The sequence below is a fragment of the Salvia splendens genome, chromosome 4, assembly GCF_004379255.2.
Source record: "Salvia splendens isolate huo1 chromosome 4, SspV2, whole genome shotgun sequence".
NCBI classification, from domain to species: Eukaryota; Viridiplantae; Streptophyta; class Magnoliopsida; order Lamiales; family Lamiaceae; genus Salvia; species Salvia splendens.
Genome location: NC_056035.1, coordinates 21,789,615 through 21,933,793, shown reverse-complemented (window position 1 = coordinate 21,933,793; position 144,179 = coordinate 21,789,615). Strand labels below are relative to the sequence as shown.

Genomic DNA, 144,179 nt, shown 5'->3' with positions numbered 1-144,179 from the left:
ACCTAGAACTACATTTCATCCATAGGATGAGGAAAAAGGATGGTCAAGATCAAATTTCATACATAAACACAATGCATCGGTCATAACCACCCCACTAACCACCCCACTAATCATGTTTTCAATCCAAATTTGGCCTTGGTTCTACATTTAAGATTGGTTCTACATTTAAGAATGGTTCTATCTTGATCACAACCCTGTATATATATATATATATATATATATATATATATATATATATATATATATATATATATATATATATATATATATAGGGTTTTGATCTATGCAAAACTGGATTTAAATACAGAAACGCAGAACAATATCATAATTAGGGCACTTTTAGGTCATAATTAGGTAATTTGTAGGTCATGCTAACAAAGCATGACCTAAAACGATCTTAGTATGACATTAAATCCAAATATTATAATATGACCTAAAATTGCTTAATTATGACCTTCCGTGTTTTTGGTTAATTATTGACCATTAGATCATCTAATCCTAGGGCTGAGATTTGGTCTGCATTTCTGGATTTAAACACATACTTATTTTGATCATCTCCCTATATATATATATATATATATATATATATATATATAGGAAAATGATCAATACAAAACTTGATCTCAATACAAAATCCAGACCAAATCCTGACCATGAGATTTGACAATCCAATGGTCAATAATTAAACAAAAACACGGAGGGTCATTGTAAAGCAGTTTTAGGTCATATTATAAACTTTGGGTTTGAGGTCATGTTAAGATCATTTCATGTCATCCTTACTATAATGACGTAAAAATAAGCTTACAATGACCTAAAAATGACTTTTGTATGCTTGGTTCTGCATTTTTGTATTAAGAATGATTTTGCATGGATCAAAACCCTATATATATATATATATATATATATATATATATATATATATATAAGTGACTTTTACACATGCATAAATATAATAAATTTAAATAAATTAATAAGATCCCAAAATTTAAATATTTAATGTCCGATATATCCAACAAAATTTAATACATCCTACGTTCTAAGCAAATCGGGTACTTCAGCGCGGCCAGCCACGAGCTTGAAAAATCGGGTACTTCAGCGCGGGCAGCTACGAGCTTGAACCGGGTTCTTTCCTACACCAAATTAAATAATAAAAAAATATATATAATAAAGTAAATTAAACATAAAGAAAATGAGTAGATAAGTTTCGATGATGAAAGGATTTTGCTGCATTAAATGAGATGTCAGAATAATCATTATTTTCTCTGCCAAAAGAATGCTGCATTAAATGAGACGCCAGAGTAATTATTATTTTCTTTGCCAGAAGAATGTTTGGATAATAATGGCAGACCACTTTGTAATCACGTAAATATACCACACCGCCATCACTTTCACTACCCCACCTCCTACCAAACAACATACTTCTCCAAAATACTTCCAACAAAAGCAGAAAAAGAAAGAGGACGTATACATCATAGTAGAAAGTTGCAGTAAAGTCTTTTCCTCACTATAAGAAAAAAAAAGAGGTATGTAACAATCTAAATATTTGTTTTTTTCCTTTTCTTTTCCACATATGAATATAGGCAAGATTTTAGCCCCGCCAAGAACTAGAAAATTTCAACTATAGCAAAGAACATAGGAATAGCAAATCCTAGCAACTAACAACCACCAAAATCGTGACTTTCACCCATTTACATGCTTCAAACACCAAGAATCTTACATATGTATGAATTAACAAAGTAAAAATCTAAAGAAAACTAGGATTTCTTTTCTTACCAACTGGAGGAGGTGGACGGCGGTTGTGGCGTTGTCGGAGAAGGGAGTCAGTGGTCGCAGAGTGTGGGGGAGGGCCTCAGCGACGGTGGCTGAGGCGGATCCGCAACGGGAGCGGATCAGCAGCGGTGGTGGCGACGGTAAGGCGACGAGGGAGAGGGGAGAGAGAGAGAGAGAGAGAGAGAGAGAGAGAGAGAGAGAGAGAGAGAGAGAGAGAGAAAAGAGAGGAGGCGGCGGCGGGTGGTGGTACTGAGGCCAACAGTGGTGAGGTTGGCGGCAGTGGCAGAAACGTGGGAGAAGGGGGGGCTGCTGTTGTCTATTTGGGAAATGAGGGAAGAAGACAATGGTAGGGTATTTTGTACGTGGGTTTCCTATTTTGGGCTCATGAATTAATTAAATGGGTGATAAAATTTATTCGAGCCCAACTACAATTAGAGCCCAACTACTTCAAATTAATTTGAGGCTTCAATGCATTTCAATGCATAGTGTATTTTGAAGCCCATTTCACAATTTAGTTATTTTTGGGCATAAGAATAACATGGTTAAGTAAATTAGTTGTGACTCAAGTTGCTATTCTTATTTTTATTTTTATTATTTTTAAGAATAATTAGTAAAGTATAGAACACCAATTTTAGTTGGAACCGAACTAGCAAACGAAGTAGTAATAAATAGTGTAAGATTTGGAAATTTCTTAATAATAATAATAATAACAATAATAATAGATTAGTTTAAATCTTGAGATTTTCTTTCTTATTTAATTAGATTAGTTTAAAACTAAATCAGCATTTTCCTATTGTGATATTATCAAAAGGGTACGTTCGCAAGTAAAGTCGGAACGAAAGATTCAAGTTAAGGAAACTAAGCGATCAAGGTGAGATTTCCTATACTAAAAATACAAATCATATGTTATGAAACACAAACACATGTTCGTGATTTTTTTTAAGATGTTGACTTGCCATAAATGTTTTTGTATGATGCCTATCTGTTGGCTAAGGCAAAGTGAATTATGAATGATGATATATAAGTCGAATTCGAGTCGCAGTGAGGGTGGTGTCCCCGCTCGGACTAGTATACACGGGATACCTCTGACCGTGAACGGCAAAGATGGTGACTGTGGAAGGTGGCCACCTTCCCGGTACAAGGATACCTCTGACATGATGGGCAGAGAAGGTGACCGTACGAGAACACCATCTCGAAGGCACAATGTGATCAGATATGGCTAAGTACAGGAAAAAGGGCCCAATATGAATATTTTTAGTAAGCTCGGTCTTTCAATTAAACCCCCGAGTGTTATTGTGATGATGGCTTGACAATATTTTTAAATGTATATTTGTATTTTTGGCAATGTGTTCACTGAGTACTTTTGTACTCAGCCCTGCATATATTTCTAAATGTGCAGGTTGAGTCGTGAAAAGGGGGGGGGGACAAGTGTTGTGGAGAGCAAGCTAGTAACTAACTATGAATAAAACTCTCGGAGGTTCATGTCTCCACACATGGACCGCGTTCTTTTGTTTCCGCTGTGCCGGTTAAGAGGCAGTGCTTATTTTACTTTTGACTCTGATAATCGGAACTTGTATGAACAGTCACTCGATTCTGCATGATCGAGTGTATTTTGTTATAAGCATTTCCCTATTTGAGTTTATTATGTGCGACTCGTCCTGCTTTGGCTTTAATTTCCCCTAAATTCTATCCCCGCTTCTTATAATCCCTCCTTAGTCACGAATTCCCCGGGTTATGCTATCCTTAGCTAACCGACGGTCGTGTCACTACGTTTCTTTTATATATCCAGAATGGTTAGTGGTAGTGGTAGTGGTGGTGGTGGTGGTGCGGGTGGTAGTCGTGGAATTTCTGATGACGTACGTTTGGCGAATTAGAGAACAGTTGTGGGCCGTTACTTCCAGAGAGATAAATCGCGCGATACAAGCGGCCTTGCAGCAACAGCAGCAGCCGGCGGTACCTCGACCCATCCATCGTCGAACTATAGTACCCTGGGACAACATCGCTGCACACCGTCGGTTGTATGAAGACTACTTCACTCCAGAGCCGCGGTTTGGGGAGAACATGTTCTGGCGACGTTTTAGGATGCATCGTCCGCTATTTATGCGTATCGTGGGCGCTTTAGAGCGTCTATATGAGTATTTCAGGATGAGGGAGGATGCGGTTGGTAAACCCGGCCACACGCCCATACAGAAGTGCACTGCCGCAATCAGGCAGCTGACATACGGATGTGCGGACGACATGTTCGATGAGTACCTCCACATCGGCGAGACGACTGCCCGCGATTGTCTGAAGTATTTTTATGAGGGCGTTAGGGAGATATTCAGAGATAGGTATCTTCAGAAGCCTACCCCCGAAGATTTCCAGGCTCTGATGGATATGCACGGGAGTCAGTACGGGTTTCCGAAAATGTTGGGCAGCATAGATTGTATGCATTGGGAGTGGAAGAACTGCCCCGCCGCCTGGAAAGGGGTGTACACTACCGGTTTCAAGGGTAAGAATCCCACGATGATCCTTAAAGCGGTAGCTGACTACCGACTGTGGATTTGGCATGCGTATTTTGGAGTAGCCGGGTCGAACAACGACATCAATGTCCTCCAGTCATCGCCCCTTTTCAACGACTAGTGTATGGGTGTTGGTTCGGCCGTCAGTTTCGTCGCCAACGACAACCAGCACAACATGAGCTATTATTTGGCGGATGAGAAATACCATATGTGACCCATCTTTGTGAAGACGATCAGATGCCCCACAGAAGAAAAGAAGGTCTATTTTGTTGGTCGTCAGGAGGCAGCGTGCAAGGATGTGGAACGGGCATTTGGTGTGCTCCAGGCTCGATGGGCGGCAGTGAAGGGTCCATCACGGCTGTGGTATATTGATAGCATTGCTGATATCATGTATGCATGTATTATCTTGCACAACATGATTGTCGAAGATGAAGGTCCAACACTGACTGATTGTGCCAATGATGATGTTGATGCTGCCGGTCCAAGCCACGGCGTGGCCACTGCCAATGTACGTATGGGGATACCCCATGAAGAGGCCGATCGAGTCTGTGCATTTGACGACATGCGCCAACGACAAGCCCATATTCGACTCCAGAATGATATAATTGAAGAGATATGAACGCGGAGGGGTCGTCGTTGATATTTAGAATGTAATTTGTTTAGACTTTTTTTTGTTGAAATGTACTTTTTTTATTTAATGAAATGTACTTTTTTTTTATTTTTTTATTTAATTCCGTAAATTGTTTAATTTGGTGAATTTGTGAATTTTTATTATTGTGGGATGTCCGTCGGGATGTTCTTGGGGATGTCTGTCATTATGCAGTGGGATGTCTGTCATTATGCAGTGGGATGTCCTTATGACGTGGCAGGAAGTGGTTTTGGGAAGTCCGTCGGGATATCCGCCGGGACATCCGTCCCACTGTGGATGCTGTTAGTCCCACTTCTCTATTATCTGGTTTTCCCGCCGAAAGTGGTCATAATGGCATTTATGTGATTTTCTCAACAACTCTCACTTTATATATTGATAGATTGTTTTCTCACATTATATAGGCAGCCAACTAATTTAAATGGCAGAAGGCAAACACTAGTATATGCACAAATTTGGAGTGTAATCTGGGCATAACTGATAAGGAGAACACGCCCTTAGTGTAAACCTAAATATAAGTATTTTTCCATAAAAACCCTATAATAGGATTGGTTTTGCAATACTGTTGGAGGTATTTTCCTACTGCATTTTAAGTTTTGCAGTATTGTTGGAGATGCTCTAAGTCGGATTAAGTCCGTACGACGTTAGAAATTCTAAATTGATTTGCCTTTACTGATATTTTTTATGTAAGTACTAGTAATTTGTTAAAGATAACTGAACTTTACTAAATTTTAATTTATTTTTAAATAGTTATTGAACTTGAATTTTTTATTATATACAGTTGAAAATTAGTTTTTTTTTAATAATTTCATCTCTATTGCTTCAGCACCAAGTGTGAATTAAATCCCAATTGCTTCGGACCTACTTAGAGCATCTCCAACAAGGAGAGGTAAATGAAAGATGTATATTATCTATTTACCTTCTCATAAAGTGGAATATACCCTTCTAAAAAATAACACACTTCAAAGGAAAAATGTATATGGGAAGGTAAATCATTTTTTAAAAATAAAATAATAGTACAAAATTCATTAAAAGACATAAAGTGCAATACCTTCTCAAATATCTTTTCCCTTGGAGAATGATTTTTCATGAAAAGAAGGCAAATATGGTAGTTATACGATTTTACCTCTCCGTTGATGGAGAGGTAAAGATACCTCTTCAAAATAGAAAAATGTATAATACCTTCTCAAATACCTCTCCCATTGGAGAATGATTTTTCATGAAAAAAAAGTAAATGTGGTAGTTATATGGCTTTACCTCTTCATTTACCTGTCCCTTTGGAGATGCTCTTATGACGTACTTGAATCAATGGGCACATTGTATTAAGTTCTAGTAACACCATACTTCGCCCGTCCTAGAAAATAAGAACATTTGGAATGAAATGAGAATTAATGCATAATTTTCAAAGTAAGAGAAATAAGGAAAAGGGTAGTTAAAGTAGTATAGTGGATAGTGCGATCTAAATTATTATTAGTGTTTTATGGTAGACCCTACTTGTATAAGTTGTAAATAAATTGATGTACCCTCTCCTCCGCCATTAGAGCATCTCCATGAAGAGAAGTTATATAGAAAAGGTATATAATGCATTTACCTTCTTAAAAAGTGAAATATACCTATCTAAAAAGTAACATATTCCAAAGGGAAAAGGTTTATAGAAAGGTAAATTATTTTTTAAAAATAAAATAATAGTACAAAATGATTAAAAAAACATAAAGTGTAATACCTTCTCAAATATCTTTCCCATTGGAGAATGTTTTTTCATGAAAAAAAGGCAAACATGGTAGTTATAAGATTTTACCTCTCCATTGATAGGGAGGTAAAGATACATCTTCAAAATGGGAAAATGTATAATACCTTCTCAAATACCTCTCCCCTTGGAGAATGACTTTTCATGAAAAAAAAGGTAAATGTGGTAGTTATATTAGTTTACCTCTCCATTTACCTCTCCCCTTTGAGATGCTCTTAGGAGTCTCATTCCTTGGTACCACGAGTTTTAAAAAATGTTAAGAAAAGTGGGTGAAAAATAATTAGTGGAATGAATATGGGTCCCACTTATATATATTAGTTTTAAATAAAATGTGAGTGAAATGAGTTAGTGGAATGTGAGACCATATTACCATTTATGGTAAAAGTGAACTGAGACTCCTATTCGCGGACGGACTAAAATGGAAAAAACATGACTCCTATTCGCGGATGGAGGGAGTATATAAGTAATGAGTTTGGGAAAACTTTCTATAAATGAAAATAAGATATTTTTCTGAGACGAACAAAAAAGGAAATTGAACTTATTTTTATGGAACATGAGGAGTATATTATTTTTGCTGATAAATTCTGTGCTCAGATAAATTCAATTGAGCATGAATTTTTTTTTTCTCGATTAATGTCCGTCTCCTTGAGCATGGATTTTTTCTAGTCTTTGTGTATATTGTCTGAAATTAATTTGTTTTCTTTTCAAGACACTTTTAAGTTATTACACTCCTTCCGTCATATCATAAAATAGAAAGGTTACTTTTAAGTTATTACACTCCTTCCGTCATATCATAAAATAGAAAGGTTACTTTTAAGTTATTACACTCCTTACGTCATATCATAAAATAGAAAGGTTAAAAATGATATGAGTCTTAATGCAAAATTAATAAAGTAGTACTCATATAAAAAAATAAAAAAAAGTAAATAGAGTATTGTTAATAAAGAATGAGATCTATCTTAAAATATATTACAGACCAGTTTTATTTTACGAATTAAAATAGAAAAAGAATAATTTTATATAAGGAAGGAAGTATTCAATAGTAGTATCACATTTTTCCACAATCAGAAATGGTCTTCTAACAATTTATTCATAATGAATTTTGGTGACTCATATTGCGAAATTGTGGGTTCTGGAAGTAATTTAGATAAGAAAATAAAACATAAAAGGAGCGTTAAATATACAAAAAAATAGTAAGACGTATTATGTGAAAACCTACTCATTGTCGGCTGAACCTCTTCCCGACTCACGGACCTAGAAATCTTTTTTGATTGAGACTGAAATTGCTAAATTTTGTTTTTAAGCATATTTTTGAGTAATTTAGATAATTTGTAGGGACTTTTACACAAAATTTAAAAATATTTAATATAACAAAAAGTTTAAAAAAGAAATCATTAAAGGCTTAAGCCCCTCTCCCGATATACTTGGGTCCGCCCATTCCCTCAATTCTGCAGTAATAGAGTCATTTTGCTATTTTGGTACGTTCCATAACTGTAAAGTCATTTTTTTTCTATCAAAAGTCAATACATTTCTTATTAGTTACTTTATTCTCTATTCATCTCTCTGTCTTTTTCATTTCCTACTTTTTTCTTCATTTACTTAACTCACTTAATACAATATTTCATAAACCACGTGCCGAAAATAAAAGCATCCACTACCACGAAATGGAAGGAGCATTTCCTGTATCCGTGATTTAAAGACACGTTTTGATTCCACATGTTCTCATTCCTATATATATATCAATTTATATTAGAATGTAATTATGATAAATTATTGTCGTATACTTAAAATGATAAAAAGATAAATGCGTCTTCAAGGCAGTGGGCATTTCAAAAGGTAAAAACATGTCAGATTTGAACATGGCGTACTGTATTGGAGGTGTGCAAAGAGAATTCCATTGGATTAATAATATAATATCCCACCTCCAATATTGTCCTAAAATTAGGGGCATCCATTTGAGCAGTGGTTGACTCTTCTCCTCCACGGATTACACGTCCAACGCCTTATTCCATTAATCCCCCAAATACCAACATACCAATCAAACCACAATCCCTACTCATTTCTACAAGGAATTCATTTCCTCATTTCCACCCACATCCCTCTCCCTGATCCCAATCACATCAAGGGGAGAGAGAACATCCCAAAATGGGAGCCTCCAAGAACAAGGATTCTCCGCCAGACCATCCCAAGAAAGACGACCCCTCACCTGCCACCAAAGGCGGCGAAACATCACAAACACCACCACAACCCCCGCCGCCGCTATATCCCCAATACCCAAATCCCTACCCATACCAACCCTACCAGCCCTACCCGCCGCCCCCGTACGGGCCCCCGTATACCCACAATGACTACTACTACCAGCAATACTGCCGCAAAGAATGCGAAAGCAGCGCCAACTTCGCCCGCGTCCTCCTCATCCTCATGCTCCTCCTCGTCTCCACCATCCTCACCATGTCCTTCATCATGTGGTTCCTCTTCGGCGCCTCCGTCCCCGAATTCCACGTCGCCTCGCTCAAGGTCTCCAACTTCTCCGCCACCGCAACCTCCTTCTCGGGCGTCTGGAGCCTCGAGATGGAGGTCGCGAACGTCAACACGGAGCTGGACGTGCGGTTCGAGCGTGGCGTCTCGACCGTGGTCTACAAGGACTCCATGCTGGGCATGGTGCCGGTGGAGGCGTTCCAGGTGCGGAAGACGCAGAGGTTCGGGGTGAACGTGACGGTACCGTCGCTGAAGGACCAGAGCTGGGTCCCGCCCACGCTGGTGGCGGACTGGAGCGGCGGGTTGGTGGTGGTGAGCGTGAGGGTGGCGGTGGACGCCAATTTCACGGGGACGGATGTGCTCTACAGGCCGCAGAGGCTGAGGGTTCTGTGCGAGGATTTGCCGGTGAGCTTCAAGTCGGCCAGCGGTGAGGGGACGATGGGGTCCACCTTCGGGAACAATTGTTTCATCCGCCTCCAAGATTAGAGTTTGTGTGATATGATTTTATTTTTTATTGTTAGATGATTTCTACATCAATCATAATCCAAAAATCGTGTGTGTTTTCTTTTCGTTCGTCTTATAGAAATAGTTCATATCAAATTATGGAAATCTTTTCTCCTTCTCTTTTACTTTATTATTTATGGGTCTCACTATCCACTTCATCATTTCAACTATTTCTTCTCATTCTATCTTACATTTCCAATTATGCATTAAAATCTGTGCTATCCCTAACCTAGTTAATATCTTTGATGACTAAATTGTTAGAGATTTAATGGGAAAGAAGGGATTGAAAATTAATATTAGAGCATCCACAATGGATGCCCGATCGCCTGAGATCGGGCTCGGGCATCGTCGGGCATCCATTGCAGACATCGGGCATCTTCGGGAGTGACCGATCGCCCAATCCATCGGGCGTGAGATCGGGCGATTTTCATTTTGTTTTTTATTTTTTTTAAAAATTCTTTAAACCCTAATTAAACCACTATAAAAATACCCAACTTTCTCTTCACTTCACACACTAATGTTCTCTACTCCTCTCACTTTCTCTTCTCTTTTCTCATTTTCACACTTTCAAGAATGGATCCGAGTCAATTCCCAAACCCCCATGGCGTCGACGACGATATGCCGATGTTTGGCGGCGGCGGCGGCAGCGGTGCCCGGTTGCCCGGCCACGAAGACTACTGGGTTGAGACTCGTGGATCTGTAGGGTTCACTTTTGTTTAAAACTCTGAGTTCGATCCGTTCTTCGACACCGACGCGTATCGGGTTGAGGACATGGAGCCTAGTTGTGGGCAACCTCCTGCCCCTGAGCCGCCGAGGAGGAAGAAGAAGATGGCGTGGAAGGAAAGTGCGCCATCTGTCCTAGTCCCACTCCCATCCAAAGAGCCCATCGAAGAGTATGCAAAAGAGCGTACTGAGTACGAGTTGGAGGAGTACATGAAGGTGGCTCAATGTTGGGTCGATATATCGGAGTCCAACAACCAGACTTCGGCCAGGATGTGGGATCGCATTGAGACCAGATACAACGAGGTGAAACCGAGTTGGGCGTACAAGCGGACCAAGGTTCAGCTTCGCAAGTGTTGGGATCGGATCAAGCTCCACGTCAACAACTTCTCCTATATCTATAACAGGAACAAGGATGCAAGGGGCAGCGGTGAGAGCATGGAGGATGTCCTCAAGAAGTCAATGTCCGAGTACCATTCGCAGTTCGACCAGTTCAAGTTGTACAACGTTTGGCTGATCTTGAAGGACAAGGCGAAGTTCAACGGAGGGATACCGGTTGGATCCTCCTCAGCTGCGAAACGAATGAAAAACACCGCCGCTGGCGGTTACACGAGCAGCGGCCCATCTCCTGCGGATCTGAACGCTGAGCCGGAAGGGAGTTTCGGCAAGCCTATATGTCTACTTTTAGACGTCCCATTGGCACCAAGGCTGCCAAAGCCCAAGCCAAAGGGAAGGCAAAGGCGGCCGCATCTGGATCGGCTCCCCCACAGGCTGCGCCTCTTCCGTTTACTCAGCTCGTGGCCTCAGCGATCGATGAGTTTGGTGGTTTTCGCTAGGTGGTTGAGTATAGATTTATACTTGACGCACAAAACAACATTCATACTGAATTCGATCCGGATGCCCGACGGAGAACTGAGAGGATGATCAAGAACTTGAGCCAGAAGTTGAACTTAGATGACTAGTTAGGTTTTTAATAATTTAGCAATGTAGATTTTTTAAAGTTTTTAAATGTTTTTTTAAGTAATTTAGTAATTTAATTTAGTAATGTTTTTTTTGCTAAATACGATGTAATTTTTTAATTAAGTAATGTAGGTGTTTTTTTCAAATTTTGTAATGTTTAATATAATATATTTTGGTATTTTACTAATTAAAAAAAATAAAAAAATTATAATATTAAAAATTAAAAGCAAATTGAGTTTAATTGATAGTGTACCCACTAGGGTCAAACCATTACAAAAAGAAGGGGGGGGCATGTTATGTAGCAACTACTAGGGCTTCCACTATGCATCCATTGTGGATGCTCTTACAAAAAAAACTTCTTAGAAGAATGACCGTTGCATTAAAGTTTGAAGATGAAGAAGATTAAATAAATAGGAGATGTTATTCTTAAGTGAATATAGTGATAATAGTAGAAAAAGTCATTCTCTACTCCCTACTTAAACAGTGACACTTTTAGCTTGAATATAATGATAATAGTAGAAAAAGTCATTCTCTACTACCTACTTAAACGGTGACACTTTTAGCTTTACAAAATTTTTAAAAGTGTCACCACATGTTAAGTAAGTTATTAACCCTCGGTGACACTTTTAGCTTTACAAAATTTTTTAAAGTGTCACCACATGTTAAAGTAAGTTATTAACCCTTTTTAAATCTATACTCCTGCAAATATATAAAGGGAGAGTTTTGGAAAAAAATTATTATGAAGATTTTGGGAAGAATTCTCAGTTTAAGTTGCAAAACTTAATTTCGACTTTTTATTATGCTAATAATGAAGATAATGGCAGCTAAACGTTATAAATTTATAACGGTGAGAGGTTAATACACAACTCATTACCTCTGCACCTTTTCCATTTGGCCTTTTCATATAGTTTCTTTCATGACCGCCCTTTAGAGTTAATAAATACGGGCGATCGTGATTAAAAGAACTTAATAAACAGACGAAGGAAACTAGGGTTTCAATAAAGAGTTTGACCAATAATTAATATTTAATAAAAAGGGCCAAGAGGTTGACATTATCCAAATAATTAGGTTCAAAGCTAAATGAATGATGAGTAAAAACAATGTCTCAGCGGAAGCGTTCAAAAGAAAGAGTGACGTCATGTATGGAGACACAACGACACTCGTAGTTTACGACTAACCAAAACATGCTTCAATTTTAAATTTGCTCAAAACCACCAATTGCTCGTCGCCGCTCAACCTGCACATAGGGAAAACACATGCAGGGCTGAGTACTTAACATACTCAGTGGCTTATGCCGAAAACATTTGATGAAAGTTATGTCATCCATACCATAGTGAACTCGAGTTTTACATTTAGAAAATAAATATCATCGAGTATCACAAAACAATTTCATAGACTGACCAGTCAAAACAATCTCCTCACTTTCTCAACAATCATTCAATCACATCCTATTTCCATAGTGCGACGAAAGTGTGGCCACACTATTCGCCCACGAGACCGGCCGACTAGCAAGGACGGCTCACGATCCCACCTGTGTACACTAGCCTGATAGGGTTTGCAGCCCTACTCAAACCCGAATTCGTTTAACATAGCCCTATAGCCCAATGGAGCGAACTCACAAACTAGGTATCAAGCAACAATCTCAACATAGCCCTATAGCCTAATGGAGCGAACTCACAAACTAGGCATCAGACGACAATCTCATCATCAAAACAAACATGGCATGACATAACAATTTAAACCACCCTTATTCCACCATAATCATACTTTTGAAAGCGTAAAAGAGTTTAGTAAAAGAAAGCCCACCTCGATTGCTTAATTCACAAGCACTTTATTCCCCTTGGTATCACGTTTCACTTGCGATGATTCACCTTTATCATTTAGATAATACATAAATCAACACACTTTTTAAATAAATAAATAAAATGCATGCATCCTATGTCTCCAATTATTTTCTCGATCAAGATTATAAACTTTCTTAATTAGAAACTTAGGTACTTCGAATAATTCCGATAGCTCACGCCCCAACAAATCGCATAAAAGGCAGGCCTAAACCAATTAAATTAAGTAGGCCAAAAGGGAGTAAGAAAAATGAACTAAAATACTCCATCGTACACGTACACATATACTCTTATCCCTTTCTACTTTAGTATAAAATACTAATTGTATTAAATGAATAAAACAATTTAGAAACACATATTCCCATTCAACACTATATGTGTACACGTATACTCTTCCACCACTATTTTAAAACCATCATCAATTATTAAAGGAATATATATATATATATATATATATATATATATATATATATATATATATATAAATTCCAATGCTTCTTCCCCTTTTTGACAAACACAAATACGGTCTCAAATTCAAACTTTGGAAAAACGTCTTCAACTAATAATAAAAAAAAATTGTTTTACGGTAATGAAATCAACACTTCCTCTTTCCAGATCCGTCGTTCTCCCTTTCTCTCTCAATCCCCCTTTTCTTCTTCCCCAAATTTAAACTCTAGCGGAAACGAATGAAACAAAGATAAAACCCCAATTGACGGACACTCTCTTCTCGCGCCATCGTCTCCACGAGCAGCCGCTCCATCATCGTTTCCAGCGCCGAGACCAGAGTTGTCCGCTGGTTTGGCAGATCCGTTCCCATTCCCGAAACAGCCCCGATTTACCCAGAAGCTAAGTTCTTACTTGATTCCGATTCGTTAAATGTTCAATCTTTTATTCGGTTTTGTTTTGATTACCAGATTATTAGATTGGTTACAGAGCTTATGAGATGCACAAAATTGAGGCTATTGTAGAGGGGAATTGATGTACCTTTGGGGAGAAGAAATTGCCTAGCAGCAAAAGAAATTTGATTCACGGCAAGTTTTGCTTTTCCTCTCAAACTGTGATGCCAAGCAATTATGTCATGAGTAAATAAATTGTGATTTTGTACTCGTCGGTTGCAAAAGCAAGAAGATTGAATGAGTTTGCAAGATTACCTTGAATAGAAGTTGAAAGAATAGGTCTTGGTTTCTTGCTGCAGGGAAGAGAGACTGATTGTGGAGTGCATAATATAGAGGGAGGAAAATCTCATCATAGAGGAGGAAAATCTCTGCAGAATCTTTAATTAAAAATTTGAATTAATGCAGCTTGGTGACCAAGTCAACAAGTCAAAATTAATTAGATTAGTTTAACTCACAGTCCTTTGTATTTTATTTAAATTGTGCAGCCCATAATTTATTTATCGCGGACTGAATTTTTATATTATTTATTCAATTTATTCGATCCAACTTACGAATTGAGTCCAATAAATATTTCTCACGGAAAGGAATTATTTAAGTTTGTATTGTGTTTTACTTCACAATTTCTAGCTCTAATAATAAATTATCAATTATTCACAAACATTTAACTTCACTCCACATCAATTAATCAAAGCAACCACGTCACATATTCAACAAAATTGACCCAGTCAAAATTTCAACTCAAAATTAGGTCACGAAAAATATCCAACAACAATTCCACTCGACAATTAATCCACGGGCTTCGCGACATTAAAAGCATTAAATGCAAGTGCTTTAGGGTTCGAAAAAATTAGGGTTCAAAAAGTGGGGCGTTACAGTTTCTGTATTAATTGAAAATAAATGTAAACACAAATGAAACATTGCCTTTATAAGTACAAGACCAAAAAAATGAATAAGAAAACCATAAACGTCAAGCTGTCATGTATAGAAAAACAAAACAAGGTTCACCTTCATCACCACCACCCGCTCAAGGGGAAGGACATGCATAAAAGAGGAAAAAACTTTTTTTTAAAAAATACAGTCTCACACATGCAGAAAAAAATGCAGTTTCGCATAAAATAAAACTATATAAAATCTCGTATCGCCCAAGAAAGGGTCATCTTTCTTGGGACGGAGGGAGTACTCCATACATGTTAACTAAGTAAATTATTTTTCAACTCCACGTTAATCAGCGACTTTAATTTTATTTATTTCCTATTTATATTATATATTGTGTTGGAAAGAAATCATAGAATTAATATGATTGATTTGTAATTGATCATGTTCCTTAAATAGAATAGGATTCCATTGTTGTATTTACTATATGTAAATCGCATCTTGTTATAAAGGCTGTAATCCTTGCAGATAATTCTCAAGCAATAATGATACAGAAATTAGATCCCCCAATTATTTCTTCTTGGCCTCGGAGCAACAAGAATTCTGGCTCAAAAATAAACCCATAGCTTTCGAGTAGAGTCGTCGATGAAAGTCATATAATATTCAGAGCCTCCTAGGGACTTCACAGGTGCTGGTCCCCATAGATCAGTGTAGACCATCTCCAACTTTTGTGTCTTCAATTTTCTGCCTCCTCTTGAGAAACTCACCATTTTCTGTTTCCCAAACACGCAATCCTCGCACAGGCCAACTTCAATAGTTTTCAGGCCAGGCAGTAAACCTCTTGAGCATATTATCTTCATCCATTTCTCGCTCATGTGGCCAAGACGACAGTGCCACAAATCTGCATTATTTGCCTGACTTGCAATATCAATGCAATCTTTGGAGTTAGTTGTGGTATACAACGTACCCTCCTTCTTACCTCGAGCTACTATCATTGCTCTCTTGGTAATCTTCCAATTGTTGCAGCCAAACGTCACAGTGTACCCTTCTGCATCAAGCTGCCCAATCGAAATCAAACTTCTCTGTAATCCAGGAATGTGTCTGACTCCATTCAGTTTTATCACGGATCCATTGGACGTCACTACCTTCACGTTTCCCTTTCCCACGATATCTAAGGGCTCGTCATCAGCCAGATGTACCTTCCCAAAATCGCCAGAAATGTAGTCTTCCATTATCTCCACATTGCTGCAGGAGTGGAACGACGCTCCAGAATCCAATACCCACGATTCCATCGGACTACTGACACTCAAGACCAACGCCTCGCCATCGTCATTAGACTTGACAGCGTTTGTTGTCTTCTTGTTCTTCTGATCCTTATTCTTATACTTCTTCGGTGCCTCACACTGATTTCTAAAATGCCCAAACTCATCACAATTCCAGCATTTAACTTTATCCAAATCCTTCTTGGATTGGCTCCTTCCTCTGGAATATGATCTTCCACGATTTTGCTTTCCCTTCGATCTGCCTCTCTGTTCTGTATTCAATGCTGATCCCGAAGTAGAAGATCATGATTCTCTCTAGCGAACTTCCTCACCAATCATCAGATCTCTTACTCTGTCAACTGTTAGGTTTGTCTCTACAGCAGTAACTGCTGTCACTGTACCAGCCCAACTCTCAGGCAGAGACGATTGCAAAATCAGGGCACGAATTTCATCATCGAATTTTATATCAACCGAGTTCAGTTGCGAAGTAATCATGTTGAACTCGTTGAGATGTTGTTGCACCAGCTTTCCCTCTTGCATTCTAAAATTAAACAATCGTCTATTCAGATGTACCTTATTTTTCGTTGATGGTTTCTGATACATGTCCTCCAAGATCTTCATCATCTCCTTTGTCCACTTTGCTGCAGTCGTGTGATAAGCCACATCCTTGGACAACGATAGCCTAATCGCGCTCATCGCTTTTCTGTCCAGCAGCTCCCACTACTCCTGTTCCATCTTTTCGGGTTTGGTTTTTAAAGGTTTCTAGTGATCTTTACCGTACAGGTAATCCTCAATCTGTATCTTCCAAAATCCGAAATCAGATCCGTCGAACTTCTCTACAACAATTTTCTCGCCGATCCCCATCGTGATTTCTGCCTCTTAAAACCTAAGCTCTGATACCACTTGTTAGGATCGTCGACTGCAACATTAGTTTGATATTGTCCGCTTTGGGTCAAGCCCGCACGGATTTGTTTTTGGGTCACTCCCGAAAGGCCTCAAACTAATTGGGGTTGGACAGGATTATATACACCTTCCAACTTCCCCCACTTATCCGATGTGGGATAGGTTTGTAACCCAACAGATTAAAGTTTTGAGTTTGTATTAGATATGTGGCTTTCATTATATCACTACCCTATATATATATACTATGAAAAATTTTAGTGCAGACCTGCCAAAATTTATTTTTGCGTCCGTCACTAGTTAAAATCACAACTCAATTAGCCTGCACTCAATCAATTAATCTGTAGCTCGAGTAAAGTTGGCCCGAAACCCTCAATAATGACCTTATTGACCCCCAAAGAATACGCAGTGCCATATTTTCTGTCTTCGCACAAACTACGTTCATACAATAAGAAAATTAATTTTCCAAAATGACATTCTCGAATGTAATTACAGAACGTTGTAAATTATGAACCCGAAATTTCATATTCGGCCCATTTTAGTACGTTTGGACTAGAGATTTTGAGTCATTATCAGTTAGTGAGCCGTAATTGATTGGAACACAAAGGGCTAGCACGATTTAAATTAAAAACTCGTTCTCAACACCGACTGTTATCATTTATTAAGAGGATCTAACTAAAATAATACTCTCTATGTTTCTGAAAAATACAAACTTTTTGCTTTTTAGTCCGTCCCTAAAAAGTATAAATTTTTTAGTGTTATTAAATCATTTATTTCTAATAAGGTGGGACTTATTCTCCGCTAACAATACTTCTTAAACTTTTTGTTTCTATCTCTCTCTTAATTACTTTTCCAATTATGCATTAAATCACGTGTCAATTCAAATGTTCATGCTTTTTAATGACCGGAAAAGTAATAATTATTACTCCCCATGTTTTATAGTAGTAGAGTCATTTTGTCATTTTAGTACATTCTATAGTAGTAGAGTCATATTTCTCTTTTTAGTAAAAGTCAACACGTTTCTTTTCACGTACTTTATTCCCTCCTCATCTCTCTACTTTTTCTATTTCCTACTTAATTCTTCATTTACTTAACCAACTTAACACAATTTTTCTTATAATCTTCGTGCCGAAAAGAAATGTCTCCACTACTATGCAACAGATGGAGTAATATTTTAATAATAATAATAATGATAAAATAATATTCTCTCCGTTCCACAATAAGAGTCACACTTTACAATTTTGGTTTGTCCCTAATAAGAGACACACTTCATTTTTACCATTTAACAATAAATGGTAAATAGGTCTCACATTTCACTAGTTCACTTCACTCACATTTTTATTATAAAATTAATACAAAAAAAATGGATCTTATATTCCACCAACTTTTTCAACTAACTAATTGTTACATTTCTTAAAATGCGTGTCCACAATAAGAGTTACTCTTATTGTGGTTGTGGGATGGAAGGAGTAAAAGTAGCAGTAGTAAGGGCATCTGCAACGCGTTTCGCCCCCATCTCGGTCTCGTCTCGGAGAGACAACACGGCAGCGAGACGGCGATGTAGACATCCATCTCGGTCTCGTCTCGGGGGGCGTCTCGGCCCGGAGGGTGGGTTGGCCCGCGAGTGGATGTCGTCATGCTGACGCAATAAATATTTTTTTTAAATTCGATTTTCATAAAAATAAATAAATAAATAAATAAAAATTAAAAAACGGTAATATTACCGTTCAACGGTAATATTTTAATCTTTTATTTTTTTCCTTTATTATTCTATAAATATTCCTCTTTCATTCTCATTATACACACAAACACACATCTATTCTTCTCAATTCATCTCTCTTTTCTCTCCAATTTTCATCTCACCTCTCCAATTTTCATCTCAAAATGTCCGGCGATGAAAACTCTGGCGGCTTCGGCGGCTATGACTTGAACACATTTGGCGACTGAGGGAATGTACAATGTCTTGGGTGCTTCCGGTTCCGGTTCGTCGACGCCGGGCACCCAAGGCTCGTCGACGCCGACGGCGTACCAACCACCCTATTTTGATGTGGATGCATACTCTCATCACTCCGCCCCGAGGTATAGGCAATCGCAGGAATTATCCCAAATTAGGGAGGATTTTCCGGATGAACCCAATCCGGAAGGAGGACGAGGCGGTGGAAGCTCCGGGGGTCGCGGAGGAAGAGGCGGCCGAGGAGGAGGAAGATGTAGGCCGTCATCCATATAGTCGCAAGGACACGATGACTCTGTTCAACACTTGGGTCATCCATACAGTCGCAAGGACACGATGACAATGTTCAACGCTTGGGTCAGCGTCTCGTACGATCCCATCGTCGGGAATCAACAAACCCGCAAGTGTTTTTGGGAAAAGGTCACCAACGCTTACAACGAGAACAAGCCAAAGGGGTCCCGCTGCCGCACCATGAAGATGCTCCGCAGTCATTTTGACCGAGTCGACAGAGATGTCAAAATTTTTTGCGGGATCTACAAGAATGAAGCGGCGAATAACCATAGCGGAGCCAGTGGAGCTGACATTCTGAGAGCGGCTATGCGAGTCTTTTTTGACGACAACAACAAAGAATTCAAACATGTCGATGGTTGGAAGGCGGTCAAAGACATTGAAAGGTGGGCTGACGGTGTCCAGTCCAGCACGTGCTCGAGCTCGAAACGCACGAAGCATACGACGGATAGCCAATACTCGTCTAGTGAGGGCGGGTCAGGCAACACCTCACAAGAGGTTGAGGGCACGGCCACCAATGCAGGGGGCTCCTCCAGTGGGCACCGTCGGCTGCAAGGGACCAAGGCGGCGAAGTCGGTTAGAGGGAGGAGGGGTCGAGGCGAATCAAGCCAGGCGGGCTCGAACACCCTATTGTCCATGTACTTGACCGCCACGATGGCTGACACTTCCTGCATGACGTCTCCCCAATATCAAGCCCATCTTGCCGGAATTGAGTATATGACAAGACAAATTGGTATTCCGCCTACAGGTGGCTTGAGTGCACCGCCACCGCCTTCGGGGGATGATTTGCCGGCGGAGTAGTTTTTAAGTGTGTAATTTTTAATTTCTAGTATTTTAAATTATGTCTTTTTATTTATTTTTTTAGATTTTAATTATGTAATTTTTTTAATTAAGTGTGTTTTTTTATTTTTTTAGGATTTTAAATTGTAATTTTATTTTATTTAATGAAGTGTGTTTTTATTAATTAAATTTTTTGGAAATAAAAAAAATGAAATTGAACGAATAGTTAAGAGATGAGATGGTTAAGAGATGGAGGGATGCAAGTGCTGTCTCTTGGTTAAGAGATGGAATGAAAAGTACAGTGGGACTCATGAATAGTTAAAAGATGAGACGACTAATAGACGGATAACAGACAGCGTTGTGGGTGGCTAATAGCATCTCCAGTGGGCGGACATCCCACTCGGACATCCACTAGGACATCCCAAAAACACCTCCTGCCACGTCACTAGGACATCCCACCCCACTGCCACATCACTAGGACATCCCCTGCATATCCGCCCTTCCCATCGCCCTTCCCACTAGGACATCCCGCAATTAAAAAAATCACAATAATTTAATTTTAACATAAACAAAAAGTACGGGAAAGCAAAATACGGAAAAATTACGGGAAATACTTGAAAAGGGCAAACATACAAAGTCATAAAACATAAAAAAAAAAAACAAATTTAGGAAAAAAAGAAAAAATACTTAATCATGAAAAAAAAATACATAGTCCAACATCCCCGGCTCACTCCGCACTGTCCTCGTCGCCCGTGCCGTCGCCGCTACCAGTGCCGCCCCCCGTCGCCCGTGCCTGGCCCGTCGTCCCCTCCGCTTATCTCGGCGCCATCATCTCCAATGGGTGGCATCCCCAAATCGCGCCGACATCCATCGATGATTTCCTTCAGCATCCTCTTGTACGTCGCATCGGTCGCGCCATGCCACCTATGCATGGTCCGGATATAATTTTGGGTTATTTGTGCGCGGGCGAGGCGGTTGAAATCTTCCGATTCAGCAGGGGCCCCCGATTCGACCTCGAACGACCCGCTTCCACTGCTGCTTCCCCGACCCCTCCGCTGCGCTGCTTTTTGCCCAACCGGGCGACGACGACGGCGAGCGTCTGATTGAGGTAGCGGGGAAACCTCATCGGCTTCTGGGAGCTCGTGCGAACCAGCACTGCTGCTGTATTCACCGGAAGCGTTGATCTTCGTCCGCTTCCAGCCCGATTCGACACCCCCACAGAACTTTGGGGAATCCTTCACCACGAGAAAGGCCTCCCACTGGTCGAATTGTTTGAACTTCAAGGCTCTGTCGGGGTACTGAGAAAAGGAACGGCTCCGGACATCCTCCTCGGACATACCGCTGCTTGCCTGGCGGAGGTTGTTTTGGTAGATACCAGCGAATCGACTAAGCTTAGGCCTCAACCGCTCCCACTGTTTCCGGCACTGTTCCGGAACGCGACGCTTCGCCCCAGCCGGTTTGTGTGTGTGGTAGGCTTCAGCGATACGATGCCACAGTCTGTCAATATGCTGGTTGGCACCGACATAAGGATCCTCGACTATTGCCACCCAAGCCTTTGCAAGCGCAACGTTTTCCCACGGGCTCCAGACCGTCCTCTTTCCCATCTCTTCCTCATCCTCCTCCTCTGCCACCGTTCGAGAGGAAGAGTCCGGGGCTTTCCCCTTGTCCTTGCCACGTCCCATCCCCCTACCCCTGCCCCTGCCCCTGCCCCTTGCTGCTGCCCCCACATCATCGGGAGTCTCCCTGATTGGAGATAGCCCCAACTCCTCAAAAGAGAAAGTTTCCAAGCCGGTGAACTGAGTCTCCGGAACATAAGTGGAGGGGGTATCCGTAGACAGCGTAGCCATCACCGGGCGATACACATCGTCCGCTACTGGTTCATGACCCCTGCCACCCCCTCCCCCAGGCATCATCCCGGGCATCATCCCCGGCATCATCCCCTGCATCATCCCGGGCATCATCCCCGGCATCATCCCCGGCATCATCCCACCCATACCCATCATATTTGGGGTCAAGCCCCCCATCCTCATACCCGGCATCATCATATTTGGGGTCATACCCCCCATACCACCCATCCAATTGTACATATAAGGGGACATCATCCCACCCATTCCACCCATTCCACCCATTCCACCCATCCCACCCATCCCCGACATTCCCGGAACCGTTGACGCACTTCCGCTAACGTTTCCCTCCAGATCTATGGGAAACGCCGGAGTCTGCGACTCGCTCGTGGCCGGGGAGTTCCTATCGTTCTCCATTAAGTAGAAATGAAATTTGTAGTAAAAGAAGAGAGAAACTTGTTAACACAAGTGGTGCAAATGAAAAGAAGTTCAACGAGCCGTATATATAGAATTAAAAAAAAAAAAAAAAAAAAAATCAAATATCGGACGTCCGACCGGGACGTCCGACCTTCGCCACAGTGGCGCCCGTCCACCCGCCCTTCCCGGGGACGTCCGAGGACACCCGACGTCCTCACGGGACGTCCGTATCCGACCTCCGACCTCCCAACGGCGGACGTCCCGTCGCCCTTCCCGGTGTCCGACCGGACGTCCTACCGGAGGGGCGCCATAGGAGATGCTCTAAGAAGTGTTGGAATTCTCTTTCGGTTTGATGTATAGTGAAAGAAACAAGTAAATTACTGCAGTCCACTCATTTAATATCTGGTCCTCGTTGATTTTGTATTTTTATGTCATTCATTCATCACTTTCTGGTGTATAAATCCCATCATACACATCACCACTATGTTTCTAACTCCTTTTCATCTCTAAATTTATTTCATCTCTTTCTTTAAAATGCTACGTTTTTTTATTCGTAAGTAGGCAGTAAATGGAACTACAATGGAATTTATATATGACGATTGAATATATAGGGAACTATGAATTGAAAATAGAGAGACAGTCGAAGACTAAATTATTCCCATAAAAATCTTTATCCAAGATAATTCAACAAACGATCGTAAGCATTATGATACGGTCCCAAACCAGCCGGCTCCCGGGATAACCAAGGACGCGTCGCCGGTAACAGAGGAAGATCGTGAGGAACAGCAGCTTCAACAGCCATCCATCGCGAAGTCGAAGCCCAAGAGGAACGTGTGTCCGCCCGAGAAGTTGGGCTACTTTGTTCCCAAGTAATTCATTAGTTAGATAGTTATTTTTATGTTTATTATTTTTGGGATATTAGTACTTTTTTTATTATTTAATTTCCGTAAGAGTCGAGCGTAATTATAAGCTCCGTTTCGGGTTTTCTTTGTTGATTCTTTCCCGAGATGACTAGGTGGTCGAATCAACCCTAGGGTCCTTAGTCTATAAATAAGACTTTTGTTCATATTCTCAAACTATGAGTTAAAATATTATTTGCCCACAATTATCATGAATTATTCCACAACCCTAGTTCTCACGCTGCCCGACGGAAAATACCCGCGCACAACCTGAAACTAAGACTCCCGCCGACCCTACGTAAGGGCGCCGTGCAATTTCGGTCAACGAGCAATAGCCGCCGATCATCGTTAAGGGAAAAGGCCTTAACATCTGGTGCTTTCATCCATTACTCATGAAGCGTTTCAACAACAACAATGGCAAGTCAGTATGGGGGCAGCCCCGCCAGGACACCTATCCGGCTAATAGGTTTGGGGGTCGCCCACCCACCGGAGGCCGCCGCGACGGTGGCGGGTATCACCGATGATCAGGGGACGATGGCGACTTCGAGGGTCGCCCGACGGACGATCACCACCATGACCATCACATCAGCAACAAACTTGATCGGTTATTGGAGAGATTTGACAAATTCAACATGTGGAAGGAAGAAACTGATCACAAATTCGACAATCTTGACTCTATTCATGAGCCAGAACTTCCGTCGGGGTTTGACGAAGGGGATGACCTGGATTGGGACGAGAACCGACGAAGAAGACCTGGGGAGATAGGGTATCAGACACGAAACCCTAGTTATGGCCTCCGCGATGGGCCGCTGGAGGATAGGGGGCGTCGCGACGAAAGGGGCCGCAACGGCTCTGGCTGGGATAACCCAGGGAATAGGCATCAGAGACTGTATGTTGGGGGTTTCGATCAATCCTTCAACCGCCCCGCTTCGTGTTGGGACCCACCCCAACGTTACTAGTCCCATGTTACGGGCTATGAGAAACCGCAACGGGTGAAGATGCATCCGCCCCGTTTTGACGGATAAACGCCACTAATTGGGTGTCCAGGGTACAGTACTACTTCGACCAAGTCATGATGCCCGACGCTCAACGTTTGCATTACGTCGTGATGTTGTTCGACCGGCTGGCTGCGGAGGATGTGTGGCTTCGTTTTGACAGGCAGAGTTTTAAGAACTATTATGGCCTCATTGCCAAGCTTACTCAGACAGGCACAGTGTTGGAGTATCATGATACTTTCGAAAAATATCTCAACTGGGTACAAGGGGTCCCGGAATAAGACTTATTCACGCCTTTTGTCACGGGTCTCAAACCAGACATGCAGGAATGTTTGTAGCTGCATCGTCCTTCGTCACTAGCGGCCGCAATGGCCCTGACTTTGGAGTTGGCAGATCGTGGCCAACCGTCAGTGTCGCCTGCTAGTTCACGTCGCCCTTTGCAGAATCAGGAAAGCCGAGGGCAGTCCGGGTTCTTTCCATCTCAGCCCCCTACACAGCTCACATCGGGGTCAGGCCCCACATCCAGTCAGCCTGTTCGCGGTCCAGAGCAGACGCGACTGCCTGGAATTCGGGTTTCACAAGCAGAGAAGTCAGAGCACTCTCGAAAGGGTCTCTGTTGGCACTGCCCGGAGAAATGGGTAGTAGGGCATGTGTGTAAGCAACGTATACTCTGTTACGCGGATGACGAAGAAGAATTAGAGAAAGGGATTTTGGAGGAATACAAGTCGGAGGAACCCGTCGCGGCTGATATTTCACATATTCAGGCCATAGATGGAGGCCGCAGATCTCGCCCTCTGAAAGTTTTGGGTTTGGTTCAAGACCACGATGTTTGCATCATCATCGATACAGGTAGTGACTTGGATTTGATGCATCCCAAGATCGTAGAGAAATTGCATCTCCCACTGTCGACTATTCGACCTTTCCGGGTATACGTAGGGATGGGGAGGCATTGTTGTGCACCCATGTATCATGGCAGACGAGGTTGGAGGTCCAGGGCACAGTCTTCATGGTGGATTTGCACATTTTGCCGGTGCACGGACCGGATATAATCTTGGGAATGGATTGGCTCGAGTCTTTGGGAAAGGTCACCACGGATTTCCCATGCAAAACTCTGGAATTCCTTCAAGGGGACACACCGATCACACTTAAGAGAATTTTGCCCCTTCCGCACCGGATCAGCCAGCAATCTTTGGCGGTTCTACTACCGACCAATGAGCATCTAGAATGTTACGAGATCATGCTCCTAGAACCAGAGTCGATGTCGACCCTTCCGCCGGGACGGGAGGAATTTCCGACGGGTTTTCCGCCGGAGCTACTAGCAGTTTTGGAGAAATTTTGGCCAGTTTTCAGCCTGCCCAATGGGATGACGCCCGCACTTGCCTACGACCATCGGGTACTATCGCGCGTTGAATAACGCAACAGTCCCTGATCATTTTCCGATCCCGAAGGCTGATGAGCTTTTTGATGAACTTGGCAAGGCTCGGATTTTCACCAAATTGGACCAGCATTCGGGATATCACCATATCCGGTTGCACGAGGAGGATGTTTTTATGACGGCTTTTCGTACTCATGATGGACACTTCGAGTTTTTAGTCATGCCCTTTGGCCTGACGAATGCTCTGTCTACCTTTCACGCCGCCATGAATGCTATTTTTCATCCTTTGCTAAGGAAGTTCGCGATTGTGTTCTTTGACGATATCTTGGTCGACAGCCCATCGCCCGAAGAACACAGCCAGCATTTAACTGCAGTTCTCGGGGTTCTGCAGGAGCACAGTTTCTTTGTCAAGTTATCCAAATGTTCTTTCTGTAGCTCAACGGTGGAGTACCTGGGCCATTTAATCAGTGACGGGCTACTTAAGGCCGACCCAACAAAGATCGACGCAATGACTACGTGGCCCAGCCGAAAAATGTGAAGCAACTTCAGGGATTTGTGGGATTAACATGTAGCGCAGTATGCTTTAATAGCAGCCCCATTGACTGATTTACTCAAAAAGGATGCATTCGAATGGTTCGCATCGGCAGAGGAAAGCTTCGAGGACTTGAAGAAGGCAATTACCAGTGCGCCTGTTCTCCGCCTGCCCGATTTTGATAGCCTTTTTGTGTCGAGACCGACACCTCTGATTTGGGTATCGGTGCGGTATTGTTACTAGATAATCACCCAATAGCTTATTTTAGCAAAAAGTTGGGACCACGCCGCCGAGTAGAGGTAGTTCAGAAATGGCGCCAGTACTTGCTAGGGCGGGAGTTTATCATTCGGAGTGACCAGAAGAGTTTGAAAGAGTTGCTCCAACAAGTGGTCCAACAGTTGTACGTGCGCAAGCTTATGGGTTACAAATTCGTGATAGAGTACAAGAAGGGTAGGGCGAACAAGGCGGTCGATGCTCTGTCTCGCCGCGACGATCCGTTTGTGACAGACGGGTTCGGGACCAACGCGGAGGCGGGTACCGACGCTGATGCAGGTCACAGCTGTGCTCTCCTTGCGGCTGTTGCCCACCCTATTCCGCAATTGCTCGATTTGTTGAGAAACGAGACAATGTCGTCTCCCGAGATGCACGAAATTGTGAAGGGAATAAACGAAGGCCGAGCACCGCCTCACCTGACTTTTGTAGACAGCCTGGTTTACTATAGACGCAGGATTTATGTGGGGTCACGCTCGTCAGGCCGCACGCCTATTCTGACGGAGTACCATTGTTATGTTGGGACTACCGCAACGGAAGACACGGAAAACAAACAGGTCCTTACGAATCTGTTTAGGTGATTATGCATTCAATTCCAATTTCATGCAATTAACTTAGAGCTATAGATTAATACATCAAATAAACACGTAGACATGCAATTTGACGTATATATATAATTGTTACCTCATGATCCATCATAGGATTGACGTTGCTAGCTGCACCACCCGGAGATCCTTGATTTATCGACCACGAATCTTCCATACTATTCCCACGTCCTTGATTATTCATTTGTGTGGGAGGATCTCGAACAATCAAATAAAAGTGATATGAGATCTAGGGAAAAACAATCACAAACACAAAATTGTCTTGATCTAATCCTATGAATTATGATAGAACAAGAACAAAAACCAAAACTCTAATTCACCCACGTGCTAGGGCACGAAAACTGAGGCAATAGGGGAGGGAGGCGCCGGCGACAGCGACTAGGGTTAGGAGGGAGTGAGTTGTGTGGTGTTGTGCATTCTAGGGTTTCCCATCTCTTCACTATTTATTAGCTTGGACTTATTGGGCTAGGATGAGGATCCATGGAATGAAATAGATGTTGGGCTCACCCATTAGATAAATATCTAATTAAATCAAATGACCCATGATTTAATATATTATCAATGGAATATTATTTTGTTCCACTAAAGAATAATATTGAACTCCCATCTAAATCACCAAATTACAAATAACTTGGGTCCATTTTATTTTATAATATTTCCTGCGTTTTAGACTATCTTAATCCGTCAATTTAATTCTTTGTCTGCTATATGACTTGAATTAAATTAATTCTCCAAAGAGTTTTCTAGTTTGAAACTTTATTTATTATTCGTGGAATAAAATTCCAACTGCGCAGATTTCTAAATAATAAATTCTCTTTTCAAACACCTCTTGGAGATTTAATCATACCACACTGGGCACGCGAATTCTATGAAGTAATATTCCAATGCCTTCATGTTATTCAACTACTACCACCTAAGATATCATGTTTGAGTTACGTACAAACTCTCCCATATTGATAAGTCAAAGTGGCGTCTGATTAAATAAACAATATTGATATTAATTTCATAGACTAGAAAATACTAAAATTTTTGAAATATATTCTTTCAGTAGATAGCAATAAAGAATACATTTTGTATTAGATCCTTCCAATGCTTTACCACACCGGTGTTACTAATCTCTTCTTAGGTACGAGAGAATTATCACAAACACCGCAACCATACCATTAGGTAGCCAAAGTCTATCTAGGTTGTGAATACGTTTTTCTTCTTACTAGATCTGGCCAAGTCCCCTACTGGAAAACTCACGAGGATTCATCGAATTTCCCTACTTTGAACTCCTTAGTAAGAAGCCTTAGACTTGTTTATTATATTTCAATAAATAAACCATTATATTATATTATTTTATTTATTCTCATAATTAGGTAAACAAGTGGACGCGACGTTTCTCATATACATGCACAAGCTGACTGTACAAAGGCATGTATGCTCGAAGCATCTTTTAGTATACAAACCCCAACAATCTCCCACTTATACTCAAAGAATGCTTTCGAGTATACCAACCACTTTATTGACCTTGTACTACACATTCACACACATTTTCTCCCACTTATACTCAAAGCAGGATTTGGCCACTATGTACTCAAAACTATAATTCTCATAAAATAATCTACCAACATAGTTTGCTAGAGTACATAAAAATGAAAATATACTTGTAATTCATATCCTTAATTTTTGCTTAGGAGCACGTTTAATTGTTCAAGATATTTCTAGGTCCTTTGATCCAGTGCAATAATTTATGTGCCTTTCTCAAGTGCACTTATATATTCATGAATCAAAATCCAATATTCTTGATCCTTCTGAATTTCTACTAATTGAAAGTAGAAAACTTATTGCAATATATAAAGTTTTAATCATGTCGAATATGATTCCCAAAACTTTAATTGTATAATCCCAATTTAACTTGGTATTATCCTTGCCACATAATTTGTGATGTAAATATATGTACGAACATAATTATCTCACCACAATGACTAATTGGAAATTAGTCCTTATGACAAAATAAATGACTAATTGGAAATTAGTCCTTACGACAAAATAAAACTGAATGATTGCATTCTTTGTTTTATAGTCATAATATTCCAAGAGTTCATTATTTAACCATTGTTGTGCTCTCTAGAAATACTTTCTTTGGAAATCCAAAAGTATTTTTAATTTCAATAGTTAACTTGGAAATACCTTTTAATGTTATTAGAGTTTTGAAAGTTGTGCAAATCACCACTTCTTTTATTATAGGGTGTGAGTCATTTTAACTCTATCGAACATTACCTTAATTTCATTTATGAATATTCTATGAGACAAAATTTAGCTCCCACTTTTAAAAGTAGAAAAATTAAATCTCAATATTCTTTAAGCTATTAAAACAATTTAAATAGTGTCTGGAGTTAAATTCATCCTAGTTTAATAAAACGAGCTATAAAGCTCTTATTAAACACTTAGAATTTAATCGTTCCTAAGAAAAGCTCACACTATTTTAATTATCACTTTCACAACAAAATAAATAAAACATCAACTATTCAAATAGTTAACTCTTGGCTTGGAACATTAAAATAAATTTAATGTGCACACTATATTTACTATACAAGAATTTCTAGTATTTATAATAAATACTTATCTTGTGACTAGTTGAATTAATTCACTTGTCTTGTAAACAATTATTGCAATTATTTTTCTTATATCTTTATTAGAAACAAACACGATCGTAAGATCATTTTATCCATGTCGAACATAATTGTTCTATTGATTCATTGACAAAATAATGGTTCAAAACTTAGGGATTAAAGAAACTTAATAATCAACATAACTAGAAGTGAAACTTCTTAATAATTGAATCAACAAGTTTAACCATAAGTAAACATTTTGATATTAAACCTCATTTCATTTGATGTCATAAATAATCGGATAATCAAAATTCATTTTTTTAATAATGCAAGCATTATAAAACGATATTGATAATCCAAAACGACAATTGATAATCTAGGAATATAATTCCAGATCAATAATCCTATATGATATCAAAAACCAACAATGTATAAATATCAAAAACTATAAATTCAACAAACGTAAATAAAAACAAAAATAAACTTTTTCTGACTTGAACATGGTCATCTCAAAGGCCACCCCTTTTCTTCATCTCTGCTTGAGCACTTACCAGCTTGTTATAAAGCTCCAGAATTGAAATCGTTTTGTCGCTAAACAAAATTTCATCTCTGACTTCATTAAAGCTATCTGGAAGCCCATCAAGGATCATTATCTGCCGGGTTTCTGGGTCAACTTTCCCACCCGACAAGAGAAGTTCATGGAAGTAGCCATGCATGACTAGGACATACTTGCCCACGTCTTGGCCATCTTCCAATACTTCACTCCTTAAATGCTTCACAGCAAGTCCAGCTCTTTCCTTGGAGGACACTTCTTCAAACCACTTAGGCTTGTTCATCAATGGCCTATTGGGTTCGTCAAACCTCTCAAGGGCATTGCCAATAGCGGCCAACAGAAACCCCTTGATATGACAATCTGCGGTATGCTACCGAGCGTTCAATTCCTTGTCCCCACCTTGTAGATGGAATGTAGGAGGACAGTCCTCACTAAGAACTAACTTCAAGTCATTGACCAAAAGGTCAACATCAAGTTTATTCGTCCATCCCTTATATAATTCAGAGTCATGCTTCCTTGAACTAAGTATTACATAGTAAACATCCCAAGTATCAATCATCTTTCGTTCAAGCTGAGAATAAACACAAATAATATAAACATGTAAAATTTCATGGAATTGCAAATAACCACAAATCAATTCATCCATTTTACATCCACAAAAATCAAGCACAAACGTTCTTCAACGAGTAAGCCGTGTCATATTCATGCAAGAAATTCATTAGTTTTACTGGCCACAATGCCGACAGATAGTCTAGAGACCATAAGAATGGCATGGCTGACTAGCATTGCTAAAGCGTTTAAACCATAAAATTAAGCACTAAGGATTCGTTACTTGTGCGTGAACTCCTCTAAAGAAAGGTCGAACCGGACTAGCACCTCCTCCTATAGCTCCCTCTAAGCATTATTAAAATTCAAGTCCTTATAATTTCGCAACAATATTGCTCCGGTAAAGACCAGTCGCGATATTACTGAAAAACTAATTTTACGATTTTAATAACCTTTATCTAGAGAAATCTAAACATACAAACTGGTAATGTTCCTCCCGTAAAGACAGGCCGGTCACTACTTCGTACTTATATCAATTTTATAGAGGCCATATACAAACATGTTGTAACTATCGCTTCATATTTTCTTGTTAGTGGTTTTAATAGTTTAATTATCACTTAAGCAGATTAGACATACATCCACATTCAAAGTATAATTAAACATGTACTAGCTATGCATGCAATGCAAAAAGTACATAGGCGATGTCCGAGTTAAACTAGATTTTAACAAATAAAATCATAACTCAAATTAAATATCCATCAATCATCATTAAAACATGTAAACAAATTTACAAGTAGTTCACATAACCATAATGACGAAACTTGATTATTTAATTAAGCATCTAATATAGATAGAATTAGAATTCTACCTTCATATAAACAAGATTATCTAGACATTAAGTCTAATCTTAAATAATCATACGTTATCAATTAAAACAACGTATCTTGATTATTAGAACTACCTTTTAATATACTTAGGATTTACTTAGATAGAATTAATCCATCATTATCATAAAATTAATGTCTAGGTGTATATCATAAAAGATTAGCCAAGTCATAATTTAAAATGCTCACTTGGATATATAAATCCGCATTTATCCAATTAAGACTAAATCCATTTAAAAAACACCAATTAAATTCAAGAATTAAAATTCTCATAGCTTTCATAAAATCACATGATAAGAAGAAATTTATTACATCTTTAACTTACAACGATGTTTTCTAGATGAAACAAAATTCACCTTCATGAATTAAGAATTTTAATAGCAAAAATTAAGGATTTTAATAGCAAAATTAATGCTCTATGAATTTCTCATACCTTTAAATAAATTTGATGTTATCTAGATGAAATAAATCCACCTACATCAAAATTAAAGATAAAATTCAAATTTTTAAACTAGGAATTGAATTCCAATTAAAATCCAATTAATCATTTCACACTTTAATAATTTACGATTTTAGTAGCATGTCAATGCCAAATGAATTTCTCACTTCTTTAATTAAATTGACATTATCTAGATGAAACAAAATTCACCTTACATCAAATTAAAGACAAAATTCAAACTAGGAATTGGATTCCAATTAAAATCCATCCAATTATTAATTATGTAATTTTCGAAATTTTAAGGTTTTTAAACAATTGAAAAACTTATGACTCTTACCAAGATATATTTCTAGGAAATAATTCCATTACACACCAAATAAAATAAAGAAAATTTCAATTAAACCTTAAAATAAAACATAAAAGATATAGAGTGAATATTCTTTAAAATTTCATCCGATTATGGAAAAGCCAAAAATTAGATCAATCAAATAATGAATTTCCTCATGTTAATTATCATGATATTGTCTAGATGGAAAGAATCCATCAAAATCAACCAATCAACAAATTAAATCAATTATTGAACTAATTATTCTAATTGGCAATTTTAAAGAAGGCAACAAATCTCTTTTAAATTGGAATCTCAATTAAACAAATTATTCATTCCAATTTACCACAAGTTATAGAATTATTCTAGGTTTAGGATTTTAAACCACAATTATAAATAACTTGTGCATTAAGAAACGAATTGAAAACGAAATGACGAGACGAACAAAGACGAGCCCAAAACCCTAAATAGGGTTTGGGTCGTCATCCCACAGCCGAGGCTGCTGCCGCCGTTGCTGCCCTCGTTTGCACGGCTGCCCGCAGTCGCTTCCACTGGATCAGCGCCGCCGCCTCTGACGGCCGCCGTCTCTGCCGCTCCGTCACCTGGAACACCGGGCTGCTGCCCTAACCGAAGTCAGGGCAGCCGCTCTCCAACGGAGCTGCTCGCTGCTGTCCACGACCGGAGATGGAGCAGCTGTCGCCACCCCGATCAGCCGTGACTGCCCGGAGACGACAGATCTGCCGCTGACTCCTTGAAGATGCCGCTGTTGCCGCTCGGAGACGTGGCTGTCCGACGAGAACAGCCTCACCGCAGTTGCCCGAAGACGACGCAGCTGCTGCTGCTGTTTCTCGGAGACGCTGCTGTCAGCCCTTCCCCGCTGCCTTGGCTGCCCGGAAAACACACTGCCGCTATCCAAAGACGACGGCTGCTGCCCGGTGAAGACGACGTCGTCAGTCACCGCCGCTGCCTCGCTCAGCCGGATCTGGATCGACGAACCCCGACAAGGCAAGATCCACAGCCCGGTTTTGAACACAACAAGATTTTAATCCTTGTGTTCCTTTGTTCGTTTTCCATTTAATTAACTTGATTCATCGCGGTCGCTTCGCTTGATCGCGATCTTAAATCTTAATTTAATCGTTTCTCCATTGTAACAATTTTTTATGTTCACACCAATATGCACATTTAAATTTCAAGCTTTTTAGCAATTTTAACATGTTCTAGCATATTAAGAACATAAAACTATAGATATATGAATACTTGCTTAGATCTAGAATATTCTTGTGAAAAACTTGGATAAAAATTCAAGATTCATAATATTTTTTCATCGATCCAAGTATTCAATCATGGACCACTTTATTTCTTGATTCAAACATATATTCACTTAAACATATACATACAGGGGAGTGTTCAGGTCCATAATTGATTTTATGTCAAATATCCAAGTAAATCTCATCCATTCAATTCTTAATCTAACGGTTTATGTGGCTGTCAGTTGTCTTTTATTTAATAATTATAATAATCATAAAAGGGTAAGGATGGTATTGACATATTTGATAGTTAGTAAGTTTCCATGTTTCACTCTTCTTTTTTTAAACAAGATTTAGTCTCCCTTCCGTAAATGAAACAAAATCAAACAATCACAGTAAGAACTCTTGCGCCATCTTTCAACATCTCAAGTAGTGGCGGATGAAGGGAAGGCAGGAGGGGGTGGTCGCCCCCTCCGTCGCGCCGGCGCCGCCCCTAAGAAGAAGAAGTCGACGGTTAAATTGTTTCTTTCGAGTGAAATTCAGCTAATAGAAATGAGCTTATACGTGTAGAAATTATTATTGATGAGGTTGATGCAAGCTAGATGTTTACCATTTTTACAGAGACTGAGGCAAAAAAAGTAAAATATGGGAGAAAGAGATGGGACGTGAGATAAATTTAGTGGAAGAGAGAGAGAGATGGAGTGCATAATGTTTCTTCAAAGTACTGTATTTCACAAACGTATTAAAATATAATTATGCTGAAAGCGCATAATGTTGCAGCACCAACTGAATAATGTATATAATAACAACAACGAAGACGTATCCTGTTTACATTAGTGTTTTTGTTAGCATATATTAGTGTTTTTATTAGCATACATTAGTGACCATAATAGTCGTTTGATTTCCCAGAGGGAAAAATTATAAAGTAAGCGAGTAGACCCCTTCAAAAGTGTAGGACATGTGGTTACATGGTTCATCATGATTCAAGAACATGCCCAGAAAAAGACCCGGATATAGGCAAGGAGAAAGGAAAGGAGAAGCATAAGGGCAAGAGGAAATGTTGATTCTGTTTGTTTTTTTTAATTTTACATTACCTTCACAGTTAACGCACATTATGGGTTGTGACTATTTTCATTATTTAAATTGAGCATCATTTTTTGCTTTAGACATATTGCAATAAGCACGAATTATGTTTGTCTAGATGGAGTGTAATGAACATACGTTGTAGATTATTTGGCAGAACGAGTTTTCATTATTGAAGATAAAGAGTTGCAAAATTATTGAAGATAAGAGTCGCAAATTTTCGTGTATACCCTTTACATTATTTAACAAGTACGGATACATTATATTATATGTGTTGTATCATTACATTATACGTGTTGCATCATCTCATGATTACAGCTGCATCATTACATTATTAGAGTTGCATCCTTACATTATTATAAGCTGAATCACTAGGCTGAAATAAGAATAAGTGGATTAAGGGGTTTCGCATAAACTCTGAGTATGATAAAACAATAATTATATTATCTAAATCCAAGTCTCTAACCTTAGTAACAAAAACATACATTAAAAATAAAATAGGGATTCACAATCCAAAACTCTGGAGCCAATTTTCGAGACTGCCTTTGATCTTCTTCACTTTCTAGTGTGATGTTGCTAAATTTTGGATAACCTTCGCCAAGACGTTGTGCTCAGACAGAATCAAGGTGCTATTCACCTTCATTATCAATTTCTCATTGTCTCTAGACTTTTAGTGCCCTTTGTTGTCAGGCCACAACTCCATTCCTTCTCCTTGGATCCAAAGAACGTCTCCATGTGCCCCATCAAGTAAAAGTTGTCATGTAATTGGTTATCATTGTTTCTCTAGGGCATTTCCACGACATTCGTTGCGCCCCGTTTGATAATGGCTCCTAGTTTTGGTTGTCCGTATGTCAACAGCATTTCAGAGAAGCTATGTCTCTGTAAAATAATATAAAACACATTATCAACTAATGTCTAGTTGTTTCTATGGGAATAAAATCTTCCCAAGAATCATTAGTACCATCACCTACTCTTTCCCTCTAATACCCTATATATAAGTACATAAAATATGTACGATTAAAAATCAACTACGGAGTACAGTATTTCACACAGGTAGTTAATAAATAATTATGCTCAAAACGCATAATGTTGCAGCACAAACTGCATAATGTATATACATAACAACCTGAAGACGCATCATGTTTACATTATTGCTTTTATTAGCATACATTACTCTCTAAGAACTATTTTAATGTACTGATTGGGCTTAATAATGTAACGTATAGTACAAACACTTTGCATACCAGACCTCGTACAAATGACAACAATGTTAACAAACATGCTATACATTATTCTCGATTTCCTCTTGCATAATGTATCAGTCAGTTGTAAACAATGAAACAAAGAGCATGCAAAAAATGACAACACAAGCCTTAATATGTTACATTATTCAAAGTTCAAGATTACATTATAGTAATCTACTTCAATTAGATTAATTTATCAAAAATATAAAAACAGAGAGACAAGCTTACCATCTCCGATGTTTGAATTGGTCTTGAAGGGTAGCCCTCTTTTGACCACGTTCTTCCCTTTTTGCATCGGTTAGAGCTGAATGAATACAACATTATAACCGAGATCAGTAGAATTCAAAAAAAAACAAATCAAACAAACAAACAAGCAATGAATCCACAGTTATACTGAATAATGTAATCAATCTTCATAGACAAACGTTTGCTTATACAAATAGTAAATAGAAGCTTTACCAATAGAATTCATAATTTACACCACAATACTACAATTAATCTCAATAATGTAAACCGAAAATTCGAACTTTGTATTAAATCAGTTGAATCAATGCAATACAATGCAAAAAAACCCACCTCAATCACCTCAAAACTGTAATCGTCCAATTTTTGACTGCGCCAAGTCTCTAAAGGGTTTTGGGTGGATTGTACAGCCGCCGTGGCCGCTTCGATTGTAAAGGCTAGGGTCGATTGTCCCGCCGCCGCCATGGTCGTGCAAAGTGGAGAAGGAATCGCCTGGGTCAGCGTTGATAATTTGAGAGTGAGGAATGTAGTGATAACAAGAAGACTAGGGTTGAATGTGTAGAGATTTTTAGGGAACTAGGTTTTGTGTCGATTGGGCTGCTTTGGAGTGAGAAATCGAGAGTGAGTGGAATGTGGGAGGTTGGTTGAAATTAATTAGCGCTTATTTTGGAGCTTCCATTTTGAAAACCTTCTGATTTAGTAGATGTTCCAAATATACCCCTATAATGTAATTCGGAACTCATAATAATGTAACACGGAGAAGGATGTACATTATAAATCTAAACTGTCCATCAAGTTAATCCTAAGACTGGAAATACATTTGAACTCAACACTTAAGGGTCACTTGGACCGTAATGCTCCCCCATACATATATGTAACAATCAAACATATAATCTAGTATATATTACTTAGAATATATAGATCTAATGATGTTCATCATAGATCTAGAATATTTTGTAGATCTTAGGATTTAAATCCAATAATCTCAATATTCAATCATCGATCTAGAACATCATATCATAGATCCAAAAATAAAATCAAGAAAAACATAGATCCAACTCATATTATAAACATATAACTTGTAATTGCATTATTTTTTAAAATCCCAAGTTTTTACACTACAATTTTTGAAAAAATCAATTAATCAAATACATAATCAGAACCTAAAAAATGCAATTAACTTGGAGGTCCTTACGGATCTGTTTAGGTGATTATGCATTCGATTCCAATTTCATGCAATTAACTTAGATCTATAGATTAATACATCAAATAAACACGTAGACATGCAATTTGACGTATATATATAATTGTTACCTCATGATCCATCATAGGATTGACGTTGCTAGCTGCACCACCCGGAGATACTTGATTTATCGACCACGAATCTTCCATACTATTCCCACGTCCTTGATTATTCATCCGTGTAGGCGAATCTCGAACAATCAAATAAAAGTGATATGAGATCTAGGGAAAATCAATCACAAACACGAAATTGTCTTGATCTATTCCTATGAATTAGGATAGAACAAGAACAAAAACCAAAACCCTAATTCTTCCACGTGCTAGGGCACAAAAACCGAGGCAAGGGGGAGCGAGGTGCCGGCGCCGGCGGCTAGGGTTAGGAGGGGGAGTTGTGTGGTGTTGTGCATTCTAGGGTTTCCCATCTCTTCACTATTTATAAGCTTGGACTTATTGGGCTAGGATGGGGATCCATGGAATGAAATAAATGTTGGGTCACCCATTAGATAGATATCTAATTAAATCTAATGACCCATGATTCAATATATTATCAATGGAATATTATTTTCTTCCACTAAAGGATAATATTGAACTTCCATCTAAATCACCAAATTACAAATAACTTGGGTCTATTTTATTTTATAATATTTCCCGCGTTTAAGATTATCTTAATCCGTCAATTTAATTCTTTGTCTGCTATATGACTTGTATTAAATTAATTCTCCAAAGAGTTTTCTAGTTTGAAACTTTATTTATTACTCGTGGAATAAAATTCCAACTGCGCAGATTTCTGAATAATAAATTACTTTTTCAAACACCTCTTGGGGATTTAATCAAACCCATTGGGCACGCGAATTCTATGAAATGATATTCCAATATCTACATGTTATTCAACTACTACCACCCAAGATATCATGTTTGAGTTATGTACAAACTCTCCCATATTGATAAGTCAAAGTGGCGTCTGATTAAATAAACAATATTGATATTAATTTCATAGACTAGAAAATACTAAAATTTCTGAAATATATTCTTTCAGTAGATAGCAATAAAGAATACATTTCGTATTAGATCTTTTCAATGCTTTACCACACCGGTGTTACTAATCTCTTCTTAGGTAAGAGAGAATAATCACAAACACCGCAACCATACCAATAGGTAGCCAAAGCCTATCTAGGTTGTGAATACGTTTTTCTTATTACTAGATCTGGCCAAGTCCCCTACTGGAAAACTCATGAGGATTCATCGAATTTCTCTACTTTGACCTTCTTAGTAAGAAGCCTTAGACATGTTTATTAAATTTCAATAAATAAACCAGTATATTATATTATTTATTCTCATAATTAGGTAAACAAGTGGACGTGGCGTTTCTCGTATACATGCACAAGCTGACTGTATAAAGGCATGTACGCTCGAAATATCTTTTAGTATACAAACCTCAACAAGTTCGTTGTCGGCGGGCAGTCCGGGATTTGAGCGAACCCTCAGGCGGGTTTCCGCGGGGTTTTACTGGCGTAATATGAAGAAAGAGGTAAAGAAATTTGTTGAGGCTTGCGTAGTATGCCAGACAACCAAATATTCTACGCAAAAGCCTTCAGGGTTGCTGCAACCTTTACCGATTCCGACTCAGGTATGGGAGGATGTATCAATGGATTTCATCACGGGTCAGCTACAATCGAGGGGTTATACCATGATCATGGTGGTGGTGGATCGTTTATCTAAGTACGCACATTTTGCCCCTTTGCCGACCAATTTTGATGCTTTGAAGGTGGCTCATTTATTTGTCAATACAGTGGTCTGTCACCACGGTTTCCCTAAGACGTTGGTCTCGGATCGGGACTCGATTTTTTTGAACCAAGTATCGGAAGATCTGATGCGCCTCAGCGGCACGAAGCTGAATTTTTCTACCGCCTATCATCTGTAGTCCGACGGACACACGGAGGTCCACAATCGAGGTTTGGAGCAGTATTTGCGAGCTTTCACTGCTGATCGCCCGTCGAAGTGGGCTAATTTCTTGCCTTGGGCGGAGTTGGCCCTGAACTGTTTTCACCATGCGGGGTTGGGTATGTCCCCGTTTAAAGCACTTTAGAGGCGCGAACCTCCAAGTTTGATCTTTGCCCAGCCGTCGGCCGCGACTCCGCCATCAGTTGCTGAGCTGATCACGCAAAGGGGCAAATTACTGGTTGAGTTGCGCCGGAATCTAGAGCGGGTGCAGCAGCGTATGCGCAACTCAGCTAATAAACACCGTCGCCATTTGGAGTTTGAGGTAGGCGACATGATGCTCCTTAAGTTGCAGCTCTGTAGCGCGGCCACAATCTGCCCAAGTTGGCGCGTCGTTACTATGGGCCGTTTGAGGTGTTGTAGCGGATAGGCCAGGTGGCTTACCGGCTGCGACTGCCGGAAGGGAGTAGGATACATAATGTTTTCCATGTGAGTCTCCTAAAGGCGTTTATTGCAGGGGAAGTGACGGATGAGAGTGTGGCTTTGCCGTCGGAGTTTTTTGGTGATAAACCAGTGGTGTATGTGTATTAGACCGGAGGGTTCAGTGGCACGAGGGTCAGCCAAGAGACCATGTGTTGGTGCGTTGGTCGGATGGCACGGATTCGCCGACGTGGGAGCCTTTGGAGGTGATTCAGCGACAGTTTCCGAATGTACTCCTTGAGGACAAGGATTTTGCTATCGGAGGGGAGGTTGATACAGTCCCAAACCAGCTGGCTCCCGGGATAACCAAGGACGCGTCGCCGGTAACAGAGGAAGATCGTGAGGAGCAGCAGCTTCAACAACCATCCATCGCGTAGTCGAAGCCCAAGAGGAACGTGCGTCCGCCCGAGAAGTTGGGCGACTTCGTTCCCAAGTAATTCATTAGTTAGATAGTTATTTTTATGTTTATTATTTTTGGGATATTAGTACTTATATTATTATTTAATTTTCGTAAGAGTCGAGCGTAATTATATGCTCCGTTTCGGGTTTTCTTTGTTGATTCTTTCCCGAGATGACTAGAAGGTCGAATCAACCGTAGGGTCCTTAGTCTATAAATAGGGCTTTTGGTCATATTCTCAAACTATGAATGAAAATATTATTTGCCCACAATTATCGTGAATTATTCCACAACCCTAGTTCTCAGACTGCCTGACGGAAAATACTTGCGCACAGCCTGAAACTAAGACTCCCGCCGACCCTACGTAAGGGCGCCGGGCAATTTCGGTTGACGAGCAATAGCCGCCGATCATCGTTAAGGGAAAAGCCCTTAACACATTAGTACTTTAGTAGTTCATGATGTTAATTGATTCTTACTCTATAATTATCACTGAATTGTGTTGAAGATAATATTATTGGATCATTGAGTGATTGCTTTAATAAAGCAAGTATTTAAGGTGATTTCTCATAGCACCTAACCAGGTCTATAATTCACAGACTGCAATCATAGTTGGAAGGAAAAGGTGTACAACAATAGTAGAAACAAGTTGATTACAGGCATGATGTTAATGTGACTACACTAATCCCTTATTAGATATTTAATTAAGATCTGTTATTCTGTTTGTTTTGTAGAACTAAAGGTTGTGGTTTATATTGTCTAAGGTAAAATTGTAATGTGGGTAAGCCGCCATTTTTGTCGGTTGTTACATGTACGGGCATCCTAGCCTAGTTTCTCCCCTCCCTAGATGCCTTATTTACATCCACCTTCCTACAATATTCTTCTTAACATTATTTTATTTTTTAAAAAAATTATACTCCTTCCGTCCGTAAAAAGGTTCAATATTTAGTTTGGCACAAATTTTAATGTATGATTGAAAAAGTAAGAGATAGAAAGAAAAAGTTTTTAAAGTATTATTAGTGGAGAATGGATCCACCTCATTTAGAGAAAAAGAAGTTTCTAAAATTAGAAAGTTTATACTCCCTCCGTCCCCTAATAGGAGTCGTTGTTTGACCGGGTACGAGTTTTAAGAAATGTAAAGAAAAGTTGGTTGAAAAAGTTAGTGGAATGTGGGACCCACTTTTTTATATTGATTTTATAATAAAATGTGAGTGGAGTGAGTTAGTGGAATGTGGGACCTACTACCATTTATGGTAAAAATGAAGAGTGACTCTTAATGGGGGACGGCCCAAAAAGGAAATTAGCGACTCTTATTCGGGGACGGAGGGAGTATTTTTTAAAGACAAACTAAAAAGAAATAGTTCATATTTTTCAGGGACGGAGGGACATTCTACTTTTGATCAGTACAACTCAGTCATACTGCTCCATTCGTTCAAAATTAAATACTAGTTCCGTTGTCGCATTTTAGGAGTCTCGTTTGAGTTCGGCATGAGTTTTAAAAAAATGTAATGGAAAGTTGGTAAAAATGATAATGGAATGTGGATGGCTCCTACTTTTATATATTAATTTTATAATAAAATGTTAGTGAAAAAATTTGTAGAATGTAAAGCCTATTGTCATTTATAGAATATTTCAACTGAAACTCCTAAAGTGAGAAGTAGTAAAATGGGATGGAGATAGTATTTTATTCGGCAACAAAATTTTAAAATAAAAGATAGTGAATTGAAATTATTGATGAAATTAAAAATAAACATAAAGGATGGTAATAGAAAAGTAAATGAAATATAAAATAATAAAAGTAAAATGGATATTTAGAAAATGCTAATATAAAATATTTAAGAGTGGGTGAAAAAGTATCGTTGGCTTATCTTATCCCACCCTATCTTCATTATTTTTCAATAATTTATTCTCATGAAAAAGAAAACGCCATTTTCATAGTATTTCACAGCCCATATTATTGTGGCATGTAATCATCATCTATCAAGCCGGAAATATATTATTAAAGAATCTAGGTTTGCTTTTTTACTCAAAATAAAGTAAACAAAATTAATTTGAAAAGGGGGATTATTTTTTTATTTCCACCCCCTAGACTAATTATTCGTAAATTTGTTTCAACGTGTGGGAACAAATAAGTCTAATAATAACTTTAATTTTTGCTGACCTATTTGGGTTCACACATTCAATGACGAAGGCGAAGTTGAAGGCTTAATGCAATAGGTAACCGACACATTACAACAAATCACATGTAATGTAACAAACGAAATCTCCAAACCTCATTGGGACGGCCGTTTATTTAATTCCAAATTCATCAAACGGAAGGCCACAAAAAATGTCAGAGCAAAATCCATAGCAAAAGCCAAAGCAAAATCGTACAGATCATAAATGATTTGTAGTGGAGTACTAGTATTTTTTTTCGTATTTTATCCTCTTTATTTTTTTATTTTTTTTTGTCAATTAGCTCTTTAATCATCAGTTTTTAAATCTCGTATTCAAACAAACTCGCTTACGGTGAGACAGACGGAGTAATTTTTTTCCATATTTATGTGTATGCGCATGGTGTACATGCCTAGGAGTGGTATTTGTGCATATCTTATTAAAAATTGTAATCCCTTCGCCCCACTGATGATGATTCATTTTTATTTTTATTTATTCCAATAAAAATGATTTATTATTAAAAATAGAAACACTTTTTATCTCTATTTTATTCCCTTACGTTTACTTACTCTTTTCACTTTAACATACAAAATGAAATTACATAAAATTCTATACTAACTAAGAAATTGGTGATCTTTCCTTGGGACAAAAGGATTACTGTACCAAATAAAATCAACTCTTCCATCTATTACTCCAATGTTGATACTTCTGTCGTCATTTTTGTCATTCGAGACACTGTGAACGGCTTCTTAGTTGTAGTTGTTTAAAATTTCAGATCATTTGCAAAGAAACATATTCTAAACGAGCACAAATTTCATTTATTGCATATATTTTGCCTTGCACTAAATAAAAAATAAATTAAAAATCAATTACAGTATATTTACAATTAATTGAGTCGGTAGGATAATATCTTCAAGTTTTTCATGAAATTTTTTAAAATGGTAAGAAAACTGTACTGTATATAATTATTGATGTGGATGACGTGTCACGTTTTCTAAGTCCAATCCCCATCATAAACATACTTTATCGTAATTTTCTCTTCATTAATTATGTTAGCTTTTGGCTATTGCTTCTCACTTAACAGATTCCACTTTTCCTTTACTCTTTACATCATACATTTATATATATAATACTCCGTATAGAGTTGAGTTTATTCAGTTTTACTATGAATTTTAAAAATGAAATGGTTTTTATAAATGAGAAAGAAGGGTTTCAAAAGTGATTTCCTCAAAATCAGCGATGTGGACCTTAGTACATTTGCATAATCTTTTTAGTTGGTAGTAGTATTAAAGTAGTGCAACTAGTCAGTCCATTAAATGAGTCTTTTCCAAAAAGTTAAGAGCCTAGAAATTTCCTTTTGCTAGTTTAAAGCATCGTATAAAAGTAAAGCAACCCATGCAAAACCAAATGTATTTTCCGACATTCAATATGCAAATTTATAATCAATTATAAACTCACTACTTATCTATATATAATCAACAAATTTGTGGGACAAACAGTGCAAACTATAATCGGAGCCAAGTTGAAATGCGTGATCTTCAATCAAACGGTCGTAAATTGCTGATCTGATTTACTATATCAACTCCTAAATATTCCCTGTCCAAGTTGGTTAATCTAAAATTGAAATCAATTCAATTTATTAATTAGTATTAAAATCTAAACCTAACTTAGCTAATAAAGTACACTTGTTGGTTCAAGCATTATTCAAAACACTACTAAAATTAATATTATAAAAACTTAGTAATTTGCTGTTGATTATGGATTCTAAAAGGAAATAATTATGACCAATATATTTGCTTGTGAGATTTAGTATTTCCTACTAATTCTCCCTACTGTCCAAAAATAATTTCATTTTATCATTTTGAGATTTTTGATAAAAATAGTTCTATTTTTAAAAGTGAAAAGTTTTTTTCTCAATTTCACCCACTTTCTCGTATTTACTTACTTTATCTATTTTTTTTCTTTTTTCTGCTTTTTCTTATTATAACTTGTGCCATATTTCTTACTTTATCTATTTTTTTTTTCTTTTTTTTTACCAATTTCTTATATAACTCGTGTTGTATAAAAATGTACTCCATCCATTCATGAGATGTTTGTCAAAGTTTGACTGGCGCATGTTTTAAGAAATGTAAAGGAAAGTGAATTTAAAATGTTAGTGGAATGAGGGTCTCACATTTATATATTAGTTTTATAATAGAATACGAGCGTAAAGAGTTAGTGAAAAGTGAGATCCATTTAGCAAAAATAGTAAAAAGCAAAGTGGACAACTTTTCGGACGAACTAAAATGGCAAAACTGGACAATATTTCACGGACGGAGAGAGTAACTATTTTTTATGGACGAAAGAAATAAAAGTTAGGATTATATTTTACTTAAATAGAGGTGCTATGCTATTAACCTTGAAATTATGTAGTGAAATCGTTTAAGTAAATAATTCCTCGTGTTTATCACTTTTATATTTGCGATTGTTCGTATTATTTCAGTACATTCGTTAAAAAACACCAACGGTAGAGCAGTTAAAAATAAAATCCAACACACACACACACATTAGTAGTATAAAATCCAACACACACACACATTAGTAGTAGAAATTAACAGTGACACATCCTTTTGTAAAGGTACACCCATTTTCAACACACACACACACAATCACACCTCATCTCATCAATATAACCAAGCACACAAACACATTCCCCATTATTCCCCTAAAAGAAAAGAAAAGAAAAGAAAAGATGTCGTCAGAGAAAGTGTGCAGCCACCACAAGAGCAAGCGGCGGAAGGTCCTCCGCAAGTGCTGCGCGGCCCTCCTGGTGTTCAACTTCCTCCTCCTCCTCGTCATCCTCCTCGTGTGGGCCATCCTCCAGCCCAAAAAGCCCCGGTTCCTCCTCCAGGACGCCACCATCTTCGCCCTCAACGTCTCCGCCGCCAACGTCATCTCCACCACCGTCCAGATCACCATCCTCTCCCGCAACCCCAACTCCCGCATCGGCGTCTACTACGACAAGCTCGACTCCTTCGCCACATACCACAGCCAGCAGATCACCTACTACACCGCCATCCCCCCCGTCTACCAGGGCCACAAGGACGTCAACGTCTGGTCCCCGTTTCTCTACGGCAACTCCGTCCCCGTCGCCCCTTACAACGGCCTCGCCCTCGCCCAGGACCAGTCCAACGGCGCCATCAAGCTCACCGTTAAAATTAACGGCCGCGTCAAATGGAAGGTCGGGTCGTTTGTCTCCGGGCGCTACCACCTCCACGTTTCCTGCCCCGCCTACATCCCGCTTGGGAATTCTAAAGCCAACGGAATTGTGGTTGGTGCCGGAGTTAAGTATCAGCTCTCGCTCAGCTGTAGCGTAAGTGTGTGACATACGCCTATACTTTTACTTAAATTATATCCTTAATAATGTTGTTGTCTGTGTTTTAACTATATTGTGCACATTTTTATCTTTCGTACTACTACTGTGAATTGGAAAAAACACCAGAATTACTCCACATCTTTGGGTTTAATTCATGCAATTATTGGCTCTTGGTTAGTGGGTGTTTAATGGAGGCTAATTATAATTCATTAGGATTAGGAATCTCTTACTATTTATTGACCATTTTATACACTGCCTTCTTCTTCACTCTAGAACACACAATCTAAAAAGAAATACTCCTTCTGCCCTATATTAAATATAAAACATTTGTTTTTAGCAAGAAATTTTATGTAGTGTTTTGTTGTGAGTTAATAAAGAGATGATAAAGTAAGAGAGAAGATAAAAAAGTAGAAAAGGTGTTGTTTTCAATTAAGAAAAAGTTTTATTTTTAATGAGACGTTCCAAAAGAAAAATGTTTCATTTTTAATAGGACAGAAGGAGTATTGTGATTGTGATTCAGCTACAGAGGAAAAAGTATATAAAATTTAAGATAGATTAATATTCTCAATTAGTGGGTTTAACTTTTTCAATTATTTATGTCGTAATAATCAATACAGTATACGTCCACGTATGAGCTGTTTTTGTGGGCAAGCCATGTGATGTTGTTCTATCATTGAAATTTCGTTTCATGTACAAATAGTGTGGAAATGAATTTTCATTTCATTAATTTATTATCAATTAATGATCGTGCTTTAGGGTTGGTGAATGTATAACTGCTCGCAATTATTCAATATTGTTCAAAATTCAAGGCATGGATATATAGTGACCGACATTAAAAAGTTTTGAGGTCAATTTTGTTGATGAGACTTTGTAGGATTGGTGGCTTTTAATTAGTGTATGAATCGAATCAGTTAATTCAACTTGTCGATATATTCCTCCAGTAGTGCCTTATCTAAAGGCAACACTAAAATTCCTACCGGCTACTAAAAATATGTCTCCTTAAAGAAAAAAAAACATGAAAAAGAAATAAAACCAACTTTACATAAAAGATGTAATGACATATCAATTATAGCGAATTGAGACCTAACAGGGCACAATAATTAATTTAAGGACTTATATTTCTCCAAGTGGCTATCATTAATTTGCAAATTAGTAATAGATTGATTATCCAATTATGTAATGATAAATGAAATGCCTCCATTTGAGTTTTATGTGTGAGTAATTCAATTGGCAAGGCAAAACTCTCATATATCAAGTATATATGAGTAAATTAATGTCAAAATTAATTGGATCATGATTTTTATATCTAACAAAGCATATGCTTTTGAGTAGGCTAATCTTTTTATCAAATTGGGTAAATCAAGTTTAGGTCATTATCATTTTTGGATTTGGATGGGCAAGAAAGTATGGGGTGAGTAGAGTCATCACAGTTTATCCATCAAACCAAAACTTTTGTGGTGTGTGTATGATTGATTAGGCATATACGTAAAAGAAGAGTGAATGGTGGGGTCGTTTTCAGTGTCCATTGTCTTCAACCTACCTAATAATTGTATTGTAGAAACTAGAAAGAGACTAAAGAAAAACGTGTATCTTTAATTGTCTCTTTATCAAAAGATTTTAGTGGAAAATCATATACTCCACTATTTACTAACACACGCGCAACCGACTATAACATTTACAGTTTTACATGGATTAATCATAGAGCCACTTCTTAAATAACAGCTTGTCACATGCTTGGTAAAATATGCACACTCAGACTAAGCCCCAATCCATATTCAAATTATATTACTACAATTTTATTTTTGAGATAGCTATTATTTAAATCATAATTTATATATTAATCTTATAACTTTTAAAATAATTACGTAAAATCATAAATTTTCATAACATACTAATTAACTAATATGATAATAAATTAAACATGTCAAATCTAATTCCTACCTAAGTGTAAAATTTGTGTTTATCCTAAACTTGGATATTAACCATTTTTTAATCTATACTATAATTAAGGAAAAATTGCCATAAATTAATATGATGAAGTTTGGTCAAATTCTAATCAATCCCACAACTTTAAAAAATAGTCAATTAGTATATCATAACTTTGACATTTTTCTCAATTATTCCATTGATTTAGATAGGGTTGCGTAAATGATTCCTCGGTTATCGGGTAGCCGGTAACTGAACCGACAAGACCGATTCTTAGTTAATCGATCACTAACTACCGATTTCGGTTAGATTACGATTATCAGTTTTAGATATAATCAACTGAAATAACCGATCAAAACGTGTAACATTCCAAAAGTCGCCTAGAGGCTAGAAGTAAAGTAACTACTCCAAAATTAGAATGGTGGAATAATGTGGTTTAATAATAAATAAAATTATAATTAGCAATTATTAAAAATAAATTTTAGGAATATAACACAAATAAAGTTGTATCTCAAGTCTATTATTGTTTAGTTTTAAAGAGGTGAATAAAGTATGATGTGAGATAATGAGTTCATTATATTCAGATAGAAATATGTTGTTGTTTTTATTTATAAATATTGATCGTAGAAAGGAATTAATTAATTGATAAAATTGAATATTTTGTTTTCGTGTATGACTATAGTTTTATAATAAGTAAATATTTTTGTGTATAACCAATAGTAATGAATGCAAATATTTGTATTAATATCATAATATAATAAATAAAAGGGTAGTTTATCATTTCTCAAAAGATTTATATCATGTTCTTTCTACTTTAATGAATTAGCCGTGTACTTCACAATATATTGGAGTTATACTTAAAGTAGGCAAGTATAGAATAATCCAGAAAAATTTTGTACTAATTAAATTGTGACACTTGTTACGATATGATATTTTTGATTAAATATTCTCCTCTGTTATATTTCGTGTATAACATGTGCGAACGGGTAGACTAGCTTTTTAATACTCCACCGACCATAAAAAATACTCTCCCTGTGTACTGATAGACACCCAATTTTTTGAAATAGATTTTAAGAAATTTTAGGAAAAAATACGTGGGAAAAAGTTAGTGATATATAGATCACACAAATACTTTTTCTGTCCTATTAAATACTCTCTCCGTTTCAAGAAAGATGACCCCTTTTTTTTTAGATGGCACGCGATTTTATGCAGTTTTATTATATGTGTTAAATGGAGAGAGTAAAATAAGAGAGAAGGAATAAAATATAGATAAATGTGTTTCATCATCTTGGTTGGGACAAACCAAAAAGAATAGTGGGTCATCTTCAATAGGACGGAGGGAGTATGAAACGTTTTTCTTTTTGGATTGTCCCATTAAAAATGAAACGTTTCCTAAAATGGAAACAACTTTATTTCTACTTTTCATCTATCTTACTTTACTCTCTTTTCATTAACACAAAAAACAACACTATATAAAATCATGTGTTGATTCCCAAATGTTGCATATTTAATGGGATGGAGGGAGTATATAGTACAAGTTTTTAATAAAATATGTGTGAATTGAGTTAGTGATATTTGGGACCCTAATTCCATTTAATTTTAGAAAAAATAAACTGGGACCTATTTGCATACGAAGGTAATAGTTCCATATATGAACAACACGAATTTTAATCGTAATAAATAGGTAAAGTAAAAGATAAGGGGAAAAATGGGTAGAGTAAAAGAAAGAAGTGGATGAAATATGAAAGAAAGTTTATATTTTCAAAATGAGACTATTTTTCATAGACCGGACGAACGACTAATTTAATTTTTTTTAAATCTAAAACACTAGCTTCAATTTGAATTATGCCACGTGTTTTGTTGATAACCATATGAATACTCCCTTCGTCCCCAAAGAATATGCACTTTGGGTTCGACACGAGTTTTAATGCAAAATCGCTAAAGTCAGAGAGAGGTGGTGAGAAAAAGTAATTAAAGATTTATTAGTGGGGAATGAGTCTCATCTCATTAGAGATGAAAGAGTTTCCAAAATTGGAAAGTGCATATACTTGTGGAACGGACTAAAAAAGAAAGAACACATATTTTTGTGGGACGAAGGGAGTAGTTATTGGTTAATTAGGGGGAATTAAGTGATCCTACTCTTATAGTAGTACTCATTCCGTCCATTAATATAAGGCCAATTTAGATCTTGCAAGAATTTAAAAAAATATCCTACTAAGAAAGTGAGTGGTAAATAGGTCCTACTTTCATTAATATAAGGCCAATTTAGATCTTGCACGAATTTAAAAAAATATGCTAGTAAGAAAGTGAGTGGTAAATGGGTCTACTTTTATATATTAGTTTTATAGTGAAATGTGAGTGAAATAAAGTTAATGTAATATGAGATCTATTACTAAAAATAGTAAATAAACAAATGAGCCATGTATTGGTGGACTGAAAAAATGGCAAAATGAGATGTTTATAGTATTTATTTCGAGGAGCAAGAATCTTCCGTCACACATAGAAGATAAATATACAGTATACTCTAAACATTGTTCTTTAGGGCCTGTTCAGTGGGTTTGATATGGGATGATCAGAATTAAACGATGCATAGATTTCGGTGGATGAAGCCCACATATAACACCCCCAATTCCAGCATCCAGTGATGCAGATTTCCACATTGTTTTAATTGTGATTTTTATATTTATAAGGTGATTTTACATAACTGCCCCAATGAATTAATAAATACTATATCTTCAAGCGCGAATTGTGAAATTGGAATCGCGACAAATATTTTTGCTTTCAATAAATAGAGCTGGTTAACAAAAAAAAGGGCAAATCCTACGAGCAAACTTCAACCCTCATCAAGCAAAACTGCAATCGAATCTACTTCTCCCACAAGATATGAACTTGCTTCGGTTCTCGTTTGTGCCTAATTTTACGCCGGCGATTTCTTATGTCGTAAGTCGAAACAATAGTCGTGAATATTTAGTGATTGATTGTATGAATTGAGGTTTGTTAAGGTCGAAGTGGGCAGAATTTTGCATTGTAAACCGCTTTGATCAATTTCTCATTCCGTTTTGTGAAATTGCATTTGTTGTGGTATATTTTGGACTGTGATGTTACTGGGTTCTATTTTTATATGAAACAGAATTAATTGTTTTATGGTTGTCGTGCCGTGCCCTGATGTGGATAATAGTTGGCCGATTTGTTGTAGGTAATGTCAGTGGTACTAAACGACCAATGGGGAGCCACAACTCTAGTTTAGTCAGTGAAGGTGCGCGTCTATTGTTCTAGCTGAAGACCAATTAGATATTGTTCTACTATTGAATTGTGCTTTTTTTAGAAAAATGCTTGTGACCTTTGTTGCTACTGCATTGGTGAGTCCCCCAGACAAAAGTACCGAAAGGAAGAGCGTTCGAGAAGAATATGGATTCGGGGGGGGAGGAGATCCTCGCAGCTACGCTGCTCGAACTTGTTGCCAGGGGCTGGAAATCAGATAATTATTTCCGCGCTGGGTACTTGACTAAAATCGAGGATAACATCCGGACTGAATTTCCCGATTCCGACTTGAAAGGCACTCCACATATAACATCGAAAATATCGGCGTGGAAGAAGACATACTCAAAGGAATTTTGGGAAGAAGTGGTGTCGGCTTCAATACCCATGGCAAATACAAAATTGATTGCGATGACGATCAATGGGAGCAAATTGTACATGTAATGATCCTCTTCTGTGAAGGTTGTGTTGTGTTGTTGCAGACAGGCAAGGATGCCAAATTAATGCGTACAAAATCGTGGCCCGTTTGGGAGACTTAGAAAAGCATTTTCGGCAAGGACCGTGCCTCCGGTGGTGGGCCCGAGCAAGTAGATGTTGCGACTGAACATTTAAAAGCCAAACTAGCCTGTGGTAGCTAGGTAAATGAGAACGATTATCGTCCTCCGTATAAGAATGGTACTTCGGTGCATGCTAGTGAACCATACGTCCAGCCCTTTGACCTCAACGACGACAGCTCCAGAAATGGTAGAAAGTAAGCTTCAACTACCAAACCAAGTTCTCACAAAGGGAAACAATATTGCCCTGGCACTGTTACGATGGAGTTCCTTTCTAACCTTCATGCTGAAACCAACAATCGTTTGGAGATGATTTCTGCACACATTAGCTACGAGTTTGATCTAGGAAAGGCGGGGCAGAAGGTCTTCGATAAGCTGGGCGATGTAGAGGGGCTAACACTGAAACAGAGGTATAAGTTATGTAACATCTTGGGTGATAAACCCCAACGACTTGAGGTGTTCATTGGTATGCCGGCTAATGCTCGACTAGGGTACCTGTTGATGTTGACCGAAGACAACCGCTAGTTTGTTCGTATTGGTGACATTTTGTTATGACTTTAGTAATATGTATTTTCCCTGATCTGTATTAATCGGACTTTAGGGTGATTATGCCATTAGGCATGAACTATGTATTAATCTACTTTGTGGCACCCATGTGCATCATTCTAAGGTTATGTAAATCTGCTATATGTTGCTTCATATTCAGTAAAAGGCAATTTCATACTTGCATATATTGGACAACAATAAGATGAACAATGATAAAAAGCCACATAAATTTTTTTATACACCATTAGAACTTTGAATTACAAGTCAAATATTGGAAAATTGCTCACTACCTTGAGCATCTAGCTAATTGCATCTGAGGTCGTTTGTCATTTTGGCAAATGTAGTCTTATAATAGGCAAAAAAAATAACATAGAACAAGAGAGACTGTCGAGGAGCTATCAAAACAAGGAAGTCCGTTGATATCTGAAAGACTATATAATCATATTATGCATCAATAAGTAGGAACTTCCTCTAACTCGCATTCTCTGCAAGCACAATTACGGTAGACGGGCGATATGCGGCTAGAACCCAACCAGAGAGTTCGATCCGCAAGAGCTTAAGTACGTATACGTCCCCGGTTAAAAACGGGAAATATATTGGTGAATTAACGATGTATATTACAGGGCCAAATGTTTAGCGCTAACGATGCTGTCGATTAGTGACCGAGTGTGAACCCTATGCCCGAAATGAAAAGTACATAGAGAGCTATGCTCACAACGACGTCAGGTACAGAACCAAACTCACTGATGCCAAGCCTTGGTTTTGTGTATTTCAGTCTGCAAATCAACAAAGCTGGGCATATTAGACACTCGTTACTGAACATTTACCCAAAACGACACAGTGCGCGGTGAGGAGATTAACAAAAACTCGACGCACCGCGAACTCAAAAATAGAAGCACCAATTTACTTGATGTATCGTTTTTGAGATGCAAGGTTAACACTTCCCCGCAATTTGAGCGAAGACAACCGAGTTTGTTTCGGAGTCTAGAGAAGAATTGGTTCCCGAGAGAAGGAACATGCCTCAAATCTATATGCTTCAATGACACCTTATCCCTTACAAAATGTAGATCAATCTCGATATGCTTCGCCCTTGAGTGCAGTACTGGATTCGATGCTAGAGCAATTTTGCTGAGGTTGTCAACCCAAACTATAGGTGTTGCTGGAAGCTTTATCCCTAATTCAGTTAGAATGTATCCAAGCCAAGTAACTTTTGACACTGTATGGGCAAGGCTTCTATACTGTATTTGATCGATATACCACTTTTTGCTTCTTAGAGCACCATAACACAAGGTTGCTTCTGAAATACAACAATAACTAGTAGTCGACCTTCTATCATCTTGATCTGAAGCCCAGTCAGAATCAAAGAACGCAGTAAGTTTGATCTTTGAATGTGAATTCCGTAATCAAGAGATCCAGCAAGATTCCTCAAGATTCTTTTACTACTCTCCAAGGGAGATGACATGAATTGACTCACTTTATTCACCGCAAAGCTGATTTCAGGTCTACTTATAGTTGCATATTGTAGATCCCCAACCACACTTCGGTATAGTTTTCCATCCAACATTGGCTCTCCTTCAAATTTGCTAAGCTTTGAGTCAGATAGCATCGGAGTAGGATAGCTGTTAGCATCTGTCATCTTAGCCGTTTCAAGTAATTCTCTGATGTATGCTGCTTGAGAAAGGTGAAGACCTTGAGCTGTCTTTGAAACCTCCACTCCAAGGAATTGTGTCACTTCCCCTAAGTTCTTCAATGAGAAGTGAGAGTTGATTTGATGTAAAACTTTCTTGATGGCTGAAGGAGAATTCCATGTGATCGACATATCATCAACGTAAAAAATGAGATACACAACTTTAGAATTAACCTTGTGGAAGAACAAACAAGTATCGGCCTTAGACTGCAAGAAACCCAACGATAGTAGCACTGATTTTATTGTTAGGAACCAGGATCGTGAGGCTTGCTTAAGCCCGTACAAAGACTTGTTCAGTTTACATACCATAGATGGATCCTTGCTCAAAACCAAGTGGTTGCTTCATGTAAAATTCCTCATCCAATTTACCATCGAGAAATGCATTGTTGACATCAAGGTGCGTGATAGACCACAGTCACAACAATATTAATAATAAGTCTGATAGTGTTAGGTTTCACCCGAATGCTCACCCCTACATATACAACCAATGAGGTTCTTGCCAGTGAGAGTCCATGTTTTGTTTTTGATGAGAGCTAAGAATTCAGCTTTCATAGCTGCTTTCCAGAGATGAATAAGGAGAGCAACGAGGAAAGATTTTGGAATGGTGAGAGAAGGATCAACACAGATTGAGTAGTGTAGATTTTTGGTTTAAAATTCCATATTTTAGAAACAACTTTCAATAGGGAGTGGAAAACTGGATGGTTTGCAAGGGGATACGATTGATAATGAATGTGGATGTGATAAAGGCATCATCCCAAAATGAAGAACACAAGTCTAATTGTACTAAGAGAGCCAAACCCATCTCCACAATATGTCTATGCTTCTTCTCAGCCATGCCGTTTTGTTGAGAGGTGTAGGGACATGAAACTCTTTGAATAATACCCAAATCTTGAAGGAAAGAAGAGAGTCCTAGATACTCTCATATCCCCAATCACTCTGAATGGCTTTAATTTTGGTACTAAACTAAGTTTCAACCATACTCTTCAAGTGTTTAAAAACATTATATACTTCGCTCTTGAATTTCAGAAGATAAATCCGGGTGAAGCGGCTAAATTGATCAACAAAAGTCACATAGTCAGAAGCCATTTCTAGAGGCCACAGGGGCAGGCCTCCAAAGGTCACTATGGATGAGCTACAACGGCTAAGTATAAGTAGATACGGAGGAAGAATATGGCAGGCAATGACTTTTAGCTAAACAGCAAGAATGAAAGCACGGTGACCGAGCCTTTTGTGCCATAACTCTAGACTAGTACAAGGTGAAGCAAATAAACAGAAGGTTGAGGTACAAGGCTAACTGAGCAAGCTGTCGGAATGGTGCTTGAGCTCTTGACTGAATTTGAACTGGAAGGAGTTGAGGTTTTGTGCAGGAAGAACTTGTAGAGAGCCTATTGTGTCCAGGCTTCTCGCACAACTGACAAGAGAGCCTATTGTTGGACATTCTACCTCTAAATCCTCATCTCCCCCCCCCCTTTGAAACCGTTGCCACGACCTCCGTCGTATTTTTTGTAGTGGCCTCCTCTACAGCCTAAATTGTGTTGGCTATAGCATTCTCTCTTGTTCGCAGTAGATTGCACCAGATTGAATAAGGGTTGAGATCCTTCAGTGGATCCCTTAGTTGTTTTTTTTAAAGAAAAATTTGAACTCGTCAAGAGGGTTCTAACTCGTCACCTCATACTATAAAGTCTAAGGTCTTTGCCACTAGGACAAAGGCTCTGATTCCTTAGTTGTTTCAAGTCTGGATTCAAAACTAAGAAGAAGGGATGCCACCTGCGGCACAGTCCACACATCTCCTCTGGAAGTTATAGCTGCCATTTTAGAGTCATATTCATTGCCTAGTCCTCCCAAAATATGTAAGATCTGGTCTTCATCCAAGATTTTGCAACTTGCAGCACAAAGAAGATCACATAGCGTCTTGATTTTACTCAAATATTCACTCATGGGAAGAGCTTCTTTTTTTATGGTTTGTAGCTTCATTAGTATTGAGTGAATTCATTATGCCTCCAAGAGATGAGGCAACCGATACAACAATGGCTATATATATAGCTAAAGAGACAAATCTGGAATTATAAAGTAAATTCAAAAGAATTGCAAAAGACAAATCTGCCAGATCACTGGGTATCCTAAACGATTGTTTCTCCAATATTTAATCAACACTTATTGCTCTTCAATTCTATCCAAGTACGTTTCATAAGGATATCCTTCCAGCTTGGAGACTTTGGTTGATGTGGCTCTTTGTACGATCATGTGGAATTCAACACACTATCTTTACACACACTTAGAGTTTTGAGATGCAAGGTTAACACTACCAACCTATTCCACTCACATTTTATTATAAAACTAATACGTATAAGTGAGGCTTTTTCTTTACATTTCTTAAAACTTATTCCCACACTATATATGACTTGTATTGTGTGACGGAGGTAGTATTATTTATGTAACCGCCGCTCATTGCTTAATCAAGGTATGAATATGGAGTATTATTTATATAATCCTAGTTAGTTTTTTAAGTTAGAATTTATGAATATGGAGTTTTTATGTTTGTTAGGAATCGGGCATGTTAAACATATACATGAGAAATTTTTGAAGTTAGAATTTATGAATATTTAGTTAGGAAACGGACAAGTTAGTCTTCGCCCTGTATTGTGCCCTCTATTTGGCTACATGGTATGATGTGATGGCTTTCACCCCATACAGGCTATATGCGCCCGCTACTAGACTATATGATGTGACGTGGTGGTCTTCGCCCTATACAAGCTATGTGTGCATGATATTAGAGCACCCGCAACGCGTCGCGCGGGTGTCTCGCATCTCGTCCCTCCGAGACGAGACGGCAGCGAGACGCGTTGCAGCGTCCTGTCTCATCCCGGTCTCGCCGAGACGCCCGTCCCACCGAAACGGCTGGCGCGCGCTGGCGCTAGGCGTGACGCCCACTCGCCGGCCCGCGAGTGGGCTTCGTCACGCTGACGCAATAAATCATTTTTTTAATTCAAATTTAATAAAAAAAAATTAAAAATTAAAAATTCAAACGGTAATGTTACCGTTTTCGACCATTTTTTTCTTTTTTTACTCTATAAATACTCTTATTTCATCCTCATTATACATACAAACACACATCTATTCTTCCCAAATCATCTCCATTTCCTCTCCAATTTTCATCTAACCTCTCCAATTTTCATCACAAAATGTCCGACGACGGAAACTCTGGCGGCTCCGGTGGGTTTGACATCAACGCATTTGGCGACATGGGGGCATGTACAATGTCTTAGGTGGTTCCGGTTCCGGTTTGTCGACGCCGGGCACCCAAGGCTCGTCAACCCCGGCGGGGTACCAACCACCCCATTTTGATGTGGATGCATACGCTCGTCCCTCCGCCCCAAGGTATTCGCAGGGATTATCTTAAATTAGAGAGGATTATCCGGATGAACCCAATCCGGAATGAGGACTAGGCGATGGAAGCTCCAGGGCATTCGACGCCGTGGAGGAAGAGGAGGAGGCGGCCGAGGAGGAGGAGGAGGAGGATGTAGGCCGTCATTCGTACAGCCGCAAGGACACGATGGCTCTGTACAACGCCTGGATCAGCGTCTCATACGATCCCATCGTCGGGAATCAACAATCCCGGAAGTGCTTTTGGAAAAAGGTCACCGAGGCCTACAACGAGATTAAGCCGAAGGGGTCCCGCCGCCACACATTGAAGAAGCTCCGAAGTCATTTTGACCGAGTCGACAGAGAGGTCAAAAAATTCTGCGGCCTCTACAAGAATGAAGCGGCTCATTACCAAAGCGGAGCCACTGGAGCCGAGATTCTGAGATCGGCTTTTCGAGTCTATTTCGATGACAACGACAAAGAATTCAAACATGTCGATGTTTGGGAGGCCGTCAAAGACGTCGAAAGATTGGCCGGCGATGTCCAGTCCAGCACGGGCTCGACCTCGAAACGCATGAAGCACACGGCGGGTGGCCAATACTCGTCTAATGGGGGCGGTTCAGGCAGCGCCGCACAAGAGGTTGCCTCGCAGGAGGTTGAGGGCACGACAGACGATGCAGGGGGTCCTCCCGTGTGCGCCGTCGGCCGCAAGGGACCAAGGCAGCGAAGGAGGCTAGAGGGAGGAGGGGCCGAGACGAATCAAGCCAGACGGGTTCCCAAGGGCCGCCCTCCTCCCTAATGTCCATGTACTTCACCGCCACGATGGTGGACACTTCCCGGATGACGCCCGCCCAATATCAAGCCCATCATGCCGGCATTGTGTATCTGGCGGGACAACTTGGTATTCCGCCTCCATTCGGTGCACCGCCACCGCCTTCGGGGGATGATTCGCCAGCGGATTAGTTTTTATAATTTCTATAAAATTGTATTTGAAATTATGTCTTTTTTTTATTTATTTTGCCACAAATTTAATTATGTATATTTTTTTAGGATTTTAAGTTGTAATTTTATTTTATTTAATGAAGTGTGTTTTTATTAATTGAATTTGTTGGAAATAAAAATAAAAAATGAAATTGAATGAATAGTTAAAGGATGAGATGGTTAAGAGACGGATATGAGATGGAGGGTTGCAGGTGTCGTCTCTTAGTTAAGAGATGGAGTGAAAAGTACATTAGGGCCCATGAATAGTTAAGAGATGAGACGGTTAAGAGACGGATAAGAGACAGCGTTGCGGATGGCCTTAGGCCATATGGTATGACATGATAGTTTCTTCCCTATTCAGGCTATATGCACTTGTTATTGGGCTATATGATACGATGTGGTGACTTTCGCCATGTACAGATATATGTACCCACTATTGGCTATATGGTGTGGGATTGTGACTTTCACCCTATCCAGGCTATATGCGTCCATTATTGGGCTAAATGGTTGTCGGTCTTACGTGCATCTGTTTATTATCGAACACGTTAATATGGTTAGTAATGTTACTTGATGCTATATGATGTTATTTAAACATGAAACGTTTGATTATCTTGATGATTTAAGACATATAAGATGCTAAATATCATAATATGCTATTGATAATTTTATAGATATAACATGAAAATATATTATTTTTTTAAAAAAGGAAATAATTCACGAATGATAGAATACTTTGAAAAGGAAAGTGACGCGTCTATGATGGGATGGAGGAAGTACTATTTACTCCCACCGTCCCATAATAAGAGTCACATTTTGTCATTCCGGTCCGTTTCACAATAAGAGTCACATTTCACTTAAATGGTAAGTAGGTCTCACATTCCACTAACTCACTTCACTAACACTCTATTACAAAACCAATATAAAAAAGTGGACCTCATATTCCACTAACCTTTTCAACCCACTATTCTTTACATTTTTTAGAGCATCCATAGGCTAGCCAAAAAAGTCCTCCTGCCACATCATCATGGACTCCCCACAGCCTAGTCATAGGCTAACCAAACAACAGCCCAACAATAGGCTAGCTAACTCCCTAGCCAAGCAAATAAATTCACAAATACGGAATTAAAATTGAACACAAATACAGAGAAAGCGCAAACATAATTTCGTAAAATAAAAAAGTTAACCTAGTACAAATTGAAAAAAAAGTCTAATGCAATAAAAAAATTAAACAACCATTCAAACAAATTAGAAACGATATCAACGTGCAATCCTACGTGCCCATAACTCTTCAATTATGTCATGCTGGAGTCGAATATGGGCTTCTTGCTGGCGCATATCAGCAACTGCTTGGACCCTTTCGGCGTCCCCCCCTGGGTATCCCCATTCGTACGGAGGCGGTGGCCATACCGTGGCTTGGGCCGGCAACATCTTCAGCGTCACAATCAGTGAGTTTTGGACCTTCATTTTTTACTATCATGTTGTGCATAATAATACATGCGTACATGACATTAGCAATGCAGTCCGCATACCACAGGCGTGTTGGACCCTTCACTGCAGCCCATTGCTACTGGAGCACACCAATTGTCTGCTCCACATCTTTGCGCACTGCCTCTTGTCGTTGCGCAAAGTAAATTTTTCTTTGGATCTGTTGGGCATCTGATCATCTTCACAAATATGGGCCACCTAGGGTATATCCCACCAGCCAAATAGTAGCCCATATCGTATTGGTTGTCGTTGGTGACAAAACTGATGGTCGGGCCCACGCTAAGGCACTGCTCGTTAAAAATGGTCGGGCCCAAATAGTAGCCCATATCGTATTGGTTGTCGCATGCCAAATCCACAGTCGGTAGTCAGTTATGGCTTCAAGGATCATCGTGGGATTCTTGCCTTTGAAGCCGGTCGTGTACCTCCTTTCCCAGCGGCGGGGCAGTTCTTCCATTCCCAATGCATACAATCTATGCTGCCCAACATTCGGGGAAAATCGTGCACCCTCCCGTGCGTAGTCATCAGAACTTGGCAGTCGTCAGGGGTAGGCTTTCGAAGATACGTAACCTTGAATATGTGGATGATGCCCCGACATAAATTCATCAGACACTTGCGGACAGTCATTTCGCATATGTGAAGATACTCGCCGAATATGTCGACCACGCCTCCATAGGCCAACTGTCTGATTGCAGCGGTGCATTTCTGTATCGGCAAGTGACCGGGTCTACCGCTCGCATCCTCTCTAAACCGGAAATACTTGTACCGAGCCTCTGTCATATGCTTATATATTTCATTTCATACTAAGCAAATGACTTTTGTTAGTGATTTATATATTTGCAGGAAAAATATAAATTTTGACTTTAAAATCATACATAATTTTATTCTAAATTTAAATTAAGAGCATCTCCACTAAGGAAAGGTAAATAAAATAAGTATATCATTTATTTACCTCTTTAAAAAGTGAAATATACTCTTTCAAAATGTATCTCATTCCAAAGGAATAAAATATATAGAAAGGTAAATTATTTTAAAAAATAAAATAATAGTACAAAATGCATTAAAGAACATAAAGTGTAATATATTCTCAAATATCTTTCCCCTTGGAGAATAGTTTTACATGAAAGAAGGTAAATATGGTATTTATAAGATTTTATGGAGAGGTAAAGATACCTCAACTAAATGGAAAAATGTATAATACCCTCTTAAATATATTTTCTTTTGGAAAATAATTGTTCATGAAAAAAGATAAGTATAGTAGTTATATAACTTTACCTCTCCAATTACCTCTTTTTACTTGGAGATGTTCTAAGTCTATTAAGATAATTGAAAATATGTTTAAGTTATGATATAATTAACTATTTTTAACATCGTAAATTGTAATTGACCAAACTTCAGAAAAGTTGACTAAATTTCATATCTTTTCTGATAATTTATTCTATTTTTAATGTAAAATTATGGAAAGCTAATTGAAATATTATTTTGAAAAATCTGATCTGATTATTAAGTGGATAACTAATAAGGATTTTGTTTTCTCGGATGAGTTACTAATGTCCGCAGTACAACATGTTTTGAGCAAAGAATAAAACGTATTATTCTCTCTCCATCATAATTGAATTTGTCAGTGAAATCAAAATTTTAAATTTTGAAGGATTTAGAGCATCTACATCGGCGAGCATAAGCTCGTCCGTCCGTCCGTCCGTGCCAGCAGCGCGGATAAGCTGTCCGCCGCTGCGCTCTTGCCGCTGGCACGGCGCTGCTCGATGCATCGAGCATGTCCGTGTCAACGAGCAGGCGACGTGACAGCTTCCTATTGGCCAATGGCATAGCCTTTGGTAATTTAAAATTTTTTTAAATCGGATTTTAATTAAAAAAATCTGATTAAAAATAAAAAAAATATTTTCCCACTTCCCAATAAATTATATCCATTTTCTACCCACTTTTAATTTATTTTTCAAATTTTTTTCCCAAAAATACACATTTTCATCTATTAATACACCCACTTCCACACCACACTACACAATTCTCATCTAAATTCTCTCATTTTCATTCTCCATTCTCAATCTTTCTTTCACTCTTACTCTTACAACCAAACAATGTCCAGCCAGGGCGATTCACCCCTCTCGGCTCCCACGGTTGGAACCCTGATTGGTTCGGTTCACAACCGTTTCCTAGTCCGGAAACGGAATATTCAGCCCTCCTCAAACCCAAGGTTCGGAAGTTCCTGGTGGCTACCGGCCTTACCCGATCGATGACCAAGATGCCCCGAAGAGCAATACGGATGCACACCCGAGCCTAGAATGAGGTTGAGCGACCCCTCCCAAACTCCAACTCCTCCTACTCGCGGTGTCCGCACACCGTACACTCCGGCGGAGATGAAGCAATTGTTCAAAGCGTTCTTGTCAATCTACGAAGATCCGGAGGTTGGCACGAACCAATCTGGCGATCATTATTGGTGGAGCATCTGTCGCCGGTACAATGAAAACCGGCCGGCTGGAACAATCGAGCGCAACGAGAGTATGGTGCGCAACGCCATAAACAGAGCCAACGAAAAAATCCAAAAGTTCCAGGGGTATTACCTCCAGGAAGAGCGGTCGGCGGGGAGCGGCCGGAGCGAGGTCGACATCATCAGTTCCGCCTTGTCGACCTACCAATCCATGAACTACAAGCCGTTCAAGTACATCAATATTTGGCAGGAGACGCGGTCGCATCCGAAGTATAGGGGAGGCGTAACATCCTCCTCTAGCGGCTCCTCCAAACGGTCAAGGTCGGTATCCCTATCCGACGCCGGCTCCGAAGACGTGGCTAGCCAACTTGCCGGAGCTAACTTGGGTAGCCCCGACGCCGGCCCGAGCGGTTCCCAACGCCGACCGCAAGGAAGGAAGAAGGTGGCGGCCAACCGCCGTCGCGCCTCGACTCCATCCGCCCCCGCTCTCGAACCGGCTCCCTCTCCCGCTCCCTATGTGCCACCTCAACCCCCCACCAACTCGTTGTGGGGGTTTTGGTCCAACTCAATTTGGCCATAGGTCAAATATGACCCCCGAGCAACTTTGATCGCATGTGGCGATGATACGGGGTCTCCAAAGAACGTTGGGGGTATTGCCGGATGATGACTAGTCTTCCCCGGGGGCATTTTTACGCTTAAATTACGTAATTTTTATTTTTTAGGAGTTTAATTATGTAATTTTAATTTTTTAGGATTTTAAGTATGTAATTTTTTTTTAGTATTTTAATTATGCAATTTTTATTTTTTAGGAATTTATTTATGTAATTTTAAATTTTTTTGTAATTTGTAATATTATTCCAGGTATTTTTAATGTATTTTAATTTTGTGGAAATGTTTTTATTTAAATTGAATAATGGAATGGTGGAACCCTTGTGCTCGTCCTTGCAGAAGAGCACGGATGTGGGTGTTGTGCTCTTGCTTAAGAGCAGGCAGAAAAAGTAGGCCGGACCCATATCCGTGCTTGTTGGCAAGAGCACGTATGTGGATGCTCTTAGGAACCTTCTAACGGGAAAATTTAACAATCTGTGGCCGTTGCTTGCTCACTTAATTAACACCAGCTACTATTGACTAAGGTTTTTCCTACTAAATTACTATCTAATCCCAATCCATTGCAATCAACGCATCAAATTAATAAAACAATAAACACTTAACATAATATAAAACTCATTATTTATTCACATAGCAGAAATGGAAAGATAAGAACAAATACGTCTAAATATAATGTGCATAAAAAACAAAAGAATAATAGTAGCACTGATAATCATAGAATATAAAAAAAAATCGAAGCAGCAGAAACGATGAACGCGCCGATAATCAATTGAAGAGGTAATAAGAAGCTTAACGCCAATCGAAATCGCACCTCGTCGGCTCGTAAGCCTCCGAAGCCGTGCTGTTCGAACTCAACGGAATTTTGAGATCGCAATCGATATTCGGCTTCACTCTGGTGGATTTCACGAACGCAAACTTCATCCTGATGCGCAGATACAGCTTGATGTCGATGTCGTACCTGCCGGCGCTCCGATCGTCGTTGTATTTCGACATCTCGTTCACTCCGAGCAGCACCAGTTGTGATCCTTTGAACTCAGCGCTCAAATCGGTGGTGTTTTTCTTCCCCTGATAGAAGTTCTGGAGCTCGACGGTGGAGAATCGCTGGCCATGGTAGAAAGCCCTCGCCTCGATCCGGTCGTAGTAGATGCCGATGCGCTTGTTCGGGTTGCGGATCGTGAGATTCAGCGCGAGATTGTAGTGGAGCGTGTTGTTGTTGATGTTGAATTCGGTGAGCGAGGCCTCGGTGACGTGGAATTTGACGGCGTTGGGGCGGAAAACGAGCCACAGAATGAGGGCGATGACTCCGACGATGATGAGGATGGAGAAGACGATCTGGCAGATGCAGGTGCAGAGGCAGTTCATGAGGCAGCCGCAGCAGCAGGTGAAGGGGTTACAGCAGCATCCGCCTCCGCCGCGGCCGGGGCGGTGGTAGCTCTTCGAAGGTTTGGACGGCGGTGGAATGGAGGGGCCGTAGTAGGCCCCGTTTAAGTGCGGCTGTTTGGTTTCACCCATGGAAGGCGCAAAAGTGTTTCTGAGAGAAAAGGGGGAAAAAGGTGTATCGAATTCGAATTGGATTCTGAATTTCTTATATTGGAATTTTATTTTGTTTGGCGGTATACATATAGGTTTTTTTTAGATGTACGCTACGCGTAAATGTGAATAGTAGAATTAGTAAAAGGGGAGCGGTTGGATTGAAAGTGACACGCGGCGGTGCGTTACTGGTGTTGAGTTTATTAGAGTTAAATTAAGATGAAAAACGCGGTTGCTTGATGAATATGACAAACGGCGGCATTATTTCGGATTTCGGCATTATTTTTCTTGGTGTGTCTTTGGTTTCTTTTCTTATACTCCCTCCGTCACCAAGTTATTTGAGGCATTTCTTTTAGACACGGAGATTGATTAGTGTTTTAAGTGGGTTGTGTAATTAAGTAGATTAGTTGTTTCAATTATAATATCGATTTAATTTTTATGCGCCGTTTTTGAAATCTGCGATTACAACTCAATTTATATATCCATAATTATTTGAACCAAAAGTCGAATCAAGTCTAATAAAGTTTCATTACTTAGCGGTAGAACCAAAAATAGATTACAAATCCACCTCCCAAATTCTGTAAATGGCGGCAGAACTAAAAGAGCAAAACAATTACAGACTTGGCGCCTAATTTAAGCATTTACTGCCTATAAATACATAATCTGATATTCACGCATCCTGTCAAACTGGAAAGATCAAAACAGAAACAAAAGAGAGGATGAGGCCTCGTGAATACTCCTCGGAACAACGAAACCAAGTGGTTCAATTCATCCTCGAACGTTGCATCAAAGGAAAACCACCACGAGGTACACTCAAAGAAGCTCAACTTAAGTTCTCGATATCAAGGCAGACATGCACAAGATATTGGAATGCTGCAAAGAAGCAACAAGAAAGTGGAAAAGCAATCCAGTTAGTAAATGGTAAGAAGTCTAGACAATACTCAAAAGTCATTCACTTTGATCTTACTTTATTTCAAGGTCTGAACTTTTCTAAAAGATGCAATATTAGAAGTATAGCTATTGGACTAGGATGCAGTAAATCAACAATTTGGAGATGGGTGAAAGTAGGGCTGATCAGATCTCACACTTTAGCTATACGCCCTGATTTAACCGCCCCTAACAAGCTGCTAAGATTAAGGTTCTCCCTAGAAGCTTTAGAACTAGACAGGGTTTTAAACACAATCAAGTTTAGGAACATGCACAACACTGTCCACATAGATGAAAAGTGGTTCTATATTACGAAAGGATCTCAACGATATTACTTGGCACCGGGAGAGGTTGAGCCACATAGGACATGTCAAAACAAAAAGTTCATTTAAAAAATTATGTTCATGCCTGCTGTTACTAGACCACTAATTTCAGAAAATGGAGAGGTTTTGTTTGACGGAAAGATTGGAATTTTTCCTTTCACAAAACAAGTTCCAGCCAAGAGAAAAAGCAAAAATAGAAGTGCAGGAACTATAGAGACTAAGCCTATCGAAAGCATAACAAAGGTTGTGACGAAGGAATTCTTGATCAATAAGGTAATACTATGTGCATTACTTTTATGCCTTTAATTTTCGCACTACGTACATGCATTTGATCAATATCTTAATGAATAGACTAATGTGATTCATGCATTGAGATCATACCAGCAATAATTGAAAAATGGCCAGAAGGTGCAAGTAAGTGCATATATATCCAACAAGACAATGCAAAGTCACACATTCTGGACGATGATCCTGATTTTAGGGCTGCTGCAAATCAAAATGGTTTCACTATGAAACTTGTGCAGCAACCTCCAAACTCACCCGACACTAATGTGAATGATTTAGGGTGGTTTAGAGCAATACAATCACTACAATTGCAGACTGCATGAAAGACACTTGATGATTTGGTTAATGTTGGTTTCTGGGATTACAAGATAACAAAACCGGGCGTAATACAACCCAAAAGAAAGAAAAGGAGAAGCTGAACTAAAGAAATTACAATAGAAAACGAAACAACTAAACCAGTATGAAAGCCGAGTCGAGGAGGCCTCTTCCCGCAAGACGAGATACGCCCCGGTAGTGCTCTTCGGTTTGGCGTGTCGTCCCCAAAGGTAAAACGGCTACGTCTCTATTGATGCAGCACCGCAATCAGTAGAGCTCCGGCGAACTGGATGGAGGAGAGGGCAGAGCTTCGACAGAAGGACAATGCAGAGAGAGGGAGAGAGCTTATACAGATGCTTGTAGATGTGTGTGTTAATGCAGTGGTATGGCAAGCCTATTTATAGGCCAACCACCATGCAGGGTCAACCAGCCATTGAAGGCTCATCATGGCAAAAACGTAACCGACGTCGGTTACAGGCGTGTGGCTGGAATGTGCCACCCGTGTGTGGAGCGTGTGGATTTGTCACGTGGTAACCGTGACTGTGCCTCGCTTGACGACGTGTCAAGCCACTTGGATTGCTGACTCGGCGGTGGTCCAAAAAGAATAGTTTGGGCCAAGCACCAAGCCCAAAGACCACCCAAAGACCAATTGCCAAGATCCAAGTCCAAGTCCAAGATCGAGATCGAGATCGGGCTCGGGCTCGGGCTCGGGCTCGGGCTCGGGCTCGGGCACGGGCTCGGGCTCGGGCGGGCGGGCGGCGGCGGCGGCGCGCGCGTGTGCGCGCGTGTGGGCTCTTTCACCCATCTTGGTCCACTATAATTATTAAGCAACATAAAGTCACTTAATTTATACACATTAAAGATGTGTTAATCCTCCAATGTGGGATAATTAACACTAGTTAATTATTCCCTAAGCTCCATCTCCAAGCTTTAATTAAAAGCTAATTATGCCCAACTTTAATCCACTATTTCTCACTCACCGGAAATCGGATTTGAGAAAGTGAATATACTACATTTACCTACGTAAAATGTAGATCGACGCTATGTCATTTAATTTCACAAAATTAAATGTCTCGTCACATTTATTATTTGGTCAAAATCCATTGACCGGGCATATTTAATCCATGATTTTTACAATCCCCCACATGAGTGGAAATAGCCGAATGCATATGCATGCAGACACAAGCTCAACCCTCGCGAGGTATATAAGCATAAGGATAGGTAGTTGTTGACTTTGAACCCTCCATAGTCGACACCATCGGATACACAGGCGGCTTAGTAGCGCGATGCTTTGAACTAATCCCCCACGGCGTGCACCGAGACAATGGTGTTAACGCTTAAACACCTCAACCTCATCCGTTCTCACGTTTTGTGTCCATTGCGGTCTTGGACACCACTTTGGATTCATAAGTGCATTTTTTTATGAAGCGACCACACTTCGCACTTACATAGGTGATTCTTAGTCAAGTACCTTGCCATACTTGGTCTCTTTGAGAATTCCATCTCTTTGAGATCCTTAAGAACCATTAAAAGTCATAGACTTAGCCTTTACCACTAGGCAAGCTCTCCAACACTCTATTGCTCTCTAGGGAATAGATATAGTTGAGTGTTTCTCATGAACTCTCATAGCTTAGTTGTCCCTTTGAACCAAGTTCTTGGGATCTCCAGTCATCATGGTTGGGTTACCACTATGACAATTCTTTAGTTTGTGGATTTCAAACCCATTCCCTCTAGCAACTTATTCATTTGATCACGGTTTAACCCTTTGGTTAGCGGATCCGCTAGATTATCTATTGACTTCACATAGTCAATTGTAATCACCCCTGTTGTGATCAAATGTCTCACGGTGTTATGTCGTCGACGTATATGTCGAGACTTACCGTTATAGAAACCATTGTTTGCCCTTCCAATAGCCGCTTGGCTATCGCAATGAATCAGCACTGGTGGCACTGGCTTAGACCAACATGGAATGTCTTCAAGGAAGTTCTTAAGCCACTCGGCTTCCTCACCAGCCTTATCCAAGGCAATGAACTCCGATTCCATTGTTGATCGGGCTATACATGTCTGTTTTGTGGATTTCCACGATACAGCACCACCCCCAATAGTAAAGACGTATCCACTTGTCGAAAGTGAGTCTCTATTATCGGATATCCAATTGGCATCACAGTACCCTTCAAGTACCGGGGGGTATCTCGAGAAGTGTAGCCCAAGATTTTGAGTGTGTTTTAAATATCTCAAAACCCTCACAAGAGCTCTCCAATGCTCTTTGCTTGGATTGCTCGTGTAACGACTTAACTTGTTCACGGCACAAGCAATGTCAAGTCGAGTGCAATTAGTCTAGTATATAATGCACCCGATGACCCGTGCATACTCTTCTTGTGCAACGGGCTCGCCTTTGTTTTTGCTCAAGTGAACGTCGAGTTCAATTGGAGTCTTAACCGGCGCGCCATCATAGGCTTTGAATTTATTCAATATCTTCTCAACATAATGTGATTGTGTTAAGATGATTCCATCATTCGTTCTTAGAATCTTCATTCCAAGAATTACATCGGTTAGACCTATGTCTTTCATGTCAAAGTTTCTTTTTAACATGGCCTTTGTATCGTTAATTACTTGAGTGTTGCTACCCAAGATTAACATATCATCAACGTAGAGACACACTATAACATGACCGTTATTAGTGCTCTTGATGTAGACACATTTGTCGCACTCGTTGATTTTAAACCCATTTGATAACATCACATTATCAAACTTCAAGTGCCATTGCAATGGCGCTTGTTTCAATCCATATAGGGATTTCACGAGCTTGCATACCTTTTTCTCTTGTCCAGGTACTACAAACCCTTCGGGTTGTTCCATGTAGATTTCGTCTTCTAGTTCACCATTCAGAAACGCGGTCTTTACATCCATTTGATGAATCTCGAGATTGTGCAATGCAGCAATAGCGAGAAGCACCCGGATAGATGTAATCCTTGTTACAGGTGAATAGGTATCGAAGAAGTCATGTCCTTCTTTTTGTTTAAAACCCTTTACTACTAATCGGGCTTTATACTTATCAACTGTTCCATCGGCCTTAAACTTTCTTTTAAGAACCCATTTGCATCCTAAAGGTTTAGCACCTTCGGGCAAATCAACCAACACCCATGTGTGGTTTAGCAAAATTGAATCAATTTCGCTTTGAACAGCTTCTCTCCAATGCAGCCCGTCTGGGCCAGCAAAGGCTACTTTTATCGATGTTGGTTCTTCATCCAACATGAAAGCAATGTAGTCAGTACCAAAAGTTTTTGGTGTTCTGACTCTATTACCACGTCTTAGTATTGTATCTTTTGGATCGGGCCTTGCACGCTTGCGCGATTCAGGTTCCGCATCTGTTGATTTAGAACTAGTGGCTTCTTCTTCCACTTGTTTAGAACTAGTGGCTTCTTCAATTCTTGTCTCAGAATTGGTTGATACTTTTTCCTTATCTTTGCAAGGAAAGGTATTTTCGAGAAATACAGCATTCCTCGACTCAATTGTTGTTCCTACTGTGATAGTCGATATTTCAGACTTGTGAACAACAAATCGATATGCACTACTGTTAAGTGCATATCCAATGAAGATGCAATCAACCGTCTAAGGTCCGATTGTAACTTCTTTGGGCGGAGGAACCATCACCTTTGCCAAACACCCCCACACTTTGAGGTATTTGTAAGATGGCTTCCTTCCCTTCCACAACTCATAAGGAGTAACATCTTTTCCTTTGAGAGGGATTTTATTCAAGATATAGTTTGCTGTCAAAACAGCTTCCCCCCACATGTTATGTGGTAATCCTGAACTGAGTAGCAGTGCATTCATCATCTCTTTTAGAGTTCGATTCTTGCGTTCTGCAACACCATTAGATTGTGGTGAATATGGAGCAGTTGTTTGATGAATTATACCACTTGCGTTGCATAACTCCTCAAACGGGGCTACATATTCGCCTCCTCTATCGCTTCGAATCATTTTGATTTTACAACCAAGTTGATTCTCAACTTCGTTCTTATAATTTTTGAACGCCTCTATTGCTTCATCTTTGCTTTTTAAAAGATAAATGTAGCAATATCTTGTGCAATCATCTATGAAAGTGATAAAGTCCTTTTTACCACCTCTAGTTTGCACCATCTTTAAATCACATACATCCGTGTGAATTAATTCAAGGGGTTTTGTGCTTCGTTCAACCGAGTGAAACGGCAACTTAGTCATTTTTGCTTCAAGACAAATTTCACATTTATCTTGGATATCCAATTCATTAGCCTTTAGTAAATCTAAATTTACTAATCTTTTAATGGTTTTTGAATTTACATGTCCCAATCTACAATGCCACAAATTTGAACACTCAGTCAAGTAAGAGGAAGTAGATGCTTTATTATTATTAGTCAATGGCTTTGCAACACTTCGAGTTGCTACACTAAGCTTGAAAAGCCCATCGGTTACATAACCTTTTCCGATGGATTTTCCAAACTTATACAAGACAAACCTATCGGACTCAAATACAAGTTTAAACCCTTTATTAACTAGTATTGATCCTGACACTAGGTTCTTGCGGATGTCCGGGACATGCAGCACATCCTTCAAAGTGATAGTTAGGCCAGACGTCATCATGAGAATCACGTTGCCAACGCCGAGGACTTCGGACGATGCTTGATTCCCCATGTTGATCTTCCTCCCTTCAACAGCAGTGTAGGAGGCAAACTTGCTCCTGTCGGAGCAAACATGAGCAGTAGCGCCGGTGTCGATGTACCAGCCTCCCTTGTTATCAACAAGGTTAACCTCTTCAGTGACCACTGCAATGAGGTCGTTCTCATCCCAGTCCTTGAACTCCTTCTCAACGACGTGGGCTGCCGGCTTCTTCTTCTTGCTGCGGCAGTCTTTGGCAAAGTGGCCCGGTTTGCCACATTTGTAGCAGTCGCCTTCAAACTTCCTTGAAGGCTGCTTTCCCTTCCCTTTGTCATTTGGACGGTTTGGGCGAGGGCGTTTGTTAGAGGGACCGCCCCGCTCCAACAGATTGGCTTTGGCTTCATTTGGGGTGAAGCCCTTAGCCTTTTGATCACTTTTGCGCACGTCGGCCTCAATGCGCAACTTCACGATCAAGTCTTCAAGGGTCATCTGCTTTCGCTTGTGCTTGAGATAACTCTTGAAGTCCTTCCAACTTGGAGGGAGCTTGTCAATGATCGTGCACCTTAGGAACTTATCGGGCAAGGTCATCCCTTCAGCCACTAAGGAGTGGATGATCATTTGGAGCTCTTGGACTTGCTCCATGATGGGTCGAGAGTCGACCATCTTGTAGTCCATAAACTTGGATGCTACAACCTGTTCAGTCCCTGCAGCATTGTCTATGCTATATTTCTTCTCTAGGCTTTCCCACATTTGTTTAGATGTGGTTACATTGGAGTATACATTATAGAGGCTATCATCTAATGCACTTAAAATAAAGTTTTTACATAGATAATCCCCTTTTCTCCAAGCTTCATAGTCCGCCATGACTTCGAGCCTAGTCTCTTGGTCGCTTGGCGCGGGCGGCTCGTTCTCCGTGAGGAAGTTGGCGACGCCCAATGTTGTCAAGTAGAACAACATCTTTTGATACCACCGCTTGAAGTCAGATCCTCCAAACTTTGGTGGCTTCTCGGCAGGTGGCATCATTCTTGGTGCCAAAGGTGCCGCAGTTGGTCCTTGGAAGGAACCAATTCTGTTGCCCCCGAAGGAGCCAACAACTTGGTTGGGCATAGAGCCCCCACCATTCATGTTGGGCATAGAGCCCGCCGTGGTCGTACCAGCCCCGAAGGGACTAGCACCCGCATGAGACCCGAAGGCCCCAGCATTCGTGTTGATCCCGAAAGATCCAACACTAGTATTGAGCCCGAAGGCACCAACACTCGATCCATTAAAGGATCCGAAGGAACCACTAAAAGTGGAACCAACCGAACCACCAAAGGTGGAACCAGTGGACGCCCCGAAAGGGTTGTCCCAAACCCAAGGGACGGTGGATGAGGCAGCTGGGAAGCCGGGAGTTGGCATCATCGAGGGAGCCGATGAAGTGTTGACCGGTCCAGTGGTCGCCATGGTGGAGGGAATGGCAGCGGTGGCGTTGGCAGCATCAGTGTTGGATTCCGTCTACATCTCCAGCAAAAGGTGTTAATGTTTCGGAAGTTTTAGTTCAGTTTAGAAGTTCAAATTCCTTCAAAGGCAAGTTATCTCGTCTTGCGATTGTTGGTTTCTGGGATTACAAGATAACAAAACCGGGCGTAATACAACCCAAAAGAAAGAAAAGGAGAAGCTGAACTAAAGAAATTACAATAGAAATCGAAACAACTAAACCAGTATGAAAGCCGAGTCGAGGAGGCCTCTTCCCGCAAGACGAGATACGCCCCGGTAGTGCTCTTCGGTTTGGCGTGTCGTCCCCAAAGGTAAAACGGCTACGTCTCTATTGATGCAGCACCGCAATCAGTAGAGCTCCGGCGAACTGGATGGAGGAGAGGGCAGAGCTTCGACAGAAGGACAATGCAGAGAGAGGGAGAGAGCTTATGCAGATGCTTGTAGATGTGTGTGTTAATGCAGTGGTATAGCTAGCCTATTTATAGGCCAACCACCATGCAGGGTCAACCAGCCATTGAAGGCTCATCATGGCAAAAACGTAACCGACGTCGGTTACAGGCGTGTGGCTGGAATGTGCCACCCGTGTGTGGAGCGTGTGGATTTGTCACGTGGCAACCGTGACTGTGCCTCGCTTGACGACGTGTCAAGCCACTTGGATTGCTGACTCGGCTGTGGTCTAAAAAGAATAGTTTGGGCCAAGCACCAAGCCCAAAGACCACCCAAAGACCAATTGCCAAGATCCAAGTCCAAGTCCAAGTCCAAGATAAAGATCAAGATCAAGATCGAGATCGAGATTGGGCTCGGGCTCGGGCTCGGGCCCGAGGCCCGCGGCCCGCGACCGCGACCGCGAGCACGTGCACGGGCACGGGCTCGGGCTCGGGCGGGCAGGCGGCGGCGGCGGCGCGCGCGTGTGGGCTCTTTCACCCATCTTGGTCCACTATAATTATTAAGTAACATAAAGTCACTTAATTTATGCACATTAAAGATGTGTTAATCCTCCAATGTGGGATAATTAACACTAGTTAATTATTCCCTAAGCTCCATCTCCAAGCTTTAATTAAAAGCTAATTATGCCCAACTTTAATCCACTATTTCTCACTCACCGGAAATCGGATTTGAGAAAGTGAATATACTACATTTACCTACGTAAAATGTAGATCGACGCTATGTCATTTAATTTCACAAAATTAAATGTCTCGTCACATTTATTATTTGGTCAAAATCCATTGACCGGGCATATTTAATCCATGATTTTTACAGTTAAGGCGATTGAGAAATCATTTGAGGACCTATCTGTTGTAACATTAGACAATGTGTTCCTGTCAGTACAAGGTTGCATGGTTGAGATCATGAAGGCTAGAGGACATAACAGCTACAAACTTTCCCATATGGGAAAGGAAGCTTTAAGAAGAGTAGCATAACTCCCTCATAACTTAGAAATCACAAAGGAGCTTGCCATTGAATGCATTTCATATTTGAAAGACCAGGGATGCATTGATGGACTTGAAATGATTGCCAGAGCTTTGGGTATGGAAGTTTAATGAGGTAGAGGAGCTTTATGGAGCTGTTTTAGAAAGGAGACATAATGGTTTTTTTGTCAACATGCATATGGTATTTTGCAAAGATGCAGAGTTGTGATGAATGCATATTGGTTTTTGTAAAGATGCCTGATGCTCTTTTTGTAAGGAATGCATTTGCTGATAAGAATATTTTTTTGTAAAGAATGCATTTTGTTAACAATCACATCCAAGCTCACAATACAATTCTACCCAAGCTTATAACATAATTCAATCCAAGCACAAACAACACAAGAACATAACCAAACAAAATCTAACACTCGTATCCATCCCAACAATTATGTCAATCTATGCTGGATTTTTAAGATCTCACCAAAGGTCTAGATGCAAATTTTTAGAATCTCACCAAATTTTTAGAATCTCACCAAAAATATCACCAAACGTCTAGATGTAAATTTTTATAATCGGCGTGCGTGGGAGACAAGAATTAATCCATCCACCTTGACAAATCCTCTAGCCGGGCATGGTAGATCCGAGAGAACCAAGAGGGCAGAGTAGGCGGAAGAGAGAGACTAAAGAGAGAACCCAATAAAAATTTAGGGTTTCACCTCTCAGATGTAGAGAGTCGTGAAGATGGAGGAGAAAAATAGGAGTTCACCTCTGGAATGTAGAGATTTTTTGCATAGATGAAGCAAAATTTAGGGATTCAATATTCGAATAGAGAGAGAAACTGGAGAGGATGATTGAAGAGTGAGAAAGAAGAATGTGTAAAATGAATGTTACGGGTGAGTGGTGGGTGAGTGGGTGTCAGAGAGATTAATTTGTTAATTACAATAAGGGATAGATTAATTCGAGCTAATTGTTTATTAAAATTTCCTAATTTTTACCTAAAAAGGAAATGACTCAAGTAATTTAGGACAACCCAAAAAGGAATACGACTCAAGTAACGTGAGACGGAGGGAGTATTTTGCAAGAAGTTTTTAAATTCAATACCTTTTTCCTCTTATCTAGGTTCAGGTTTGTTGTGAACATTGTTGATGACTCAAGTAATGCATCCCTTTTGCTGTGGGATAGAGAAGTTGTTCAACTTATTGGAAAAAAGGTGAATGACTTGATAGGGAGTAATATGGAGGTAATCTGCCTATTTAAATCAAAGTTTAGCTTCAGTAGTAGTTATATTTTCTATTTTAATGTGTCTTATTGTTGTTTTAGAATTGTGCTATGGAGTATGTTCCTAAGAAGATCGAGGAGCTGCTTGTGGGTCAAGAAGTGTTGTTTAAGATTCTAAGTAGGAATAGAAAGGAATATTATCGTAGATATCCATATATGGTTAACAAAATCTGTAATATTCCAGAAGTGGTTGAGAAATTTGTTCCTCATAACATTGCATCACAAGTTCTCAATACTGATGTCAAGTTGGTTGATTTACTCTTTGGATCTGAATTGTGGAGGTATTTTTTTAAGAAAAATAAGCTGACCTCTGTTACATATGTCTTAGGGCAACTGAGTTTCTCATTTATGGATTTTTTCAGGTCTTTGGCAAAGGTTTTGTAACACCTGATTTATCAATTGTTACTAAACAAAATGGGATTGAATGGATTGCTGAAGGAAGTGTGAAGCAATGCTTGGAAGATGAGTTTGATAGCTGTGATGATGTTTGTTTTGAGAAGATAAAGAAGAAGAAGATGAAGAAAGTGGATGTGATTGAAGATGAAGATGAGGCTTCTGTCAGCTACACTCAAGATTTGTCTGGTGCTGATTAGATTTGAGAAATCTAAAAAGTTTATCTGTTTTTTATTTCTTGCTTAAGTGTTTTGAACATTTCTTAAATGTCATCTTAGGTTTTTAGAGGTTTAATAGTTGGATTATGTTACATCAGGTAGCAGGTCTGGATTTTGGTTGGGGTCATTATCTATTTTGGTATTAGTAAACATTTCTAAGTTGAATTTTATTTCTAATGATGGTTGATGGTTGTTTTTGTTGAAGTATTTATATGGTTGAAGTTTTATCAGTTATTAGTTTATCTTTCTTTTGGTTTTCTATCATATAGCATAGTCATCGCTGGACTTATTTGAATCTTAAGTAAGATAAAAGAACATAATCATTCCAGTTAGTAAAAGTAGTAAAGGGTTTACTAATTTGGTTTTTTTTGCTAGACTCTATTGTATTCTTTCTTTTTAATCTTTCCAACTGCATTATTATATTAAATAGAGGTTTATTGACTAACTCTTTTCCTGTTATATGTATAGACAATTGATTTCATGATTAAAATTATATTATAATGTTTAGTGATTCTATTTTTTAGCTAGACTCTTCTGCTTTCTTCTTTGTAATCTCTTTTACTGGATTTTTCTTCCTTTAAGTAGATCAGATGTGAATAATGATTTTAAAATGTTCAATAGAAATAAGAATAATATCATATGTGCTATCTATTCTTATTTGATGGCTGTTCTTATATGCTTTCTGATCTTATTTACTATCTGTTCTGATTAGATCATATGTGAATAATATGCTTTCTACTGGATTTTTAATTCTTATTTGCTATCTGTTCTTATAGTTATAAATAAGTATTCATTTCAACTTAATAATGCAGAGAGGATTTATGTAATGCATAAAAATTAAATATCAACTTAGAATTCCATAGTTTGAAAATCAAATTGCAAATCTAATATCATGTATTCTTATTTCTTAATCATGATCCAATTCTTTCACTTTACTTGCAGCGTGTGTAGATTTCATTTACAAAAGCGTGTGTAGATTTCATTTACAAATCATAGCAAATGTCTTTGGAAGGCAAGTAAACACTCTTTTGTTCCTTAAATCAAAAGTGTAAGTCTTAGTGACAGTCATCTTCTACATGTATTAGAATAGATACTAATAGATATTCTGTTGTTTCATATATGCATACAATATCAGATTCAACTATTAGATAAAGCTATTTATTTCCTTTTCTGCAGAGATACATATTTTTAAATCAGATCTTGCTCTAATTTACTACATTTTAGATCTGAAACTAACTGTCATATACATATCAGAGTAGGCATATCTAAATTTTTCTATCATTCTTAGAAATAGATCATTGTCTATTTATCCCAGGGTTTCGAGTTCTGCATCCAGTAGTTTTTAAGCCCAAAATGAATCACAAACCCTAATACTTTGGCAATTGAAAGGTCATGTTGGAATCTATGTTGCTTTATAAGTAAACACCTTTTTAAGAACAAAATTTTTTAAATAAATGCCTCATCTATTGTAGTATTATGTGTTTTACATTTTTGCGAGTATGCAATGAAAAAGTTGAAGAGTTCCACAACTATAAAGGGTTGCTCCTATGAAGGTTTATCAACTGAAGCCTTAGGTTTATTATACCTTTGATTGCCTAAACCCTAAACCCTAAGCCCCAGGTGAGTATTATACCTCTGATTGCCTTGATGAATTGACTGCAGATTCTCTATATCCTTCTTCTTCTTGCATATATCATTGTCTTTCAAGCTTTCTCCTATCATTAAACAATTGTAAGTACTTTTTTTGGAAAAAAGGTTGCAGTATAGTATAATCTCCTTTCACAGCATGTATAGAATGTATATTACAATATAATTCATAAATTCACAGAATCTGATTTTCTACTTCTTCTTTTGAGCAATTTGAAAATGATTTTTAGAAGGTTACAAAGTGGTGAATTCTATCTTTGTTCAGCAGTGAAATTCATGTAGAAAAAGCATTTGATTCATGTAAATTTTCATAACATCCTTATAATTTATAATAGACATCTACACTTACACAGATTCATAAATTTTTTTAAATCCTCTTTTGTCCAAGTATTTTGCATCAATCTGAAATCTGATAGTGATATAAAATGTGTATATTTGGTCACAATTTTAGATCTATGCCTAATAGAGTCTCTCAACAACATTCGAACATGTAATTGCTGAAAATATTTATGAAACGAACTTAGTGTGAAGAAACTTATCTTATCAGGCATGCTAATTTGGGTTTTTCGAATTTTTGTGGTCTTTTTGTCCAATATTTTCGATCTATTTGTTAAATCGTAGAAAGTGTTCCACCACTTCGACGTTTCTGAAAAAAAAAAAGCCAATGAAAAGGTCAGAATAGGTCTAATGTTCGACATATTTGAATATTAATTGAAATTTAGCACAGTTATACCTTCAATCGAAACCGAATTTTGATGTAATTGAGTAGTATATCAATGGTTTTTTGCTGCTGTGAATCGAATTTTACACCACCCTCCGTCGTCTAAGTTAAATCGGTTATGGAGGCGTCGGTAAGCCGTCGGCGAGGAGACCATTCGTCGGCGATTGAATGTTGGAAAACTAGGGTTTGAGATTGTTTTGGTAGTTGATTAGGTCTAAATCTTTGGATTAACAACGGTAAGGAGTTGATATGGACTTGGTAAGGTGTAGTAGTGTCGTCTCCGGCGGTGATTTGGTGGTAGGCGACGGATTTTCGGCGAATCGGGCGTTGGTTTTTAGGGTTCTCGAGTAGGCGCCGACAAGGAGGGAGGAGAGAGAGAGGAGAGAATGTCTTATATATGGTGTATAAAATATGGTTTTTATTTCCTAAGTGTGTTAATTAATTGTGATATAGTCTAATTAAGCTAATTAGTTCCTCACTAATGATAATGTTGATATTGGGCTCGTGATTTTTGGGCCTCCATTTTTTAGAAGCATGTGCCAATTTTAAAAATCTAATGTGTTGGGCGATTTAATGGTGTAATTAGAGCTTTATAATTGTTGTATAATAATTGGCTTTAATATTTATACATAAATTTGAAAATTTTATGATTTATTATTTTTTGTTGAATTTATTTATTTAATAGTTTGTGTATTAATTAAAAATAATTTATTTTTTATTCATAATATGATGTAATTAGGTATATCATTGTCTATGAAATTAAAACTATTTACATTTTTTTCCTTATTTAAGTATTTTATTAATTAAGATGTACTCTACAAAATTTAAGATTATATATTAATTTTTGTAGAATAGGCTTGGGTTTGTGCTTGAATAAATCGGTTTAGGCTTATATATTCTTGGGTATAAGTTTCCATGTGTTGGTTCATTTCATTGTATATAATAAACATAATAATTGTGTTTTTTTATTAAACTTTGTAGAATTAGCTTGGGTTTGGGCTTGAGTAAATCGGATAGGGCTTATATATTCTTTGGTATAAGTTTCCATGTGTTGGTCCATTTATTTGTAATAATCATTATAATTATATTTTATAATAATTAAAAATAATTATGTTTTGTAGTTTTAAATAAATATGAAAAAAAATTATATTATATTTTGTTGTTGTTTTTATTTAATAGTTTATATATTAATTAAAAAGTGAAAGAATTGATTTATTTCATTCATAATATCATGTACTTATCTATATCATGTAGAATGAAATTTAAATTATTTAGGTTTTTTTCCTTATTTAAGTATTTTATTGATTAAGATAAGATGACATTTGTTGAGAATCCTATTATTATAAGTGATGTTATTGGTGATGAACTTGGTACATCTATTACAGAAGGGAGCATTGTTGTATCGTCATCTTTGTTTTAATCTGGAGGTATATTTCTATCATTATTTACATTGTGTTGTATCAATTTTTTATCATGTAAGAATGTTCCATTTTATTAATTAGTTTAGTTTTTTAATAAAACATTATTTTTATTGCCAATTAATTAAATTAATTAATTTTTCTATATGTAGATTATTGGGATATTGGTGATACTTTGTTCTCATGTTCGCACTGTGGTGTGATGTTTTGGTATGAAGAACGTCTTGGCAAACCTAATAAACCTAAGGTTCCAAGACATTCTCTTTGTTGTATTAATGAGAATATTGAGATTCCTTTCATGATAACACCTCCTAAAGTTTTATTGCGTCTGATGTTCTCTAACGATGCCAAAAGTGTTCACTTCTTGAAAAATATTCGTTCATATAATTCTATGTTTTGTTTTACTTCTTTGGGAGGTAAAATTGATAATAGTATGAACACCGGTCATTCTCCACCTGTGTTCTGGTTACATGGTCAAAATTACCACTTAATTGGTAGTTTGCTACCGCCGGATGGTGCATGTCCCAAGTTTGCTCAGTTGTATATTTATGACACTAATAATGAGATCAATTGTAGGATGGGGTCTGTGAGGTATTTATATATGTGTGTGTGTCTGTGTGTGTGTGATTTTACTCTTAATATTCAGTTGATTTTTTTATAATTTATATAATGTATTTGTTATTTTTGTGGGGAGAGGAATGTTGTTAATAATATTCACTCTGAGATTGATGTGACCTACAATTTATGTTGGATGAGTATAATGTGTTGGTAAAGTTAAATTGAGGTTGCTTGGTAAAAGAGGTCGGGATGGAAGGACTTATAACCTGCCTTCTGTATCTGAGGTGGCCATGCTTGTGGTAGGGAATTTTGATCATGCGTTAGGTGATAGAGACATTATTGTCGAAAAACAGTCAGGTAAACTGCAATGCATTAGTGAACTTCATCCTTCTTATCTTTCATTGCAATATCTGTTGTTGTTCCCTTATGGGGAGGATGGTTATACTAAATTTATAGGTTTTTCCGATTCTGCCGCTTCCTCATTGAGCAACAGAAAGAGAGTTAGCCCTAAAAAGTTTTATTCGTACCGCATTCATGACAGAGTTTCCGAGTGTTCTATTATTTTGTATGCGAGGCGATTGTTTCAACAATTTATTGTTGATGCGTACACTATGATTGAGTTTGGTCGTTTGGCGTATGTACGAACACAACAGAAGAAATTGCAAGCTGAAATTTATAGCGGGTTGGAGGAGGCCGTTCTACATGGTGAAACTGATAGTTCCAGGCATGGAAAACGAATAATCTTGCCTTCCAGTTTTGTTGGTGGTGCCCGATATATGATTCAGAATTACCAAGATGCGATGGCTATTTGTAGATGGATTGGCTATCCTAACCTCTTTATAACATTTACGCGCAATCCTAAATGCCTGAGATTAGTAGGTTTGTTGGATCCAGGGGTTTAAAATCTGATGATCGCCCTGATATCGTCAGTAGGATGTTTAAAGTGATATTGGATGGTTTCATAAGGAATGTAAAGAGTAAAAAAAATTTGGAGCCGTTAAAGCAGGTTTATTTTCTATTATATTTTTATTTTATTTTTAAACATGATTTTAATGTTTTTGTTTTGTTATTGAACCATATTTTTTTTATAAATTGTGATGTAGTTATTTACACCATTGAGTTTCAAAAGCATGGATTGCCACATGTACATATTTTGCTGTTTTTAAGTAATGAGGATAAACAACCTCATCCTCGACGCATTGATGAAATTATATCTGCTGAAATTCCAGATCCATTGATTGATCCCTATTATCATGAGTGTGTCAAAGAATTAATGATGCATGGGCCATGTGGTGTTGTGAGAAAATCGTCCCCTTGCATGCGTGATGGACGTTGTACTAAGTATTATCCCAAGAAATTTGTTTCTAATATAGCGGTTGATGATGATGGTTATCCAATTTATAGGAGTAGAGATAATGGTCGGTTTGTGGTGAAGGATGGTGTACCTTTGGATAACAGATATGTTGTTCCTCATAATCGTTTTCTCGTTATGAAGTATGGTGGTCATATTAATGTTGAGTGGTGCAATCAGTCCCGGTCAATCAAGTATTTGTTCAAATATGTACATAAGGGTTATGATAGGGTTACAACATCTTTTTGCCAATCTGGTGTTGATGGTGTTGAACGAAATCTTGATGAAGTAAGTTTGTATTATGATTGTAGATATGTATCATCCTGCGAAGCTGCTTGGAGAATTTTTGGGTTTGAAATTCAGTACAAGGATCCTTCAGTTGAACGGTTGAGTTTTCATCTTCCTAATGAACAACACATCATTTTTGATGAAGCTGATTCATTAGATAATGTTATGAGTCGGAGGACCATTCATGAGAGTAAGTTCTTAGGTTGGATGGAGACAAATAAGATATATTCTGAAGGAAGAAATTTGACATATGGGGAATTTTCGAGCAAGTTTGTGTGGAAGAAAAATCATTGGAAACCTAGAAAGCAACGTTATTCGATTGGGATGTTGTTTTATGTTGCCCCTGGTTATGGTGATATGTATTACTTGAGATGTCTTTTGAATGTCATTAAAGGAGCTACTTGCTTTGAAGATCTTAGGTTTGTTAATGATGTTCAGTATGATTGTCACGACCCTATTTTTGCTGAGGATAGCAAGAATGGGTATTTCGCGACTAATAGGGCGATTAAAGAAACGAGGATAGAAAGGGGGTAGAGTTCGAGGAAAACTTGCTGAAAGGCCAATCAATTGATACCGCGAATTAGAAGCCAAATACTTGATTACAAGTTCTCAGAATAGAATAATTCATCATATCAACTAAATCAGAGTTCGATGGTAAACTTTGATATTCTCAGTGAACAAAAATACAGCGGAATAGGTCCTGACTAAACGACTTCGTGTATGAAGACACGAATCGTCGAGCAATCCACTTGATTTATTTATAGCATCGACTCCGATCAACTCTCCTTCCCTTTGACGTTCAACCTGCACATTTATAAATATATGCATGGCTGAGTACAGGAGTACTCAGTGGACACGTGCCGAAAACAAAACATACATTATATAGTTGTCATCCATCAACAGTATCACACAGGGGTTTTCTTAAAATGCCCGAGCATACTAAATTCTTTTGTGATCTTAAAAGTCCGACTGCAGTCTAAGTTCTTCAAATTTCCTACCATGTCTGAGAAACTCGTGCCGTGAAGGTGGCCACCTTCAACGGACACCCTCGCCGGCCAACCTCTCTAGGATGGCTCACGGCTCTTATGCACATTATTCCGAACAGGATTTGCGGTCCTATTGGGAACCAAATTCGTTACTTAATTTTGGCATCGCCAACTCTCGGCATATAGCCCTATCAGGCAGGCCTTGAAAACAAACATTTTATGGCATGACAACAACTTTAAAATAATCACATCTCCATTTTGAGAAAAGATGATATTTCATAACTTCAAGAGTATTTGCTTTATATCCACACTATAGTGTTGGATATTTAAAAGAAAGCCCATCTGGTACGCTTATCTCCAATTAACAACTCTCGTCTGACCTCACTTGCCCTTGAATAATTTCTCCTTTGAAAATAAATAGCGTAGCACGCTAATTAGTACTTAAAATATTTTCCTGAGAAAAAAGAATGCATGCATCCTATAGGATAGCATCTATCTCTTAGTCTCGGCTTATAGGATTTTTTTTCTAAATCCTAACTCGGCTTCACTGCTCTACAGAGTTTAATTATTCTCTTTACTAATTTTGAAAAATTCTATTTTCTCTAGCACAATTATTTATGCATTTATTTATTAAAATATGGGTTCTTGGAAATTCCCTTCTTAAATCCTTTTTCTTCGGATTTTTCTTAAGGCCACCCATGGCGTCGCGGGGCGACGCCGGTTGGCCCTTCGCGTCTCAACTTCAATAGTTTCCGTCTTCGGTAATTCAATAATTTATTCGGGATTAATTAAGCTCCAAGCTTAATTCCTTAAATAATTCCCAACCAGACAAAATAAATTCCCAGGCCCAACGATTACCCTCGGCCCAACTGCCAATTGAAGTTGGCTAATGCTTCATTCTCATTTAAATCATTGCTAGCCCAAAATAAATCATTTCCAAGCCCACTAATTTAAAAGAATGATTCACTGGCCCACCTATCATCATCATACTATTTTATTATTTGGCCCAGATTAAACAAATTGAGTGAGGGAGAGAACAGCCCAATAAACTCCCCCACTCCATCGATTCTTCTTCTCAATTTCATTCTCCCATTTCTCTAAAAATCTCCAATTACAGCATTGCAGCGTCTTCTTCTTCCTCTCGCCTCCTTTCCATTTCTCACCTTCTCCGGTGAATTCATGCCCGGAGAGAGTCCGACCCCCCCCCCTCAAATCGGGCATCTCTCTCTTTTAGTTCACTATTTTCCAATTAAATCTCAGATCCCTAAATGAGAAGAACACATCGGCGATTTCTTCTCTCTCTCGATATCTCTGTTCTCCGGCAAAACGCTGCCACCTCGACAGCACTTTCGGAGTCCGCCGTCGTCCCGCGCCGTGAGCAGCAGCCCCTACCGTCGTCGTCCCGCACCGTTCGCCGTTGTCTCCTTCGCGAGGCAGCCACAACATGCACCGGAGTTCGCGCTCGCTCCCTCCGGCGAGTACTCCCCCCTTTCGGCGAAGTCGGCGGTGGAGAGGAGGCGTCGCCTCCCTCTCTCTTTCAGCCGCGACCCGTAGCTACCCCGCCGAGTTTCCGGGATTCTGCCGTCGCCGGACTGGTCCCCTTCCTAAGCTAATTCTTCACCCCCCCCCCCTTTTCCCTTCTTACTCGATTTATGTCGAGTTATGCAATATTTTGGTGATTAAGAACTTTGTCTAGTTGTGATCCAGTTTAATCTTGCTCTTTGGTTTTATTGTGAGCTGGGCAGTAGCTATGAGATATTGAGATTCTTGGCGTTTGAACTCGATTACTGCAGTATGTATGCTAAGGCTTTGTGGCAATTTAGTTCCCTATGTCCTTGAGTTGTCTATGATTTCCCTTGTGATAATCTATGTTCTTGGAGCTATGCACTTGGCTGCCTATCATGATGCAAATGGTGTATTATCGATTTACCTTGCTTGGTGGCCTTTCTCGGTTATGGACTGATCTCTTGCCGCCCTTGCTCCTCTTCCCTCCCATTCACTGCACTTCTTGCGGTAATGTCGAAATCTGGGAAGGAGGGAGTGGTGAGGGGGCTTGTTTATATAGCCCTCAAACTATTGGCATCTTGTGCCTGATTTTTGGGAGGTTGTGATGCTATTTTGGGGCTGCATACTTGGCCTCCTTTTGGGCTCTATGTTTATGTCATTCATACTAAGTTGGTGCAAGTTTTGGGGGAAAAGGGTTCCCTCCCTTGGCTGCTCCCTTGAGTCTCGATGAAGCAAACTTTATCCTTCAATTTTTGGCTTGTGGCTGAGTTCTATTACCTTGTCTCAGCTTGGTTTAGTTTCTCAAACATGCAGCCTTGGAAAGGGACAATTTTGGGGTTGATCTTATTGCCAAATCTGCAGCCTCTTGGCTGCTCTACTTTCCTATTACATCTCTCTTCTTAATTGGCTTGTGCCTCCTCCCCTTTACTTATGTGTCAAAATCTAATACCCCTTTTGGTGTAAATATTGTAGGTACTTTGGCTGCGCATTTGGAATCTTGTGGGGCACAAATTTGAGAAAGATGGAGAGGAGGAGAGGGAGGAAAGAAGATCTCTTACTGTAGCTCCCTTGACCAAAGCAACCTTAACTTTTATCTAAGTTTTTGGCTCCCTTGACCAAAGCAACCTTAACTTTTATCTAAGTTTTTGGCTGCTACAATTCCAATAGAGTAGGACTAGCTATTACTTCATTCCCCTCTTGAGAAGGGTTTCCCATGCTTGAAAGGAACTTTTACTTGTAGCTCCATGCATCCAAATGTATAGTTTGTTTTGTACTTTACTACTCACATGTATGTTCCGTATTTCTCTAGTAAGAGTATTTCATTTACTTTTATCCTTGAAGTAAATTTCTTTGCACTTTAATTCTCCCAACGCAATACTTAATTTTTTTCAAAATCGGAAATTACAACGAAAATTCTACGGCTTCCAAACGAGAAATTAATTAAGCTAATAAATCCGATTTATCTCGAAAGAAAGGAACGAAATTTCGGGGCGTCATATTGTTACATTTCGCGATGCATGCTTTGCTATGAGATTGTTGGATGATGATAAAGAGTATATTGATGGAATTATTGAGGCTTCTTTTTTGTCCTCTGCCCGTTCACAGAGATTGCTATTTGTGAGTATGTTGTTATCATAATTTGTTTCCCGTCCGAATGTGGTTTGGCAAAAGTATTGGAAACAGTTGTCCGATGACGTTGTTGATAACCAAAGAAAATTGAGGAATCAACCTGGTAATGTTTATTTGACATCATATTTTCATATTTTTTACATTTAGTAAATATGTTTTGTCGCCCTAATAATATACTTATATTTATTACGCCAGGTTTGGTGCTGAATGATGAAGAAATTAAAAATTATGTGTTGGCTGAGATTGAGAAACTGTTGAAGAATATTGGTAAAAGTTTGCGAGAATACCATGGTACGCCGTATCCAGAATCCCAGTATTTTGAAACATCTCAGAATACATTGGTCAGCGATGAGTTGTGTTATGATAGTGAAGCTTTAGGGAGAGAACATTTGGAATATCTTTCGAAGTTCATGGATGAGCAACGTAATGTTCATGATACGATAATGTCGTCAGTCAATTCAAGTGAAGGAAGAATGTATTTTGTTTATGGTTATGGAGGTACTGGTAAAACATTCATATGGAAGTCTTTGTCAGCAGGAATTCATTCGCATGGAGGTATTGTGTTAAATGTTGCATCCAGTGGCATAGCATCTCTATTGTTACCTGGAGGTATAACCGCCCACTCACGCTTTAAGATTCCTATCAATGTGAATGAAGATTCAGTGTGCAATATAAAACAAGGGACGGATCTTCCTGAGCTTATCATAAGGTCCAAGCTTATCATATGAGATTAAGCACCGATGATTCATAAACATTGCATAGAAGCCGTGGATAGGACTTTTAGAGATATTCTTCGTGTGTGTAGTGAATCCAATATGGACAAACCGTTTGGTGGAAAAACTGTAGTTTTTGGTGGTGACTTTAGACAAATTTTACATGTTGTTCCTAAAGGGAGTCGACAGAGTGTTGTGAATGCCACGATTAATTCTTCATATCTTTGGAGTAGTTGTACAGTATTAAGGTTGACCAAAAACATGAGATTGTTGAGTGTTGAATCCCCTGTTTTTTTTTTTTTTTTTTTAAATTAACTTCATATATTTATATCATATATATGAAGGAGGAAATTACAAATCAACTCCTATAACAAGGAGGAAAGACAAATTACGCCACCCAGGGTTCGAACTCGAGACCTCCAGGATAGACGCGGTATCCAGCACCCTTTACCGCTAGGCCAAGGGGCTTGGATTTGAATCCCCTGTTGAAGCTTCTAAGTTGAAGGAATTTTCTTCTTGGGTTGCTTCAGTAGGTGGAGGTCCGAATGATGGTGAAGTCGTTATTGATCTTATGTCTGATGTTGTATTGTATAATAATGGAGATCCTCTTAAAACCATTGTTGAGAAGATTTATCCTTCTTATATGGATCCTGAGGAGTTGAGCAATTGTTTGCATGATCGTGCTATACTTGCTCCCACGCTTGATATTGTTGACGAGGTTAACCAGTTCATGATCGCGTTGGATTAGTCTCAGGGTCGAGTGTATTTGAGCTCTGATAGCATTTCAGCTTCTGATTCTATTTCGAATGGTTCTGATGACATACATTCAGTCGAATTTTTGAATAAATTGAAGTGTTCAGGTACACCTAATCATGAATTGATGTTGAAAGTTGGAACTCATGTGATGTTGTTAAGAAACATAGATCATTCTAATGGTTTGTGTAATGGCACCAGATTAGTAATTACCCGGTTAGGAGATTATGTTTTGGAGGGTCGTGTCTTGGGGGCATAGTATTGGTCATAAGGTTTTGATACCATGTATGTCCTTGATACCGTCTGATCCAAGGCTACCATTCAGATTCTAACGACGCCAGTTTCCATTGGTTGTGTCATATGCAATGACCATTAACAAAAGTCAAGGCCAATCTCTTTCGCATGTTGGATTAGTTTTGAAAAAACCGGTGTTTAGTCATGGACAACTTTATGTTGTTGTATCTAGAGTGACAAGTCGTGAAGGTTTGGAGATTTTAGTTTGTGGGGATGAGAATGATAGTAGATGTGATTCAACTTTGAATGTTGTCTACAAAGAAGTCTCTCAAAATGTATGAGTTACTGGTGTTAGAGATATGTTTGTTACTATTTTGTTGAGAAGATGTGTGAAACAATTTATTTTTTCAAACAGTTTTATTTATTATGTGTGTATATCGTATACACACAAAATATTTCTCTTTGTTTCCCTCATTTCATTTCATTACAGTATATTGATAGATTGATACATGTAGAAGTAGAAATATTTTCTTTAAATCATTACAATCTTATTAATACAAGGTCTACCTTCGAAGTTTATATACATAATTTTTCAATAGTTTTTTCATAATGTTTACATATTTTTTTTAATTTCGTTTAATTCGTGATAAAAATATTTTCATATTTTTTGAAAAAATTTTGGCTCGTGCATAGCACTGGTGGTAAAACTAGTAGTTTTAAAAAAGAGAGCAAAAATTATTAATTGTTCATAGTAGAAAATATGAATAAAGTAAATGGGAGAAAATATTGTTGTAATTTTTTGTTGGGATGAATGGAAAATGAAATTGAATCATTTTGGATGAGGTGGGTGAAGTATTTTTTATAAGGATAGGCACCGTTGATATATAAATTTCGTTTTATGATTTAAAAAACTAAAGAAAAAATTCGAAATTTCAGGCGGTTACAGTGTAGATCTAGATTACGATAGTATAATTGCGAAAACTGGTTATGTTAATGGACTTACATTAAAGTGGTTAAATAAGGAATAAGAGTAAAATAAAGGAGGAAAATGCAAAATACATTTTATTTGGCTCCCACTTCCCTCCACATCTATCCGAACCAAAATTCCCTCCCTCCCTTCCTCCCTCCCTCCCCCCTCTCCTCGTTTTCTACTCCCCCTACCCACCTCGCACACTTCACACACTCATCAAAACCCTCATTTCTCCTCTCTAAACCCCCCCTTCAATTTCGATTCCTACGATCCGATTCGATTCGATTTCACACTGCCCATGGCCGCTCGCGCTACCCCCAGCCGCGACGCCGCGGCGACGCCTCCCGCCGCGCCGCCCTCGAACGCCCAGATTCTCCACCACCAGCCGCCGTCGATCAGGTGCCATCTCCCGTTCTCCTCCATGAATCCGCCCTTCGCTTCTCCCCACGACTACCACCGCTTCTCAACCCCGGGCGGCCGCGCCACCGATCACCTCTCTGAAGCTCTAGTCATCAAGTCGCCTGTACGATTACGGTTTTTGTCTCTGTGTTTTTGTTATTTCTCTCAATTTCGCTCAGCGCTGTGCTATTAATTTTTTGAGTGAATGTTGGATATGCTTTAATTGAACGCGCACTTGCTTAATTTAAGCGATTCAAATCCCTTGGTGCTAGGATTTGTAGATTTGGTGTTTTATTTTTTGGATCCGTACGTTTAATAATCGGAAAAATGAGGAAATGATTTACTATCCTTAACATGGAATATGAGTTGCTCCTGCGGATATTGTCAATTTGATGCCTCAAATGTACTTTGTATTTGTTGAATTCTTCTCCGTGTAAGTTGTGGCAGCCATTCATGAATGCTTCTAAATAAATCCACATTACTTTTGGTTTGAGTGTTCTACATAAAAAACCATCTAGCAACATAATTGCTTACAGCATGTGCATTGTATGTGTTTTGCATTGCTGATTTTAGTTTTCACAATGGTTCTTCCAGCCTTTGAAGCGGAAGAATGCGTATCAAAATAATGAAGTTGAGTCCAGTGAGTGGACATCAAGTACAGTGCATAGGGATATAGCTAATAACCCACTCCGTACACCAGTGTCTGCTAAAGGGGGAAGGCCTAATAGCCGGTCAAAGGCCACCAAGAACAATAGATCCGTACCTTCCACTCCTATATCCACTGTTGGTGAGACATTTTTCTCCAAGTGTCATTGTTGGTTTCTGACTGACAAAAAAACATTTCTCAAATGAAATGGTGCAATTTCTCTTCTCAACAAATCATTTGAAGTTCATGATAATTTCTTTGGTACTAGTAGCCCTATTAATATTGTCATTGCATGAATTTTGCAGATGCTCCTTCCCCTCTCACGCCTGCTGGCTGCCGCTTTGATAGCTCCTTGAGTACTATCATACTCTAAATATGCACGACTATTTTAGACTGTTGCCATACAATTGTAATGCTGATTGGTATCCGCTATGCTTCTCAGGTCTATTGACTAAGAAATTTATCGCTTTGATAAAGCATGCGGAGGATGGTGAACTCGATCTAAACAAGGCAGCTGACACCTTGCAGGTGATTGTGTTTGAGCTAGCATCCCTTAGCTAAGTCTTAAGAAACTTAATCGAATTTTAACTATGCAGGTCTAGAAGAGACGTATATATGACATAACCAATGTCCTTGAAGGGATTGGCCTTATTGAAAAGAAGCTGAAAAACAGAATACATTGGAAGTAAGTCAGTTTATACTCTGAGGACTACTAGACAATAGGTTTCCTAATCAATACAGGGAATGGCAATAACATCAAGAACTTAATGGGCCTGGTTGCTTGACAGGGGACTCGATTCTTCAAGACCTGGAGAAAGTGAGTGGTAAATAGGTCCTACTTTCATTAATATAAGGCCAATTTAGATCTTGCACGAATTTAAAAAAATATGCTAGTAAGAAAGTGAGTGGTAAATGGGTCTACTTTTATATATTAGTTTTATAGTGAAATGTGAGTGAAATAAAGTTAATGTAATATGAGATCTATTACTAAAAATAGTAAATAAACAAATGAGCCATGTATTGGTGGACTGAAAAAATGGCAAAATGAGATGTTTATAGTATTTATTTCGAGGAGCAAGAATCTTCCGTCACACATAGAAGATAAATATACAATATACTCTAAACATTGTTCTTTAGGGCCTGTTCAGTGGGTTTGATATGGGATGATCAGAATTAAACGATGCATAGATTTCGGTGGATGAAGCCCACATATAACACCCCCAATTCCAGCGTCCAGTGATGCAGATTTCCACATTGTTTTAATTGTGATTTTTATATTTATAAGGTGATTTTACATAACTGCCCCCAATGAATTAATAAATACTATATCTTCAAGCGCGAATTGTGAAATTGGAATCGCGACAAATATTTTTGCTTTCAATAAATAGAGCTGGTTAACAAAAAAAAGGGCAAATCCTACGAGCAAATTTCAACCCTCATCAAGCAAAACTGCAATCGAATCTACTTCTCCCACAAGATATGAACTTGCTTCGGTTCTCGTTTGTGCCTAATTTTACGCCGGCGATTTCTTATGTCGTAAGTCGAAACAATAGTCGTGAATATTTAGTGATTGATTGTATGAATTGAGGTTTGTTAAGGTCGAAGTGGGCAGAATTTTGCATTGTAAACCGCTTTGATCAATTTCTCATTCCGTTTTGTGAAATTGCATTTGTTGTGGTATATTTTGGACTGTGATGTTACTGGGTTCTATTTTTATATGAAACAGAATTAATTGTTTTATGGTTGTCGTGCCGTGCCCTGATGTGGATAATAGTTGGCCGATTTGTTGTAGGTAATGTCAGTGGTACTAAACGACCAATGGGGAGCCACAACTCTAGTTTAGTCAGTGAAGGTGCGCGTCTATTGTTCTAGCTGAAGACCAATTAGATATTGTTCTACTATTGAATTGTGCTTTTTTTAGAAAAATGCTTGTGACCTTTGTTGCTACTGCATTGGTGAGTCCCCCAGACAAAAGTACCGAAAGGGAGAGCGTTCGAGAAGAATATGGATTCGGGGGGGGGGGGGGGGGGGGGGAGGAGGAGATCCTCGCAGCTACGCTGCTCGAACTTGTTGCCAGGGGCTGGAAATCAGATAATTATTTCCGCGCTGGGTACTTGACTAAAATCGAGGATAACATCCGGACTGAATTTCCCGATTCCGACTTGAAAGGCACTCCACATATAACATCGAAAATATCGGCGTGGAAGAAGACATACTCAAAGGAATTTTGGGAAGAAGTGGTGTCGGCTTCAATACCCATGGCAAATACAAAATTGATTGCGATGACGATCAATGGGAGCAAATTGTACATGTAATGATCCTCTTCTGTGAAGGTTGTGTTGTGTTGTTGTACCATTTTTCACTGAACAAAGTCCTTAATTCATAATGCTCGCTTTATTGATGGTTGTTTGCAGACAGGCAAGGATGCCAAATTAATGCGTACAAAATCGTGGCCCGTTTGGGAGACTTAGAAAAGCATTTTCGGCAAGGACCGTGCCTCCGGTGGTGGGCCCGAGCAAGTAGATGTTGCGACTGAACATTTAAAAGCCAAACTAGCCTGTGGTAGCTAGGTAAATGAGAACGATTATCGTCCTCCGTATAAGAATGGTACTTCGGTGCATGCTAGTGAACCATACGTCCAGCCCTTTGACCTCAACGACGACAGCTCCAGAAATGGTAGAAAGTAAGCTTCAACTACCAAACCAAGTTCTCACAAAGGGAAACAATATTGCCCTGGCACTGTTACGATGGAGTTCCTTTCTAACCTTCATGCTGAAACCAACAATCGTTTGGAGATGATTTCTGCACACATTAGCTACGAGTTTGATCTAGGAAAGGCGGGGCAGGAGGTCTTCGATAAGCTGGGCGATGTAGAGGAGCTAACACTGAAACAGAGGTATAAGTTATGTAACATCTTGGGTGATAAACCCCAACGACTTGAGGTGTTCATTGGTATGCCGGCTAATGCTCGACTAGGGTACCTGTTGATGTTGACCGAAGACAACCGCTAGTTTGTTCGTATTGCTGACATTTTGTTATGACTTTAGTAATATGTATTTTCCCTGATCTGTATTAATCGGACTTTAGGGTGATTATGCCATTAGGCATGAACTATGTATTAATCTACTTTGTGGCACCCATGTGCATCATTCTAAGGTTATGTAAATCTGCTATATGTTGCTTCATATTCAGTAAAAGGCAATTTCATACTTGCATATATTGGACAACAATAAGATGAACAATGATAAAAAGCCACATAAATATTTTTATACACCATTAGAACTTTGAATTACAAGTCAAATATTGGAAAATTGCTCACTACCTTGAGCATCTAGCTAATTGCATCTGAGGTCGTTTGTCATTTTGGCAAATGTAGTCTTATAATAGGCAAAAAAATAACATAGAACAAGAGAGACTGTCGAGGAGCTATCAAAACAAGGAAGTCCGTTGATATCTGAAAGACTATATAATCATATTATGCATCAATAAGTAGGAACTCCCTCTAACTCGCATTCTCTGCACGCACAATTACGGTAGACGGGCGATATGCGGCTAGAACCCAACCAGAGAGTTCGATCCGCAAGAGCTTAAGTACGTATACGTCCCCGGTTAAAAACGGGAAATATATTGGTGAATCAACGATGTATATTACAGGGCCAAATGTTTAGCGCTAACGATGCTGTCGATTAGTGACCGAGTGTGAACCCTATGCCCGAAATGAAAAGTACATAGAGAGCTATGCTCACAACGACGTCAGGTACAGAACCAAACTCACTGATGCCAAGCCTTGGTTTTGTGTATTTCAGTCTGCAAATCAACAAAGCTGGGCATATTAGACACTCGTTACTGAACATTTACCCAAAACGACACAGTGCGCGGTGAGGAGATTAACAAAAACTCGACGCACCGCGAACTCAAAAATAGAAGCACCAATTTACTTGATGTATCGTTTTTGAGATGCAAGGTTAACACTTCCCCGCAATTTGAGCGAAGACAACCGAGTTTGTTTCGGAGTCTAGAGAAGAATTGGTTCCCGAGAGAAGGAACATGCCTCAAATCTATATGCTTCAATGACACCTTATCCCTTACAAAATGTAGATCAATCTCGATATGCTTCGCCCTTGAGTGCAGTACTGGATTCGATGCTAGAGCAATTTTGCTGAGGTTGTCAACCCAAACTATAGGTGTTGCTGGAAGCTTTATCCCTAATTCAGTTAGAATGTATCCAAGCCAAGTAACTTTTGACACTGTATGGGCAAGGCTTCTATACTGTATTTGATCGATATACCACTTTTTGCTTCTTAGAGCACCATAACACAAGGTTGCTTCTGAAATACAACAATAACTAGTAGTCGACCTTCTATCATCTTGATCTGAAGCCCAGTCAGAATCAAAGAACGCAGTAAGTTTGATCTTTGAATGTGAATTCCGTAATCAAGAGATCCAGCAAGATTCCTCAAGATTCTTTTTACTACTCTCCAAGGGAGATGACATGAATTGACTCACTTTATTCACTGCAAAGCTGATTTCAGGTCTACTTATAGTTGCATATTGTAGATCCCCAACCACACTTCGGTATAGTTTTCCATCCAACATTGGCTCTCCTTCAAATTTGCTAAGCTTTGAGTCAGATAGCATCGGAGTAGGATAGCTGTTAGCATCTGTCATCTTAGCCGTTTCAAGTAATTCTCTGATGTATGCTGCTTGAGAAAGGTGAAGACCTTGAGCTGTCTTTGAAACCTCCACTCCAAGGAATTGTGTCACTTCCCCTAAGTTCTTCAATGAGAAGTGAGAGTTGATTTGATGTAAAACTTTCTTGATGGCTGAAGGAGAATTCCATGTGATCGACATATCATCAACGTAAAAAATGAGATACACAACTTTAGAATTAACCTTGTGGAAGAACAAACAAGTATCGGCCTTAGACTGCAAGAAACCCAACGATAGTAGCACTGATTTTATTGTTAGGAACCAGGATCGTGAGGCTTGCTTAAGCCCGTACAAAGACTTGTTCAGTTTACATACCATAGATGGATCCTTGCTCAAAACCAAGTGGTTGCTTCATGTAAAATTCCTCATCCAATTTACCATCGAGAAATGCATTGTTGACATCAAGGTGCGTGATAGACCATAGTCACAACAATATTAATAATAAGTCTGATAGTGTTAGGTTTCACCCGAATGCTCACCCCTACATATACAACCAATGAGGTTCTTGCCAGTGAGAGTCCATGTTTTGTTTTTGATGAGAGCTAAGAATTCAGCTTTCATAGCTGCTTTCCAGAGAGGAATAAGGAGAGCAACGAGGAAAGATTTTGGAATGGTGAGAGAAGGATCAACACAGATTGAGTAGTGTAGATTTTTGGTTTAAAATTCCATATTTTAGAAACAACTTTCAATAGGGAGTGGAAAACTGGATGGTTTGCAAGGGGATACGATTGATAATGAATGTGGATGTGATAAATGCATCATCCCAAAATGAAGAACACAAGTCTAATTGTACTAAGAGAGCCAAACCCATCTCCACAATATGTCTATGCTTCTTCTCAGCCATGCCGTTTTGTTGAGGGGTGTAGGGACATGAAACTCTATGAATAATACCTAAATCTTGAAGGAAAGAAGAGAGTCCTAGATACTCTCATATCCCCAATCACTCTGAATGGCTTTAATTTTGGTACTAAACTGAGTTTCAACCATACTCTTCAAGTGTTTAAAAACATTATATACTTCGCTCTTGAATTTCAGAAGATAAATCCGGGTGAAGCGGCTAAATTGATCAACAAAAGTCACATAGTCAGAAGCCATTTCTAGAGGCCACAGGGGCAGGCCTCCAAAGGTCACTATGGATGAGCTACAACGGCTAAGTATAAGTAGATACGGAGGAAGAATATGGCAGGCAATGACTTTTAGCTAAACAGCAAGAATGAAAGCGCGGTGACCGAGCCTTTTGTGCCATAACTCTAGACTAGTACAAGGTGAAGCAAATAAACAGAAGGTTGAGGTACAAGGCTAACTGAGCAAGCTGTCGGAATGGTGCTTGAGCTCTTGACTGAATTTGAACTGGAAGGAGTTGAGGTTTTGTGCAGGAAGAACTTGTAGAGAGCCTATTGTGTCCAGGCTTCTCGCACAACTGACAAGAGAGCCTATTGTTGGACATTCTACCTCTAAATCCTCATCTCCCCCCCTTTGAAACCGTTGCCACGACCTCCGTCGTATTTTTTGTAGTGGCCTCCTCTACAGCCTAAATTGTGTTGGCTATAGCATTCTCTCTTGTTCGCAGTAGATTGCACCAGATTGAATAAGGGTTGAGATCCTTCAGTGGATCCCTTAGTTGTTTTTTTTAAAGAAAAATTTGAACTCGTCAAGAGGGTTCTAACTCGTCACCTCATACTATAAAGTCTAAGGTCTTTGCCACTAGGACAAAGGCTCTGATTCCTTAGTTGTTTCAAGTCTGGATTCAAAACTAAGAAGAAGGGATGCCACCTGCGGCACAGTCCACACATCTCCTCTGGAAGTTATAGCTGCCATTTTAGAGTCATATTCATTGCCTAGTCCTCCCAAAATATGTAAGATCTGGTCTTCATCCAAGATTTTGCAACTTGCAGCACAAAGAAGATCACATAGCGTCTTGATTTTACTCAAATATTCACTCATGGGAAGAGCTTCTTTTTTTATGGTTTGTAGCTTCATTAGTATTGAGTGAATTCATTATGCCTCCAAGAGATGAGGCAACCGATACAACAATGGCTATATATATAGCTAAAGAGACAAATCTGGAATTATAAAGTAAATTCAAAAGAATTGCAAAAGACAAATCTGCCAGATCACTGGGTATCCTAAACGATTGTTTCTCCAATATTTAATCAACACTTATTGCTCTTCAATTCTATCCAAGTACGTTTCATAAGGATATCCTTCCAGCTTGGAGACTTTGGTTGATGTGGCTCTTTGTACGATCATGTGGAATTCAACACACTATCTTTACACACACTTAGAGTTTTGAGATGCAAGGTTAACACTACCAACCTATTCCACTCACATTTTATTATAAAACTAATACGTATAAGTGAGGCTTTTTCTTTACATTTCTTAAAACTTATTCCCACACTATATATGACTTGTATTGTGTGACGGAGGTAGTATTATTTATGTAACCGCCGCTCATTGCTTAATCAAGGTATGAATATGGAGTATTATTTATATAATCCTAGTTAGTTTTTTAAGTTAGAATTTATGAATATGGAGTTTTTATGTTTGTTAGGAATCGGGCATGTTAAACATATACATGAGAAATTTTTGAAGTTAGAATTTATGAATATTTAGTTAGGAAACGGGCAAGTTAGTCTTCGCCCTGTATTGTGCCCTCTATTTGGCTACATGGTATGATGTGATGGCTTTCACCCCATACGGGCTATATGCGCCCGCTACTAGACTATATGATGTGACGTGGTGGTCTTCGCCCTATACAAGCTATGTGTGCATGATATTAGAGCACCCGCAACGCGTCGCACGGGTGTCTCGCATCTCGTCCCTCCGAGACGAGACGGCAGCGAGACGCGTTGCAGCGTCCAGTCTCATCCCGGTCTCGCCGAGACGCCCGTCCCACCGAAACGGCTGGCGCGCGCTGGCGCTAGGCGTGACGCCCACTCGCCGGCCCGCGAGTGGGCTCGTCACGCTGACGCAATAAATCATTTTTTTAATTCAAATTTAATAAAAAAAATTAAAAATTAAAAATTCAAACGGTAATGTTACCGTTTTCGACCATTTTTTTCTTTTTTTACTCTATAAATACTCTTATTTCATCCTCATTATACATACAAACACACATCTATTCTTCCCAAATCATCTCCATTTCCTCTCCAATTTTCATCTAACCTCTCCAATTTTCATCACAAAATGTCCGACGACGGAAACTCTGGCGGCTCCGGTGGGTTTGACATCAACGCATTTGGCGACATGGGGGCATGTACAATGTCTTAGGTGGTTCCGGTTCCGGTTTGTCGACGCCGGGCACCCAAGGCTCGTCAACCCCGGCGGGGTACCAACCACCCCATTTTGATGTGGATGCATACGCTCGTCCCTCCGCCCCAAGGTATTCGCAGGGATTATCTTAAATTAGAGAGGATTATCCGGATGAACCCAATCCGGAATGAGGACTAGGCGATGGAAGCTCCAGGGCATTCGACGCCGTGGAGGAAGAGGAGGAGGCGGCCGAGGAGGAGGAGGAGGAGGATGTAGGCCGTCATTCGTACAGCCGCAAGGACACGATGGCTCTGTACAACGCCTGGATCAGCGTCTCATACGATCCCATCGTCGGGAATCAACAATCCCGGAAGTGCTTTTGGAAAAAGGTCACCGAGGCCTACAACGAGATTAAGCCGAAGGGGTCCCGCCGCCACACATTAAAGAAGCTCCGAAGTCATTTTGACCGAGTCGACAGAGAGGTCAAAAAATTCTGCGGCCTCTACAAGAATGAAGCGGCTCATTACCAAAGCGGAGCCACTGGAGCCGAGATTCTGAGATCGGCTTTTCGAGTCTATTTCGATGACAACGACAAAGAATTCAAACATGTCGATGTTTGGGAGGCCGTCAAACACGTCAAAAGATTGGCCGGCAATGTCCAGTCCAGCACGGGCTCGACCTCGAAACGCCTGAAGCACACGGCGGGTGGCCAATACTCGTCTAATGGGGGCGGTTCAGGCAGCGCCGCACAAGAGGTTGCCTCGCAGGAGGTTGAGGGCACGACAGACGATGCAGGGGGTCCTCCCGTGTGCGCCGTCGGCCGCAAGGGACCAAGGCAGCGAAGGAGGCTAGAGGGAGGAGGGGCCGAGACGAATCAAGCCAGACGGGTTCCCAAGGGCCGCCCTCCTCCCTAATGTCCATGTACTTCACCGCCACGATGGTGGACACTTCCCGGATGACGCCCGCCCAATATCAAGCCCATCATGCCGGCATTGTGTATCTGGCGGGACAACTTGGTATTCCGCCTCCATTCGGTGGACCGCCACCGCCTTCGGGGGATGATTCGCCAGCGGATTAGTTTTTATAATTTCTATAAAATGTATTTGAAATTATGTCTTTTTTTTATTTATTTTGCCACAAATTTAGTTATGTATATTTTTTTAGGATTTTAAGTTGTAATTTTATTTTATTTAATGAAGTGTGTTTTTATTAATTGAATTTGTTGGAAATAAAAATAAAAAATGAAATTGAATGAATAGTTAAAGGATGAGATGGTTAAGAGACGGATATGAGATGGAGGGTTGCAGGTGTCGTCTCTTAGTTAAGAGATGGAGTGAAAAGTACAGTAGGGCCCATGAATAGTTAAGAGATGAGACGGTTAAGAGACGGATAAGAGACAGCGTTGCGGATGGCCTTAGGCCATATGGTATGACATGATAGTTTCTTCCCTATTCAGGCTATATGCACTCGTTATTGGGCTATATGATACGATGTGGTGACTTTCGCCATGTACAGATATATGTACCCACTATTGGCTATATGGTGTGGGATTGTGACTTTCACCCTATCCAGGCTATATGCGTCCATTATTGGGCTAAATGGTTGTCGGTCTTACGTGCATCTGTTTATTATCGAACACGTTAATATGGTTAGTAATGTTACTTGATGCTATATGATGTTATTTAAACATGAAACGTTTGATTATCTTGATGATTTAAGACATATAAGATGCTAAATATCATAATATGCTATTGATAATTTTATAGATATAACATGAAAATATATTATTTTTTTAAAAAAGGAAATAATTCACGAATGATAGAATACTTTGAAAAGGAAAGTGACGCGTCTATGATGGGATGGAGGAAGTACTATTTACTCCCACCGTCCCATAATAAGAGTCACATTTTGTCATTCCGGTCCGTTTCACAATAAGAGTCACATTTCACTTAAATGGTAAGTAGGTCTCACATTCCACTAACTCACTTCACTAACACTCTATTACAAAACCAATATAAAAAAGTGGACCTCATATTCCACTAACCTTTTCAACCCACTATTCTTTACATTTTTTAGAGCATCCATAGGCTAGCCAAAAAAGTCCTCCTGCCACATCATCATGGACTCCCCACAGCCTAGTCATAGGCTAACCAAACAACAGCCCAACAATAGGCTAGCTAACTCCCTAGCCAAGCAAATAAATTCACAAATACGGAATTAAAATTGAACACAAATACAGAGAAAGCGCAAACATAATTTCGTAAAATAAAAAAGTTAACCTAGTACAAATTGAAAAAAAAGTCTAATGCAATAAAAAAATTAAACAACCATTCAAACAAATTAGAAACGATATCAACGTGCAATCCTACGTGCCCATAACTCTTCAATTATGTCATGCTGGAGTCGAATATGGGCTTCTTGCTGGCGCATATCAGCAACTGCTTGGACCCTTTCGGCGTCCCCCCCTGGGTATCCCCATTCGTACGGAGGCGGTGGCCATACCGTGGCTTGGGCCGGCAACATCTTCAGCGTCACAATCAGTGAGTTTTGGACCTTCATTTTTTACTATCATGTTGTGCATAATAATACATGCGTACATGACATTAGCAATGCAGTCCGCATACCACAGGCGTGTTGGACCCTTCACTGCAGCCCATTGCTACTGGAGCACACCAATTGTCTGCTCCACATCTTTGCGCACTGCCTCTTGTCGTTGCGCAAAGTAAATTTTTCTTTGGATCTGTTGGGCATCTGATCATCTTCACAAATATGGGCCACCTAGGGTATATCCCACCAGCCAAATAGTAGCCCATATCGTATTGGTTGTCGTTGGTGACAAAACTGATGGTCGGGCCCACGCTAAGGCACTGCTCGTTAAAAATGGTCGGGCCCAAATAGTAGCCCATATCGTATTGGTTGTCGCATGCCAAATCCACAGTCGGTAGTCAGTTATGGCTTCAAGGATCATCGTGGGATTCTTGCCTTTGAAGCCGGTCGTGTACCTCCTTTCCCAGCGGCGGGGCAGTTCTTCCATTCCCAATGCATACAATCTATGCTGCCCAACATTCGGGGAAAATCGTGCACCCTCCCGTGCGTAGTCATCAGAACTTGGCAGTCGTCAGGGGTAGGCTTTCGAAGATACGTAACCTTGAATATGTGGATGATGCCCCGACATAAATTCATCAGACACTTGCGGACAGTCATTTCGCATATGTGAAGATACTCGCCGAATATGTCGACCACGCCTCCATAGGCCAACTGTCTGATTGCAGCGGTGCATTTCTGTATCGGCAAGTGACCGGGTCTACCGCTCGCATCCTCTCTAAACCGGAAATACTTGTACCGAGCCTCTGTCATATGCTTATATATTTCATTTCATACTAAGCAAATGACTTTTGTTAGTGATTTATATATTTGCAGGAAAAATATAAATTTTGACTTTAAAATCATACATAATTTTATTCTAAATTTAAATTAAGAGCATCTCCACTAAGGAAAGGTAAATAAAATAAGTATATCATTTATTTACCTCTTTAAAAAGTGAAATATACTCTTTCAAAATGTATCTCATTGCAAAGGAATAAAATATATAGAAAGGTAAATTATTTTAAAAAATAAAATAATAGTACAAAATGCATTAAAGAACATAAAGTGTAATATATTCTCAAATATCTTTCCCCTTGGAGAATAGTTTTACATGAAAGAAGGTAAATATGGTATTTATAAGATTTTATGGAGAGGTAAAGATACCTCAACTAAATGGAAAAATGTATAATACCCTCTTAAATATATTTTCTTTTGGAAAATAATTGTTCATGAAAAAAGATAAGTATAGTAGTTATATAACTTTACCTCTCCAATTACCTCTTTTTACTTGGAGATGTTCTAAGTCTATTAAGATAATTGAAAATATGTTTAAGTTATGATATAATTAACTATTTTTAACATCGTAAATTGTAATTGACTAAATTTCATATCTTTTCTGATAATTTATTCTATTTTTAATGTAAAATTATGGAAAGCTAATTGAAATATTATTTTGAAAAATCTGATCTGATTATTAAGTGGATAAGTAATAAGGATTTTGTTTTCTCGGATGAGTTACTAATGTCCGCAGTACAACATGTTTTGAGCAAAGAATAAAACGTATTATTCTCTCTCCATCATAATTGAATTTGTCAGTGAAATCAAAATTTTAAATTTTGAAGGATTTAGAGCATCCACATCGGCGAGCATAAGCTCGTCCGTCCGTCCGTCCGTGCCAGCAGCGCGGATAAGCTGTCCGCCGCTGCGCTCTTGCCGCTGGCACGGCGCTGCTCGATGCATCGAGCATGTCCGTGTCAACGAGCAGGCGACGTGACAGCTTCCTATTGGCCAATGGCATAGCCTTTGGTAATTTAAAATTTTTTTAAATCGGATTTTAATTAAAAAAATATGATTAAAAATAAAAAAAAAAATATTTTCCCACTTCCCAATAAATTATATCCATTTTCTACCCACTTTTAATTTATTTTTCAAATTTTTTTCCCAAAAATACACATTTTCATCTATTAATACACCCACTTCCACACCACACTACACAATTCTCATCTAAATTCTCTCATTTTCATTCTCCATTCTCAATCTTTCTTTCACTCTTACTCTTACAACCAAACAATGTCCAGCCAGGGCGATTCACCCCTCTCGGCTCCCACGGTTGGAACCCTGATTGGTTCGGTTCACAACTGTTTCCTAGTCCGGAAACGGAATATTCAGCCCTCCTCAAACCCAAGGTTCGGAAGTTCCTGGTGGCTACCGGCCTTACCCGATCGATGACCAAGATGCCCCGAAGAGCAATACGGATGCACACCCGAGCCTAGAACGAGGTTGAGCGACCCCTCCCAAACTCCAACTCCTCCTACTCGCGGTGTCCGCACACCGTACACTCCGGCGGAGATGAAGCAATTGTTCAAAGCGTTCTTGTCAATCTCCGAAGATCCGGAGGTTGGCACGAACCAATCTGGCGATCATTATTGGTGGAGCATCTGTCGCCGGTACAATGAAAACCGGCCGGCTGGAACAATCGAGCGCAACGAGAGTATGGTGCGCAACGCCATAAACAGAGCCAACGAAAAAATCCAAAAGTTCCAGGGGTATTACCTCCAGGAAGAGCGGTCGGCGGGGAGCGGCCGGAGCGAGGTCGACATTATCAGTTCCGCCTTGTCGACCTACCAATCCATGAACTACAAGCCGTTCAAGTACATCAATATTTGGCAGGAGACGCGGTCGCATCCGAAGTATAGGGGAGGCGTAACATCATCCTCTAGCGGCTCCTCCAAACGGTCAAGGTCGGTATCCCTATCCGACGCCGGCTCCTAAGACGTGGCTAGCCAACTTGCCGGAGCTAACTTGGGTAGCCCCGACGCCGGCCAGAGCGGTTCCCAACGTCGACCGCAAGGAAGGAAGAAGGTGGCGGCCAACCGCCGTCGCGCCTCGACTCCATCCGCCCCCGCTCTCGAACCGGCTCCCTCTCCCGCTCCCTATGTGCCACCTCAACCCCCCACCAACTCGTTGTGGGGGTTTTGGTCCAACTCAATTTGGCCATAGGTCAAATATGACCCCCGAGCAACTTTGATCGCATGTGGCGATGATACGGGGTCTCCAAAGAACGTTGGGGGTATTGCCGGATGATGACTAGTCTTCCCCGGGGGCATTTTTACGCTTAAATTACGTAATTTTTATTTTTTAGGAGTTTAATTATGTAATTTTAATTTTTTAGGATTTTAAGTATGTAATTTTTTTTTAGTATTTTAATTATGCAATTTTTATTTTTTAGGAATTTATTTATGTAATTTTAAATTTTTTTGTAATTTGTAATATTATTCCAGGTATTTTTAATGTATTTTAATTTTGTGGAAATGTTTTTATTTAAATTGAATAATGAAATGGTGGAACCCTTGTGCTCGTCCTTGCAGAAGAGCACGGATGTGGGTGTTGTGCTCTTGCTTAAGAGCAGGCAGAAAAAGTAGGCCGGACCCATATCCGTGCTTGTTGGCAAGAGCACGTATGTGGATGCTCTTAGGAACCTTCTAACGGGCAAATTTAACAATTTGTGGTCGTTGCTTGCTCACTTAATTAACACCAGCTACTATTGACTAAGGTTTTTCCTACTAAATTACTATCTAATCCCAATCCATTGCAATCAACGCATCAAATTAATAAAACAATAAACACTTAACAGAATATAAAACTCATTATTTATTCACATAGCAGAAATGGAAAGATAAGAACAAATACGTCTAAATATAATGTGCATAAAAAACAAAAGAATAATAGTAGCACTGATAATCATAGAATATAAAAAAAAATCGAAGCAGCAGAAACGATGAACGCGCCGATAATCAATTGAAGAGGTAATAAGAAGCTTAACGCCAATCGAAATCGCACCTCGTCGGCTCGTAAGCCTCCGATGCCGTGCTGTTCGAACTCAACGGAAATTTGAAATCGCAATCGATATTCGGCTTCACTCTGGTGGATTTCACGAACGCAAATTTCATCCTGATGCGCAGATACAGCTTGATGTCGATGTCGTACCTGCCGGCGCTCCGATCGTCGTTGTATTTCGACATCTCGTTCGCTCCGAGCAGCACCAGTTGCGATCCTTTGAACTCAGCGCTCAAATCGGTGGTGTTTTTCTTCCCCTGATAGAAGTTCTGGAGCTCGACGGTGGAGAATCGCTGGCCCTGGTAGAAAGCCCTCGCCTCGATCCGGTCGTAGTAGATGCCGATGCGCTTGTTCGGGTTGCGGATCGTGAGATTCAGCGCGAGATTGTAGTGGAGCGTGTTGTTGTTGATGTTGAATTCGGTGAGCGAGGCCTCGGTGACGTGGAATTTGACGGCGTTGGGGCGGAAAACGAGCCACAGAATGAGGGCGATGACTCCGACGATGATGAGGATGGAGAAGACGATCTGGCAGATGCAGGTGCAGAGGCAGTTCATGAGGCAGCCGCAGCAGCAGGTGAAGGGGTTACAGCAGCATCCGCCTCCGCCGCGGCCGGGGCGGTGGTAGCTCTTCGACGGTTTGGACGGCGGTGGAATGGAGGGGCCGTAGTATGCCCCGTTTAAGTGCGGCTGTTTGGTTTCACCCATGGAAGGCGCAAAAGTGTTTCTGAGAGAAAAGGGGGAAAAAGGTGTATCGAATTCGAATTGGATTCTGAATTTCTTATATTGGAATTTTATTTTGTTTGGCGGTATACATATAGGTTTTTTTTAGATGTACGCTACGCGTAAATGTGAATAGTAGAATTAGTAAAAGGGGAGCGGTTGGATTGAAAGTGACACGCGGCGGTGCGTTACTGGTGTTGAGTTTATTAGAGTTAAATTAAGATGAAAAACGCGGTTGCTTGATGAATATGACAAACGGCGGCATTATATTCGGATTTCGGCATTATTTTTCTTGGTGTGTCTTTGGTTTCTTTTCTTATACTCCCTCCGTCACCAAGTTATTTGAGGCATTTCTTTTAGACACGGAGATTGATTAGTGTTTTAAGTGGGTTGTGTAATTAAGTAGATTAGTTGTTTCAATTATAATATCGATTTAATTTTTATGCGCCGTTTTTGAAATCTGCGATTACAACTCAATTTATATATCCATAATTATTTGAACCAAAAGTCGAATCAAGTCTAATAAAGTTTCATTACTTAGCGGTAGAACCAAAAATAGATTACAAATCCACCTCCCAAATTCTGTAAATGGCGGCAGAACTAAAAGAGCAAAACAATTACAGACTTGGCGCCTAATTTAAGCATTTACTGCCTATAAATACATAATCTGATATTCACGCATCCTGTCAAACTGGAAAGATCAAAACAGAAACAAAAGAGAGGATGAGGCCTCGTGAATACTCCTCGGAACAACGAAACCAAGTGGTTCAATTCATCCTCGAACGTTGCATCAAAGGAAAACCACCACGAGGTACACTCAAAGAAGCTCAACTTAAGTTCTCGATATCAAGGCAGACATGCACAAGATATTGGAATGCTGCAAAGAAGCAACAAGAAAGTGGAAAAGCAATCCAGTTAGTAAATGGTAAGAAGTCTAGACAATACTCAAAAGTCATTCACTTTGATCTTACTTTATTTCAAGGTCTGAACTTTTCTAAAAGATGCAATATTAGAAGTATAGCTATTGGACTAGGATGCAGTAAATCAACAGTTTGGAGATGGGTGAAAGCAGGGCTGATCAGATCTCACACTTTAGCTATACGCCCTGATTTAACCGCCCCTAACAAGCTGCTAAGATTAAGGTTCTCCCTAGAAGCTTTAGAACTAGACAGGGTTTTAAACACAATCAAGTTTAGGAACATGCACAACACTGTCCACATAGATGAAAAGTGGTTCTATATTACGAAAGGATCTCAACGATATTACTTGGCACCGGGAGAGGTTGAGCCACATAGGACATGTCAAAACAAAAAGTTCATTTAAAAAATTATGTTCATGCCTGCTGTTACTAGACCACTAATTTCAGAAAATGGAGAGGTTTTGTTTGACGGAAAGATTGGAATTTTTCCTTTCACAAAACAAGTTCCAGCCAAGAGAAAAAGCAAAAATAGAAGTGCAGGAACTATAGAGACTAAGCCTATCGAAAGCATAACAAAGGTTGTGACGAAGGAATTCTTGATCAATAAGGTAATACTATGTGCATTACTTTTATGCCTTTAATTTTCGCACTACGTACATGCATTTGATCAATATCTTAATGAATAGACTAATGTGATTCATGCATTGAGATCATACCAGCAATAATTGAAAAATGGCCAGAAGGTGCAAGTAAGTGCATATATATCCAACAAGACAATGCAAAGTCACACATTCTGGACGATGATCCTGATTTTAGGGCTGCTGCAAATCAAAATGGTTTCACTATGAAACTTGTGCAGCAACCTCCAAACTCACCCGACACTAATGTGAATGATTTAGGGTGGTTTAGAGCAATACAATCACTACAATTGCAGACTGCATGCAAGACACTTGATGATTTGGTTAAGGCGATTGAGAAATCATTTGAGGACCTATCTGTTGTAACATTAGACAATGTGTTCCTGTCAGTACAAGGTTGCATGGTTGAGATCATGAAGGCTAGAGGACATAACAGCTACAAACTTTCCCATATGGGAAAGGAAGCTTTAAGAAGAGTAGCATAACTCCCTCATAACTTAGAAATCCCAAAGGAGCTTGCCATTGAATGCATTTCATATTTGAAAGACCAGGGATGCATTGATGGACTTGAAATGATTGCCAGAGCTTTGGGTATGGAAGTTTAATGAGGTAGAGGAGCTTTATGGAGCTGTTTTAGAAAGGAGACATAATGGTTTTTTTGTCAACATGCATATGGTATTTTGCAAAGATGCAGAGTTGTGATGAATGCATATTGGTTTTTGTAAAGACGCCTGATGCTCTTTTTGTAAGGAATGCATTTGCTGATAAGAATATTTTTTTGTAAAGAATGCATTTTGTTAACAATCACATCCAAGCTCACAACACAATTCTACCCAAGCTTATAACATAATTCAATCCAAGCACAAACAACACAAGAACATAACCAAACAAAATCTAACACTCGTATCCATCCCAACAATTATGTCAATCTATGCTGGATTTTTAAGATCTCACCAAAGGTCTAGATGCAAATTTTTAGAATCTCACCAAATTTTTAGAATCTCACCAAAAATATCACCAAACGTCTAGATGTAAATTTTTATAATCGGCGTGCGTGGGAGACAAGAATTAATCCATCCACCTTGACAAATCCTCTAGCCGGGCATGGTAGATCCGAGAGAACCAAGAGGGCAGAGTAGGCGGAAGAGAGAGACTAAAGAGAGAACCCAATAAAAATTTAGGGTTTCACCTCTCAGATGTAGAGAGTCGTGAAGATGGAGGAGAAAAATAGGAGTTCACCTCTGGAATGTAGAGATTTTTTGCATAGATGAAGCAAAATTTAGGGATTCAATATTCGAATAGAGAGAGAAACTGGAGAGGATGATTGAAGAGTGAGAAAGAAGAATGTGTAAAATGAATGTTACGGGTGAGTGGTGGGTGAGTGGGTGTCAGAGAGATTAATTTGTTAATTACAATAAGGGATAGATTAATTCGAGCTAATTGTTTATTAAAATTTCCTAATTTTTACCTAAAAAGGAAATGACTCAAGTAATTTGGGACAACCCAAAAAGGAATACGACTCAAGTAACGTGAGACGGAGGGAGTATTTTGCAAGAAGTTTTTAAATTCAATACCTTTTTCCTCTTATCTAGGTTCAGGTTTGTTGTGAACATTGTTGATGACTCAAGTAATGCATCCCTTTTGCTGTGGGATAGAGAAGTTGTTCAACTTATTGGAAAAAAGGTGAATGACTTGATAGGGAGTAATATGGAGGTAATCTGCCTATTTAAATCAAAGTTTAGCTTCAGTAGTAGTTATATTTTCTATTTTAATGTGTCTTATTGTTGTTTTAGAATTGTGCTATGGAGTATGTTCCTAAGAAGATCGAGGAGCTGCTTGTGGGTCAAGAAGTGTTGTTTAAGATTCTAAGTAGGAATAGAAAGGAATATTATCGTAGATATCCATATATGGTTAACAAAATCTGTAATATTCCAGAAGTGGTTGAGAAATTTGTTCCTCATAACATTGCATCACAAGTTCTCAATACTGATGTCAAGTTGGTTGATTTACTCTTTGGATCTGAATTGTGGAGGTATTTTTTTAAGAAAAATAAGCTGACCTCTGTTACATATGTCTTAGGGCAACTGAGTTTCTCATTTATGGATTTTTTCAGGTCTTTGGCAAAGGTTTTGTAACACCTGATTTATCAATTGTTACTAAACAAAATGGGATTGAATGGATTGCTGAAGGAAGTGTGAAGCAATGCTTGGAAGATGAGTTTGATAGCTGTGATGATGTTTGTTTTGAGAAGATAAAGAAGAAGAAGATGAAGAAAGTGGATGTGATTGAAGATGAAGATGAGGCTTCTGTCAGCTACACTCAAGATTTGTCTGGTGCTGATTAGATTTGAGAAATCTAAAAAGTTTATCTGTTTTTTATTTCTTGCTTAAGTGTTTTGAACATTTCTGAAATGTCATCTTAGGTTTTTAGAGGTTTAATAGTTGGATTATGTTACATCAGGTAGCAGGTCTGGATTTTGGTTGGGGTCATTATCTATTTTGGTATTAGTAAACATTTCTAAGTTGAATTTTATTTCTAATGATGGTTGATGGTTGTTTTTGTTGAAGTATTTATATGGTTGAAGTTTTATCAGTTATTAGTTTATCTTTCTTTTGGTTTTCTATCATATAGCATAGTCATCGCTGGACTTATTTGAATCTTAAGTAAGATAAAAGAACATAATCATTCCAGTTAGTAAAAGTAGTAAAGGGTTTACTAATTTGGTTTTTTTTGCTAGACTCTATTGTATTCTTTCTTTTTAATCTTTCCAACTGCATTATTATATTAAATAGAGGTTTATTGACTAACTCTTTTCCTGTTATATGTATAGACAATTGATTTCATGATTAAAATTATATTATAATGTTTAGTGATTCTATTTTTTAGCTAGACTCTTCTGCTTTCTTCTTTGTAATCTCTTTTACTGGATTTTTCTTCCTTTAAGTAGATCAGATGTGAATAATGATTTTAAAATGTTCAATAGAAATAAGAATAATATCATATGTGCTATCTATTCTTATTTGATGGCTGTTCTTATATGCTTTCTGATCTTATTTACTATCTGTTCTGATTAGATCATATGTGAATAATATGCTTTCTACTGGATTTTTAATTCTTATTTGCTATCTGTTCTTATAGTTATAAATAAGTATTCATTTCAACTTAATAATGCAGAGAGGATTTATGTAATGCATAAAAATTAAATATCAACTTAGAATTCCATAGTTTGAAAATCAAATTGCAAATCTAATATCATGTATTCTTATTTCTTAATCATGATCCAATTCTTTCACTTTACTTGCAGCGTGTGTAGATTTCATTTACAAAAGCGTGTGTAGATTTCATTTACAAATCATAGCAAATGTCTTTGGAAGGCAAGTAAACACTCTTTTGTTCCTTAAATCAAAAGTGTAAGTCTTAGTGACAGTCATCTTCTACATGTATTAGAATAGATACTAATAGATATTCTGTTGTTTCATATATGCATACAATATCAGATTCAACTATTAGATAAAGCTATTTATTTCCTTTTCTGCAGAGATACATATTTTTAAATCAGATCTTGCTCTAATTTACTACATTTTAGATCTGAAACTAACTGTCATATACATATCATAGTAGGCATATCTAAATTTTTCTATCATTCTTAGAAATAGATCATTGTCTATTTATCCCAGGGTTTCGAGTTCTGTATCCAGTAGTTTTTAAGCCCAAAATGAATCACAAACCCTAATACTTTGGCAATTGAAAGGTCATGTTGGAATCTATGTTGCTTTATAAGTAAACACCTTTTTAAGAACAAAATTTTTTAAATAAATGCCTCATCTATTGTAGTATTATGTGTTTTACATTTTTGCGAGTATGCAATGAAAAAGTTGAAGAGTTCCACAACTATAAAGGGTTGCTCCTATGAAGGTTTATCAACTGAAGCCTTAGGTTTATTATACCTTTGATTGCCTAAACCCTAAACCCTAAGCCCCAGGTGAGTATTATACCTCTGATTGCCTTGATGAATTGACTGCAGATTCTCTATATCCTTCTTCTTCTTCTTGCATATATCATTGTCTTTCAAGCTTTCTCCTATCATTAAACAATTGTAAGTACTTTTTTTGGAAAAAAGGTTGCAGTATAGTATAATCTCCTTTCACAGCATGTATAGAATGTATATTACAATATAATTCATAAATTCACAGAATCTGATTTTCTACTTCTTCTTTTGAGCAATTTGAAAATGATTTTTAGAAGGTTACAAAGTGGTGAATTCTATCTTTGTTCAGCAGTGAAATTCATGTAGAAAAAGCATTTGATTCATGTAAATTTTCATAACATCCTTATAATTTATAATAGACATCTACACTTACACAGATTCATAAATTTTTTTAAATCCTCTTTTGTCCAAGTATTTTGCATCAATCTGAAATCTGATAGTGATATAAAATGTGTATATTTGGTCACAATTTTAGATCTATGCCTAATAGAGTCTCTCAACAACATTCGAACATGTAATTGCTGAAAATATTTATGAAACGAACTTAGTGTGAAGAAACTTATCTTATCAGGCATGCTAATTTGGGTTTTTCGAATTTTTGTGGTCTTTTTGTCCAATATTTTCGATCTATTTGTTAAATCGTAGAAAGTGTTCCACCACTTCGACGATTCTGAAAAAAAAAAGCCAATGAAAAGGTCAGAATAGGTCTAATGTTCGACATATTTGAATATTAATTGAAATTTAGCACAGTTATACCTTCAATCGAAACCGAATTTTGATGTAATTGAGTAGTATATCAATGGTTTTTTGCTGCTGTGAATCGAATTTTACACCACCCTCCGTCGTCTAAGTTAAATCGGTTATGGAGGCGTCGGTAAGCCGTCGGCGAGGAGACCATTCGTCGGCGATTGAATGTTGGAAAACTAGGGTTTGAGATTGTTTTGGTAGTTGATTAGGTCTAAATCTTTGGATTAACAACGGTAAGGAGTTGATATGGACTTGGTAAGGTGTAGTAGTGTCGTCTCCGGCGGTGATTTGGTGGTAGGCGACGGATTTTCGGCGAATCGGGCGTTGGTTTTTAGGGTTCTCGAGTAGGCGCCGACAAGGAGGGAGGAGAGAGAGGAGAGAATGTCTTATATATGGTGTATAAAATATGGTTTTTATTTCCTAAGTGTGTTAATTAATTGTGATATAGTCTAATTAAGCTAATTAGTTCCTCACTAATGATAATGTTGATATTGGGCTCGTGATTTTTGGGCCTCCATTTTTTAGAAGCATGTGCCAATTTTAAAAATCTAATGTGTTGGGCGATTTAATGGTGTAATTAGAGCTTTATAATTGTTGTATAATAATTGGCTTTAATATTTATACATAAATTTGAAAATTTTATGATTTATTATTTTTTGTTGAATTTATTTATTTAATAGTTTGTGTATTAATTAAAAATAATTTATTTTTTATTCATAATATGATGTAATTAGGTATATCATTGTCTATGAAATTAAAACTATTTACATTTTTTTCCTTATTTAAGTATTTTATTAATTAAGATGTACTCTACAAAATTTAAGATTATATATTAATTTTTTGTAGAATAGGCTTGGGTTTGTGCTTGAATAAATCGGTTTAGGCTTATATATTCTTTTCTTGGGTATAAGTTTCCATGTGTTGGTTCATTTCATTGTATATAATAAACATAATAATTGTGTTTTTTTATTAAACTTTGTAGAATTAGCTTGGGTTTGGGCTTGAGTAAATCGGATAGGGCTTATATATTCTTTTCTTTGATATATTTCCATGTGTTGGTCCATTTATTTGTAATAATCATTATAATTATATTTTATAATAATTAAAAATAATTATGTTTTGTAGTTTTAAATAAATATGAAAAAAATTATATTATATTTTGTTGTTGTTTTTATTTAATAGTTTATATATTAATTAAAAAGTGAAAGAATTGATTTATTTCATTCATAATATCATGTACTTATCTATATCATGTAGAATGAAATTTAAATTATTTAGGTTTTTTTCCTTATTTAAGTATTTTATTGATTAAGATAAGATGACATTTGTTGAGAATCCTATTATTATAAGTGATGTTATTGGTGATGAACTTGGTACATCTATTACAGAAGGGAGCATTGTTGTATCGTCATCTTTGTTTTAATCTGGAGGTATATTTCTATCATTATTTACATTGTGTTGTATCAATTTTTTATCATGTAAGAATGTTCCATTTTATTAATTAGTTTAGTTTTTTAATAAAACATTATTTTTATTGCCAATTAATTAAATTAATTAATTTTTCTATATGTAGATTATTGGGATATTGGTGATACTTTGTTCTCATGTTCGCATTGTGGTGTGATGTTTTGGTATGAAGAACGTCTTGGCAAACCTAATAAACCTAAGGTTCCAAGACATTCTCTTTGTTGTATTAATGAGAATATTGAGATTCCTTTCAAGATAACACCTCCTAAAGTTTTATTGCGTCTGATGTTCTCTAACGATGCCAAAAGTGTTCACTTCTTGAAAAATATTCGTTCATATAATTCTATGTTTTGTTTTACTTCTTTGGGAGGTAAAATTGATAATAGTATGAACACCGGTCATTCTCCACCTGTGTTCTGGTTACATGGTCAAAATTACCACTTAATTGGTAGTTTGCTACCGCCGGATGGTGCATGTCCCAAGTTTGCTCAGTTGTATATTTATGACACTAATAATGAGATCAATTGTAGGATGGGGTCTGTGAGGTATTTATATATGTGTGTGTGTCTGTGTGTGTGTGATTTTACTCTTAATATTCAGTTGATTTTTTTATAATTTATATAATGTATTTGTTATTTTTGTGGGGAGAGGAATGTTGTTAATAATATTCACTCTGAGATTGATGTGACCTACAATTTATGTTGGATGAGTATAATGTGTTGGTAAAGTTAAATTGAGGTTGCTTGGTAAAAGAGGTCGGGATGGAAGGACTTATAACCTGCCTTCTGTATCTGAGGTGGCCATGCTTGTGGTAGGGAATTTTGATCATGCGTTAGGTGATAGAGACATTATTGTCGAAAAACAGTCAGGTAAACTGCAATGCATTAGTGAACTTCATCCTTCTTATCTTTCATTGCAATATCTGTTGTTGTTCCCTTATGGGGAGGATGGTTATACTAAATTTATAGGTTTTTCCGATTCTGTCGCTTCCTCATTGAGCAACAGAAAGAGAGTTAGCCCTAAAAAGTTTTATTCGTACCGCATTCATGACAGAGTTTCCGAGTGTTCTATTATTTTGTATGCGAGGCGATTGTTTCAACAATTTATTGTTGATGCGTACACTATGATTGAGTTTGGTCGTTTGGCGTATGTACGAACACAACAGAAGAAATTGCAAGCTGAAATTTATAGCGGGTTGGAGGAGGCCGTTCTACATGGTGAAACTGATAGTTCCAGGCATGGAAAACGAATAATCTTGCCTTCCAGTTTTGTTGGTGGTGCCCGATATATGATTCAGAATTACCAAGATGCGATGGCTATTTGTAGATGGATTGGCTATCCTAACCTCTTTATAACATTTACGCGCAATCCTAAATGCCTGAGATTAGTAGGTTTGTTGGATCCAGGGGTTTAAAATCTGATGATCGCCCTGATATCGTCAGTAGGATGTTTAAAGTGATATTGGATGGTTTCATAAGGAATGTAAAGAGTAAAAAAAATTTGGAGCCGTTAAAGCAGGTTTATTTTCTATTATATTTTTATTTTATTTTTAAACATGATTTTAATGTTTTTGTTTTGTTATTGAACCATATTTTTTTTATAAATTGTGATGTAGTTATTTACACCATTGAGTTTCAAAAGCATGGATTGCCACATGTACATATTTTGCTGTTTTTAAGTAATGAGGATAAACAACCTCATCCTCGACGCATTGATGAAATTATATCTGCTGAAATTCCAGATCCATTGATTGATCCCTATTATCATGAGTGTGTCAAAGAATTAATGATGCATGGGCCATGTGGTGTTGTGAGAAAATCGTCCCCTTGCATGCGTGATGGACGTTGTACTAAGTATTATCCCAAGAAATTTGTTTCTAATATAGCGGTTGATGATGATGGTTATCCAATTTATAGGAGTAGAGATAATGGTCGGTTTGTGGTGAAGGATGGTGTACCTTTGGATAACAGATATGTTGTTCCTCATAATCGTTTTCTCGTTATGAAGTATGGTGGTCATATTAATGTTGAGTGGTGCAATCAGTCCCGGTCAATCAAGTATTTGTTCAAATATGTACATAAGGGTTATGATAGGGTTACAACATCTTTTTGCCAATCTGGTGTTGAACGAAATCTTGATGAAGTAAGTTTGTATTATGATTGTAGATATGTATCATCCTGCGAAGCTGCTTGGAGAATTTTTGGGTTTGAAATTCAGTACAAGGATCCTTCAGTTGAACGGTTGAGTTTTCATCTTCCTAATGAACAACACATCATTTTTGATGAAGCTGATTCATTAGATAATGTTATGAGTCGGAGGACCATTCATGAGAGTAAGTTCTTAGGTTGGATGGAGACAAATAAGATATATTCTGAAGGAAGAAATTTGACATATGGGGAATTTTCGAGCAAGTTTGTGTGGAAGAAAAATCATTGGAAACCTAGAAAGCAACATTATTCGATTGGGAGGTTGTTTTATGTTGCCCCTGGTTATGGTGATATGTATTACTTGAGATGTCTTTTGAATGTCATTAAAGGAGCTACTTGCTTTGAAGATCTTAGGTTTGTTAATGATGTTCAGTATGATTGTCACGACCCTATTTTTGCTGAGGATAGCAAGAATGGGTATTTCGCGACTAATAGGGCGATTAAAGAAACGAGGATAGAAAGGGGGTAGAGTTCGAGGAAAACTTGCTGAAAGGCCAATCAATTGATACCGCGAATTAGAAGCCAAATACTTGATTACAAGTTCTCAGAATAGAATAATTCATCATATCAACTAAATCAGAGTTCGATGGTAAACTTTGATATTCTCAGTGAACAAAAATACAGCGGAATAGGTCCTGACTAAACGACTTCGTGTATGAAGACACGAATCGTCGAGCAATCCACTTGATGTATTTATAGCATCGACTCCGATCAACTCTCCTTCCCTTTGACGTTCAACCTGCACATTTATAAATATATGCATGGCTGAGTACAGGAGTACTCAGTGGACACATGCCGAAAACAAAACATACATTATATAGTTGTCATCCATCAACAGTATCACACAGGGGTTTTCTTAAAATGCCCGAGCATACTAAATTCTTTTGTGATCTTAAAAGTCCGACTGCAGTCTAAGTTCTTCAAATTTCCTACCATGTCTGAGAAACTCGTGCCGTGAAGGTGGCCACCTTCAACGGACACCCTCGCCGGCCAACCTCTCTAGGATGGCTCACGGCTCTTATGCACATTATTCCGAACAGGATTTGCGGTCCTATTGGGAACCAAATTCGTTACTTAATTTTGGCATCGCCAACTCTCGGCATATAGCCCTATCAGGCAGGCCTTGAAAACAAACATTTTATGGCATGACAACAACTTTAAAATAATCACATCTCCATTTTGAGAAAAGATGATATTTCATAACTTCAAGAGTATTTGCTTTATATCCACACTATAGTGTTGGATATTTAAAAGAAAGCCCATCTGGTACGCTTATCTCCAATTAACAACTCTCGTCTGACCTCACTTGCCCTTGAATAATTTCTCCTTTGAAAATAAATAGCGTAGCACGCTAATTAGTACTTAAAATATTTTCCTGAGAAAAAAGAATGCATGCATCCTATAGGATAGCATCTATCTCTTAGTCTCGGCTTATAGGATTTTTTTTCTAAATCCTAACTCGACTTCACTGCTCTACAGAGTTTAATTATTCTCTTTACTAATTTTGAAAAATTCTATTTTCTCTAGCACAATTATTTATGCATTTATTTATTAAAATATGGGTTCTTGGAAATTCCCTTCTTAAATCCTTTTTCTTCGGATTTTTCTTAAGGCCACCCATGGCGTCGCGGGGCGACGCCGGTTGGCCCTTCGCGTCTCAACTTCAATAGTTTCCGTCTTCGGTAATTCAATAATTTATTCGGGATTAATTAAGCTCCAAGCTTAATTCCTTAAATAATTCCCAACCAGACAAAATAAATTCCCAGGCCCAACGATTACCCTCGGCCCAACTGCCAATTGAAGTTGGCTAATGCTTCATTCTCATTTAAATCATTGCTAGCCCAAAATAAATCATTTCCAAGCCCACTAATTTAAAAGAATGATTCACTGGCCCACCTATCATCATCATACTATTTTATTATTTGGCCCAGATTAAACAAATTGAGTGAGGGAGAGAACAGCCCAATAAACTCCCCCACTCCATCGATTCTTCTTCTCAATTTCATTCTCCCATTTCTCTAAAAATCTCCAATTACAGCATTGCAGCGTCTTCTTCTTCCTCTCGCCTCCTTTCCATTTCTCACCTTCTCCGGTGAATTCATGCCCGGAGAGAGTCCGACCCCCCCCCCCTCAAATCGGGCATCTCTCTCTTTTAGTTCACTATTTTCCAATTAAATCTCAGATCCCTAAATGAGAAGAACACATCGGCGATTTCTTCTCTCTCTCGATATCTCTGTTCTCCGGCAAAACGCTGCCACCTCGACAGCACTTTCGGAGTCCGCCGTCGTCCCGCGCCGTGAGCAGCAGCCCCTACCGTCGTCGTCCCGCACCGTTCGCCGTTGTCTCCTTCGCGAGGCAGCCACAACATGCACCGGAGTTCGCGCTCGCTCCCTCCGGCGAGTACTCCCCCCTTTCGGCGAAGTCGGCGGTGGAGAGGAGGCGTCGCCTCCCTCTCTCTTTCAGCCGCGACCCGTAGCTACCCCGCCGAGTTTCCGGGATTCTGCCGTCGCCGGACTGGTCCCCTTCCTAAGCTAATTCTTCACCCCCCCCCCCTTTTCCCTTCTTACTCGATTTATGTCGAGTTATGCAATATTTTGGTGATTAAGAACTTTGTCTAGTTGTGATCCAGTTTAATCTTGCTCTTTGGTTTTATTGTGAGCTGGGCAGTAGCTATGAGATATTGAGATTCTTGGCGTTTGAACTCGATTACTGCAGTATGTATGCTAAGGCTTTGTGGCAATTTAGTTCCCTATGTCCTTGAGTTGTCTATGATTTCCCTTGTGATAATCTATGTTCTTGGAGCTATGCACTTGGCTGCCTATCATGATGCAAATGGTGTATTATCGATTTACCTTGCTTGGTGGCCTTTCTCGGTTATGGACTGATCTCTTGCCGCCCTTGCTCCTCTTCCCTCCCATTCACTGCACTTCTTGCGGTAATGTCGAAATCTGGGAAGGAGGGAGTGGTGAGGGGGCTTGTTTATATAGCCCTCAAACTATTGGCATCTTGTGCCTGATTTTTGGGAGGTTGTGATGCTATTTTGGGGCTGCATACTTGGCCTCCTTTTGGGCTCTATGTTTATGTCATTCATACTAAGTTGGTGCAAGTTTTGGGGGAAAAGGGTTCCCTCCCTTGGCTGCTCCCTTGAGTCTCGATGAAGCAAACTTTATCCTTCAATTTTTGGCTTGTGGCTGAGTTCTATTACCTTGTCTCAGCTTGGTTTAGTTTCTCAAACATGCAGCCTTGGAAAGGGACAATTTTGGGGTTGATCTTATTGCCAAATCTGCAGCCTCTTGGCTGCTCTACTTTCCTATTACATCTCTCTTCTTAATTGGCTTGTGCCTCCTCCCCTTTACTTATGTGTCAAAATCCAATACCCCTTTTGGTGTAAATATTGTAGGTACTTTGGCTGCGCATTTGGAATCTTGTGGGGCACAAATTTGAGAAAGATGGAGAGGAGAAGAGGGAGGAAAGAAGATCTCTTACTGTAGCTCCCTTGACCAAAGCAACCTTAACTTTTATCTAAGTTTTTGGCTGCTACAATTCCAATAGAGTAGGACTAGCTATTACTTCATTCCCCTCTTGAGAAGGGTTTCCCATGCTTGAAAGGGACTTTTACTTGTAGCTCCATGCATCCAAATGTATAGTTTGTTTTGTACTTTACTACTCACATGTATGTTCCGTATTTCTCTAGTAAGAGTATTTCATTTACTTTTATCCTTGAAGTAAATTTCTTTGCACTTTAATTCTCCCAACGCAATACTTAATTTTTTTCAAAATCGGAAATTACAACGAAAATTCTACGGCTTCCAAACGAGAAATTAATTAAGCTAATAAATCCGATTTATCTCGAAAGAAAGGAACGAAATTTCGGGGCGTCATATTGATACATTTCGCGATGCATGCTTTGCTATGAGATTGTTGGATGATGATAAAGAGTATATTGATGGAATTATTGAGGCTTCTTTTTTGTCCTCTGCCCGTTCACAGAGATTGCTATTTGTGAGTATGTTGTTATCATAATTTGTTTCCCGTCCGAATGTGGTTTGGCAAAAGTATTGGAAACAGTTGTCCGATGACGTTGTTGATAACCAAAGAAAATTGAGGAATCAACCTGGTAATGTTTATTTGACATCATATTTTCATATTTTTTACATTTAGTAAATATGTTTTGTCGCCCTAATAATATACTTATATTTATTACGCCAGGTTTGGTGCTGAATGATGAAGAAATTAAAAATTATGTGTTGGCTGAGATTGAGAAACTGTTGAAGAATATTGGTAAAAGTTTGCGAGAATACCATGGTACGCCGTATCCAGAATCCCAGTATTTTGAAACATCTCAGAATACATTGGTCAGCGATGAGTTGTGTTATGATAGTGAAGCTTTAGGGAGAGAACATTTGGAATATCTTTCGAAGTTCATGGATGAGCAACGTAATGTTCATGATACGATAATGTCGTCAGTCAATTCAAGTGAAGGAAGAATGTATTTTGTTTATGGTTATGGAGGTACTGGTAAAACATTCATATGGAAGTCTTTGTCAGCAGGAATTCATTCGCAGGGAGGTATTGTGTTAAATGTTGCATCCAGTGGCATAGCATCTCTATTGTTACCTGGAGGTATAACCGCCCACTCACGCTTTAAGATTCCTATCAATGTGAATGAAGATTCAGTGTGCAATATAAAACAAGGGACGGATCTTCCTGAGCTTATCATAAGGTCCAAGCTTATCATATGAGATTAAGCACCGATGATTCATAAACATTGCATAGAAGCCGTGGATAGGACTTTTAGAGATATTCTTCGTGTGTGTAGTGAATCCAATATGGACAAACCGTTTGGTGGAAAAACTGTAGTTTTTGGTGGTGACTTTAGACAAATTTTACATGTTGTTCCTAAAGGGAGTCGACAGAGTGTTGTGAATGCCACGATTAATTCTTCATATCTTTGGAGTAGTTGTACAGTATTAAGGTTGACCAAAAACATGAGATTGTTGAGTGTTGAATCCCCTGTTTTTTTTTTTTTTTTTTTTTTTTAAATTAACTTCATATATTTATATCATATATATGAAGGAGGAAATTACAAATCAACTCCTATAACAAGGAGGAAAGACAAATTACGCCACCCAGGGTTCGAACTCGAGACCTCCAGGATAGACGCGGTATCCAGCACCCTTTACCGCTAGGCCAAGGGGCTTGGATTTGAATCCCCTGTTGAAGCTTCTAAGTTGAAGGAATTTTCTTCTTGGGTTGCTTCAGTAGGTGGAGGTCCGAATGATGGTGAAGTCGTTATTGATCTTATGTCTGATGTTGTATTGTATAATAATGGAGATCCTCTTAAAACCATTGTTGAGAAGATTTATCCTTCTTATATGGATCCTGAGGAGTTGAGCAATTGTTTGCATGATCGTGCTATACTTGCTCCCACGCTTGATATTGTTGACGAGGTTAACCAGTTCATGATCGCGTTGGATTAGTCTCAGGGTCGAGTGTATTTGAGCTCTGATAGCATTTCAGCTTCTGATTCTATTTCGAATGGTTCTGATGACATACATTCAGTCGAATTTTTGAATAAATTGAAGTGTTCAGGTACACCTAATCATGAATTGATGTTGAAAGTTGGAACTCATGTGATGTTGTTAAGAAACATAGATCATTCTAATGGTTTGTGTAATGGCACCAGATTAGTAATTACCCGGTTAGGAGATTATGTTTTGGAGGGTCGTGTCTTGGGGGCATAGTATTGGTCATAAGGTTTTGATACCATGTATGTCCTTGATACCGTCTGATCCAAGGCTACCATTCAGATTCTAACGACGCCAGTTTCCATTGGTTGTGTCATATGCAATGACCATTAACAAAAGTCAAGGCCAATCTCTTTCGCATGTTGGATTAGTTTTGAAAAAACCGGTGTTTAGTCATGGACAACTTTATGTTGTTGTATCTAGAGTGACAAGTCGTGAAGGTTTGAAGATTTTAGTTTGTGGGGATGAGAATGATAGTAGATGTGATTCAACTTTGAATGTTGTCTACAAAGAAGTCTCTCAAAATGTATGAGTTACTGGTGTTAGAGATATGTTTGTTACTATTTTGTTGAGAAGATGTGTGAAACAATTTATTTTTTCAAACAGTTTTATTTATTATGTGTGTATATCGTATACACACAAAATATTTCTCTTTGTTTCCCTCATTTCATTTCATTACAGTATATTGATAGATTGATACATGTAGAAGTAGAAATATTTTCTTTAAATCATTACAATCTTATTAATACAAGGTCTACCTTCGAAGTTTATATACATAATTTTTCAATAGTTTTTTCATAATGTTTACATATTTTTTTTAATTTCGTTTAATTCGTGATAAAAATATTTTCATATTTTTTGAAAAAATTTTGGCTCGTGCATAGCACTGGTGGTAAAACTAGTAGTTTTAAAAAAGAGAGCAAAAATTATTAATTGTTCATAGTAGAAAATATGAATAAAGTAAATGGGAGAAAATATTGTTGTAATTTTTTGTTGGGATGAATGGAAAATGAAATTGAATCATTTTGGATGAGGTGGGTGAAGTATTTTTTATAAGGATAGGCACCGTTGATATATAAATTTCGTTTTATGATTTAAAAAACTAAAGAAAAAATTCGAAATTTCAGGCGGTTACAGTGTAGATCTAGATTACGATAGTATAATTGCGAAAACTGGTTATGTTAATGGACTTACATTAAAGTGGTTAAATAAGGAATAAGAGTAAAATAAAGGAGGAAAATGCAAAATACATTTTATTTGGCTCCCACTTCCCTCCACATCTATCCGAACCAAAATTCCCTCCCTCCCTTCCTCCCTCCCTCCCCCCTCTCCTCGTTTTCTACTCCCCCTACCCACCTCGCACACTTCACACACTCATCAAAACCCTCATTTCTCCTCTCTAAACCCCCCCTTCAATTTCGATTCCTACGATCCGATTCGATTCGATTTCACACTGCCCATGGCCGCTCGCGCTACCCCCAGCCGCGACGCCGCGGCGACGCCTCCCGCCGCGCCGCCCTCGAACGCCCAGATTCTCCACCACCAGCCGCCGTCGATCAGGTGCCATCTCCCGTTCTCCTCCATGAATCCGCCCTTCGCTTCTCCCCACGACTACCACCGCTTCTCAACCCCGGGCGGCCGCGCCACCGATCACCTCTCTGAAGCTCTAGTCATCAAGTCGCCTGTACGATTACGGTTTTTGTCTCTGTGTTTTTGTTATTTCTCTCAATTTCGCTCAGCGCTGTGCTATTAATTTTTTGAGTGAATGTTGGATATGCTTTAATTGAACGCGCACTTGCTTAATTTAAGCGATTCAAATCCCTTGGTGCTAGGATTTGTAGATTTGGTGTTTTATTTTTTGGATCCGTACGTTTAATAATCGGAAAAATGAGGAAATGATTTACTATCCTTAACATGGAATATGAGTTGCTCCTGCGGATATTGTCAATTTGATGCCTCAAATGTACTTTGTATTTGTTGAATTCTTCTCCGTGTAAGTTGTGGCAGCCATTCATGAATGCTTCTAAATAAATCCACATTACTTTTGGTTTGAGTGTTCTACATAAAAAACCATCTAGCAACATAATTGCTTACAGCATGTGCATTGTATGTGTTTTGCATTGCTGATTTTAGTTTTCACAATGGTTCTTCCAGCCTTTGAAGCGGAAGAATGCGTATCAAAATAATGAAGTTGAGTCCAGTGAGTGGACATCAAGTACAGTGCATAGGGATATAGCTAATAACCCACTCCGTACACCAGTGTCTGCTAAAGGGGGAAGGCCTAATAGCCGGTCAAAGGCCACCAAGAACAATAGATCCGTACCTTCCACTCCTATATCCACTGTTGGTGAGCCATTTTTCTCCAAGTGTCATTGTTGGTTTCTGACTGACAAAAAAACATTTCTCAAATGAAATGGTGCAATTTCTCTTCTCAACAAATCATTTGAAGTTCATGATAATTTCTTTGGTACTAGTAGCCCTATTAATATTGTCATTGCATGAATTTTGCAGATGCTCCTTCCCCTCTCACGCCTGCTGGCTGCCGCTTTGATAGCTCCTTGAGTACTATCATACTCTAAATTTGCACGACTATTTTAGACTGTTGCCATACAGTTGTAATGCTGATTGGTATCCGCTATGCTTCTCAGGTCTATTGACTAAGAAATTTATTGCTTTGATAAAGCATGCGGAGGATGGTGAACTCGATCTAAACAAGGCAGCTGACACCTTGCAGGTGATTGTGTTTGAGCTAGCATCCCTTAGCTAAGTCTTAAGAAACTTAATCGAATTTTAACTATGCAGGTCCAGAAGAGACGTATATATGACATAACCAATGTCCTTGAAGGGATTGGCCTTATTGAAAAGAAGCTGAAAAACAGAATACATTGGAAGTAAGTCAGTTTATACTCTGAGGACTACTAGACAATAGGTTTCCTAATCAATACAGGGAATGGCAATAACATCAAGAACTTAATGAGCCTGGTTGCTTGACAGGGGACTCGATTCTTCAAGACCTGGAGAAGTGGACAAGGATGGTACTCTTCTGCATGTATGTAGAGAAGGAAAACTTGTCTTGAATGATATTTCTTATATATATTTTGTTGGTATTTATGCTGGTTGTCTCTTGTTTCTTCTGCAGGCAGAAATTGAGAACCTTTCAATGGAAGAAAGGAGTTTGGACGACCGAATACGGTTTTTTTCTTGCCTATCACTAAACTTTTAAGGAACTTGATGATGCCCCTCATTATTTCTAATATCGCGGTTCTTCAAAAACATTATAGGAAAATGCAGGAAAGGTTGGGAGATTTTATTGAAGATGAACATAATCAGAGGTAGTAATTGGCTAAAGTTTTAAATTACTATTCCTGAATAGAGGTGAAAGGTTTCAAGTAATATCTTAATTTGTGGCTTTTGTAGATGGCTTTTTGTGACTGAGGATGACATAAAAAACTTACCTTGCTTCCAGGTTCTTATCTTGTTCTTCAGTGCTGTTTAGTTAAACAAATACTGTACTACTTTTCTTGTGATGCTTAAACGCTTTAATTTTAATTCTGACAGAATGAAACCTTGATAGCAATCAAAGCACCCCACGGGACCACCCTTGAAGTCCCAGATCCTGATGAGGTATGTATATATGACTAATGAGCTTGCTCAATAGTCAATATGCATTACAGCTGTTTAATAATATAGAAATTCCAACTCCTCTACATAGGCTGTTGATTATCCACAAAGGAGATATAGAATTATTCTTAGAAGTGCAATGGGTGCTATTGATGTTTACCTTGTGAGGTATCAGTCTTAACTTTTGACACCTGCTAGACCCTTTTCAATCTTCACAAATTATTGTTTTCTCTTTTCCGTATTTGATGTATTTCTGTTTTTAATTAGCCAATTTGAGGAAAAGTTTGAAGAGGTGAATGGAGTTGAAGATTCAACAAATTTCCCTGCTGCCTCAAGTTCAGGGGCACATGAGAGATCATCCATGGCACATGGTTCACCACAGGTTGAAACTCAGGCACAAGATAGCCATGAACTTAACACTGTGTATGATTCACATCAAGAATTTGGCGGAGGAATGACTAAGATTATCCCCTCAAATATTGATGTAAGTGTGGTTCTTTTGAATGCTCACATTTATGTGGCTTTTAGCAGGTTGACTAAAAGAGACTTGCAAAACTGTTAAACATTTTGTTGTCGCTCTCTTTTTTGGGATGTATTGTATTACTATGACTAAGACTGAAATGTCCATTGATTACCTTTTATATGGTCGATACTTTTTGCAAGTGAACAACCTGAATTTCAACACTATCTGGCTACTTCACTTAGAAATTTAATTTGACTCAGCTTCTGTGGAGTCACAAACTAAGATAGTGGGAACCAAGTTCCTCTGCAGTTTTTAATGATCATACTTCTCCTCTTGCTAGTTTTTCTATTGATGTGTCTTACATTGATCATGGTGGTACACATGACTAAATAGAAGTCCTTGCCTATCCAACAAACTAAGCATGCATATTTTTTGATTACTTTTGTGCATGTAGTTTTGCAGTTTGGATGCATCTACTACCTATGCTTCAATAAATATGTGTTCTTTTTAAAGATGTTTGTGTTGTTACAGAATGATGCAGACTATTGGCTTTTATCTGATGCAGCAGGCATCAGCATGACAGACTTGTGGAAGACGGATTGTAACCTTCTGCTGATTGTGTTCATACTTGTATTTTTCGTTTTTAAGAAACTTACCCTGAAGCTGAATTATTTTATAATCTTCTGCAGCTGGCGTGGAGTGGAATGATGTAAACATGCTGCACGATGAGTTGGAAATGGCTGCTATTAGCACACCAGGAGCACATATTCCTTCATCTATTGATACTGATGTACACCCTGTTAATAATGATGTCCAACCTAGGTGATTCACTACAATTTGTGAGGGGGTGCGAGAAGACTCCCACCTGATTCAGATGGTAAAACACATGTCATTGCCTGCTGCATTTCATGCTTTTGGCAATGGATTAATGAGTTGTAGAAGGGGCCATGCAAGAGAAAATCAAGATGAGAGAGCACTGGGAACTAAGTGGCTCTCGAATACACCGTCAGGAGAATCTCCAGACTCCACAGGTGAATAATCAATCAATTTTGCCATTTTCATGAGATTTAGTAAATTGTCTGAGGTGAGGCTAGGGTGTAACATGAGCTAATTTAAGAATATAGCACTGGAACTGGGTCTGGATTATTTACTTGCATGTCTTGATCTCTTGATTCAATTTGACAATGCCTTGGAAGAAAGAAAAATGTATGATTGTATACCTTGTTATGAACTGATTTGATTTCGATATTTATGAACTGATTTTAGTCAACAATAAGATGAATCAAGTATCTTTACAATGTTCTAGACCAATATGTGCATAATAAATTAAGTGATGTAATGTTGTTAGTTGCTACCCAAATGGATATAGGTAGTATGCATTTGTGTGAATAGTCTTTGCAGATTAAAATGTACTCCCTCCACCCCCTCAATATATGTCCTACTTTGATTTGGCACGGATTATAAGTAATGTAAACAAAAGTGATTTGAAAAGGTTAGTAGAATGTGTGTTTTCTACTTTTATTTACTTACTCGGTCTCATAAAAATATGTGTACTTTTTAATTTCGTTTGTCCCATAAAAATATGGACATTTCCTTTATGAAAGTTATTCCAATTTATTATTTTATACATCAAGTTATTTACAACTTATACCATCATTAAAACATTTATAATAATGAGAGTTTCATTGCTCACTAACACTATTTTAACTATCATTCTCATCTTCTCTCTTATTTTACCAATTTTGTGTTAATTTATGTGTCATTATGTATGCCGATATTTTTATGGGATTGAGGGAGTATTAGTATTAGTATTAGTATTAGTATTAGTATTATAATAAAATGTGAGTAAAAATGAATTAGTGGAATGAGAGTTCCACTAGAAAGAATACTAGAACAAATAAAATGGAACTATTAATAAGGGACCTCTAATGGGGTATAACGTTGTTACTTCAAAAGCTTCTTGAATTTTCTTTTCTTGTCAATTATAGTGTTTCAACAAGTTTAAAATAACGTATACAGTATAATGCAAAAAAGTAGTACTGTACTTATGCGACATAAGTAAAGTTAATTGTATCAAACTCAATAAAAGCAAAAATTGATAAAGTAGAATGGTAAAGAACGGTACAAAGGCACAAATACAATTATGCAACAAACTGCCAAAAATGAAAAATCATCTAATCTGATGGCAGCCTTTACATGTCGACTTGCTTTCTAATTCACTTTCTTCATGTAGGTTTTACAACAAACCAAAGCTATAGATTTAAACCCTTCAATATAAGTCATTATTCGCTAATTAAGGCATCAACCAACATTAACACTTTCTACACCAATAGATATTTTCAACTGCTGTTTTTTTTAATCTCGAACCACTGCACCTTTGTAATAAAAAAAAGAAAATGTAATAAAATAACTACCATGACATTAAACCCTTAGATGGTGAGCAAGGACACACTTGATACTACTTGATAGTTGATAGTATGATGGAGGAAGCATGACTTGAGAAGTGATGAACAATGACCTACGATAATCGCAACAAGTCTAAGTTGTTGTTCACGACTTCTTTCCTACAAATGATTGGAAACCGGTATAATATCATGCAACAACTCTGAACATCGAATAAATAAACTTATTTTTTTACACGGTTCATACCGATGAAGTGCTCTTGAAAGTCATTTACACCCTGCAAGATTACATAAAAGAATAAGGGGTATTAGCCTATCATATTTGTGAATCAAAACCATCAGATGATGGGAGCCTTTTAGCAGCTGGTTTTAATTAAGACACAGTACCTATTTGAACACAATCGCGCTCCACAATCTGTGGCGTGCGTGATCAATAAATGAAGTTTATTTCCAATACCTCCCATACCGAAAGCACAAATGGATCTTCCAATTTGCCCTCCACCCCCCTCAAAAATGGATATTTTGTTCATTATTTTTGGAGAAGTAAAGGATTGGAATGTTGAAATGAGAAGTGCAGAAAATATAGTAGTAAGAGTCACGGTCAAGTAGCGGTTCACATCGGTATTATTCTCTTTTGTTTTTACCTAACAAGTTGCAGCGAGCAAGCTGTACCGATTGCCGACGCTTTTTTTTCTTATTTTTTTCACTAGGATATTAGTTAACCTTGACTTCAACTTCCACTTCAACTTCAAAACTCTTCTTTCAGTATTATACTATTGGCTAAAATGTATCATACGCCTGCTTGGATTTGAAATGTGCTTTGTCATTTGTGAGAGTTGATCATATTTAAATTTTGTGATTTGAAACGAACTAGTACTCCCTCCGTCCCAAAATAAGTGAACAGTGTTTTTATTTGCCGTTGTTTTGCAAAGATGAGATGATAATAAATAGTTAAAGTTGAGTGAATATTACTTTTTCTAAACTTTTGAAAGTTAGTAAAATAAATCATTTTTTTCTAATGTATATGAAACTATATTTTGATTTATCATTTGAAAGTATTCTCATTATTTTATCATACCCTTACACTTACCATATAAATTTATATGTAAAAAAATTATAAAATGACATTATTTAGGAAAAAAATGCATTCTTATAAATATTTCCCCGGCAAGTTTGCCTGATTTACATCCCTAGGTACAAGTACGGGCCGACTTACTAGATACCATCGTAAATATTCCCCTTAATACTTTCCCCTTTTCTACAAATTGCAAAGAAGATAATAATAATAATAATAATAATAATAATAATAATAATAATAATAATACTTTATTATCTCATCTGTTTTATTTTATCTTTGTTTAACACACTAAACACCACTTTCTTAAATCTCGTGCAAAAAAGAAGCACCTCAAGTAATGTGGGATGGATGGAGTATATGTTTGATTCAGAGATAATATAATAGTAATATGATCTACTCCTGTATTTACCTATTTCTCAATCAATATTACAAAAGTATGCACACAACATATTATAACAAACTTTTATGACACCTATAATTCCTAATATAGTACAGTAAGAATGATTTGGCACATAAAATTTGTGAATACATTGATAAAAAATCGACACTAAGCAACCTGCTAGTATTCGTATATACACTACAAAAAAGGAGATCTTTTGCGAGCACAAGGTTATATGGTGCTCGCTAAAACCTATTAGCGAGCACATTTGAGCCCCCAGTGCCTCTGTTCATTTTTTTGAGCACCTATTCTTGGTATTCTCGGCTCTTTTGTGAGCCTAAAGTGTAAACAGCAGCTCAACGCTATCAATTTCAGATCTCGAGCACAATCAAGATCAATACTTGAACGAATAAGAACAACACACGCAATGCTGATTGAAAATGAGTAACCAAGAATTTATGAACTCAAGGAGAAACGGTGAAGAACTTTTATTGAATCTCTGAAAGAATTCCAACTAACTCAAGATGAAGAACTCTCTTTTACTTTTGTTAGTTACACAGCTCGATCTCCTGAAGCCGAGACTCTAACTAATTCCTCTCATTCTATATACAAAGTTTTGAAGGGAAAATTCAAACAGAAATTACAAGAATTTGCATATTAGACCTTGAGCTTTTACACATCAGTCCCTGATCACTTCATTAGTTGTCCACAATCCATAGAATGATAGCTTGAAACTCATAGAATGATAGTTTCCAACTACAAGAATGATAGTTTGTAGAACCAAGAATGATAGTTTGTAGAAGCAAGAATGATAGTTTGTAGAAGCAAGAATGATAGTTTAGTTTTGCCCCAAATTCCATAACAAATCTCCACCTTGGGACACAACTGAACAATCTTCCAAACACTTCCAACTTCTTTCATTCACTTTAGCTGGATTAGATTCACCAAATCCATACAATACTTCAGTTTTGAACCGGGTAACACTTTTGTAAGCATATCAGCTGCATTGTGTTCAGTAGCCACCTTCTCAATCCTCACTGAACCTCTTTCAACCTCATCTCTCACAAAATGCAGCTTGACATCCACATGTTTGCTCCTCTCATGAAATGTCTGATGTTTAGATAGACAAATAGCACTATTTGAATCACATAGCACTGTTACTGCTTCTTGATCAACACCAAAATCAGAGCAAATGCCTTTCAGCCAAATACTCTCTTTCACAGCCTCAGACATGGATATGTACTCAGCCTCGGTTGTTGAGAGTGCCACTACCGATTGCAGATTTGATCTCCAACTCACTGCAGCACCAAACAAACAAAATATGTAGCCTGATTGGGACTTCCTTGTATCTATATTTGTTGCAAAATCAGAATCACAATACCCCATGATAGGTTGCTTCTCAACTCCCTTACTTCCATCAAATAAAATTCCATAGTTCTGAGTTCCATTCAGATATCTGAGTATCCATTTTAAAGCATGCCAGTGATCTAGGCCAGGATCTGCCATGTACCTGCTAACAGCACTAACAGCATGGCTGATGTCTGGTCTTGTACACACCATGGTGTACATGATGCTCCCAACTATATTTGCATATGGGATCTTGTCCATTTGTCTCCTCTGTCCATCATTCTCAGGGCTCTGACTTGTGCTGAGCTTGAACTGCTGACTCAAGGGAATAGTCACTGGTCTACTGTTGTTCATTTGAAACTTATGAACAACACCCTTGATGTAGTCTTTCTGAGTCAGCCATATTTTCCTCTGATCTCTATCCCTCATGATCTCCATGCCCAGAATTTTCTTTGCCTTCCCAAGATCTTTCATATCAAATTCAGCCTTCAAATCTGCCTTCACTAACTCCACCTCTTCCTTATACTTGGCTGAGACTAGCATATCATCCACATACAACAACAGATATGCCACAGCAACTCCATCCCTTCTCTTAACATAAACACAATGATCATATAGGGATTTTTCAAAACCAATTTTCTGCATAAATGCATTAAATCTCAGATACCACTGTCTTGAGCTTTGCTTGAGACCATATAAGCTTCTCTTCAACAAGCACACTATTCCTTCGTTTTCTGGTTGAATGAAACCAGGAGGCTGCTCCATGTAAATCTTTTCTTCAAGCTCTCCATGAAGAAAAGCGGTTTTAACATCAAGTTGCTCCAATTCCCAATCTCTGTGGGCAACTATAGCAAGAAGAACTCTAATGGAGCTGTGTTTAACCACGGGGGAGAATATTTCATTGTAATCCACTCCCTCCTTCTGTGTAAACCCCTTGGCTACCAACCTAGCCTTAAATCTGACTTGGTTGTTGTTGAAAGCTTCAATTTTCTTCTTAAAAATCCATTTACAACCTACTGTTTTCTGATCAGTGGGTCTTAATACCAAGATCCAGGTGTGGTTTTTGTACAGACTATCTATCTCCTCTTGCATAGCCAATAGCCACTGGTCCTTCTCTGGGCTTCTTATTGCTTCTTTGTAAGTTGAGGGCTCATGATACTCCATCTCCTCAGCTATAGCCAATGCATAATGCATCATATCAAAATCATTGAATCTTGAGGGCAGCTTTATATTTCTTCTGGCCCTGTCTCTAGCTATCAATCTTTCTGGAGTCTTGCTGTCAGTTTGAGGTTCAGGAGATCTGCTATTGTCTGATGTGTCTGATGAGGTTTTTTTCTGACTCTCCACCTCAATCTGAATTCTCTGGACTTGTGAACTGAGGAAAGGCATCTCTGACTCCCTGAAGATGACATCTCTACTGATCACCACCTTCTTATTTCCTTCCTCACAACACCATAATCTGTAGCCCTTAACCCCCTTTTGATAGCCTATCATCACACATCTGAGAGCCCTTGGCTCTAACTTTCCTTGTTTAATATGGGCATATGCTCTACACCCAAATGGTCTTAATATGGAATAATCTCCATAAGAGCCATACCACCTACTATCTGGGGTTTGATTCTCAATAGCAGCTGATGGGCATTTGTTGATCAGGACAACAGCAGTGGAGGCTGCTTCAGCCCAGAAAGGCTTTGACATTCCAGAGGCTATCAACATGCATCTGACTCTTTCAAGAATGGTCCTATTGATCCTCTCTGCAACCCCATTTTGTTGGGGGTTGTGTGGGACTGTTCTATGTCTCTTCACACCCTTGGCTCTGCAGAACTCATCAAATTCATGGGATAAGAACTCCAGCCCATTGTCAGTCCTTAGACATCTCAATGGCTTTCCTTTCTCCAACTCAACCTCAGTGCACCATTCTTTAAATCTTTGAAATGTCTCTGATTTATCTTTCATGATCACAATCCAAACCTTCCTTGAAAAATCATCCACAAAGGATAAGAAATACCTGCCTCCTCCAATGCTATTCACTGGTGCAGGGCCCCATATGTCACTGTGAACATATTGGAGAGGCTCTGTTGAGTTGTGTGTGCCTACTCCATATGGTAGCTTCTTGCTTTATCCAAGAATGCACTCTTCACATGATCCAATGGCTCTCTGTATCCCAGATTCATCCATCTGAATAATGCCTTGCTTTACCAGCTGTGTCAGCCCGGTGTCTCCCACATGGCCCAGCCTAGCATGCCAATTGATGATCTGTGAAGTAGAGTTAGCCAAACCAGCCACTGCCTCAGCTTGTAGATAATAGAGCACATTGTTTCTGATAGCCTTCATGATCGTTTTCCCATTCTTTGTAACAAGCATCTCTCCACCAAAAAGAGTCAATCGATAGCCATTCTTCTCAAGAAGCCCCAAGGATATCAGGTTCCTTTTGATGGATGGGATGTACCTCACATCAGTGAGAGTTCTCATAGATCCATCATCCATCCTCAAACATATCTTCCCCACACCCTTAACATCACAAACGTGATCATCTCCCAGCAACACCGAGCCATCAGATTCCTTGAAATCCATAAACCATTCAAGATTTGAGGACATATGGAAACTGCAGCCAGAATCCATGATCCATAACTTGGATATAGGACTTCTCTGGACCACATTTAGAGCTCTAGCTTCTTCAATTTCTTCAGTGATTGCCGCAGTTCCTTCTTCCTTATGATTTTCAGCTTGCTTTTTCTTCCAAGCAAAGCAATTCTGCTTGATGTGTCCTGGTTTTTTACACCAGAAACAGCTTCTTGTTTCCTTTTGATCTCCATCTTTTGCAAACTTTGGCTTCCACTTATCAGATGATTGTTTCTTGAACTTGAACGGCTTCTTTGAGGTTGCTTTCACATTCAGACTTTCAGCTGCTTGATCAATCGGTTTGTTGATGGATTTCTGCATTCCTTTCAATTTTAATGCAGAATAAACTTCTTCCAAAGTCACCTTGGAATCTCTCCCTAGAAGTATGGAGTCCTTGAATTGTTCAAAATTCGGGGGCAGAGCATTGAGCAACATCAGCGCTTTATCTTCATCCTTCATAGGATCATCAACACCCTCAAGATCATCTATGCATTTTCGAAATTCTTCCAGCTGATCCGCCAGATTCTTGGAGTCCGAGAATCTAAAGTTGAACAATCTTTGCTTGAGATGCAACCTATTGGAGATCGACTTCTCCATGTAGATTTTCTCCAATTTTTCCCATACTCCTGCGGCATCATCTTCTTTCTGGACTTCCCTCAAAACCCTATCACTGAGGCATAATACGATTGAGCTATAAGCCTTATATTCCAGCTCCTGCGCTTTCCCCGCATCCACCCCCTGAAGTTCCTTCTTGTCCATCTTGGATTTGACATAATCCCAGACACCTTGCTGCATCAGAACAGCTTTCATTTTCAATCTCCAAAGGCCAAAATCATTTTCGCCGGTGAAACGCTCAACATCGAATTTTGCGGTAGGCATACTTGAATGCGTCGTCTTCTCTCGTTCCCACAGACGGCGCCAATTTGTAAACAGCAGCTCAACGCTATCAATTTCAGATCTCGAGCACAATCAAGATCAATACTTGAACGAATAAGAACAACACACGCAATGCTGATTGAAAATGAGTAACCAAGAATTTATGAACTCAAGGAGAAACGGTGAAGAACTTTTATTGAATCTCTGGAAGAATTCCAACTAACTCAAGATGAAGAACTCTCTTTTACTTTTTTTAGTTACACAGCTCGATCCCCTGAAGCCGAGACTCTAACTAATTCCTCTCATTCTATATACAAAGTTATGAAGGGAAAATTCAAACAGAAATTACAAGAATTTGCATATTAGACCTTGAGCTTTTACACATCAGTCCCTGATCACTTCATTAGTTGTCCACAACCCATAGAATGATAGCTTGAAACTCATAGAATGATAGTTTCCAACTACAAGAATGATAGTTTGTAGAACCAAGAATGATAATTTGTAGAAGCAAGAATGATAGTTTGTAGAAGCAAGAATGATAGTTTAGTTTTGCCCCAAATTCCATAACATAAAGTGCTCGCAAAATTGGTATTTTTCATTACATATTATAGTATTACTTTTTATATTTTAATTATTTTTTTTTCAAAGTAATATCTTGATAATATATTAAATAAAAATAATAATAAAAAGTAACAAAATTACATAAAATTAATAATATTGTTTTGCTCTTCATAAGACTAATCTATAGGTTTGGCTTTTTTTGTTGACTAAGGTCCATCAAATGTTCAAACAACCACTCATTTTTATTCTCTAAATCCGTGCACAACTCCACGCGTGCTTCCGAATTTTGCTTCTCCAACTCCGCAATATCCTCGTGCATCCTAATCTCATTTTTCTCTTTTACCTCAACAGTGACTTGCTCTTGGATTGCTTGTACTTGTCGCTTGACCTCTTCCGTGCTAACGCGGATGAACCGTTAGCATTTGGAACATAAATGCTTGTTGCATGTCCGGCTCCGAGAATTTGCTTTCTCTTCTTCTTCCCAAAAAAGTTAAGGAAAATGCCATTATAATCTGGATCTACTCGCAAATGGCCGCTTTTTTTCAGTGGTGAGTACTTAAATATATGAAATAGATTAATAAATAAAGGGAGGAGGATCATATGTGTCGAACATAGAAAGAAGGTGTGATTGAGGCATAATCAATACATAATTGATTCTGATGCAGTTTAGAATATAATATATTGTGTAATATAGCCCCTAGAATAGAATGATTAGTGATTGATCTCCTTCCTTAATTAGTGATCCTCGTCTCCTATATAAGAGGGAGGAACTGTACACATTCAAAGTGTGCCTATATAAGAGGGAGGAATTGTACACATTCAAAACACACTGAAATTAGAAAACAAGCATATCATTCTCTATAGATCATTCTCTACCCACAAAAATGTCTAGCCTTTCTTGCCCTACCTCTCTCGATTACCATCGTTAAGAATATGCATATTCATCACATAGTTATACTAGTAATATCACGGGAGGCACATGGATGCAATTAATGGAAAGACAATATAATTGCTTACAATTAGGATGTGAATAGCCTTTGGTCATCATCGCCAACTGTGTACATTATAAATCCATGCACACATCCACCATACTTCAATTTCTATGAGTTTTTTTTTCTCATACATATAGAAAAAGTGGTTAAAGTGTTGTATTTAGAAAAACAACAAATTATGAGCAATTAATTCAATTTAAAGTTAATTATGATCATAATCAATCATCCTGTACAATTTAATTTACTCTAAATTTATTTTTGTGATTATGAGCAATACTAGAAAGGACCACATAAAAAACTGATGATTTTGCCATTCTATTACAGTATCGACAAACATAAATCGAAACTAAATGACAATGCATGTTAACAAAGATGTATACAATCCGCAGCGAGAACAAAAACCGTGTATATATGAAACCGAAAAATGTGATGCAAATCTACAATTGAAGTAGTAATAGTAGTAATTAACTAACTAATTATAATATGTTAAAAATTGAATTGAACTCATCCACCGGGTCTAGTAGCGAGCGGCACCACCTCCGCGAGCGGCGTGGGCAGCGGGGAGGTGCGGCAGAGGGGGCAGGTGGGGTGGAGGCGCAGCCACGGATCGACGCACCTGAGGTGGAAGAAATGGCCGCACTCGGGGAGAGCCCTTAGCATGTCGGTGGGCTTGTAGTTCGCGAGGCAGATCGAGCAGCAGGCGGCCGTACTAGAGTCCTTGTGCTGCTTTACCTTTGAGTAGAGCAGCTTCGGGTATGCGGTGAGGGTGGCCTCGTCGAGGCCGCCCTCCCCAGGCATGGCCACAGGGTCGTGGCGCTGGGCCCGGGGAAGGGATGTATGTGTGTTGGTGTTGCGGGTGCAGTAATAGGAGGCGAGGGTGATGGTGGTGATGAGGAGGAGGATGCCGACGGACACGCCGATGCCGTACCCGAACCCGCCGATGCTCTCCGACCCCAGGAACCCGCCGGAGTCGGTCGTGGAGTTCATTGGATTTTGATTGTTTGGGAAGTCAACGATTCATAATCCAATGAGGGGAAGTTTTATTTGGGAAGAAGGATGCATTTCGGTTTAGATTTAGCACTTTATTAATTGTGGGATGCCTGGTTGACGCCGGATTTTCTATGTTCTTATTTCTGGCTATTGGATCATTTTATTTTATCCTTTTAGGGAAGTTAGTTAAAACTACATACCCCTGTATACTCCCTTTGTCCCATTACAAACGAAACGTTTTCTTTTTTTGTTTGTCCCATTATAAATAAAATGTTTCTAAAAATGAAAATAATACTCTCTCTACTTTTTCTTCTCTCTTACTTTACTCTCTCTTCATTAACTCACAAAACAATACTACGTAAAATCATGTGCCGAAAAGCAAATGTTACATATTTAATGGGACGAAGGGAGTATTTATTATGTGATCAATTGCTAACTACTCCCTCTGTCCCCCAAATATTGTTCCACTTTGACCCGACACGAGTTTTAAGAAATATAATGAAAAGTGAGTTGAAGTTAGTGAAATGTGGGTTTTACTTTTATATATTAGTTTTATAATAAAATGTGAGTAGGAATGAGTTAGTGAAATATGAGGTCCACTACCAAAAATGGTAAAAAGTGAAATGAGACAAACTTTGTGGGACGGACAGAAATGGAAAAATGGGACAAACTTTTAGGGACGGAGGGAGTATTAGCTTTGTTAACAACCTATTTTATATTTCTTTCATCCCATTTTAGAAGTCTCATTTTGAGTTCGGTACGAGTTTTAAGAAATGTAAAAAAAAATTGGTGAAAAAAAATAGTGGAATGTAAGTCCTAATTTTATATACTCTCTCCGTCCCAATAAATATGAAACGTTTGTTTTTCGATACGGATATGTAGTGTTGTTTTATGAGTTAAAGAAAAAAAATAAAATAAGAGAGAGAAAGAGAAAAGTAGAGATAAAGTATTTTAGGAAACGTTTCATTTCGAGTTTAGCTTATGCAATTCCAAGGAAATGCTTATGCAATTCCAAGGAAATCAGAATTGGAGAATTATTATTATCTGGCTCTCATCTTACTCTTATTAGTTTTTGTCTTTTTCTTGGAGGTGAAAACCATTTTTGAGAAATTATATATGTAGTATAAAGTGGGCAACGAATTGTCAACGGTTTGTAGATATCCATCGTTTACGTTTTGTTACATGTTCGTTGTATGATCTGATCATGTGAGTAACGTCTTTCTTGTTTCGTTTTCTTTACGAGTATTAATTAATTGGTAATCAACGCCATGAATTCAACCGTCTATCTGTCACTCTTCAACAGCATGATCTAGGCAGCCCTATCATTAATTTATAAATAATAATTGCTATTCTATAGTATAGTATTAGTGATAATACTATATTAATGTGTCGACACTAGTTCCAAAGGTGACATTTATGATTAAGTAATCCACTCTTCAACATTTCATATAAGATGCTACCAATTTTCGTCTTCGCTACGAGCTCGCGTCGGAATTTTTCGGATTGAGGACCATTGTAGCAATGTTTTTTTTTAATTGCAGGATTCCATAACTCTTGAAATAATAAAAACTATTTTGAATATTTATAAATAAATAAATATTATAATTTTTTTAAATTATATGTAGCTGGACGTATAAAATCAAATTTGTTAATGCATTTTATGTAAAAAAAACAACAATTATTCAAGGGATGTATTCATATTCATATGGTAAATATTGTTAAAAAATAACACTTGTTATCCATTGAATGTTATGATCCAACGATTAGATTAATGTCACGTGTCATTTAATAATGTAGATTATTAGTCTAATAATATTCTAGCTTTGACTAATAATGGAGTACTAATTCATTAAAATAATATAGCATTTTAGTATAATAATGTAGCATCTTAGTCTAATAATGTAGTTTATCACAACCATCCTATCCAAGGATCCAAGGGTTGTGACCTGTTTGATTTTTAACACTAATGAGGTATTAGGACCTTAATGCTACCCCATCTTTATATACATATCGTTTTCCCATGTTCAGTTTTATAATTTTACATAGTGGTCATATATCGTAGTACTAATATATACTCCATCCGTCCACGAAAAATAGGACATGTTGTGAATGACACAAGTTTTAATGTGAAATTGGTAAAGTAAGAGAAAAGGGGAAAAAGTAAGTGAAAAGTGAGGACTAGAGTTAATTGAATGCGGGTCCATATTATTAGTAAAAGAGAATGGAAAAAGTAAGAGAGAAATTGGTGTTCTCTATTTTTCGTGGACAACCAAAAATGACAAATGTACTCTATTTTTCATGGATGGAGGGAGTATTATGTTTAAAGAGATATCTATTACACTTAGTACTCCCTTCGTCCTCACAATAAGAGTCACATTTTGCCATTTAGTCCGTCCCGCAATAAGAGTCTTTCATTTTTTTTATCATAAATAGTAAGTATGTCTCACATTCCATTAACTCACTTACTCACATTTTATTATAAAACCAATATAAAAAAGTGGACCACATATTCCACTAACATTTCCCACCCACTATTCTTTACTTTCTTAAAACTCGTTCCCACAACAAGAGTGACTTCTATTGTGGGACGGGGGGAGTAATTTAAATTTTTTTTTGTAATGCATAGGTATATGGTTGTCATTTTTAAAGAAATTTTGTAAAGAATATGTATACTGTTGTCATTTTTTGACATGATACAAATACACATCGAAATAATTAATGGGTATGAGTCAAGTCTTATTAGGTTTGTGTTCTTATCTGGTCGACCCATCAAACCCGATGTATTCGGGTTGAGTTGTGATGGAGGGAAAAGATGAGACTGACTCTGTGTGTGCGTGTCAACTGGCTAGGAGGGCACCTAGACCTAGCTGTGTCGTTGGGTCTGTGTCTATCTTCCCTATCAACAAAAATAATACCTCAACCCACTTCTACTGGCTAGTATAGTGGAGTAAGGGTCGAATCCCACAGAGATGGATGTAGGCGAGATACACTTGCGATGACATTCTGGGAGCGGTTGGTTAGCTACCAGTTAAGATATGTAGAATTTAACCAATGCACGAATAATCCGACGAATGCCCAAATAATTGAATCATTTGATTTAATTAATGATTAAAGATTTTATGGTTTTAGGAAGAAAGGAAATAAAGATGATCACATGCTTAGAAGTGCATACATGCTAGAAATAATTACTTAGGTCTAATTCAAGTATTATTTGCTTATAAAAGGGGCGTCGTCGCAAGACAAGTAAAAGCAAGTCGAGGAACACTCGTTTGAGAATTTAAGCACACGAGGTGGGCTTTTCTTTCAAAATGTGATTTTATGTGAAAACGTGAATATTTTGAATGAGTTGTCATGTCATGTTTTGTTTATGATTACCTATCTGTTGGCTATGCCAATCATGTTAAATCGAATTCGGGTCCCAGTAGGGCCGAAAACCCTACTCAGACTAGTGTACACATATGGGACTGTGTGCTAGCTTTCGAGTTGGGCGGTCCAGTGACCGTTGTGGAATGTGGCCACATTCCCGGTTCGCACAAGATCAGATATGGTATGTTATGATATGTTATGTGACTGCGCTGTCAAATTTATGAAAGATAAAGGATTTAGTGACCGGGGAATTTATTTAAAGAAAAATCCCGCGCTCACTCAAGTATGGCTGACAACTAAATGAAAAATATTTTTGGGACTAAGTCCACTGAGTATATCAAATACTCAGCCCTGCATGTTGTTTTCTTAACGTGCAGGTTGATCGTGATCGAAGCGAGAAGGTACTGGGAGAGACTCATAAATAAGTAGCTAGGTAGCTGATTTAATATGTCTCCATGCATATTACTTCTTCGTCTTGGAACCTTCCGCTGCATGTTTAAGCATTGTTCTAGCAAGACAACACACTTGGTTAATTACTCTGATTTCGATTTGGTTGTACCTTTTCCTTCTAAGACGTCTTCCCTTGAATTAAGTACTTCTTTATGACAAGCTTATGACCAAAGGGTTTAATTTAGTTGCGAAATAGCTACACTCACTATTACTAGGGAGTTGTGGTCGTGACATATTAACATAAAAAATCTCCAATGCGTTAATTTTATTTGATGTTTATAGCTTCACTGGTGAAATGGTCTGGTTTTGTGGGCAAAAAATCCTAAACTACATGTTATTTTGTATACTAGTATTAATTTCCTACAACTGTAATAAATTCAGTTAATATAGGTGAACTGGGTCGGGTTTTATAGAAAGTACTTTTTTCATTTTCTTTTACCTTTTTCTTACGTGTTTTAGATTTTATGTTATACTCCTTCCGTCCTTAAAAAGTAGACAAACTTGAAATGTTAAGGGTTTTAATGTATAAATGAAAATAGTAGGAAATAGATAAGACAAAGTAAGAGAGGGAGGAAAAAAGGTAGTGAAAATAGTGTTAGTGGGTTATGGACTCCACATTATCAGTGGTGTGTAATTAGTTAAAAAATTTCAATGTATAGACATTGTCTAATTTTGGGGGACGACCCAAAATGGTAAAATCAGTCTATTTTTTGAGGACGATAGAATATACTACTATAAATAAAAAAAATTACATTTAAATGATTAAAATATTTATAAATTTTAAAATTTTACTTATAATTCATATACTACTTATGTCTGTTAAAAATAAAAATTATTTTCATTTTAATCTGTCCTTAAAAATTAAAACTTTCTAAATTTTATGTTTTAGGAAGTGGGCCACACAATCCACTATAACTATTTTCACTATTTTCTCTTCACTCTCTCTTTACTTTAGCCATTTTTCTCTCCCTCTCTTACTTCACCAATCATGCATTAAATTCGTGTCGTTTCAAAAGTTTCTATTTTTTAAGGACGAATGTAGTATATATTTATTCGGTGATTTTAAAATTATATGAAATAAGTACTATATTAGTGATTACTCCCTATGTCCACTATTTAAAGAATCATTTTGCCATTTTGGATTGTTCACGCTTTAAGGAATCATTTACTTGTTTCACTTTTAGTATACTCATCCCACATTCCACTAACTTTTTACACACACAATCCATTATAAAACTAACATAAAAATATGTCTCGTGTTCCACTTACTTTCTCCATTTACTTTTCTTCACAAAATCAAGCAATTTCTTAAAACTTATGCTAAGTTAAAATATCTCTTTAAATGATGTAAGTAGGAATTTTTAAAAATACTCCCGTTGTCCCTAAAGAATATGCACTTTGGGTTCGACACGAGTTTTAATGCAAAATTGGTAAAGTAAGAGAGAGGTAGAGAAAAAAAGTAATTAAAGTATTGTTAGTGGAGAATGAGTCTCATCTCATTAGAGAGAAAAAAGTTTGCAAAATTGGAAATTGCATATTATTGTGGGACGGACTAAAAAGGAAAGAGTGCATATTCTTGTGGGACGGATGGAGTATAAGCTAAAATTCCCTCGGTCCCAAGAGAGTTGAGTTTGTATTTCTTTCGAATCGTCTCAATGTAGTTGAGTCGTTTTCATTTTTGACAAAAAAAAATATTCTCTCACACTTTACTCTCAGTTCGTATCTCATACTTATATCTTTTCTACTTTATTCTCTTCTCACTTTAACTTTTAAATATTAATTTCATAAATCTAATGTTCAAAAAAACACCTCAACTACCTTGGACGAAGAGTGTATAAAACTTTAGAACAAATATAATTAAAATTATATTATGATTAGAAGATGAATAATTCTTATACTCCAGCTGTCTCCTGAAAAGTATGAAATACTAATTTTTGAATAGTTAAACAACACATTAGCCATACATATCATTTATTTATAACTTATACCATTACAATACACTATATGGAGCCCATTCTACACTAACACTATTTACACTACCTTTTCTCTTTCTCTTTTACTTTACCAATTATAAATTAAAACTCGTATCGAATCAAATGTTCATAGTTTTCATAGATGGAGGGAGTATAGGATTGTAGTTGTGGGCTGATTTGGGTATGACATGTTGGTCCTGGGCCTTGACTAGAATGTGCGTGGGCTAGGTTTCTAGTGGTCATGGGTTTGAAAAATGGCCCGGTTAGAGTCCATTTCAACCTATGAGTCCAGCTTATGACCGCTTCATTTCACTGATGGGCCGTGTTGGGCTAGGTCGGTCTGATCCAGTTGACAATTCTAGTGGTATGGTTAAATGTGTTGGGTTTTGTTTTATACAATATGATAAATGTGTTGGGTTTTGTAATAATGGTTAAGGTTCAATATGATAAATAAAACATTTAAAAACTTATTTAGTTTAAATGTGTTGGGTTTTGTTTTATACAATATTTTTTGTTTATACTAATTCATTAATCAAGTTAACTTGTGGTTGATCATTGGATGAAACCGTTAGATATGGACAAAAATATTATAAAAAAAGTATGTGGTTCTATTTGTGGGGACAATTATATTAGTGATCCCATTCCCCTTCAATCTCCCTTTGGAGGGGACAAATGATGTTTGAAATACCATGCCGTGTTTAATTGAATCTAAGTTATTTAATTTTATATTTTTATACATATTTAATTATTTTGAAGTGATAATTCACGAAACAGAACTCATTAGGGGTCGTTTGGTTCCCATGTTATCTCATGTTTCAGCCTCATAACACACTTTAACCGAGTGTTTGGTTTCCATGTTTGGCCCGCAGATAGCCCGGTCGGCCCGCACTGTAGACAGAGTTGCACAAGATATCTATCTCACCATTGGGGTGCCGATTATAAACATGCATGAGCTGTACGAGTAAGTTAAGTCCTCTATTTTCCATTCTTGCCCTTACTGTAGGCAGGTTCGATATGCATGAGGGAGGAGGGTGAATTAGGGATCTGGATTGCCTTGCGATTCTGAGCTTCAGCATCACTGTTAAATTAATCAAGCAATTCGTGGTGAAATTGATGGGGTAGTGAAATTGGGGGAGGGAATGGATGCTAAGCTTTGCCTCGTCGGAGAATGGAGGCGGCGGCGGTGGCGGCGGATTTTGTAGGGGTAAACGGAGAAGAGGTGTGGAGGTTTAAGGAGAAATGTTATTATCTTTTCTTTTCCTCCTTTTCTTTTTTTCCCTAATTTTATTATTTCCTTCTTTTATTTTAATTCAACAGATCAGTAAATTGCCATTTTAATTTATTTCTATATATATATATATATATATATATATATATATATATAGAGTAGTGATCTATGGCAAACACCTCTTAACCATATAACTAGAGAACAAATAATAGCCACAAGATCAAAAAAATCAAGGGCTAATATTAATTTTCAAATTTAATGAGATATTAGCTCCCTCAATCACAAATTTACTCCATAATAACAAGTCAGGGGTATTATTGTCATTGCACAAAAAAATTAGATTATGTAAATTTTTACTTCATTTGAAGGTTAACTTCACGGACATGAAGCGAGTGGATCTGATCAAGGAGATCGCGGCGGAGTTCGAGCTGATCGCGAACCGGCTGTCGGAGACGGAGGTGGCGACAGTGGCGTCGGTGGTGGAGCTGAGCCGCAGCATCTGGCGGAGATCGCGAAGCGCGCGCAGAAGCTGACCGGGCCGAAGAATGTGAAGCTGAAGACGGTGATCGACAAGTCGCTGCTCGCCGGAATCATCATCCGGTATGGGAATTCCGGCTCGAAATTGAGTTTAATTACTCTTAGGTTGCTGAATGTTGTATGTGAATTCAAGAATTATTGAAGAATTCGGAGCTCTGTTCATCAAAGCTAGAATTTGCCCGAGCAAAGGCGGCGATCGGTTTCAGCTATAAATACGGCGAATTGAGCTACGGAAATTCTTGTAATAATAGTAATTGAAGTTCATCCTCTTCTAATTCGGCTAAATTTTCATTCTTAATTATTTATTTGATCAGAGAGAAATTTGTAAATGCTGATGCTAGAAGGTGTTTGATCAATCTGATTTTACTTCACTCTTGTTTAGAAAACGCTTCACTCTTGTTCACAAAACACATCACTCTTATTCTGATTTTACTTCACTCTTGTTCACAAAACACATCACTCTTATTCTGATTTTACTTCACTCTTGTTCACAAAACACATCACTCTTATTCTGATTTTACTTCACTCTTGTTCACAAAACACTTCACTCTTGTTCAGAAAACACTTCACTCTTGTTCACAAAACACATCACTCTTATTCTGATTTTACTTCACTCTTGTTCACAAAACACTTCACTCTTGTTCAGAAAACACTTCACTCTTGTTCACAAAACACATCACTCTTATTCTGATTTTACTTCACTCTTGTTCACAAAACACATCACTCTTATTCTGATTTTACTTCACTCTTGTTCAGAAAACGCTTCACTCTTGTTCACAAAACGCATCACTCTTACCATGATTTTACTTCACTCTTGTTTACAAAATGCATCACTCTTATTATGATTTTACTTCACTCTTGTTCACAAAACACTTCACTCTTGTTCACAGAACACATTACTCTTATTATGATTTTACTTCACTCTTGTTTACAAAACACATCACTCTTGTTTACAAAACGCATCACTCTTAGCATGATTTTACTTCACTCTTGTTTACAAAACACATCACTCTTACCATGATTTTACTTCACTCTTGTTTACAAAACGCATCACTCTTATTATGATTTTACTTCACTCTTGTTCACAGAACACATCACTCTTATTATGATTTTACTTCACTCTTGTTTACAAAACATATCACTCTTGTTCAGATTTTACTTAGACATGTAATGGGGCATGCATCCTATCTAATGACATGAGCAATGAACGAATCCAACTCAATCCTCGAAACGCCGCCCGCCTCCGTCGCCTCCCTCACGGCGGCGCCCAGCTTCTCCGCCGTCTCCTTAATCCGACACCCTTCTTCCGACGCCATGAATCTCCTCACGACACTCTCAATCAACGACGCCTTCACTACTCCCGCCCTATCCTTCCACTCCCTCACCACAATCTCCGTCTTCAAAACATCTGCAACCAGCGCGACGTTGCTCGGCTGGTCGGAATGCATAGGCCACGCC

General features: G+C 38.5%; 9 protein-coding genes, 6 long non-coding RNA genes and 2 pseudogenes across 21 annotated transcripts; 12 read left to right on the top strand and 5 right to left on the bottom strand.

The window, feature by feature from the left end:
* Nucleotides 1-8,809: 8,809 nt before the first annotated feature.
* On the top strand, nt 8,810-9,628 carry LOC121800830. The gene has a single exon (XM_042200329.1). It carries the CDS (start codon nt 8,810-8,812, stop codon nt 9,626-9,628), a length of 819 nt encoding a protein of 272 aa, XP_042056263.1.
* Nucleotides 9,629-45,043: 35,415 nt separating this feature from the next.
* On the top strand, nt 45,044-45,914 carry LOC121799133 (NDR1/HIN1-like protein 1). Its single transcript, XM_042198473.1, has one exon. It carries the CDS (start codon nt 45,155-45,157, stop codon nt 45,785-45,787), a length of 633 nt encoding a protein of 210 aa, XP_042054407.1. The 5' UTR covers nt 45,044-45,154; the 3' UTR covers nt 45,788-45,914.
* A 3,264-nt stretch (nt 45,915-49,178) lies between these two features.
* On the top strand, nt 49,179-52,203 carry LOC121799039. Its single transcript, XR_006050135.1, has 2 exons — nt 49,179-50,960; nt 51,030-52,203. It is a non-coding gene; the product is annotated as an uncharacterized LOC121799039 (long non-coding RNA).
* An 11,216-nt stretch (nt 52,204-63,419) lies between these two features.
* On the bottom strand, nt 63,420-64,142 carry LOC121800445 (NDR1/HIN1-like protein 3). Its single transcript, XM_042200021.1, has one exon. It carries the CDS (start codon nt 64,140-64,142, stop codon nt 63,420-63,422), a length of 723 nt encoding a protein of 240 aa, XP_042055955.1.
* A 15,911-nt stretch (nt 64,143-80,053) lies between these two features.
* LOC121800828 lies at nt 80,054-81,936 on the top strand. The gene is made up of 2 exons (XM_042200328.1): nt 80,054-80,642; nt 80,867-81,936. The coding sequence occupies exons 1-2, from the start codon at nt 80,054-80,056 to the stop codon at nt 81,934-81,936; spliced, it is 1,659 nt and encodes a 552-aa protein (XP_042056262.1).
* Nucleotides 81,937-83,513: 1,577 nt separating this feature from the next.
* On the bottom strand, nt 83,514-85,249 carry LOC121801207. Its single transcript, XR_006050558.1, has 2 exons — nt 85,020-85,249; nt 83,514-84,976 (listed from the first exon to the last, which is right to left on the bottom strand). It is a non-coding gene; the product is annotated as an uncharacterized LOC121801207 (long non-coding RNA).
* On the top strand, nt 83,847-85,226 carry LOC121801206. The gene is made up of 2 exons (XR_006050557.1): nt 83,847-83,983; nt 84,867-85,226. It is a non-coding gene; the product is annotated as an uncharacterized LOC121801206 (long non-coding RNA).
* Nucleotides 85,250-85,675: 426 nt separating the features above from the next.
* Nucleotides 85,676-87,564, top strand: LOC121800827 (annotated as a pseudogene).
* Nucleotides 87,565-88,328: 764 nt separating this feature from the next.
* LOC121798130 (transcription factor E2FA-like) lies at nt 88,329-91,275 on the top strand. Of its 5 annotated transcripts, none has more exons than XR_006050020.1 (7): nt 88,329-88,716; nt 89,187-89,379; nt 89,544-89,594; nt 89,681-89,766; nt 89,835-90,055; nt 91,031-91,090; nt 91,160-91,275. XR_006050020.1 is itself a non-coding variant. In XM_042196979.1 (5 exons), exons 1-5 carry the CDS (start codon nt 88,492-88,494, stop codon nt 89,838-89,840), a joined length of 561 nt encoding a protein of 186 aa, XP_042052913.1. In that variant the 5' UTR covers nt 88,329-88,491; the 3' UTR covers nt 89,841-90,976. The 5 variants fall into 5 exon arrangements, 1 of the variants encoding a protein (XP_042052913.1); XR_006050019.1 differs by having other exon boundaries at nt 89,835-89,923; nt 90,027-90,055; nt 91,013-91,245; XR_006050018.1 differs by having other exon boundaries at nt 91,031-91,246.
* Nucleotides 91,276-91,284: 9 nt separating this feature from the next.
* Nucleotides 91,285-92,411, top strand: LOC121798129. Of its 2 annotated transcripts, none has more exons than XR_006050016.1 (2): nt 91,285-91,549; nt 91,653-92,411. It is a non-coding gene; the product is annotated as an uncharacterized LOC121798129 (long non-coding RNA). The 2 variants fall into 2 exon arrangements; XR_006050015.1 differs by having other exon boundaries at nt 91,285-91,571.
* An 11,193-nt stretch (nt 92,412-103,604) lies between these two features.
* Nucleotides 103,605-104,327, bottom strand: LOC121800448 (NDR1/HIN1-like protein 3). Its single transcript, XM_042200024.1, has one exon. It carries the CDS (start codon nt 104,325-104,327, stop codon nt 103,605-103,607), a length of 723 nt encoding a protein of 240 aa, XP_042055958.1.
* An 8,576-nt stretch (nt 104,328-112,903) lies between these two features.
* On the top strand, nt 112,904-114,777 carry LOC121800826. Its single transcript, XM_042200327.1, has 2 exons — nt 112,904-113,492; nt 113,717-114,777. Exons 1-2 carry the CDS (start codon nt 112,904-112,906, stop codon nt 114,775-114,777), a joined length of 1,650 nt encoding a protein of 549 aa, XP_042056261.1.
* A 1,497-nt stretch (nt 114,778-116,274) lies between these two features.
* LOC121801205 lies at nt 116,275-118,025 on the top strand. The gene is made up of 2 exons (XR_006050556.1): nt 116,275-116,825; nt 117,709-118,025. It is a non-coding gene; the product is annotated as an uncharacterized LOC121801205 (long non-coding RNA).
* Nucleotides 118,026-118,474: 449 nt separating this feature from the next.
* Nucleotides 118,475-120,368, top strand: LOC121800825 (annotated as a pseudogene).
* A 764-nt stretch (nt 120,369-121,132) lies between these two features.
* On the top strand, nt 121,133-125,193 carry LOC121799196 (transcription factor E2FA-like). Of its 2 annotated transcripts, XM_042198537.1 has the most exons (14): nt 121,134-121,520; nt 121,991-122,183; nt 122,348-122,398; nt 122,485-122,570; nt 122,639-122,727; nt 122,831-122,885; nt 122,976-123,028; nt 123,118-123,168; nt 123,254-123,302; nt 123,395-123,460; nt 123,549-123,625; nt 123,725-123,941; nt 124,452-124,521; nt 124,610-125,193. In XM_042198537.1, exons 1-14 carry the CDS (start codon nt 121,296-121,298, stop codon nt 124,744-124,746), a joined length of 1,419 nt encoding a protein of 472 aa, XP_042054471.1. In that variant the 5' UTR covers nt 121,134-121,295; the 3' UTR covers nt 124,747-125,193. The 2 variants fall into 2 exon arrangements, with proteins under 2 accessions (XP_042054472.1, XP_042054471.1); XM_042198538.1 differs by lacking the exon at nt 124,452-124,521 and having other exon boundaries at nt 121,133-121,520.
* Nucleotides 125,194-126,003: 810 nt separating this feature from the next.
* On the bottom strand, nt 126,004-126,889 carry LOC121799335. The gene is made up of 2 exons (XR_006050256.1): nt 126,710-126,889; nt 126,004-126,600 (listed from the first exon to the last, which is right to left on the bottom strand). It is a non-coding gene; the product is annotated as an uncharacterized LOC121799335 (long non-coding RNA).
* A 7,684-nt stretch (nt 126,890-134,573) lies between these two features.
* LOC121800444 (RING-H2 finger protein ATL70-like) lies at nt 134,574-135,209 on the bottom strand. The gene has a single exon (XM_042200020.1). It carries the CDS (start codon nt 135,162-135,164, stop codon nt 134,682-134,684), a length of 483 nt encoding a protein of 160 aa, XP_042055954.1. The 5' UTR covers nt 135,165-135,209; the 3' UTR covers nt 134,574-134,681.
* Between the last annotated feature and the right edge of the window lie 8,970 nt (nt 135,210-144,179).

Coding starts and splice junctions, on each gene's coding strand:
- LOC121800445 (XM_042200021.1), bottom strand. CDS start 64,142: ATGGGTGAAACCAAACAGCCGCACTTAAACGGGGCCTACTACGGCCCC.
- LOC121799196 (XM_042198537.1), top strand. CDS start 121,296: ATGGCCGCTCGCGCTACCCCCAGCCGCGACGCCGCGGCGACGCCTCCC. Junction 122,184..122,347: donor CACTCCTATATCCACTGTTG/GTGAGCCATTTT, acceptor TGAATTTTGCAG/ATGCTCCTTCCCCTCTCACG. Junction 123,461..123,548: donor AAGTCCCAGATCCTGATGAG/GTATGTATATAT, acceptor TCCTCTACATAG/GCTGTTGATTATCCACAAAG.
- LOC121800448 (XM_042200024.1), bottom strand. CDS start 104,327: ATGGGTGAAACCAAACAGCCGCACTTAAACGGGGCATACTACGGCCCC.
- LOC121800828 (XM_042200328.1), top strand. CDS start 80,054: ATGCTTGTGGTAGGGAATTTTGATCATGCGTTAGGTGATAGAGACATT. Junction 80,643..80,866: donor TAAATGCCTGAGATTAGTAG/GTTTGTTGGATC, acceptor ATTGTGATGTAG/TTATTTACACCATTGAGTTT.
- LOC121799133 (XM_042198473.1), top strand. CDS start 45,155: ATGTCGTCAGAGAAAGTGTGCAGCCACCACAAGAGCAAGCGGCGGAAG.
- LOC121800830 (XM_042200329.1), top strand. CDS start 8,810: ATGGGAGCCTCCAAGAACAAGGATTCTCCGCCAGACCATCCCAAGAAA.
- LOC121798130 (XM_042196979.1), top strand. CDS start 88,492: ATGGCCGCTCGCGCTACCCCCAGCCGCGACGCCGCGGCGACGCCTCCC. Junction 88,717..89,186: donor CTCTAGTCATCAAGTCGCCT/GTACGATTACGG, acceptor TGGTTCTTCCAG/CCTTTGAAGCGGAAGAATGC. Junction 89,380..89,543: donor CACTCCTATATCCACTGTTG/GTGAGACATTTT, acceptor TGAATTTTGCAG/ATGCTCCTTCCCCTCTCACG.
- LOC121800826 (XM_042200327.1), top strand. CDS start 112,904: ATGCTTGTGGTAGGGAATTTTGATCATGCGTTAGGTGATAGAGACATT. Junction 113,493..113,716: donor TAAATGCCTGAGATTAGTAG/GTTTGTTGGATC, acceptor ATTGTGATGTAG/TTATTTACACCATTGAGTTT.
- LOC121800444 (XM_042200020.1), bottom strand. CDS start 135,164: ATGAACTCCACGACCGACTCCGGCGGGTTCCTGGGGTCGGAGAGCATC.